General features: G+C 42.3%; 2 protein-coding genes, 1 non-coding gene and 1 pseudogene across 3 annotated transcripts; 2 read left to right on the top strand and 2 right to left on the bottom strand.

The window, feature by feature from the left end:
- Nucleotides 1-10,231: 10,231 nt before the first annotated feature.
- On the top strand, nt 10,232-15,713 carry Nxph3 (neurexophilin 3). Its single transcript, XM_020171396.2, has 2 exons — nt 10,232-10,767; nt 13,180-15,713. The coding sequence occupies exons 1-2, from the start codon at nt 10,714-10,716 to the stop codon at nt 13,882-13,884; spliced, it is 759 nt and encodes a 252-aa protein (XP_020026985.1). The 5' UTR covers nt 10,232-10,713; the 3' UTR covers nt 13,885-15,713.
- Nucleotides 15,714-27,490: 11,777 nt separating this feature from the next.
- On the bottom strand, nt 27,491-27,625 carry LOC141414451 (small nucleolar RNA SNORA42/SNORA80 family). Its single transcript, XR_012439479.1, has one exon. It is a non-coding gene; the product is annotated as a small nucleolar RNA SNORA42/SNORA80 family (small nucleolar RNA).
- A 4,022-nt stretch (nt 27,626-31,647) lies between these two features.
- Nucleotides 31,648-116,310, bottom strand: Spop (speckle type BTB/POZ protein). Its single transcript, XM_020171367.2, has 11 exons — nt 116,061-116,310; nt 69,231-69,282; nt 54,069-54,212; nt 53,308-53,429; nt 51,172-51,323; nt 50,931-51,058; nt 43,789-43,966; nt 38,991-39,046; nt 38,402-38,524; nt 34,658-34,800; nt 31,648-32,948 (listed from the first exon to the last, which is right to left on the bottom strand). The coding sequence occupies exons 3-11, from the start codon at nt 54,144-54,146 to the stop codon at nt 32,804-32,806; spliced, it is 1,125 nt and encodes a 374-aa protein (XP_020026956.1). The 5' UTR covers nt 54,147-54,212; nt 69,231-69,282; nt 116,061-116,310; the 3' UTR covers nt 31,648-32,803.
- Nucleotides 72,164-110,578, top strand: LOC141413620 (non-histone chromosomal protein HMG-17 pseudogene; annotated as a pseudogene).
- Nucleotides 116,311-132,574: the final 16,264 nt, after the last annotated feature.

Below are 132,574 nucleotides of genomic sequence, written 5' to 3' on the forward strand. Positions count from 1 at the left end.
CTTAAGAAGAAATATATTTCACAATTGACCCTTGACTGGCCACACCCTCAGTTCACATACAGCACCAATCAGTACACTACACAGTACAAGAGACTCCAGCTAGTTTTCTTCTCTCTGAAAAGTGCTGGGGATCAAGACCAGTGTGCTGAGCACATGGACAAATGTTTGGCTACAGAGCTACACCCCCAGTCCAGTGATAAGAAACTGCACCTAACCCTGCTACTACCCAGCCTTTCCCAAACACTGAGAATACTTCAACTGAAAACTACAGATGATTAAAACTTCTAAGTAACAACTTGGCTTCAGATATGCAGAAACACAAGAAATAATGAAAAAAACAAGACAACATGACTCCTCCTAAAGTCAACAATTCCATAATAGTGAGCTCTAATGATAGTGAAGTGGATGAAATTCCAAAGAATTCAAAAGCATGATTAAAGAATGATCAACAAAATTAAAGAGGACACAAGTAAACACCTAAATGAATTCAAAGAAAATACAAAATAAACAACTGAATGAAATGAGGAAGACAATAGAAGATACAAAAGAAGAATTCAATAAAGATACAGAAATCCTGAAAAAAATCAAATTGAAATTATGGAAATGAAGAGCTCAAGAAGTCAAATTAAAAAAAAAAAAACCCTCAATTAAAAGCCTCACCAATAGACTGGATCAAGTTGAAGACAGAATCTCAGGACTTGAAGACAAAGTAGATGAACTGGGACACTCAGACGATGATAAAGAAAAAAATAAGAAAGCCTGAGTAGAACATAAAAGACCTGTGGGACATCATTAAAAGACCAAACCTATGAATCATGAGCACAGAAGGGTGCAAGTGAAAGACATAGAAAATATATTCAATAAAATAATAGCAGAAAATTTCCCAAATCTTGAGAAAGAGATGGTCATTCTGGTACAAGAGGCTTTTAGAACAGCAAACAGACAGAACCCTCCCATGACATATTTTAGTTAAAGCATTAAGTATATAGAACAAAGAAAGAATATAGAAAGCTTCAAGAGAAGCATAATTCACACACAAAGGCAAAGCCATCAGAATAACAGAAGATTTCTCAATAAAAATTCTAACAGCAAGGAGGGTAAAGAATGATGTACCGCAAGTCCTGAAATGCAGTAACTGACAACCTAGACTACTGTGTCCAGCAAAACTGCCCTTCATACTTGAAGGAGAAATAGAAACCTTCCACGGTAAACATTGCTAAACTAGCAGTACAGAAAATACTTAAAGGAATCCTACACACAGAAGAGGAAGATTAAAAAAAAAACTGTAAAAATATGGGAAAGAATTGATAAATGGGACTGCATGAAATTAGAAAGCTTTCGCACATCAAAGGAAACAATCCCAGAACAAAGAGACAGCCTACAGAATGGGAGAAAATCTTTGCCAGCTATTCATCAGACAAGGGATTATTATCCAAAATATATATAAACCTCCAAAAATTAAACACCAAAAGAACAACTAATCCAATTTATAAGTGGGCAAGCGAATTAAACAGAAAATTCTCAAAAGAAGTACAACTGGCCAATAAATATATGAAGAAAAGAAAATGTTTGGTGGAACTGGGGTTTAAACTTAGGACTTCATGCTTGCAAAGCAGGTGCTTGACCACTTGAGCCAACCTCCTACCCATTTTGCTCTGGTTATTTTGGAGATGAGGTCTCATGAACTATTTGCCCAGACTGGCCCTGAACTATGATGCTCCCAATCTTAGCCTCCCAAATAGCTAGGATTCCAGGCATAAGCCACTGGCTCCAGCTACATGAAGAAATTTTTTAACATCCTTATCCATAAAGGAAATGCAAATCAAAACAACATTGAGATTCTATCTTACCCAGTCAGCATGACAAACATCAAGAAAACAAACAACAAATGCTAGTGAGGATGCATTGGGGAGGACAACTTATATGCTATTGGTGGGAATGAAAATGGGTGCAGCCACTATGGAAGTCAGTATGGAGTCTCCTCAGAAAACTAAAGCTAGAACTTCCACATGACCCCTCAGTACCACTCCTGGCCTTGTATCTGAAAGAATGTAAGTCAGCACACACTAGAGAAACCTGCACACCCATGTTTACAGCAGCCCGGTTCACGATAGTCAAGCTATGGAACCAGCCTAGGTGCCCATCACCAATGCATGGATAAAGAAAATGAGGTAAAATATATACACAATGGAGTATTATTTAGCCATAAAAAAAGAATGAAATTATGTTACTTGGAGGAAAATGGATGGAGCTGGAGAGCATCATGTTAAGTGAAATAAGCAAACTCAGACAAATACTGCATGTTTTTCTCATATGCAGAATCTAGACCTTAAAAATTACAAGAATGTAAAAGGGGAACTGTTTGGGAACCAGCAGGAGGGGGAAGGTGAAGGAGAGGGTGATGGAATGATTATGGTGGAAGTCCATTATATGCATGCATGAAGAAAGAATAATGAAATCCACTGAAATTGTGTTTAGAGAGAGGGCATGAAGGAAAAGAAAAAGCACTAGAGGGGTGAATATGACCAGAATACATCATACAGATCAAAGTCCATACACATGTGGAAATATTACAATGAAACACCTTTGTACAATTCATACATGCCAATAAAAATTTTTAAATAGATGCCAAAAAAGAAACACATTTCTCTTAGAATTCAAAATGTTCATCTGAGGGTTAGCAGAGTGGCTCAAGTGGTAAAGCGCCTGCCTAGCAAGCATGAGGCCCTGAGTTCAAACCCCAGTACCGCCAAAATGTCCGTCTGTATTAAAAAGGGGACTCTTCCAGCCAACACATGGACAAGTCACTCAGGAGACAGGGAGTGGTAAAAGTGGAGCTCTGGAGGCCAAGCTGCATGGATTCAAACCCCAGCTCTGAAGGGGGTTAGCTATAGGTCTGGGGGCATTGTCTCATCCTTCTAAGCCTCAGTTCTCTTATCTGTAAAATGTGGCAGTAATAGGACCTATCTCACTGGGTTGAGCAGATAAATGGGAGAATGTGGGTCATGCTTAGTGAACTTGCCATGGTGAGTTTGGGGCTGTGAAACACCTTCCAAGCATCTGAAACAGGACAGCAACACTGCCCAGAACACCATCTCCCTCTGGTGCTGCAGTCGGTTAGGAAGGGCCAGGAAAGAACAGAGAAGGTTGATGTGGTCCTAGGGAGCAGTGATGGAGTCCTGCAGCCTGCCATGGGGTGGCAAAGATGTGACTGGATATAGAGAAGAGAGGTCAGAAGCAAAGCAAGCATGGAGATTCTCCTGAGGGAGGAAGGAGCTCTTTGTGGGGCCACAGATGACAGATGTGACCAGTATGATTTGGCATATCTTGAAGTGGGGAGAGTGTGTTTGGGGGTGGCACTCAAGCCTGGGGCTCAGGAATGAGTAGGTGCTGCCCTTGGGCTGTGGTGAGGCCTCCCAGCAGCTGCAGGCCCCTGGAGTAGAAGGTGCTGAGTTTGCATGAAGTGGGTGTGGGCAGCCACAGCCCAGGGTGACCCAGGAGTGAGCAGGGGCAGAAAAGCCGTGTCCATGTGACATCCTTCCTGCTGCCTCTCTGTCTTCTGCTGGCTCTCTAGACCTCGTGGTCGCACTGACCTTGCAGGGGGCCGCATATATTGGGACCCCTTTCAGACTGCGATCACTCCCAGGCCCATTCCTGCCCGTTGAAATTCTGGGGGACTGGGGCACCAAAGGACAACATGACACCAAGTGATGCGAAAGAGGAAATCTAGGGAAACTTTCCCTTTGAACCCTTTGAATACTTTAGAGTCTCTGGCTACCACTGGCCTCTTCCTTGGCGTCCCGCCCTTCCTTCCACCCCATCTCTGATAGGATTGGGAACCTGAAGACCCTAGATTTCATCTCCCCCGTGGAAGCTCAGTTCAGTGCTGCTTTGGGGAGCCATTCTACCTCCTGCATCCTCTGATAGTACCCGCTGCTCACCCCAACCATCACCCAGGGGTGCCCAGCGGAGTCCCACCCAGAAGAGCAAAGAGAGGCACAGTGGAGAGGAGGACGCAGTCATTCTTCCCTTGGCCGCCAGGCGTCGCTACCGGCCTGGAAATAGAAAGCGAGGCCAGGCGGGTCTAGACTCCTGGGGACAGCCGGCCCTGCGTGGGGCTGAAGCATCCGGGCAGGACTGGGGGGTGGCTCAGGACGCCCCAGCATGGGAACACTCAACCTCTGGAGATGGCGCTCTGGCTTCAATATTCATCGGGGGTCCGAAGGGACGCGCAGCCCTGAATTTGAGCCGGTGTAGCTGCGACCCACTAGTAAAACATGCCCTGGGGCGGGACAGCATGTGGACCCCGGGTGCCCCTCCTCTCTGCCCACTCTAGTCACCGATTTCCCAAATGAAGAAACCGAGCTCAGTTTTACACACCAAATGGCACAAGCCTCCGTCCTCCTCCACTCAAAGCTATTTCAACAAAACAGCTTGGAAGTCTGTGCTTGGATAAGTGAATGCAAATACAATAGCCAGACTTACTATCTAATTATCTGATACTGTGATTAATTCCATAAAGAAATGAAGGTATAGAGAGGTGAAATAATTTGCCCAAGACCCAGTGGCAAATATAGGATGGGGACCAGGCCATTTGTCTCCAAAGCTCAAGTGCACAACGACACCTCTGAGGATCTCTTTTTGTTTGTTGCAGCATTGGGAATCGAACCCAGGGCCTTGAACGCTAGGCAAGCGTTCTAGCTCTGAGTCGGGTTCCCAGTCCTCAACACCATTAAAAAAAAAAAGTACGGAGTGCTGCGCCCAGCGGGCGGCACGGAGGACTCGCCTCCCCCCGAGTCACCACCAGGTGGCGCACTGACCCCACTCGTGCCTCCATGCACCACACCCGCGTGTCTCTCTATCGCCCCCTGCGGTGCTGCCGCTAACTACAGCGACTTGGGTCCAAACGACAGGTGGCCGAGGGGGCAGCTACTGACCTGGTGCCAGGTATTGGCTCCCTGCCAGGTGCCCTGCAGTCTAGCGGCCTCGCTCAGGCCCTGTTTTCTCCCCCATGCTTCTCACCTCCCAAGACGCCGAAATGTAGCAGGAAGGAGCAAGCATGACACCTTTTGTTCAGTGCTTCACTGTTTACAAAGCGATTTCACCAGCTACATCCAAGGACCAGGGAGGAGAACAACCCATAAGAGAGCCCGAGGATCTTACACTCTCCATGTCTTCACCCCATGAGAACAGCAGATGGGGAAGCTGAGGAGAGAAAGAGAGAGAGAGAGAACCCAAAATGGTGATGGCCTTATGGATCTCAGAGCCAGTCCCCTAACCTAGGGCTGCTGGACTCCAGGAGAGGTCTCTCCTGGCTGGTGAGAGCCTATGGGACGGAGGCATAGACAAAACCACATCTTTTAGCAGCTTCCCTCAGAGCCTTCCAGGTCATAAGTTACCAGCCACTACCCGCTCCACCTCTCCACCCCCCACCCCACCCCCTGTTTTTCTTGTCTCCCACTTGGCTCCTCCCTCTTATCTCACTCCATTCTGCAAGACCAGCTCTGAGGGCCCCTCCGTGCACCTCTCCTGTGCTCTGCCAGCTCTTCCACTGTCATCTCAGATGATACTCCAAGCTCATCCGCCTCTGAGTCTGGGCCCTCCACTCTGCACCTGCTTTACATGGCACCTGAGCCCCCAAGCATCCCATGGACACTTGTCAAGGATGAGGTGACACTCTTTCCACCCACTCTCCCTAGGCCAGAGAGCTGGGGGTCAGCTCTTCAACGCCTATGTCTTAGTGTCTGACCCCTAGCCCTTCTATTCGACACTTTCTGGGGCCATCCTCTCCTGTCCCCCAACATGCCTTCCTCACATCGCCATGTCTCTGCCTCCTTGCAGGCTGCTATTACCTCTCAGCCTCCTGGCTCACCCGGCTCACAGGTTCTCCCTCCACACTGTGGCCAGAATGATCTTCCAAAGTTTAAATCTGTCGAAAACTCCCAATCAGAACAAAAGCAAAGACACCTTCATCACAGCACAAAACCCGGGAAAACAAAACTTGACCCAGAAAGCCATGCATAAGGAAGGCCCTGCCCAGGGCTCTGATGGCCTTGTGTCCTTCTCCCCACCTTCCCCACTCTCAGCCTCCTTCAGCTCCCCTGACCACTAAGGTTTCCTAGGCTCAGGAGCTCAGCCTGGAAAGCTGGCTCCCAGTGCTTGGGCTCAGGTAACAGGCCCTCCTCTCTTCCTCCCTCCTGGAACTTGCCACTCTTCTTCATGTCACTTGTCATGTGCTTGGTTATTTCACCTGACTCCCTCATAGCCCAAATTCTCCATGCAAATCGGGACCGCAGCCTCGCCCGTTCTGAGCTGTACCCCACACCCAGCCAGGACCAGACATAAAAGTAGTCACTTGATCACTATTTGGGGAACAAATGAGTCTTTCATCCTGTCCTCCTCGGAAGCCCTCTCCTAGCTTGCTTTCATCTCTGGCCTTTCCATGAGCGGCTTCCTCTGCCTGGAAGGTTCTTTCCTTTCCCTCCCACCTGGGCCGATCCACACATCATTTTGACTAATCTCTCTGGAATCCACGCTTGGCCCCCTCATTTGAATTAGGGTTTCCCTCTGGGCCTCCCTAATAATACCCTATCCATAGCACTCTATCCTAACACTTTAAAAATTGCAAATTGCCAGCTAAACATGAGAGATTATTACCAATAATGAGTTCCTCTGCCTCTCCCCCAGACCACTGCACTGCAGTTGGCTGAAGGGCATCCACGCTCTGCCTTTCAAACCATCAGGAACCCCATTTCCCATTCATTCGCTAAGCACTGACCCTGTGCCTATTGTGTTGTTTACATTCTGGCTGCACCAGGGAGGCAGGAGGAGCCAGCTGTGTAGCCAGGATTCTTCCAGTAGCAAGACAGAAGCAGGTGAGAGCTACGGAGGTGCTAAGCAAACACCCAGCCAGCCCCCATATCCAGGATACACGTGGCGAAGGGGATGGGGGTGTGGGTCCTAATGCATCTGTTTTATCCTTCATTCAGCGCCGACTGTGTGGGGCATGGTGTGTGAGGGATTACAGGGAGGTGAGACTGAGTGGGAGACACACACACACACCCTGGTCATCACCTCCAGCACCTCTGTTATTGTGCTCAGTGCACAAGAGTGGTGTATGTACTATGTCTGTGGTCTGTCCTCTCCCTCTCCTGTCATTGTTCCCCACTCCTAAGGTTGGGTACAGGTGCTAAAGGAATTACAACAAAACCCAGGAGTCGCTTTTCTCTCTCCCTTGCCAGGTCTCTGTTTTTCTTGCCATGGCTCAAGCTTCTCTTCCTGGCACTCCCCACACCAGGGTCTTTCAAAGTGACCCCAAGTCCACTTCTGACCACACCCCAGGGCGGGAGCACCCTGGTTCCCATGCCACTGTTAAGGAAGCACATATGCACTGTGCTCACCCTGCTGGGTGCACTAGAGTGGGAGAAGCCCTGCTCCTGCAGTTTCCAAGATCAGCAACCCCTGTCCGCTTTGCCTTTGGCAGCCTCCTCCTTCCAGAAGCTTCTGGAGAGTTCTCTTCCTCCACCTACCCCTTAAATGCCAGAGTGCCCAAGGGTCCTCCCTGTGTGCCTGTTGCTCCTCTGGCACCCTCCAGGCTAAACTTTCTCCTGCCCTTGGGTGGTCAACAATACCCAGAATTAACATGGCCCAAAGCGACCCCAACACCCTTCCCCTACACCCCTTATCAGTGTCTCCATTCTTGATCATCTGCCCTGTTGTCCACGCCAGAAAACTGGGTGGACACCCAATTCCTTCCTCACCTCAGCCACAACCAAATTATGATCGTTTTGCAGCCAAGAAATGCCTTGGGTCTCCTCCACCCAGAACCGTGCACATGTCTCCTAATTGGTTCCCTCCACTTCCTTCTCTAGTGAATTCTCTTTCTTGTGAATTCTCCAAAAGCTTTCTAAAACACAAAACTGGCTGTAATCACCAGCCCTTTCAAAACCCTTCAGAGGTTCCCAAAAGCAAGGGTCCCAATCCTTAACCTGACCTTCCACCCGCGGTTGGTGCCTCCCCTCTGTCTCTCAGGAAGAACTCAGGGAACAGCAAGTTTCTTCCACTTCCAGCGTCTAGACCTTTGACCATCCTGTGCCCCCTGCCAGTCTAACTCTTCCTCAACTCTTCAGCATGGCCTCCTCCAGAAAGTTGACCCTGACCTTCCTGCCCTGTCCCCCTTCCTTGGAGCATCCCTAATGCCTTATACAAGGACCTGTCATTCCACTCACCGCCGTGAGTAATAGCGATCGACTTTCCTATGTTCTGCTCCTTGAGGGCAGGGATGCTGTCTCTGGCACCTGACACTGAGGCCAGGCTTGGCCAATGGTTGATGGATGAATGCGGAGCAGAAACTTGAAGGAAGTGAGAACCAGGAGTGACCGAGAGAGGAGTGAGGGCAAGCCTGGCAGAAGGAGCAGCCAGAGCAAATGTGTGGGAAGTGGCAAAGCAAGAACTTTCATTTATTGCACTCCTACGACTGCCCACCAGTCATTGTGCCTGCACTTGCTTTGCACATTTCACCTCATTTCCTTCTTGCAGCAACACATCAGGAAACCAGCATCAGACAACTGACGTGACCTACCCAAGGTCACACAGCAGGTCCAAGTCTGGAATGGAATCCAGGACGTCTGGCTTGAAAAGTGTGCTCTTCCTGCTGGGCCACACTGCTCTCTTGGGGATAAGACCTTCTGGAATGGACAGGGAGTGGGCTCAGCTACGCCTCTGCTTAGCTAAGCACCGGAAGTAACTGCCCACTCAGGCAGACAGTTTCTTCCTCTCAGCTGGACCGGAGGCTCAGAGACCAGACATGGACTTACCTGTTCTTTCCTTCTTTGGTTTGGGGTTTTTTAACTAGACATGCACGCCCCCTCACCACCACCACCAGGAAAGAACTGCTGCATCTTGGGAAGGCCCAGGGTTCCCAGAATGCAGGGGGCTTGGGCAATGCTGTCTCAGTTCTGCAGTCTGTCTCTCTTCGCACTTGGCCCAGGCTGATATTAAGCTTCATCTGCATTCCCCATGCACCGCCTGGCAGATGGTGGGGGAGGAGGCTGGGTGCGTGTTAAGGACTGCAGCCAGGGACCAAGCTGGACCTCAGAGGGCCACAGGGCAGAGTGCCCACCATGCTTCATGGGCCCGGCCTGGGCTGGGGCCACTCCAAATTCTGAGGTACCTCCTTACCCTCGCAGCCTCCAAGGGCTAGGACTTGACCTGTTTTTCTAAAGACCCTAAATGCCAAGAAGGAGTCCTGGAAATAAGGAGTGGGGGTGATGGAGGGGTGGAGGGGGAGCATCGCCTTTAGGGATCTCCTATCAGGGTCTTGTTCTTCTTCCCTGCCCTGGAGGTTTGCAGAGACTAAAGACAACCTAGGACTCCCCGGGGTGGGAGCCCCTCTTAGCCTGGTGAACCCCTTCGTCATGGTGTGTGTGTGTGTGTGTGTGTGTGTGTGTGTGTGTGTGTGTGTGTGTGTGTGTGTGTAGTGAAGAATGGAGGGGCAGCCTTCAGAAAGGCCTTGCCCACCACATCCCCCAACTTCTTGTCCCTTGCTCAGAATCCAGCCTGGTTCCTAGTGGCCTTTTCAGCCCAGGGCTTAGGCCAAATGCTTCACAGTGATTGGTCCAGAGGTATTCCAATCTCTCCAAGTAAAGCGGAAGGAGAAAAGGAACAGAGTTGACAACAAAAGGAGTGCAGGCTAGACGCTTAGAAGAACTTTCCCACACGGAAACAAGTTTTGCAGAGGGACAGAGGACATACAGCTGTGATAGGAAGGTGTACTTCTTCTGCTCTTAGAATGAATTTGGGAAAAAAGGAAAAAAAATCTTTCCGAATTCCAGCACTCTTGGAGTTGGGAGTAGAGGAACAGATTCCCAATGCCAGATACAAACTGACACCCTGCCAATGGGGGTAGAAAAGGTGGGGGGGGGGGTCCCTGCATGAGGCTCTGGGTTCGGTCCCCAGGACCGAAAAATAAATAAATAAATAAATAAGGTGGGGTCCCTATCCCCTGGCTCCCATTCTCTCCCTTCCTCTCTGAGTTTCTTCGCCCCCTTCGCTAGAGAACCAGCTTCCTAGGTCCCCGGGCTGCGGGCCGGCAGGGGAGGGGTTAAATCCGGAGGTACCGGCTGGGCTCACCGTACCTGCCGCCGCCGCTGCCGCCGCCAGTGGGAGGGACGAGGAAGCCAGAGCCGCCTGGGCGCCAGGAGCGCTCCAGTCTGGCGGGGCGCAGAGCTGGGAGCGGGCGGCCACGGCTCGGCGCGGCCTGGGGCGTCCGCCAGGGGGCGCACCGCGACGGGGCGGGAGGGGCCGTCTAGTCTGGGGAATTAGCACCCGGGCCGGGAGCGCGCGCAGGTCCCCAGCACATCTGGGCAAGAGCCGAGCGGCTGGAACCCGAGCGGGGCGTCAAGCGCCTATCTGGAGCGGCAGAGCTACCGCGCAACTGGAGCCCTTCGAGGCGCTCGGGGCGCACATCTGGGACCTCGAGCAGTCCCCCCTCCCCCCCGCCACCGCGCGCAGCTGGATACGGGGAGGGGGACAGCGGCTACACAGCTGGATCGAAGGGGGCGGGGTCGATCCTAGGCGACTGGCTGAGGGGAGGGCCGCGAGCCGCCGGGGACTGGAGCATGGGACCGCGCGTCTGAAGGAGCAGGAAGGGGAAGAAGGGGCCTGGGACCCCGAAAGGAAAAGAGAGGAAGGAGACGGCAGCAGAGGAGGAAGATGCAACTGACCCGCTGCTGCTTCGTCTTCCTAGTGCAGGGCAGCCTGTATCTGGTGAGTGGTCGGCGGGAAGGGGAAGGAGGGGCGGGGGTCCCTAGGATGGGGGAGCGCGCGGGAAGCGGCCGAGCCCAGAAACTTTCTCCCTTCCCCCAGGCATCCCAGGGATGGAGGCGAAGACTGGAGCTGGGGGAGAGGGCGGGTCCAAGGCCGGAGACTGGACATAAAGGGTTAATAGGGGCGGGGAGAGGGTTGTCTGGCTGGCCCACCCACTCCGCGGCTGGTGGCTGGAGGTGCGACTAGCACTCGGGAAAAGGCCCCAAGCCGGGTCGCCTAGGATTGCCCGACCCCTTCACCGCACTCTGGGACGCGCAGAAAGGGGATGGACAGGGATGGGGATGGAGCTGGCGACCTACCTGATCAGGGGCCATGGGCTTCTCCCCTGACCTCTGGGACCTAGAGAGCCAGGGGCTCCGGGTGCTCCAGCGCGTAAAGCCGGTCCAGGCGGGGGATGGCCCCCGCGTCCCTGCCTCCCGCCTTCCCTCCCGCTCCCTCCCTCCTCGCCTGTTGTTTTCCTCGCTCTACCGGCTGCGCGCAGCCCGAGCCCCATAGGACCTGGGCAGGCGGCTCCCGCCCCAGGCGCTCCGGCAACTGAACGGAGCGCCGAGAGCCGGGTCCCCTGGCACTGGTTCGTGGTTTTCCGGCGGTCCAGGACGCCGGGGAACCCCGCCCCTGACCCCAGCCCAGAGCTAAGCCCCGCTACGACTCAGCGCCCGCCGCCTCCGCCCGGTCCGGGCCCCAGTCCTGTCCTGGAGAAGCCTCAGCTCCACATCTGGATCTGTCTCTTCTCTCAGAACAATAATCCCCTTTCCAGCACCGCCCCCCCTCCCCCGCCAATTCCTGCTGAAAGAGCCTGTTCAGCCCTTACCTGTGGCCCTGCCCTGGCCCCCCACCATTCAGCTGTGACCACCATCACCCCCCTCCCAGGGCCAAGTACACACAGGTGGGAGGCTCTGAACCTAGCCTCACTTCCTGACTGTCCTGTACTCTACCCTGGGGACCTGGCAGGCAGGGCCAGCTTTGACTGTGGGGCACAGAGCCTTGGCCACAGTACACAGCTTCATCACCACCAAGGCCAGAACAAGGGCATGAAGTCCCCAAACGCGTTTGGAACCCTCCCATCCCAACCCTTCAGGTATTCCCCAGCCCCACCCCAGTGTCATCACCAGATCCAGATGCTGCTGCAGCTAAGCTGGTACCCTGGTGTTGGTGGCACAGACAAATGCGCAGGGGAGAACTTGCTCTAAAAAGCCCAGTAAACACACAACCAGACCAGTGCCCTCAAAAGGCTTTGTCACCTCCCGAATGACCTGCAGAGCCCTTGGCCTTGGTCATGCCAGCCCTCTTGGCTCTTCCCAACCTCCTTCAGGAAATCTTCCTAAGAGGGCAGAAGCAGGGCCAGCCCTAGCAGAGTTTTACAGGACATTCTGGGTGGGGATTGAGCTTGGATAAAAATCTTTTTAAAAAGTATATCTGCTCTTTGAGGCTAGGAATGTTGTTATAATGGAAAGACTGACTCTATGTGACCTTAGTCTTGTTGTGATGTAACCTCCCGGCCCTGGTGTCCTCATCTGTGAAATGGAAATCATAAGAACTCCCTCCTCAAAAAAAAAAAAAAAAAAAATATATATATATATATATATATAAAACTCCTACCTCCTAATGCAAGTAATATCCTAGCATGTCATCACCACTGTTGCCTAGAGAAGTGTGTGGCTTTCCACACCTTTGGCCATCCTGGGCGTGGCATACACTCCAGTCTTCCTGTAGTCCTGGCAAACCTAAACTGCATTTGTCCTGGGCAGGGAATTTCACTAGGGTCTGTGTTCTTAATGCATTATCTGCAGGCTTTCTTTGCATCGAAGGGTAGCAGTTATCAGAGGGTAGGAATGGTACCTCATCTACCAGACTAGGAAGTCGGGAGCTCCCAGGATAGGTAAGGGGCTCTTTAAGGACACAGGTTGTGCCTCCCCATCAGCCTGAACATTTCACAGAGGTAGGGGACTCTGTCTCCCCCCATCAGAATGAGGGCTTCTGCCATCAGAGGGGGCTTCCCACGGTCAGCAACTGAGCCTCTCCCATTAGACTAGGGACTTTCTAGTGGGAAGAGGCCGTGTTGTGTTTCTGGTGCTCCAGTCCACTGGAGGGGATTCCTGCCCATCCTTCCAGATTCTGAATAGTGGCTAGAGACAGGACAGTAGGGAAAGGACGTGAGGTGACTCAAGTGTCAGACATAAGCCAGAGTGTACACCTGACCCCAAAATAAGTGAGCAACATGCAGGAGCCCTCAGCCGAGCCAGAGTTCAAGGAACAGGGACAGAGTTAATGCTGGAGGTGGGGAGCAGTGGACCAAAACTCCTGTGTCCTTTGGGGACACAGTGCTCACTCTCTTTTCAAATCCCTCCCTAGGTCATCTGTGGCCAGGATGATGGTCCCCCTGGCTCAGAAGACTCTGAGCGTGATGATCATGAGGGTCAGTCCCGATCCCGGGTACCTCGGAAACGCAGCCACATCTCACCCAAGTCTCGCCCTATGGTCAACTCCACTCTCCTAGGGCTGCTTGCTCCACCTGGGGAGGCTTGGGGCGTCCTTGGGCAGCCCCCCAACCGCCCAAACCACAACCCTCCACCCTCAGCCAAAGTGAAGAAAATATTTGGCTGGGGCGACTTCTACTCCAACATCAAGACGGTAGCCCTGAACCTGCTCGTCACAGGGAAGATCGTGGACCACGGCAACGGGACCTTCAGTGTCCACTTCCGCCACAATGCCACAGGCCAGGGCAACATCTCCATCAGCCTCGTGCCCCCCAGCAAAGCTGTAGAGTTCCACCAGGAACAGCAGATCTTCATCGAAGCCAAGGCCTCCAAAATCTTCAACTGCCGGATGGAGTGGGAGAAAGTAGAACGTGGTCGCCGGACCTCGCTCTGCACCCACGACCCAGCCAAGACCTGCTCCCGAGACCATGCTCAGAGTTCAGCCACCTGGAGCTGCTCCCAGCCCTTCAAAGTCGTCTGTGTCTATATTGCCTTCTACAGCACAGACTATCGGCTGGTCCAGAAGGTGTGCCCAGATTACAACTACCACAGCGATACCCCCTACTACCCTTCTGGGTGACCCTGGGCAGGCCGAAGGGGCAGGGTCAAGGCTGGAAGATCAGGCTTGCCCATGCAGGAGACCATCTGTCTGGACACTGGGCAAGGGATGGACCTGGCAGGGAGGGGGCTGGAGAGAAGAAACCAGTTGAGATGAAGGCCAAGTCTCAAGTGGTGAGGAAGAGTCCCCATTACTGGGCCCGACCTAAAGACAGGACACAGGAGCATCAGAAAAGGAATAGGCTCGGGGCTCTGAGCAGTAGGTACTGGGCCCTGAGTTCCCTGGGCAGGCAGACCAGGATGGCTCCAGATCAAGTCATGGAGAAGACCCCAAGTCCTTGGCCCCCTTCCTGCCATTCAGAGGACAATAACAGGCAGAGGGGACCTCATCAGTGTGGACACCAAATAGTCACCTTAGGATGGACAGCTGAGACGGGGCTTCCCAGGGGTCAGTGGTGGGCAGGGCTGAGCCCCGTCCTGCACTGAGCACTTCAGCACGAGGCTGAAATGGTGACCTTCCCCATTTGTCTCCAGCCAGGTCACCCCTTTTCAAATTCCCTCTCCTGCCAGCACTCCGCACTCCTGCTCACCCTCTTGCTGATAGCATACCTTCCTTTAGCTGAGACAGGATGACTGTGGGATTCCTGTCCCAGCAGGAATTGCCATCTGCTTCTCCTAGGGCAGGGTCCTTTCAGAGGCACCAAGACCACAAGGTGGAAGCCCATCTGTGTGCTGTGTGTCTCTCCTCCACCCCACCCTCTGCTGAGAGCGGTCTCTTTGTAGCCAGCCCGCTCTGTCAGACTGGGGCTCTCCTTGATAGTGGTGTGGGGTACAGGAGGCTAGACTGTGAGTCCGTGCTGGATCTGTTCCATAGTGTCGTCTGTGGGTGGGGGGAGGGGCGGGAAGTCTTGTGAAATCACCTATTGACTTTTGTGTGCAGAATCTTGTTCTTGGAGTAGGGAATAAAGTTTTCCCTAGGGCACTGCATTTTGAGTTGTCCAGGGGATAGCCCCACCCCCACTCACAGCCCCAAACCCTGGTCCAGCCAGCATTTCTCAAATGGCAGCAAAAGATTGCTGGAGATCAGAGCTGCAGAGTTCCATCAGTTGCTGGAGCTGGTGTTCCCTGAGGCTTTGGGGCTGCTCTTGCTGGTCCCTTTTCCTGGTGACCAGATCCAAGGGCAGAAACCAGAGTAAACATTCTGTACTTGGTGTTCTTGGGGTAGTATCTGCAAAGAGCAGCTCTGGAAGAAAGAGCTGGTAGGTGGATGGATGGGCCAAATTCATGTGCTGTTCATCCCCCTGAATTGTCATCCAGGTAGACCAGCCCTGTGGGGGCAATAGCAAAAGCCTAATGGCATCCCAGCTCTGCCACTATTTTTTCTGTGTGGCTTTGGCTAAATTCATTAGCCTCTCTGGCCTCTTTCAGTTTCTTTCTTTTTAACATGATGGGTTTGCATAACCCAGGGATTCTCAAATATGAGTGAGCATCAGAATCATCCAGAGGGTTTGTGACCACATAGGTCAATAGTTCTGGGTGGGGCCCAAGGACCTGCATCTGTACTGAGTGCTCAGGTAGATGCTGACACTGCTGTCCAGGGACAATGTCAAGAACTACTGGATGACCTCTGAACTCCTTCAGCTCTGGCTCCAGAGGACTGAGAGATCCTCCCTGTCCCAACAGGCATTCCCATCTGCTTCTCCTAGGACAGGGTCCTTTCAGAGATCTGATATGCTAGTAAAGGAACAGGCTGGGGATGGGGGTTCGGGGGACATGAGAGCAACCATTCCCTCCCCCAGCTAATAAAAAGAACCTCAGAATAAATGGCTGCCTGGGCCCCTCTCCAGGAAGTTGGTTGGACATTTTGGAGTTCAGGGAAGGGAAGGCTAGAGCTCCCTTCACGATCTCTCTTCTGGAGGTCATTATAGGTCTGCTTTCTTGGGAGGTCATTGCTCAGGTCCCCCGGGTCCCTTTTGGCAGTATAGCCACAATGAAGAGAGTCCTGGCGTGAAGGCCAGATGGCCTTGCCACTCCAAGCTTCTGCTCCTGTCCAGCAGCACTGGGCCCAGATCAGTCTTCTTGCACACCGCAGCCTAGAGCCAAAAAGGGCTTGGAAGCCACCTTGTTGCAGCCTTGCCTTTTGTCAAGTGACCCAGAAAGGCAGAGTAGCTGGAGCTTACACTACCATCCCAGCTTTGCTCTGCACCGTACTTCTGCAGCCATTTCTTCTGAGCTGATTTGAGACACACCTGCCACTCCATGCCTCTCCCTCCTACCTTGTAGACAGGTGCCTAGACATAGGCCCAGGGCTTGGCCCTGCCAGGGAACTCTTGGGGAGATGGGCTGCTGGAATCCAGAAGTTCTCCCGCCTGTGATGCCCACCAGACACTATCCTGGAGCACCTCTGCAGCAATGTGGGTTTGGAGGAAGGAGCAGTGCAACCCCCACCCCCACTCCCCTGTGTGGCCAGCTGAACTCTCAGCAGGCCCCGGGGGCACTCTGACCCACCCCCTCCCACTCCTCTCCTCCTGCAGAGAGCCAGCTGCTGCCGACAGCTGGAGGGCCTGGCCTTCCTGGCACATAGTGCTGCCTGCGCAGGGGGTGGGTTCATTTTAATAACTTCATTTCACCCTCATGCACATTCTGCTTCCTCTTTCCTCCTTTCCTGCCTTCCCAGTAGCCAGGCTGTTCTTCTCAGCCCTGATTTTGCTAACAGATTTCCTCCCAAATCTTAATTCTTTGGAACAGCCCTGTGGCCCTTATTATTCTTACTTCCTGAGCCCCCTTGGTCCTCACAAGGGAAATAGGTCCACTCAACTTCCTGTGGCTAAGAAGGTATCCACCTCTGCCAATGGTGAGCAAGGCCTATGACAGCCCCCTCCCCAGATGAGTCCCAGCCCCTACAAGGTGCTCTGACCTCCCACCCTTGCCATTCAAACACCCACAGCAAAGTATTCCTCTCTCAGGAGCCTGCCTCTTTCCCAGAAAGAAGGTCTGGGGCCTACCCTCACCCCAACCCTTTGGCTTCCTCCCACAGCCCTCAGGGCAGTCTGTGATCTCCTCAAACTGTTTGAGGACTATGCTGTTGGTCCTGTCCTGCTTGTCCGTGCACTCAGTGGGGGCAGAGAACTTGTCTCTCCCGATCAGAGTGAAACAAGCTTAACAGGCTGGGGTCTCTCTGAGGACATAGCTTGTATCTCCCCCTCAGATTGGGGAGCACCTGAGACCAGGGACAGTGCCTTTCATCAGAATGAGCACTCCCTGAGGACAGGCTGGATAGCCCTTCAGACTGAGGGTTCCTGGGGCAGAGGCTATGCTGTTCATCAGCCTGGAGTCTCCCTGAGGGCAAGAAGTGTACTGTGACTGCAAGGGGAACCCTTGCCCTTTTCTAGGTGTCAGGGCACCCGGCTGCTGCTGCTGCTCTTCAGCTCTGCACAGAGGTGCTGCCTGGCCTCAGCGTTCCCACATGACAGGGCAACCTTCTCAGATGCCCACTGTTAGCAAAGCTGAGTCCTGCTCCTGAGGAAGCTTAAGACAAAAGCGAATGAGTGACTGGTCCCCCCCTCAGCCTCCCTCCCTCCATTCTTCTTCCCTAGATGAGCAAGCGGGAACTGAGTCACCCCATTCCCCAGCCTTGGCAGGAATGCTGATGACCTTGTATGTGTCAGGCTCCCATGGTGAGGCCCATTGCTCAGAGACACACAAGGTGGGTGGGTGGGTAGGGAAGCTGGGGGAAGGGTTTATGGGGGTGGAGGCAGCTGAAGGACATAGGATGACCAGAGACCTGGATCATCAAGTGGGAGACACAGTGAACTGGTTTTTCTGAGTTGGGAAGTGATCCAGTGTCGAGGCTGGGAGTGGGAGAGAGACTGTTAACTTCCAAAGACTCGGAGTCCTATGGCACTGCCAGGAGAACTGGGGGCTGGGGTGATGGGTGACAAGAACCTCAACAGGCAGAGGCAAGATGGGGTGGGGGCGGCACCTGCCGATTATGCCAAAGTCCTGAGTGGCAGCTGATACCATCTCCAAGGCACAAATGCCAGAGGAGAACTGGCACTTGCCAGCTGGGGGCTGGGTTCTGGTTCCACAGGGGACCTTGTTTCCTGTTGGCCTGCCAAGCTCAAAGACTGACCTGATAATAAGTCAAGCCAAGTTTGCCAAGTTCCAGACCTTCCAGTTCATTATCTCAGGGCCACCTGGCTAGGTAGTCCCAAGGGACACGCTAGCTCCTCCTGAACCACAGAGGCTGCCAATGAAATGGCAACACGGTGTGCAGGAAGCTCCTGCTGGGTCCTCATCCCTGGCCTGTAATTTAAACAGGCGGTCTTAAACAAAAATAAAATCTCCCTGCTCTTCCTTATAAGACAAACTAAGGTTCTCCCCATATTGGAGCATGGTTGGGAAATTAAATGCGTGTTCATCCTTGCTTTTGGAGATAGGTTTAACTTCAGACTTGCTTCTGGCATGGATAGAGGCAGGAGACTGGGTCTATGATAGCCCCCTCCCCAGGTGAGTCCCCTCCCCTGATGCATGTGGCAGAAACAGCTCATCATCCCATAATATCTATTTCCCCTGCCTCTGTAGTTATGGGTTCCTCAGTTGTTAGCCAAGAGGGCACATGGCTGCCTGAAACAAATTCTACATTTCTCCACTGAGATCTGGCCAATGACATGAAAGCCATGCAGTTATATGGCAAGTTCCAAAAATCTTACGACAGTTCATGTACACCTTTTGCTCTTTCTTTCACTATCCTTACCCTGCTGCCTGGAATATGTATATGATCACCATCTCTAGTTGCCGTCCTAGACGGTGTGGTAAAAGCCACACCCTACAAGTGGCAGAGCAGTGAGCCAGAAGAAGTCTTGAAAACTTTGTGGAACAGAAGTGCCATATGGGCCTTAGGCTGTCTACCTTTATACTTTTATGTGACAGAAAGATCAAACGTTTACCTCGCTTAAACCACTGTGCTTTGGATCTCCCTCCCTCCCTCCCTCCATCCCTTCCTTCCTTTTATTTGCAGTACTAGAATTTTGAACTCAGGGCCTCCTGCTTGCCAGGCAGGTGCTCTATTACTTGAGCCACTCTACCAGCCCTTTTTCTTTTATTTTTTTATTTATTTACTTTTTATTATTCATATGTGCATACAATGCTTGGGTAATTTCTCCCCCTGCTCCCACTCCCTCCCTTACCACCCACTCCGCCCCCTTCCTCTCCCCTCCCACCCCCTCAATACCTGGCAGAAACTATTTTGCCCTTATCTCTAATTTTGTTGAAGAGAGAGTATAAGCAATAATAGAAAGGAACAAGGGTTTTTGCTAGTTGATAAAAGGATAGCTATACAGGGAGTTGACTCGCATTGATTTCCTGTGTGTGTGTGTTACCTTCTAGGTTAATTCTTTGTTTTTTTCCTTTTTCTTTTATTATTCATATGTGCATACAAGGCTTGGTTCATTTCTCCCCCCTGCCCCCACTCCTAGGTTAATTCTTTTTGATCTAACCTTTTCTCTAGTTCCTGGTCCCCTTTTCCTGTTGGCCTCTGTTGCTTTTAAGGTATCTGCTTTAGTTTCTCTACATTGAGGGCAACAAATGCTAGCTAGTTTTTTAGGTGTCTTACTTATCCTCATATCTCCCTTGTGTGCATTCGCTTTTATCTTGTGATCAAAGTCCAATCCCCTTATTGTGTTTGCCCTTGATCTAATGTCCACATATGAGGGACAACATATGATTTTTGGTCTTTTGGGCCAGACTAACCTCACTCAGAATGATGTTCTCCAATTCCATCCATTTACCAGCGAATGGTAACATTTCATTCTTCTTCATGGCTGCATAAAATTCCAATGTGTATAGATACCACATTTTCTTAATCCATTCGTCAGTGGTGGGGCATCTTGGCTGTTTCCATAACTTGGCTATTGTGAATAGTGCCACAATAAACATGGGTGTGCAGGTGCCTCTGGAGTAACAGTCTTTTGGGTATATCCCCAAGAGTGGTATTGCTGGATCAAATGGTAGATCAATGTTAAGCTTTTTAAGTAGCCTCCAAATTTTTTTCCAGAGTGGTTGTACTAGTCTACATTCCCACCAACAGTGTAAGAGGGTTCCTTTTTCCCCGCATCCTCGCCAACACCTGTTGTTGGTGGTATTGCTGATGATGGCTGTTCTAACAGGGGTGAGTGGGGCATCTTAGCTGTTTCCATAACTTGGCTATTGTTAATAGTTCTACCAGCCCTTTTTCGTGTTGAGTATTTTTGAGATAGGGTCTACAGAACTATTTGCCTGGGCTTTGAGCCATGATCTTACCGATCTCTACCTCCTGAGTAGCTAGAATTAACAGGCATGAGCCACTGGCACTGGGCTGGGTCTCCATTTCTTGAAGCTGTACCTAACTCAACTTGATTTTCAGTGGATGTGTTAGAGCACTCGCTCCTGTGGTCCTCAGTTTCCTCAGCTATGGAACTCATGTATCTTGCCACACATCAGAGAGGTTTATCGACTTATGGGCAAGGCTCTGGACCTTTCCATCTCTGTCATCTAGTACTGGAGTTTGAACTCAGGGCCTCACTCTTGCTAGACAGGCACTCTGTCACTTGAGCTACGTTTCCAGCCGTATGGCCTCCATTTTTGGAGATAGAACAAGTTGCTGCTATAATTCAGGGAACCCCTGAGGGGTTCAGGATTCTTTACTCCTGCCTGAAGGGCCTCCAGTCCCCAAATTCAGGCCCCACATGTCTGAGTCCCCATCTACATTCTGATGTTGGTGACACGCAGTCCTCATTAAGGGCCTGAATGATCCCAGCCAGATGGGATCCTAATTTAATTAAAACCCTTTAATTACCTGCAACAACACAGCTTTTGGAAGTCTAAGGCAGAAGGGGGCCTGTGATGAGAACACCATTGACAGGGCAGAGGAGTGGTTTCTTGAGCTCTCAGGGACTGCCAGGTTGCCGGACATTTCTCCCCACCTGATGGCCACAAGTGCATGGAGTAGCCAGTGTGGCCAGGGTACTGGTTTGGTCTACTGGGTACAGCTGAGTGGGAGATAGAGCAAACTAGGCCCTTGGGAACACAGTACATGGCTCTGGACTGAAGCTGTTAGTATTGGTTTTTTGCTGGGAGCGAGACTAGCACAGTCTATTTAAGGTCAAGTTTGAGGCCTACTAGGAGGACCGTGGCCTTGCCCAAGGCCAGCACTCTGCATAGGGGTAGTCATGACTCTGATTTCTCTCTAATGGTCTGGCTTAAGAAACAGAGGTACCTCTGTACCCACCAAAGCAAAGCTGTGTTCTTAGAACACAGTCCTTCCCCAAGGTGTCATTGTCCTGGGGACAGGGGATGACAAGGGGTAACTTAGGTATGCTGCAGAAGGGTCATGTGGTTTCTTGAGGACTAGTAAGGTGCCCCCACGCCACTCCCACTGCCTCACCATGGTGCTGGGCCTCAACGGTTACTCTCTGTGAAGGCAGAATGAGCTCCAGCCAGGCCAGAGCCTGCCAAGCCCTGGCAAGGACAGACTCAGAAACTCAAACTCGTGAGCTGGGCTATTTTTAGGCCTTGTGGACATCATCCGTTAATACCCCTTCTGTTCTCCCTTAGTACTTATTCACTCAACAAATATTGTTTAATAAAGCCTCTCAAAGTTCCAGCTGGTCTCCACTGGGCCAGAGGATCAGGAAAGAGGTATTGGTTCATACTGGAGCCATAGCCTCAGAGGGAATGTTCTCTTGGGGTCGATGTGATGTCAGGGGTCAGAATGGAAGCAGGAAGCCCAAGAGGAAGGAGAAGTGGGAACCACCAGGCTAACCTTTCCATCCCTCAAAGTCCCCTTCCCAAGTGCGCAGACCAGGGCTGGGATGTAGCTTGGTGGTATAGAGCTTGCCTAGCATGTGTGAGGCCCTGGGTTCGATCCCAGCACCAAAAAAGAAAAGATGAAAAAAACAAACAAACAAACAAAAAACCTCTCCCCAAGTGCGCAGACCAGGAATTTCTGGATTTCACTTTATGGAAAGAGCCCTCCAAAATTAGGCCTTTGTGCACCCTCCCCTCCCACACCTTTCTTTCCAGATGTTCCAAAACCTGCTTCCTTTGTCACCTCCATCTTTCCAGCCTCCAAAGAGCCTGCTCCTATTCTGACTTGGGATATCTGCAGTGCCATGCACCTGCCAGCTTGGAGACTGTCAGAACAGGAAATGTGGTGTCCCCTCAGACTAACTGCAAATAGAGCTTCTTCCTCCTCAGCTTGGGGGCTCCCTGGGTCAGAGGCTGTGGGCCCTTGGTCTGGGTGGACTGGATGGTATTTCTCCTGGGCTGCAGCCAATGAACTACCTGAACACAGGTGCTCTGGTACATTAAGGTCTGCATGGGAGGTCAGTGCCTCATTGGATGGTGCTTACTCATGATCAAAACCTTCATCCTGCCAGTGGGAGAGGAACTGGCAGCAAGAAGACAGCTGCGTGCACCATTGGCACTCAGGCATTCTCAGGGTCCCCAGGAAGGGTGAAGGCAGGAAAGGAGACGCAGTGTTGGCACATCTCCCATCCCTGATGAAGTGTGTTGTTTTCTCTACAAAGGCTTTCAAAAACCCAGTGAGGGCTGGAGTATGGCTCAAGTAGAACAGCACCTGCCTAGCAAGCCCGAGACCCCAAGTTCAAACTCTAGTACTTCAAAAAAGAAAAAAAAAAGCTTTTGAGGCCCAATGACAAACAGGGTCTAGTCTAGAACCACTCAACCATAGGAAAAGCCATGACCTATGGCTTCTAACTAGGAACTTCTCTTCCTATTATACCACAAGTCCTCACCCCAAATCTCCTACATGGCTTGGGAAAGAAGGGCCTGTGAACCTCAGGGGGTTTGGGTGCCACTCACCCTGGAAACAGGGCAAGGCCATGCCAGCCAGCATTTGAAGGGAGGTGGTTTTGAGTTTTACTTGCCATGTGATATTGTTGGGTCCCCTGGCCTCTCTGGGCCTTGGGCAATTCTTCCCCCATTTACATCTGCTCACACAGTGACAGGGAGGGACAGACTGGCTCTGTAGATGGCAAGCACTATGGCAGGGCTGTTGTCATTTAGCCCCTATCCACCGCCCCCCTACCCCCCACTGGGCGCAGGGGCATCCTGGGAAGGAGAGAGGGGCTGTTTTCTTTTTTTCAGGGCAGGCTTGTGGCCCAGTAGCTGAGGATGGATTCTGAAGTCAGACTGCCTGGATTCTAATCCTTGCTCTGCACTTCATTATACAACTTGGGCAAGTTGCTGAACATCTTCATCTGTGAAATGGGGGTGCTCTTTACCTCTCAGAGGGTTACTATGAGTTGGAAAAAGTAAGGTATCTGGAACTGTTTGGCATAGTTGCTTAGATCACAGCCTCACACCACAGCCCTCCCTGATCCTGGCTGTGCCCTGGTGCAAGGTCAGGAGAATGGCCATTTGCTCTGCCATTCCTTGCTCCAGAAAGGATGTGCAGGGGAATAAAAATAAACAAATAAACAAAAAACCAAAAGCAAACAACCTAGGGAAGCTCAGAAATCTGTCACATCTACAAAAGATGACACATTAAAAAGAATCTATTTCACTTTTCCTTGTTTCTGGATAAGGAATGGGGTCCTGGGTTGCATCCTGCTGCTCCTAGGGCCCAGATTCCACTTCTGGTGGCCCTCCAGAAGCCCCTTTAATGCATGGAGGGGTTTCATCTACATAGACTCCCCCCATCATGCACACCGTTCAGAGAATGCAGATGGACAAAGGGTTTTTATTTAGCAGAGTTAAGCCCTCAGAAAAGTCAGCCAAGCATACTCTCCAGGTTTGGAGCCCTCCCACCTTACTTACCTCACTGTCCTACAGTGCCCTGAGAACTGGCCCTACTGTCCTACCTTCAGTTATGTCCTGGTGGAACCCAGCTCCCTCCCTCTCTCCACACCTATTTTCATCATACCACCTACTGACCAGTTCCTCATCAGACTGGATGGCCCCAGGGTCCCTTGCCGATACCCTGTGAATGTGTGTGAAATGTGACCCTGCCTTGGATTGTACCTGTTCTGCCACATGTCGAGCTTCCTGAGGACAGGCCTGTGTGAGACCCTTCTTCCTCTCTCCGGGTACACACAGAGCCCAGTCAGTGATTCTTAATTTCTAGATGAGCCCTGAACTCAGTGCTATGTGGAAGTCTCCCACAGCTACATGGAGACACAGCTGAAGGCAGCTGCACTCTTCCAGGCTGATTCTCTAGATTCTGGCTTGGGGGACTCTAAGTAGGGGGTAGGTGAAGGTACGTAAGTGTGGGAAAGTATGTAACTGTCCCATTTACCAGCCCTGGCAGCTCCCTGGCCAGGGATGGGGGGCTGCTGCCGCTCAGTCAGGCTCTGCCATCTGCCACATCTCCGTGGAGATCAGAACTGGAGGGCTCATTGGAGGCAGTTTCTTTCTTTCTTTCTCTTTTTTTTTTTTAAATGCGACAGGATCAGGCTCAAGATGTCACTCTAGTGAGGGGGACCGGAGACGGGAAGAGAAATGTCTAGGAAAACAGTGGAGAAATAAATGGAAGCTTCCATGTTCCAGAAGAAGGGAGGTACAGGGAGCAGAAAAGGAAGGAAAGAGAAGCAGGAGGAGGAACACCACATAAAAATGGGCTTGATTTAGCAGATGTGTCTGTCTTTCCCTGGCCATTCTGAAAGCCCAAGACAAGGGGCTCTGAGTGCCAAGTTACTTCCTCCCCAATCCTTATCTTTGTACCTACAAGATGAAGTGCTCCTCCCCTATCTCTTACCTTCCTCTCAGGAATGCCTAACTTCCTCATCTCTGGACGCTATCACAATGATGACAGTGAGAATCATAAGTGAAGAATGAATGTGATATCCAGGGGACCAAGAGATTTAGCACAGGCTCCTTTCTGGGCCCCAGTGGACACTTCCTTCTCTACACATTATAGCAGGAACCCAGACTGCAGGCAAGCTGATCTCAGGATGCGTTTCCAGAGCAAATTCTGCTGAAGATTCCCACATCTACCTCATTGCAGATTTATGTTCCAATCCCAGAAATTTGAAAAGGAATTGAACTTCAAAGGCCACAAATGGCTTGGGTTAGAAACAGCAATAATTACATAGCAATACCAGTAACATCAGTCAGTTTACCTTCTTGAAGCCTTTATTCAATGCCAGGAGACATGTTAAAAATGTATGGTTGTAATCAGGTGCCAGTGGCTCATGCCTGTAATCTTAGCTACTCAGGAGGATTGAGATTGGAAGCCAGGCTGGGAAAATAGTTTGAGAGATCTTATTTTGAAAAATTCCATCACAGAAAAGGGCCATGGAGTGATGCAAGGTATAGGCCCTGGGTTCAAGGCCCACTACTGCAAAAAAAAGAAAAAAAAAGTATGGTGTGTTTTCTCATAACTTCCCAGGAATTCTTTTCAATATAGTCATTCCCCAGAAGAAAAAGCGCTCTCTGAATGCCAGCCTTGGCTCCCTGTGCACTGACTCCAACTCCTCCTCTCCAGTTTGTTCAGATCATGCCTCAGACCCCACCCTTCCCCAGTTCTCACCATTGAACCTCATTTCTACAAAATACTGAAAAACATCTAAGCTACCAGGTGCAAACTCACTCTCCTTCCTACTCTGAGACAAGCTTTCTTGTTTCTGTAGGACTTCCCTCACAGGCAGGGAGTCAGGCCTCCTTCCTGCCTGAGTCCACCCCCAGAGCCTCACAGTAGGTGGACCTCAGTGCTTTAACAGCTTGTCTCTACTGAGTCCTTCCCCTGGCTTTAAACATGTTCCTAGCGCTTCCATCCTGTAAAATAAGCAAACACTCCCTCTACCCATTTGCCTCCTCCAGTTACTGTCCTAACTTTGTCCTTCCCTCATAGCCATACCTCAAAGACTTGTCTACTGTTTCTAGTTCCTTACCTTCAACCTAGTCCCCACTTCAACCCAGCTAGGGTCCCTTCCCAGAAATGCCCTGGCTAAGGTAACCATGGTGCTCATTTCAATGGGCATGTTTTACTTTTAACATTTTTTGTCTTGGTTCTTTTCACTTTGCTTTCTTCATATAGCTCTCTTGCCACTTCTCCTTTTTTGTTAATCTTCCTTTATCTTTTTTTTTTTTTTTTTTTGAGAGTATGTACTGTGGGCTTGCTAAGAATACTCTCCCCCTACTAGAACCTCCCTGTGGGGAGGGAGCAGTCAGTTTTACTCAGGGTTGTAAACCTAGAATTCAACCCAGTCCTTAGTATACCGTATATTGGATGTACAGATGAATTATTAGTAAAGAAAATAGACAGGCTCTAAAACCTTATTCCTGTGGGGTCAAATCAAGGCAGATTCTTCAGTTTTTGTGGGAGGATCCTGAGGATTGCCCACTGGCAGCTGATCACACTCAAACGCCCTTTTCTTTCTTTCTAGAAAACTTTGGCTCAGAGTTTATGGGGACAAGAAGGACGTACTATGAAGACTGTACCCTTGTAACAACACTGATTAGGTGACACCTCAGTGCTGATACCTGCTTTTCATTAGTGTTCCCACAAACACACTTCCATACTGGAGAGACAAATAAAAATGTGTTAATTTACCCAGAGATTAAAATGTGTCACAACTGTTGGTTCATGTATCAAATGTCAACGTATCTATAGATGAATAAAAGGCAGTATTTCATTTTGCCATTAAACTAGTTTTTTTTTTTTTTTTCTCGGTGGCACTGGGGTTTGAACTTAGGGCCTTGAGCTTGCTAAGCAAGTTCTCTACCACTTGAGCCATGCCCCCTTTTTTGCTTTATTTTTCTGGTAGGTTCTAGCATTTTTGCCTGGGGCTGGCTTCACACCCAGATCCTCTTACCTACAGCTTCCCTCATAACTGGCACAACAAGCACTTACCACCACACCAGACGCTTGAGATGAGGCCTCACTAATTTTTTTGTCCGTGCTGGCCTCAAAACTCCATCCTTCTGATCTCTTACCTCGCTAGTAGCTGGGATTGCAAACATGAGCCACTGCACCCAGCCGTAAGTGCTCTTTAAATCACTATGGGATAACGAAGCACAGATGTTAAAAAGACAAATTTGAAGCCACACTAGTATACGCCAGAACTGGTCCACACTGGCTCTCTAGAGCCAACTGGCTAAAACATCAGGAATTTTGAGAGCTGATTGTGAAATGCCATTATTAAAAGTTCAATGGCCTTCTACATATCCCTTCCCAACTTCCAATCAATAAAATGACCTTGGAGACTTGAAATCAGCCCAGATGGGAGATTTACACTACAGGTTAATCTGGTAAAGGGCCACTAATAAGGGCTTCCATATTTACGAGCTGAACAGTAAACCTTTAGCCACACACCACAGAGCCAAAATACTGGTCCATGAGAACATGGTAAGGTGTGAAAAACTTTCACTTGGAAGATGGATAGATAGGGTGAAGAAATACAGAAACATGTCTTTAGCAAATCATTCCAAAAATAGTGTAAGGGCTGGAGGCAATTGTTTTCATTTTCAATTTAAAGCTATAATATTCTATAAACATGACTTGCACAACACTTTTGAGTATCAGTTATTAAAGTGTCCGTAACTCATGGAACAACCTGAACATCATTACTTCTGGACAAAAACAAATACATTGACTAGGTTAAGATATAAATTATTTTTTTCTTTTCTACTGTGCAACCCACTTCAGTGCCAGCAGCCTATGGGTAGAGGCCAGGCAATGGTTCGGAGCCACAGCTTGCCCTGGGATGGGACACTATGAAGGACCAGGGGGATGGGCCAGATATAAATTCTTAAGAGCTTCCTTTCTTCTCTCCCTGTCGAAATTCCTGAAAGAGCAGCTTAATACTCAATTTGACCATGTGTCTAAACTGCTCTAAGGTAAACACTGACCTCCTACCTGCTAAGCCCAATAGCTTCTTTCTAGTCCTCAGCTTTTGTTTCTGCCTTAAGATTAAGTTAGTAGAGTAGAAATCTTAACCTCTGCCCTAGGCCTAGCCTTGTATAATGTCTGGGGTCTCCTAAGTACTCAGTAATTGCTGTTCAATCAGTGGCCTGAGTTTTAATTTCTGTGACCTTGAGCATGTTATTTCTTTCTGGGTATCTGTTTTCCCTGACATGAAAAGGTAAACTCAGTGGGGCACTTCTTTTCTCCCTCAGTTTGTGAAGAGCTCACTTTTTTTGGTAGGACTGGGGTTTAAACTCAGGGCCTACACCTTGCCCCACTCCACCAGCTTCTTTTTTGTGATGGTTTTTTTTGACATAAGGTCTCTTGAACTATTTGCCCAGGTTGGCTTCCTGATCTCTACCTCCTGAGTAGCTAGGATTACAGGTGTGAGTCACCAATGCCTGGTGTGAAGAGCTCACCTTTAAGGGTCTTGAGGAGTTTTTCTCCTCATTTCACTGAGCATTAGGAGTGGATGAGTCTGTATCATTGCCTTGCACTCTTTGGATTTTCACCTTCTCAGTGATCCTTGGGCTTACACCCCCAATATTCCTTTGTTTTCTGTTGTTTCTTGGCTCTGGGCCAGCTTGTGTGACCTTCAGGAAATCTCATCACCATCTTCCCAAGCTACACAACTGGAATGAATGGGGCTGCATAAGACAAGCTACCAAGTGTTCAGAATGCCTGTGACATCTGTCAGCTGCAGGTACTGGTGTTAAACTCCCATACTGGCATGACACATATTTTATCTTCATAAGGTTTTTCCCCTAGAGGTGATCCCTTCAAGGCCTTAATCAGTTCTGTTGCTTGTATTGAATTCCCTCAAGTCTAAAATACTTTTTTTCCTTAGGACTGCAGAAATCAGCACCAAATAGTATTCCAGATGCCACTTCCTACTCCAGCATTACAGGATTTACAGAGGGGGAGCAATCATCTTGCTAATGGCTTAGCAGCATAAAGATCCCATCAGTCAACAACATGCAAGTTTCTGTTCTCATCTGGAGGTCAAAGCTTCTGGTTTACCCAGCTCATTATCCCAAAGACTGATCATCCTACATCTGCTTTCTTGCCCACTGTTTCCATGAGGCATCCAGCTATTGGGTCAAAGGGTCCCCCACAGCAGTCACCTCTGAAATTGAAAGGGGGAAAACACATCTACTTTGCGCACACACATACAAAGAGCAGCCCAACAATACTCACCTGAATTTTAGGTTAGTCAGCAGTCCATCAAAAATGAATTTAAATGATGGAGGGCAGAGTTTAGTGAAAAGTCACAAGACAAAGGAAACACACAGGGCTCAAGATAATTAAAAAGATAACTAGTTGTGGAAAATAAGGTTGGGCTCCAGCCAAGAATTTCTTTGACAAAGATAAACCAAAGGATCCAATACTGTCATGTTGGGGACTTAGTTGTTCTTTTACAGGAGTTGAAGGGCCAGAACAAAGCGACAGTCGGTTTCAAAGTGCAGCTCTACTCCCCCTCTATTGTTCTGCTCACAAATATATAAGCTGCTTCCTTTTATCTGCACAGGCTCATACAATATGGAGATCCCACAATAGGTAGAAGCTAGATTTAAAAAGGAAAGCACAGAGCAGTTATCTAGCCAGAGATCTTCTGGTTTAGGAAAGGATCTTTATGTCCCTGGCTGGACCTAAATATATGAAAAGCAGCAGCAGTCTTACCAGTAAAAAAGAAAAGACATCTCTTTCCAAAACTGTCCAAATCTGTGGAGGTGTCCAAACTGCCTAATAACAACATGGAGGTTTAATCTCCATGTAGGAAATAGGAATTTTTTTCCATGGCTGGCCAGGCGTGCAGGTGGCTGCCCACAGGAAGGAGATGATGCCAGATAATCTACTTGGACCTGAAAGTGCAACTCCAAAGGTTCTATGAAACTACTAGTCTGAAATACTGTTTTGATAAATAAGCCATATCCTTGTGGAATTGCAATCTCCAACTGTTCCACTGGCACGGACATCTCTGCAGTGACAGCACATGCCCCAGATTGTGGAGTTAACTTGAATTAAATTTCAGATGTGAGGGAGCTAAGGGAAGGGGTGGTGGCAATGGGAGGTTTATGAACAGTATGCTGGGGCTCTGATATTGTCAGAACCAGATGGCTTCAACTGTATCATTTAAAACAAAAACAAACATGTCCAGAAATGATGATGACAGAAGCATCAAGCAGCATTACCTGTACCTGAAATTCCAACAGCTTTGTACCCATAGTAAAGTTCATTCTGGAAATTCTGTAATTATTGAAAATACCAGAAGAGGCCTTCATCCTGACAGAAGTTAGGTGTCAAGACCCTCCTGGGTGTGCATTCCCTGAGACCACCTTCCCCAACCCCGAGCTTTCTGTGAGTGAAGAGGAAAGCAAATCTGGCTGGCTGAACCTCCTGGAACCTCTGAAGAACAGGCCAGGCCAGCAGAGGCAGCTTTCCAGAGCTTTGTTCTCACTATTCCCAAAAGAAGCAGGCTTTACTTCCAATTTTGTACCTAAGCATTCCAGAAATGGAACTTCCTCCATTCATTATGTAATCTTCAGGATCTGGCATTAGAAGATCTAGCACTCAATATTTGTGTGACCTTACACATGTTACTTTCCCTAGTTTCACCTTCTCCCAGCTATATAAGGGGAAGATGCTCTCTATTGCCTGTCCCACCAAACTCTTGGGTAGGGAAGTTCAAATGAGACCCTGCAGATGAAGGTTAGCTGTGAACCAGAAGCTGCAGAGCAAATGAAGTTATCCAAGAGACAACATGGGTATAGAAGGCTTTGTATTTGTCCTAATTGCTAGGTCAATGACCAACCTGGAAAGTGAGGGCTAAGACAGCATAGGACTGCAGTCAATACACAGTGGAAGCAGGCAATTTTTTTTTTTTTGGTACTGGGGCTTGAACTCAGAGCCTTCACTTTTTTTTTTTTAAATTTTTATTGTTTTAAGGGCCTTCACCTTGAGCCACTCCGCCAGCGCTATTTTTGTGAAGGGTGTTTTCAAGATAGGTCTTGCGAACTATTTGCCCAGTCTGACTTCAAACCGCAATCCTTCTGATCTCTGCCTCCTGAGTACTAAGATTGCAGGCGTGAGCCACTGGCGCCTGGGAAGCTGGCACTTCTTCACACAGGTCACACTCAGGCGGAAACTGAGATTGACGATGGAGTACTTTCTAATAAACAGATCCTGCCTTTGATTATATTGGCAATAGACCATATCTATTCATTCTAGGAGTAGTAAAATGAAACTGGAAAATTTGCAAAGGCTGAAGTCCGCTGGAAATAAATGGAAGGGAAAATACATTGCACTTCCACCTAAGGTCAAATAATATACCCTTAGCCAAATGGCCAATGCATTTTCCATTGTAACCTACTGTCCTAACAATGCTATGAAATAGACACACAGGGAATTCCACAGCATTTTTGTGAGCTTGCTGGGAGTTAAGACATTAACTTTTATGGAAACACAAGTCAATGACAGGACCAGTCAGAGACAGTAATTTCCCTTTATTTAATCTCCACGTTCATGTACCTTAATCTTTTTATATTTAGGAGAAAGGAGATTGAGGATTAGATCTTCAAACATCTAGGGTGCAGAAAAGCCCGCTAAAATTACTTGCCTTGGCAGAAGTAGAGGCCTGGTCCCTCCTCAGGATGTGGACTGTCAGATACTTAAGGAGGACAAAAGACTGGCAGATGTTGATAGCTCACAAAGAAAACTTGAGATTATGAATAAATAAATTCCTACTGCTTATTAGACATTTCAAACATAATCCCTGCAAAATGATGGATCAAATAAGGGCTTTAAAATCCCATAAGCAAGAAACTCAGACTCGAGAGACAAGCCAGGTGAGTAAAACAAAAGACCAGAGACACCACACAGTACAAAATAGTAATTATTTATATTTTCAAAAAGAAAAAACTTAACATTTGGAAATTCTTCCCTGTAGGAAGAGGGGCTAATCAGAGGGAAGAGGGCTGGCTCCTATGCAGGTGGCAAATCAGGTACAAACAGTTGAGCAATCTGGGCTGGGATTTTTTCATACAGCATTAATAATAAAATTTTCTTTTCTCTTCTTTTTGCTTTGTATGTCTCCTGGATTTGTTTTTCTGCTTGTTTGATTGCTTTTTTGGTTTCATTTTATTTTGTTTTTTAGAAAAAGGAAGGGGAGAGGGAAGAGAAATAAAATCAGAAAAAATGCCAAAAAACATTTTCCATAGTATCTAAAAACAGGGAACCATTGTTCTTATCAAGACAGTATGAATTCTGGATGAGTTATTTCTTCCAGTTTTCAACACCAATAAAGAACCTTGCAAAAGCCACTATCATCAAAACACTCATCTTCCAGATCAAATAACCTCCTTCCCCTTCTGCTTTCACTTGTCATTTTTCAGAAGAGGGTAAATGGATGTATTCTGTTCTTGCAAACAATAAGTGCTAACAAAGAGAGAGTTCTTCTGATACTCGTATGGTAGTAAAGAGTTTTCACAAACATCCAAGTTTTAGTACAGCTGGAAGGACTAAAATTTGCTTCTCTCAACATAAATACTACTAGAATCCACAAACTGATTTGTGAAAATTTTTGCAAAAATTCATTCTTCTTTCCTTTTCCTTTCTCATAAAACTATATGTCCTTTTTTGTTTGTTTGTTTTGTTTTCCTTTTTGCTCCAGGCACCTGATGATTTGTTCTCTCAATCAGATGCAGGTAGGTTTCTCCCGAAGTACCACCACTGGGATGTGCTTGGGGCCAGCGCCTAAACTGAATCCCAGTGTCAAACTCGGCCAGGCCAAAGGGAACATGGTGACACGGCAACAGGGTTTTCATTAGGTTGAGTAGCCTCGAGTCCTGGGCCCTTCCCTCCCCCCTCCCGTTCCCCTAAGTTATTTAGTGCTGTTTTAAAAGTCTGGGGTCACAACAGTATTTTCCCTACAACAGAGAAAATGCTCCACAGATTGCGCTGTCGACCTGGTGCTCAGTGGCAGCAACAGTGGCTGCTGCTTCTGGAAAATAAACGGAGTCTCAAAACTGGCAGGATCTTAGGATTGCTTCAGTCGTTTGCGTGGGGGCCCCAGGAAAGGGCACTGTGCTGAAGCCAGAGAGCGGTATGCTTCAGCCACCAAGTGGGGATGTGACACCACCATTGACTTCCACCCAGAGGTCTCTAAGACATCCGAAGCATGACTAGGAGAAATACAGAGACAAAGGTTACCAAAGGGATGTGCAAAAGATGGGCTGATCAGCCCCCTAGATAGCCTACTTTCCCAGTGTCAGTTCAAGAAACACCCAGATACAATCCTTAATATGCATGAGAATTTATTAGACCTGGGCAGACTGGTGACTAGGCTGCGGCCGTTATAATTCTCAAAACTGGGACTTTGAGCCACTAGTCTCAAAAACCCAAAGTGGAACACTCCTTAGGCTCTTAACATTGTACTTTTTTATATTCACTGATGATGCCAATATAGAAAAAGATCAAGGGTTCTCTCAGTCAGTCAGCTCCAAGCTTCCATCTAACCTCATCTTTTACTAGTTTTGTAATCACAGGGCAGATCATAGCTGGGGTCTATGTGATTGTCAAGAAAGAGGGGATAGACCCCAGCATGGTGGTATCCGCCTATAATCCCAGCTACTTAGGAGACAGAGCCTGGGACCCTATCTCACAAACAAAACAGAAACAAATGGGCTGGGAGTATAGCTCAAGTGGTACAGCACTTGCCTTGCAAGTGTAAGGCCCTGGGTTCAATCTCTAGTACTACCACAAAAAAAAAAAAAAAAAAAAAAAAAGGGGGAAAGAGTGAGATAATTACTACTCTTCATTCAATGGCTGGTTGAGTTAATTTCTAAAAAGTACTAAGCATGCATCCAGCATATTATGAGCACTCAACAGAATATTTATTGGTCTCTTCTCTCCTTTTTTTTTGGGGGGGGGGGTGGTACTGGGGTTTGAACTCATGGCCTCATGCTTGCTAAGCAGGTTCTCTACCACTTGAGCCACTCCACTAGCCCTGTCTTGTATTGGGTTTTTCAGAGATAAGGTCTTTTGAACTATTTGCCCAGGATGGCTTTGAACCTTGATCCTCCTGAGTAGCTAGGATTATAGACATGACCCACTGGTGCCTGGCCTCTTCCCTCCCTCTTTTGCCTCAACTGGTAACTCCTTGCAAACATTCTTACAACTAGACCTAGAAGAAATTATCTCCTGTCTTTGGGTATTTTCTGTGTTTACTCATCTACCTGGAATGTCTTAGACTTGTTTTACCCAAGAGTTGCTGTTGTGAGGGCCACCTCCCACCCCTCAGCTTTTGTATGCCATCAGGCAAGGGAGTAGAGTATGTGTCAATGAAGATGGAGTATAGTCACAATTTACCTTGGCCCCTTCAAAGTATTTCAGAAAGTTCTATGGCCAAGTCACCTGAACTTGGGATGAAGAAACAGATCAAGTTGGATGTTTCTTTCTCTAAACAGTATTTAACAATCTCAATTACTGATCATCCCTTCTCTTTTACCCATCCCATCACTGACTATCAGATACATTTTACTAACTCATGAAAAATGTACTTCTATTCTCCTAGAAATCTATATATCTTTTATTAAGTCAGTGGAGGTGAAGTAAAAATGCTGTCATTTGGGACAGATAGCTTTTTCAGGCTAGCAACGTTATCATTTTCATAAATTCTGATCACTATTTGGAAGTAAAACAATTCACTCACAACTAGGATTCAATCCATGAAAGCAAAACCATTTTCAAGCTGAAAAAAAAGATGAAAACTCTACACTTACCACCAAAAGGTTAATGAAGCTTACTCGCCTGTTTTACTCACTAATTCAAAGTCTTTCTCCTTTCCTTATCCAATTATTCTGAAAGAGGAACTTTGAAAATGCCAACTCACTAGTTGATGAAATCCACTGCCTGAGTTTTCAACTGATCTGCGCTGTGGAGGTCAGCCAGGATGAGAATTTCTGCAGCGTTCTCCACGGAGAGGTTACTGCAGAGGGCGTCCTCACACATGACCTTCAAACGTTCCAGGGCATACTGTAAAACACAAGCAGTGCTGTCGTCAGAGCTGCAATAGCTCTGGGCTGACCCATACTGAAGTTGTTTTCTTTGGCGGTAGCACTGTATAACCCTATACCTGAACAGAATTGCACAGGGCATGAAAAGCTGCTGCTGCAATTATGAAACATAACCATACTCTGAAGGTTAGTTGTTTAGCTTGAAATGAAGACAGCTAAAATAATAGCTGCCATTCAAATTCTAAAGTCTAACTTTTAGAAAAATGGTAATTACAGAGTAGACCCCATATTCTAAAGTTTACTGTATCTCTTGTCTTTCTTAAACCATCACCACCTACCCTTACAGTAAGGCATTAGTCTGCTGCAAGCTAACAGGAACACTACATTTAAACTTTCTGCAATTCTTTTATTTAGAGCCAACTAGATAGGGTGAAGCACAGTCTACTTAAGCATTGTCACTAGCCCAGCAGGATACCCCAATTGGCCCATCAGGCTGTGAAAAGGAGCCCTGTGGTGACTTTCACCAGCATTTCTGCCACTAGTTGTTACTGAATAAGGGTGAACCAAGGGCCTCCTTTTAAAAAGAAAAGGATAAATGAAGTCCTATTTTATTGGGGTTAAGGTTAAGATTCTCAGGGTAAAAGGACACAGCAAGAGACCCTGGATCCAGTTTCAGTTTAAAAAGTTCTGTTTTCTAGGGAAAGGGAATATATGTTCTGGAAATGAAAGGTCTAGGTTAATGCTGGGCACATTTGATTTAGTTGATTGGGTCTGATGCAACTCTACTACTCGTTCTCTAATATGACATATGAACTTGCTAAGAAACTTCAGGGACTAGAAACTAGAGTAAGGAAATAAAAGGAGACATAAAATAAAATGTCATTAATGAGTTCATAGGAGAATGGTTTACTGTGAAGCTGTTTACAGTCCCCTTAGAGGCCCCACCTCAAGGGCCTCAAAACCCAATGACACAACGCCCCTCCAGGCTGAATCATGGCAATCACACCAGGACAATTTTATTGTTATAAATTCTGGGTGAGGAGGCATATCTGCTGGCACTGTGATCTCTTGCAGCAAAAAGGGTTTCATTGGGGTTGATGCAGCTTTAATTTTTTACATTTGAGTAACTAGAAAACAGTTTCCATAGAAAATAGGAATGATACTACAACAAGCAAGAAATGAGGTTGTAGTTTTTGTTTTAAAAGATTGGAAAAGGCTGAGTAAATGTTCAATTTTTATACAGTGCTGCACAGACTATTCCTCTCATCCTTTCTAATACATTCTCTTAAAAGGATTTTTACTGTGAATAGCTCTGATTCCTACTGCATAATTACACAAAAGTAGCCATTCTTGTCCCTTGGGGGATGAAGTTTTTTTTCTTAATTATGCTTCTGAAAAAAACCTGCCTAATGGCAGTACTTACCCAGGAGATTGAAATTGTGTCTCCTAGGCCTGGCGACGTGTTTTGTTTTGTTTTTGGTCTAATTACACATGTCCCCAGGAGACTGGAAAAGCTCAGAAGAAGCTGTTTTAGCCTCTTGGGTAAATTCTAGATGTTTAGATCCTTCCATGAAAGATTTCATACTGTTTTCCTAAAACTCACAGGGAGGTGTAAAGGTAAACCATGTTTTCAAATAGGCTTGGAGCAAAGTCTACCTAAAGGGAAATTCTGAATGGAATTTGAAAATGCATGCTTCTGTTAGTTAGTTCTCATTCATAAATTTAAAGCACTACTGTTATTCAACTGCTTTATCTTTTTAAAATGGAGGGTAACACACTGTACTGAAAATATCCTTGGCATGAAAAAACTTCAGGCTGACCCCCACGCTCTATGCACTTACAGTAAGTAGGTTACTAGTAGGGTCTCTGGCTTAGGAGCAAGAATGAAAATCCAGGGTCACAGAAGTTTTAAACTTGGCTCTAAGGATATACAGCTTTGAGCCTCAGTGTTTTTGTTTAAAAAGTGGTCTTTGAAGTACTACTCATCCTTATGGGCTCTAGAAGATGAGGGAATAAACACCTGATGTGCATAAGCACAAGTGAGCACGTCACTGAAAATCAGAGCCAGGTCAAGAAACTTTTTGAAAAGTGGGCACTGGGCTGTATCTTCTACTTTCCCAGAGTTTGCAGTGAATATTTTCTCACTGTCACCATTCAAACCAAGTTTCCACTGGTGAAAACTGAGGTAGTCTAGAAGGGCATGGAGTTTTCACATTGCTAATTATACTAATAAAGGTTTTTTGTTTTTTAATTTTTGTGGCAGCACTGGAGTTTGAATTCAGGGCCTCATACTCGCTAGGCACCAGTCCTTTTTTGTAATGGGTTTTTTTGAGATAGGGTCTTGGGAACGAACTATTTGCCTGGGGCTGGATTCAAACTGTGATCCTCCTGATCTCTGCCTCCTGAGTAGCTAGGATTACAGGCGTGAGCCACTAGTGCCTGGGTACTAAAGTCTTGAAAGGTGATGAGAAAGATAGTTATTATTCCAGTTTTCACCAGAGCACTGATTTGGGTATACCTGCCTGATCCTCCAAAACACTGATCAATAAAGGTAAAATCTCTACTATAAATCCAGGCACCCTCCTCTGTCCATAGGCACAAAGGGAGGTACAGAAGATGATCCCTTTGAGCAAATCCTGAGAAGCTCTGGTGCCCTCAGGTGGAGCTCACTTTTCCCTCAGATGGGTATTGGAGCAGCAGGGCAGGAAGAGGCAGCACTTCCAGCAGAGCACCTTCTTTCTCATGGAGTCCACTGCTGACAGATTAGATCTTTTTAACACCTTCACATCAACAGCCCTGAACCCTATAAGGAAAAGCTTTTATAGGGCAAACAGCACATCATTTTGTCCACCCCGCAGTGTTATCTCCACAGACCCAGGGCTGGGGAAGGCAGGTGTCTGGATCCATCTGATGTGCCTACACAATGAAAGTCAATTTCCTGGCATGTATTTTGGGATCCACTTAACCCTCAAAGGTGATCCTTGAGGAAAAAGATTCCAGGGCTAACTAACCTGGAGAAATGCTGTCTGTCTCCAATGTTTTTTAGAAACTCCCAATGTACATTGGCATGCTTCAGGTTCTGAGGAATTCTTCAGTAAAATGCCAACTAGCTGACATTCAGTATCTCTCTCTCTTTTCCCAAAGAATTATTAATCATCTTATAATTTTGAAGAACAATTGAATATTTCAGTAACTACTATGCAAAAGCTAAAAATGTTACCCTTGTAAAAAGACTATTCTCTTATTAACAAAGTTTTAACAATGAACTGAAAAAAATATATTGCAAATTATAAAGCACTATCCAAATTTTGGTATTACTTGAATCTGCAGTAGTTAAGTTTGAGATGAGGACAAGAAGGGAGGTAAGAGGTAAACATCAAACTTCTTCTTTTTCATAGTTAGTGTGACCCTATAATTTACCCTTCACAGCAGGACACTTTGAGAACAAAAAGGTTACTATTAATTGTGTTGGAACAATATGTATAAATAAGATTGCCCTGGCCAAACTAAAATATATGGATGCTTATTTTACCCACAATGCAACATAGAAGTGAGTTCACAAAACTAAAGAGATCACGATAACTCCTGGCTCTATGATTCTTTTCCTAGTCATATCTTACCTTGTCAGCAGCTGCCAGCAAATCATCAGCCATTTTGTCAAGGTTTGGAGCCTTCCCCGTGTAAATGAAGCACATCATTTCCTTAAAAACTTCAGGCTCCACATCATTGATCTCAACCCGATTCTATGCCAGAAAAACTGAAAATGAGAAAACATTCCAACACAACAACATTCCTCAACTATTTTTATGATTTTAAGCTCTGGTGAGGAGAGAAGTTTGTATCGTTTAAAATCACTTGAATGAAAATGTCTCCTCACCCTATCTGATTCTAGCATACATACCACCTCTCTAATACAAGGGCAACACAACTATAGCTTTGATTTTTATTTCCTGAGTTTTCTGAGCAGAAACATGTATTTAATATCCTCACCCAAAACTATGTGGATGATCTGCTGAGGATTAAGTGAGTCCACTTTACCTGGAATACTTCCAAACTGCTACTCTCTGCTCTCAGAAGGTGTCTGTTCAGGGAATTATATTCCATTTTAATAATAGTAAGAAAAAAACCACTTAGGGTCTGCTGTCAAATGGGAAATGATCTGACTCTAATCATCTGGTTAGAAAGACACATGTTCATTCTGTTACCTACCTTTTTGCTCTCCTCCATTTCATGTTCAAACATGGCACTAAAAACTGGAGAACGAGCTACAAAGTGAAAGGAAAACAAACAGATGAGGTTATCACACAGATATCTCTTGGTTATCCCCAGTCATGATGGAGAGATCATTTTCCTTTTTGTTCTATTCCCACTGAAAGGGTATCAGCCTCAAATCACACCAATGACCAAATAATTATACTGCATAAAAGAAAATGCTACTTTCAAAACAATTTATTAGCTCCATTCCTAACATCTATATTTTAAGGAAATTATGCAAGTCATCTATGTTGGACAACAATGCTATATCATCTGGGGTAGATACAGGGGTTCAAATGGAAGGAACTTTCATGGTCTAAGCAAGGTATCCTAATACCTGGATTTTTGGCTGGAACAATGACACCATACTTTCTCTACCTCTAGAGATCACACAGTTAAGAAGGTCAAGAGCAGGGCTGGATGGCATGCTCTAACTATGTGCATACTCATTTATGGCAAGTTGTCTGTTCGTTCAAGTTATGCATTTTAAAAAATTTTTTTAATCAAAATATATTTAAACTGTTGGTTTAGTTGCATCCTTTTAAAAAAAATTTAATAGTACTGGGGTTTGAACTCAGAACTTTATGCTTGCTGTGCAGGTAACTTGGGTTATTTCACCAGCCTCAAGCATTCTCAATGGAAATGATATCACCCCAAAGAGTCAGAAAAAGTCTTAGATAATACATAGTTTGTGCCCTTTAAAGCTTACTCTAGGGCTGGGTGTGGTGGCTCACACCTGTAAATCCTAGCTACTCAGGAGGTAAAGATCAGAGGATCACAGATTGAGGCCAGCCCAGGCAAAAAGTTAGCAAGACCCCATCTCAACCAGTAAGCAAGGCATGGGGGCGGTACATGTCTATCAACCCAGGTATGCAGGAAGCTTAAATAGGAGGATCGATATTCAGACCAGCCTGGGCAAAAGTTGTGAGATCCTACTTTAAAAAAATAAAGCAAAAAGGGCTGAGAACACAGCTCAAGTGGTAAAGCACCTGCCTAGTAAGTGCAAGTCCCTTGAGTTCAAACCCCAATACCGCCCTCCCTGCGAAGCTCCCGTTACCTGATAAAATTGTCTTCCTTAGTATTTCTCTGACTAGAAATAATTAGTTTTTCTCCTCAGGAGTGGGGGCAATGAAAAAGGGTTGTACATTCTAGTCTAATGAACACCTTGACAAGTAAACTTAATTTCAGCCATGAAAAGTAATAAAATGACTAAGAACTCAAATTTTTTTCATGTTGTTGAATAAAACAAAGTTTGGGTCAAAGTTGAGACCATCAACCACTACCTAAGAGTGGAAGAACAGATGGAGTAGTAGGAGGGTTTTGAGCTAGCAGAGAACTGGAACTTTTGGCTTATAGTTTATGTCAGGAAGAACTAATTTTAGCTCTGTAATTTTCTAACCATTTTCTTAGGCAAAATCACTTAATACTCTGAACCTTAATATTTTAATCTATACCAAAAGGATATTAATTCTCACTGATTTTATCCCAGAAGAGTTATCGACACTAAGGTACTAAAGGACTGGTGCTTTTAGTAAACAGGAAAAGGTCCACAGCAGTAGGTATGTATTAGAGGGTCACTGGTAGAGAAAGAGTAAAGAGAGAGGGAAGCCACACATTAGAAGTAGCCAGAGAACCAGGAGAAAATTAGATGAGAGGTGAAGTAATTAATATGTAAACTGGAGTTTCTCAGATTTAGGAACTAGCAGGTCATTCATGTAACCTTGGAAAACTGCTTTCCCAGCATGGAGGTAAAATGAGGGTAGGTGAAAGGAAACAAGTAGAGAGTGAATGTGCTAACCCAAGAAATTTAGCTCTGGAGAAAGAGAAGGAAAGAAAGAAGAGAGAGGAGGAGATTGGGAGGGAAGGAGAGAGGGAGGACAGCTAGTAGAGTAAGGTTTCTGGGCAGGCAGGATGGAATATGAACAGAAGTATGAAAAACAGTCTACTCTGAACATGGGAAGGAACTCCTCCACTGAGAACACAGGTGAGGTGAAAGGCAAGAGTTGAGGGCCTTCCTACAAAAAGGTTTGGATGTTCTCTTGGAGGAAGTTGGCTAACGTCTGAAATGTCCATTATTGAGAAAAAGGGAGATAAATGCATCTGCAGAAAGATGCACTGGCAGTGTTGAGGGCCTTGCTATGTGTGCAGACACTAACCAAAGAGTTATCTAATACAGGAAAGAGTAGAAAATACTCTGGAGTTAGTAGGTATAGGTAAGAACTTTCTCAACGAAACTCCAGCAGCACAGCAATTAAGAGATAGCATAGATAAATGGGATCTCATAAAACTAAAAAGCTTCTGTTCATCAAAAGAAATGGTCTCTAAACTGAAGAGAACACCCACAGAGTGGGAGAAAATATTTGCCAGCTACACATCAGACAAAGGACTGATAACCAGAATATATAGGGAACTTAAAAAACTAAATTCTCCCAAAACTAATGAACCAATAAAGAAATGGGCAAGTGAACTAAATAGAACTTTCTCAAAAGAAGAAATTCAAATGGCCAAAAAACACATGAAAAAATGCTCACCATCTCTAGCAATAAAGGAAATGCAAATTAAAACCACACTGAGATTCCACCTCACCCCTGTTAGAATAGCCATCATTAGCAACACCACCAACAACAGGTGTTGGCAAGGATGCGGGGGAAAAAGGAACCCTCTTACACTGTTGGTGGGAATGTAAACTAGTACAACCACTCTGGAAAAAAATTTGGAGACTACTTAAAAAGCTAAACATTGATCTACCATATGATCCAGCAATACCACTCTTGGGGATATACCCAAAAGACTATGACACAGGTTACTCCAGAGGCACCTGCACACCCATGTTTATTGCAGCACTATTCACAATAGCCAAGTTATGGAAACAGCCAAGATGCCCCACCACTGACGAATGGATTAAGAAAATGGGATATCTATACACAATGGAATTTTATGCAGCCATGAAGAAGAATGAAATGTTACCATTCGCTGGTAAATGGATGGAATTGGAGAACATCATTCTGAGTGAGGTTAGCCTGGCCCAAAAGACCAGAAATCGTATGTTCTCCCTCATATGTGGACATTAGATCAAGGGCAAACACAACAAGGGGATTGGACTTTGAGCACATGATAAAAGCGAGAGCACACAAGGGAGGGGTGAGGATAGGTAAGACACCTAAAAAATTAGCTAGCATTTGTTGCCCTTAACGCAGAGAAACTAAAGCAGATATCTTAAAAGCAACAGAGGCCAATAGGAAAAGGGGATCAGGAACTACAGAAAAGGTTAGATCAAAAAGAATTAACCTAGAAGGTAACACACACGCACAGGAAATTAATGTGAGTCAACTCCCTGTATAGCTATCCTTATCTCAATTAGCAAAAACCCTTGTTCCTTCCTATTATTGCTTATACTCTCTCTACAACAAAATTAGAAATAAGGGCAAAATAGTTTCTGCTGGGTATTGAGGGGGTGGGGGGAGAGAGAGGGGGTGGAGTGGGTGGTAAGGGAGGGGGTGGGGGCAGGGGGAGAAATGACCCAAGCCTTGTATGCATATATGAATAATAAAATAAAATAAAATAAAAAGAAACTGAGGCCAATAGGAAAAGGGGAACAGGTACTATAGAAAAGGTTAGATCAAAAAGAATTAACCTAGAAGGTAACACACACGCACAGAAAATCAATGTGAGTCAATGCCCTGTACAGCTATCCTTATCTCAACCAGCAAAAACCCTTGTTCCTTCCTATTATGGCTTATACTCTCTCTACAACAAAATTAGAGATAAGGGCAAAATAGTTTCTGCTGGGTATTGAGGGGGTGGGGGGGAGAGGGAGGGGGCGGAGTGGGTGGTAAGGGAGGGGGTGGGGGCACGGGGGAGAAATGACCCAAGCCTTGTATGCACATATGAATAATAAAATAATAAAAAATAAATAAAAAAACCCCCAAAAAACAAAGAGTTATCTAAGAGTTAACAGTGATACTTAGTTGAGATATAAAATAGGAAGATGTCAGATGAGGCAGATTGTGCTCATTTTGGGTTTACTTTACCTCTCTCTCTTATTTTTGGATACAGGGTCTCACTATGTAGCACAGGCTGGCTCTAAACTCACGATCCTCCTGTCTCAAACTCCCAAGTGCTGGGATTACAGGTGTGTACCGCCATACCTGGCACAGGTGTGTACTTTAGAATGGTAGAGCTAGAGGATCTTAGCTTCCTAAGCCAAGTGTGTTGCCTAGACATTCATGTGATCTCACAGGCCTTATGAACTGCAGAGCAGTTGTGGCTGTCTGTTCTCCTTTCCTGTGAGGTGAAGTGAGTCTTCTTGTCAGTTCCTCCTCTGGTTCAGTCTTTCTGGTCTTTTAAAAACCAAGGATTTATTAGAGCAAGAACTGATCTTCCTGGGCCTGGGGACTCAGCTAGATGATATTTACCCTGCAGGCCAGAACCTCTTCACTGCATCCAAAGCCCCTGTGTAGGAGCTGATACCTGTTCTGACATATATTTTCTAGGTGTCAAGATATTCAGTACCTTTGCACACCATCATCCATTCCTTGAAAACAGTGGTCTAAGTCTACTTACAGAGAGGAAAACAGAGATATCACTTTAATAGAGAGCAGTCTTTTTGGATATGAGAACTAATGTCTTCAGAATATAGAAATACATTTAGGTGCAGAGCTCAAAAAGTCGACTTGTTCAAAAGGTGATTACACAGCCACTATTTTTCTTTGTTTCACCAAAACTATTAAGAGACCCATGAATAAATACCAACCTGCTAAGATAGCTTTGTGAGCCTGGAATTCCTGACCAGCAACACATAAGCAGCAGTCTGTGAACCGGGAATTCTCCCACAGCCCTCCTAACTCATCTGCCAATCGGCACTCAGGAACCTTCACCATGTTCATGGTATTCTGGCCAGAAATATTGACGGAATCTTGTACCACACTCACCTGTGAGATATAAGGAAACACAATCCAAAGTTTTTGTTAGCAGCAGATGGAGAGCTGACTTTTGCCTCAGTGCTGTAGAACATTCAGATACCAAGGTTAGTCATATTCTCTTGAAACCACCTCCACAAATCAAGGCTTTTTCCTCTAGATCAAGTAATTTCCTATGTGTCACAATCACACTTACTTTACACCACCTCAGGACAATGGCAAGAGCCCCAAAGAGCAACTTCTTCAGTTTCCAATAAGTTCTCCCTCCCTGTGCTATAAACTTGGGCAGAACTGGTGGACTGGCTCAAGTGGTAGAGCATCTACCTAACAAGTGTGAGGCCCTGAGTTCAAACCCCTGTACTGCCAAAAGTAAATAAATAAACAAACAAACTTTACAAAATGTAAAAGGGAAATACAAACCAAAGCCAACAAAAACAAAACAAATTCAATTTGTATCATAGATCTGAGTCAAATATATGACTTTTGGGCTGGTGGAGTGGCTCAAGTGGTAAAGTACCTGCTTTGCCCAGAGTTCAAACCCCAGTACGAAACACACACACACACACACACACACAAATAATAAAAATAACATAAGCAAAGACAAACCTGGGCAAAGCCACCAAGAGGAACTACTTCAAGTGTTCACCTTCTCCTGTCCTAAACAAAATGCTAAATACAAAGAACTACTAAAGAAACTACACTTAAACTCGCTAAAGAAAAGAATCTAGTCACTTCAAGCCTAAAAGCACTTCACTTATTTTAGTTGGGTCTGGAATATACAAAAATAGCACAGCTTCTGTAGAGCTTGATAAAACTGGCACTTGTGTGAGAGTTGAATGAACATGACATTACTGATTCATTACCAGTAAGGACTGGGCCTGGAAGACCTTTCCAGCTGGGATAACTGGGTGGGAAAACCATAACTTTACACCTGTTCTTAGTCATCTGTGACAAATGACATTCAAGATGTCTGGTTGGAGCTACATATGCACATACAGCTTTGGCAAAGAATGACAATGTAAGGTTTACAGAAGGATCCAACTTCCCACTATGGCTTCAGCAGCATATATATATATTTGTGGTACTGGGACTTGAACTCAGGGCCTACACCTTGAGCCACTCCACCAACCCTTTTTATGTGATGCTGTGTTTTTGAGATAGGGCCTCGTAGTAAACTATTTGCTCTGGCTGGCTTTGAAACATGATCCTCCTGATCTCTGCCTCCTGAGTAGCTAGGATTACAGGTGTGAGCCACTGGTGCCCGGTTAGCAGTGGCATGTTTTAATCAGCTGAACAAAAGCCTAGATAAGACCAAGCTTATGTCTAGATGGGTCTGTCAAAGTCTGAAAAATCTGTTAAGGTACCAAATACAAGGATTTACAAATCACTTATCATTAAAAAATAAATGTCAGTTACCAAAGGAAAGATAAGATCTCACAAAGCAGTCGTCTGCCTAACAACCATTGCCTGCTTTATCTCTTATAGTTTATTAAGTTAGAAAAGATAAATCCAAGCAGAATTCATGAATCTTGAAAATCAGCTCCCTACTCTTGCTATTCCTAAGAATCAGATGAAAGACAAGTTTAGGAACATCTGTGATGACCCAGATTTTTTTTGACCTTCAAGATGCAAGTCATCCCTTAGCCGCAGTCATATACCCAGAGGCAAAGTTAGTGCCCAATCCAAAAGACCTGTAGCCCCTTCTGTGTAAGACAGAGATACTATCAAGTAAAGAAATATATTTGTTTATTTAAAACTACATGTTAGTCTTGAGTAATGAAGTACCCAAATTAATTATGAAAGTTTAGTATTAGTAGTACATTTATCAGAGGCAGATTATAACATTATTTTAATAGCTCAGGATCTAGCACAAACCACCCTATAGAGATTCTCTTGTCTTTTATAAGATTTCTAATGTGGGTCAGCCATTTTCTCATATGAACACTCTCACTTCTTTGATACAACATTAACACCAAAAGTATCTGTTCGAAGTTATAGCTCTAAAATACTGATTTTAAGAAAAATGAAAAAGGAAAAGACCAATTAAATTCAACTTCCTCATAGGGAAAGGCAGGAATCTCTGGGGATGGCCAATGAAGGGAATGGAGAATGTTTTTGGCACTATGTTCTTAGCTTGAATTAAACCAGGCTGATGGGAGCCCAAAGTCATTAACACTTGATGGCAATTTAGTAGACTGGGTAAAATGAATTGGCAAAAGCAAAACTGAATTTTGCATAAACTATAGCTACCAGTGTTAGTTGCATGCTTGGTAATGAGTGGGGCCCAAAGACTGTGACACCTCTCACTGGGGCAATTCCTCTTTCTGGACACAGACAGGAACACAGCAGGAAGGAGAATGTACCTTTACTGTCTGAGCCAGGCTTGTTCTGTAGATATATGGATGCCTGGAGTCTCCAGAGCTCTGAATGTCTGGCACCTCCTACCAACATTAAATATGCTTAATTAAAAATAAATTTTAAATGGCACTCACAAATGAGTCTTCAGAGCCTAAACTTTTAACTTAGAGAAGGACTGTTTTCCTCTGCAAATGATGATGCTAAAATGAGACCATTTTGAGAAAAACTAAAGATTTTTTAAAATTCCTATGAAGTTGACTGTGGAGACTCATTCAAAACTGCAGCTGTGAAGATGACGTGACTGTGACTTTTATGTCGCCTTATAAATGAATGCATGAAAATGTCTTAGGACGGCTGTATAATCCCCTAAGTTTTAAGTTGTAAAAGGGCCTCACTTTTAAAGTTGATATTTTTCCTAAAAAAGAAAATTTCATAAAAGAGCGTGCCAATTCTTGTACATTTCATCTGCATGTAAAGTCAAAGTAAAATCCATGGAAATAAAAGAATCAAGAAAATAAACAGGCACCACATACAAATTGTTTATAGTAACAGCACTATTACTCATAGTAAAACACTTAGCAACATGTCAATCAAAAAGAGAATGGATAAATTGTACATTCACACAATACACTATTATACTGTACTAAAAATGAACTATCATTATATATAAAATATAAATAAATTTTAGAAACATAATATGAAAAAAAGCAAGTCCTACATGATAACACACAGTCTGACATTTTTATAAAGCTTAAAAACAAGAATCTAAACAATGTATTATAAGGCATATAAGTAATAAATGAGGGAATGATAACATAAAATTAATAATAGCTGTTCTTATCCACTGAGTAGGGAACAGATTAGCATATACTGGTTAGTTCCTGTAATAATCCTTAGAGACAGGGGAGTAGCACATGCAGGTTAATTCCAAGTTACTGGTGATCTTAGTTCAGGGATGGGTTTACTACATTATCATGCTTAGTAACCTACCATGATATTACATATTAACATATTTGTAGGTCAAGAACAATCAAATATTGATACTTTCACACAGTGTAACTAATATGTACAAGTAATTCATTAATAAAAAAATGAACAGATACATTTATTAAAATTTTGCAAAAGTACATGTTCTCAGGCTCTGAAGGGATAGTCTATGTTTGAGAATGGAAGGAATGTTTTAAAAGTGTAAACTAATGTCTATTTTATATACCATTCATATGATTTTTCTTATTTCATCTTTAACTGAGACATCACACAGAGGCACTAGAATCTTCTACAGCTGTGAAAGGCATACACAGTGAAGGGGGAGTATATCCATCTTTACTGCTAAGAGCCATTTGTTTTCAGTATAAGTAACTTGAGAAAAGGTAGAAAACTAAGAATTTTCATAAAGATTTTCTGTGATCCAAATTATTAAGGAGAAAATTAAAACATACTTTAATGTCTTTTTCTTTACCAAAGTAAATATCCTCTATCAAGCAAACTTGGGAGAGCCTTTGTCTTTCTTGGGTGAGTGGCACTCAGTTCTACTTAAGTGTAGTGCACCAGACTAGAGCCGGGAAATGGAGAGCTGACATAGCCCTGACATTCATTTGCACAATGTTAGGAAAAATTACCTGACCTCCTGAGGCACTGCTTCTCTCCCTATAACATGAAATGAAGAAAACAGAACTAATCTCGCACAGAGGATTGTGATAAGGGACAGTTCAGGAAATACTTTGAAAATGCTTCCAAAAAAGTTAATTAAGCAAAATCAACGTGGAAGAATTGCCACATTTCCTAATAGTCAGACAAAACATCACTGAGACCTGAAAGTGAAGCCAGTGTGGCATTATATACAAGACCATCCATTTGGCATTCTCAGTTTACAATTTAATCTCATTTAAATTTATTTCAGTAATACCACTGAAATAAAGGCCAAACACACAAATGAGTGATTCTCAGTCTTTCTTCACCTTTGGATTCCCTCTTGTGGCCTCTGGGAGCAACAGAGAAGTCCTTGAAACAACTGCACTTATTGCATCAGGTCAGCACAGAGTTGCTTTGACCACAGGCTGAGGGGAAGGAAGAGAGCACAGTGGAGACTCATAGTGTAAATTTCCATGTGGACATTCCCTTCATAAAAAGCCTTTAAATAACAGAAAAATACTAGGTAAATCAATAGTAAATAAAACATGAATTAAAATGAGCTTTTTAACAAAAATATTCCATTGAGAGAGGGAAAACAACAGGTTAAAGGGATAGAACTTGCATCAAAAACAATGTAGCTATGAAAAGTGCTAAGAACTTAGATGAGCTGCATTTTTAAAACCCACACATCCACTACACACCCCCACGCAAACGTCTTGCAATGCTGAATGCTACTAAGTCCACAGAGAGCCTTGGAACAGAAATGAGTCTCACTAGGCACAAGCCCAAGTATAAGAAACAACACTCAGCACCTGTGCCCAACCAAGAAGTGTGAGAAGAACAGATGGCACACCTGGTTTGATGGTAAGAAACCAAAGGCATCAGCAGAACCTAGCAGACGTTTCCCTGTTCAACATCTCCTCATTTCCAACGTGTCATCTCACTTCCCTTCTAAGTCAGTAAGGCAAATCTAAACTTAACCACAGGATTTCTCCTAAGAGAATTTCATATGGGGAAGTGTAGAGAGCGCACTGGAACTCAGCCTCAGACTTAACCATAAGGTAAAAGATTGCCAAGTGAGGGCAAGCCAACTAGTTTCCAAAATCAAGAAAGTCAATACAGTGGTTGGAGCAGCTGGAATGGATTGGGGAAAGAGAAGGAAACGTGAGAAAAGGATGGACTCACTGTAGACTTGGAAATGCTACAATAAAGGTTATGGCACTGCCTAAAATGCCAGATGCAGTATATTTAAAGAACATTTTCTTCAGAGAAGTTTGAAGACTGGCTTTCATTTCCAACAAAATTAGAAATTTCCACTATTTAAAAGTTTTTCTTGAAATACAAGTCTCTGAGATAGCTGAAGGCTGAAATTGATACTCTGATATATGTTACCTCACACAAAACCACCTAATTGTTCTCATTTCTTCAGTCAGACAACTGAGTATGATCTGTTACTAGGCAGGACTCACATTTAATTCAAATTTCAAGTTCATCAGACATAAAACAACTGCTACATTTTACATATTTATATAGATGTGATCACTCCAGTATTTCATCTTTTACTTAGCAATTAAAATGGAGATGGAACAACTATTATGCAAGTCATACTTTACTTATTCAGTGTGGTATTTTAATAAGCCATGCCTACAAAGTTTTCTAATGATTAAAAACTATTCTGCTGAAATACAAAAGCATGCTACTGCTGGCCAGACTTCTTTTGCAAAAGGGCAAGATTCCTAAGGGACAATCTCTCCAGTTACACCAGTGATGATATGAATTTTGAACTGTCATTAACAATGTGAACTTATCATCTGACAGAGTGAACTGGCAGTTGGGAAACTTGCCTGCATCCTTTCCCATGAAGGTACAGTGGTTATTCTCATTAAGTGTGCTGCTCAGAAAGTGATACCCTGACTATATAGTATACAGGGACACTAACGCCCCAGTTGTCTGGAGGTTTTATTCACCTATCACAATGTGAGTTTGTAAGAATATTTCTAAATGTATGATAAACAGCGTGAATGGGTCATTAGGGCATATAATACTCATTAAAGAAAGCACTTCAACTACATCTTGGTCTGGAAATTTTACTTCCAGGCTTCTCCTATAAACCTGGAAAGGCTCTTAGGCCTTTGGTGAGAAGCAGACCTTTCTACAAGACTACAGGTAACTCTCCAGCAAACTCAAGTTTTAAATGGATTTTACCCTAGAAAAAAGTGGTTCCCACTTTCTTACTTCATAATGACCCCAGAAAGATAAACCACAGGCACACAACTCCTGATGGGAGTCACTTGGTTCAAAGAGGAGAAAATGGCTCAGCACCAGTGGCTCACGCCTGTAATGCTAGCTACTCAGGAGGAAAAGATCAGGAGGATTGTGGTTTGAAGCCAGCCTGGGTAAATAGTTCATGAGACCCTACCTTGAAAAAAACCCATCACAAAAAGGGCTGGCAGAATGGCTCAAGGTATAGACCCTGAGTTCAAACCCTAGTTCTGGGGGAAAAAAAAAAAAAAAAAAAAAGCAGAAAAGTAAAGTGATCACAATGTACTCCCATCCAACAAAACAATTAAAAAAAAAAAAAAGTGATCCATTGTTAAACACACCTGGACTTCCCACTCAAGGAGGAGTTAGGAAATTTAAGAACAGATACACACATTTAGTTGTTGGTCACTTTCCTCTTCTAAATACTAAGTGAAAAAACCCACAGTTAAAAATGCCAGAATCCTGATCCAAGCCACCCAAAACTGATAAATACTAAGACAGCACACAGTCTTTGTTTTCATGAACAAAAACAAGTGGAAAGTGGAGATACTCAATAACCTTGAAATCATGAGGCAGTTCAATCAGCCTCATAAATAACATTTGTATAGTGCCACTTCACTTGGGGAATTTTCTTATTCCACATCCCTGATACAATACAATTAAGTCTACCAACACCCATCAGGTCTGGGAATTGCTAGTCTCAGAGCAGGGTAAAGGGACTCACCTCACAGAAGAGGGTAAGCTTGTCATCAGGGAGAAGCCCGTTAGCCTCGTCCAAGAGAAAATCTCTACGGATGAATTTTTTGAATCCCCAGTCTTTGCCTTGCACAAACCTATAAGCTCGTTGACTCTCTGGGATAGGAAAAAAGTCATATTTACAGTTACTAAAAAAATCAGATTGAATCCACAACTTAGTATATGAAGTTGATGGATGTAAAGTCAAGTCAAACAAAAAGAACATTTACCCATAGCTTTGGTTTCTTCTCCCTTAGCGTTCAGGATGGAGAATTTGAATTTTGCCCGAACTTCACTCTTTGGACAGCTGACCAATAACAGGTAAAGTGACAGGTAATCTTTACTTTCTTCATCTAACCCTTTTGGATTTACTCGCAAACACCTGCCCAAAACAGAGAGGGGGAAAAAAAAATGTGTCAAGAGTACCCTTATGGGATTATGAAATAGTAATATTGAAGTGGAACATGAGAACCAAGAGAAGTCTAAAAAAAAAAAAATCCAGGCCTGATAGGTAAGAGATTATGATTCAGTAGAACGACTACTTGAGAACCTGAGAACCGTTTTTCTAGAACAACTGGGTAATTCATAGTAAACAAAAACAAAGAGGCATTCCAGAACATGTATCTCTTTCATTTCTGCCTTTTCCCTTATTATCTCCCCAGTCATTCCTCTTTTTCCCCCTAAAATATTTAAAAATCCAGCCTAGTCTTGCTTTATTGCACTCTTCAATGTCAGGAAAAGTAGCTCTTAATTTTGTTGCGACTATGGAGAAACCAAGAAAAAAAGTCAATGATCTGTTTAATATTACACTGGGAGAGAACAAGTATTCTAGAGAAACATGTACATAATACATAATCTTTTATAGATATTTTATAAAATCTAACAATAATATTTTAAGATTTAATCTAATGAGAAACTATGGAGAAAGAACAGAAAAAAGTAAATTCCCATTACACAGGGGAGTATTCCAAGTTAGGCTTCTAAACAGAGTTAGAGATGCCAGTCTATTCTGGTTGAGTCAAAACAGAATTCAGACAGAATAGTTCAAATAAGTTAAGTTGTAAATGTCATTAGCTGAACTGCATGTGGTTCAGACACTGCTTCTACCACATAGAATATTCAAGCCATATGTATCCTTACGCCTTGCCAGTATTATGGCACCTCAAACAGGTGGCCTAATCCAATGTCTCTATAGGGAATGCAGATGCCACATATATTGCCATACAATATGCTAAAGATGTGGATTTAAGTATAATGCCTAAGAATAAAATTCCTCTCCACATCTAGAGGTACAATGCTTAATGTACATAGCCAACAAACACTAAGCGAATGAATAAACTCTTCAATAGGTTATCAGAGGTCAAAACGAGTGGTTCAGAGATGCGTTTTCGCCTTTGCAGTGGACATATGGTTGTATCCTTAACTGCCTGCTCCTCTTCCTCAAGATAGCACATGATTTAGATGGGGTTGACCCCCTACTCCTAGATTGTATTTCCCTTGACACAGGGATTAATTCAGGGAACTCAAACCTAACCCATGTGGTGCACGTATGGCATCTTCTTGGCTATACAATCAGTTCAGAGAAAGCTGGTATATAGTGGGTTATGCCCATTGCTACTGGTTAGTCATTCTTCAAGTATGTCTCAAGCTAGACTTGAGATGTCCAGCAGCATGCAGAATAAGTAGAGGACAGAGATGGTCTGTAATTTAACCATGAGCCTGGCTGGGTGAAACCTATCCTATACCCTGATCAGTCCAGTTACAAAGGTAAATAAATCCTCTTTATTGCTTACAAGTAAGCATCTTGAAAGTCAAGATTTTATATTAAAATTTAGGTTTCTTGCTTTTCTTGAAAAACCAGAAAATTTGGTGATGGTCAGTTCTTTTTCTCACATTGCTATGGTTGGCTAGAGCTGAGCAGCACCATCCCTTTTATTTTATTGATTGAATGATTGCAGTTCTGAGGACTGAACTAGAGGCTCACAAGTGCTAAGCAACTGCTCTGCCACTGAGTCACAATCCCCAGTCCTTCATTACTACTTTTAGATAAAAGGACACTTGCTAGTTTGCCAAGTAGTCACTACTTATACCTTATATGGATAAGATTTCTAACACTGGTCCTCTTTATTCATTCACATTACCCAATAGCTTGAGTTTGCTAAACTCTTATAGACTCATTGAATTCAAGAAACTTTTAGTCAGCACCTACTGTGTGCCAGGCACTATTTTAGACATTGAGGGATACAGTAAAAACAAAACAAAGTCCCTGCCTTCAAGGAACTTACATTCTAGTCAGTGTCATATAAAACCAAATAACAAGGCAATTTGTAGCAAAGAGTTTTACAGGTAGAGATATTCGTCCTCACCATTTCAGTTTATCATTGGCTCCTGATGAAAAGGTTGAACTTTTAATTACTTCACCCATTTCCTCCCGGCAAAAGCTAAAGTTATTGATGGTCCACATGTAGGAGAATTTCACTACCTTGATCTGTTGATAGAAAATCAGGAAAGAATTAAGAAGTGGAGCAACCTGAATAAACAGGCTGAAGATCAGTAAGCATTTCTTCTCCCTCTCTCTCTGCACGATCCAGCATAGAGGGTCAGCTTTTTGCGTTTAGTCCTTCATCTACATTTTAAAAAATCTGATACTGAACCACTGCTTTTATAACATTTTTCAGCTTCTGAGAAAGGCTGAATGGTAGGTGAGAAAAACATATATAGAGGGAAAACAAAAACAAAACACAGCCAGGGATGGAAAAGTAGATGATACAGCCATATCTAAAATGCACCTACAAGTATGATGCCCTGGGACTGCAAATCTCAAACTTGGCTCCCTAAACAAGGGAACCTTAGAACACATCTCCATCAAAGGGAATGTAAACAGAGCTAGTTTCAAAGATTCCCTCTTTTGACAACCTTTGAAAAACAACCTTTGAAAAACACTTCGGTATTCAGATTACATGTGAAAAACCAAGGAATGCAAGGCTGACAAGTATCTTACCTACCTGTTATTTGACAGTTATATTCCAGAGGAAATAGGAAACCCAAGGTAGAAAAGCAATCCTATTGTTTTTGTCCACTAAATCACCCCAAGATGCAAGATTTATAGGATGAAACACGAACTTACCTGTGTGTAGCACCAGCTCTCAGCTACAGGGCCACTCGACATTTCTGCCGGAGGTGGAGGACTTGGAACCCTTGACATCGCCAGTTTGAAGGTTAAACGAGATTTCTAAAGTCAGGAGGCAAAGATTTCTGTTCTTTCTTCACCCTGGTCAGACCCAATAATCAAGAAGATTTACTAAATTATTGGTTTACTATTGTATTATTTATATGATCTAGAGACTGAAATTTTGTTACCTTCCTGAAATGCTCTATCCTGATCATTCAAATGGCTCCTAAACATTCAGGTTTCAAATTTAAATATTAATCTCAGAGAAGACCAACTAGTAGTCTTCTAGTCACAGCTGTATCACCTTGCTTTAACTCTGCACAATGCTCAATATTAATTTAGCAAATAAGCTTACTTAAAGGATACATTAAAGTACATCTATGAAAAGGCTGCCTGAATAGCATGGTTAACACCAGACACAATCTTACCACTGGCCCCTTTCTTTAGGGCATACATGCTCCATTCCTACTGGAAATGATCTTGCTAGCCCTAAAACTCTGCCTGAGCATATAAGAGTAGCCTTCTATTCCTTAACCCTTTACCAGCTACTCTCCTAAAGGGCAACATTTTTATATCTTCTTAGATCTCTGAAGCACCAGAGATATTTCCTCACTTATAGTCCCAGCACCACTTGCTTTTCTAGATTCTTGTTCTCCACAGATCTTTCTTCTATCTCTTTTGTTGGATTCTCCACTGTTGCTTCATATGGTTTAATCCTCAAAATTTGCTCAATCTGCATTCTCTTTATGGCAACTATATCCATCTCAACAGCATTAAATTTCTACCCTTTGCTAGGCCAACAGTGGCTCAACGCCTATAATCCTAGTTACTTGAAAGGCTGTGATCGGAGGACTGTGGTTCCAGGCCAACCTAGGCAAACAGTTTGTGAAACCCCACCTCCAAAATAACCAGAGCAAAATGGACTAGAAGTGTGGCTCGAGTGGTAGAGTGACTACTTTGCAAGCACAAAACCTGAGTTCATACCTAATTCCCACCAAAAAAAAAAAAGTTTCTGACCTTATACAAACATTTCCTAAATCTAAACCTTTCCTCCCTCATAAGCCCCAGACCATTTTTCAAATAACTGCTATAAATCCCAGTGGGTATCCAAGTAGTCAAAAGGTGAAAAGTTGCAGATATGTAGGATGAATAAGTCTAGAGATCTAACAATGGAGACTATGTACAACTAACATTGTACTGTATACTGGAAATTTTCTGACAATAGATTTTAGGTGTTTTTACCACATATGCACATTAACAGAGGTAACTATGTCAAATGGACATGTTAACTGGTTTGACTACAGTAATTATTTCAACACATATACACATATACAAATGTTACATATCTTAAATATGTATAATTTTAAAAGTTAATGAATTTTCTAACAGTTTTTAATCACTATAACCAAAGCTAAAAGACAAATTGGGGGGAAAAGCTCACAAGGGAATAATTGATAAGTAAGTTGTTCCTACAAAATCCATGAAAAAGGTCAACTGTCCTATAAAAACCACTGCCCTAGAATAACTTTGCATTTGGGCACAAGACGACATAGGAATTTTTAATGTGACATTGTTAGTAACAGTGAAAAACTAGAAATAAGTTAAAAATCCATTAGCAGGAAAAAGATAACTAAAGTGGGTTATTTCTATATGATGGAAAACTGTATTTCAGGATTTAAAATTAATGAGCTATAATATCATGGACATCAAATGAAAACAGCAAGTTTTGGAATGACATATGTAGTATATTATTTATGTGAATTTAAGAAGATGTAAGGATTACTATGCATGCAGTAGAAGCAAAAAAACCTGATAAGCTATAGTATGGGCTTTATGATCAGAGGGGGAGGGAAAGAATGATACTGGAAAAATATAAGGCACTTCAACTTTGAATATTTGTTTTAAAATTAGAATGATATTTGGTATTACTAAGATAATACTAGATAAGGTGATTGGGAAATTTAAAAAACTATATACATCACAAATTAAGCCAGGCTGAGGAATTAAAACAGAATCTGAGAACGGCAGGCCTCCCTCACAACCCCCATCATATTCGTTTCTTCCTTTCCAGATATTAAGTACAATGCGAACTCCTTGAATAGGTAGGGAGACAGAATAAAAGGGCATGTCTGATAAATGGTTTCTTAGGTCAGAAAAGAAAGTCCTAAATGCTACACCCATTGTCCCTGTGTCTTAGGTGGTAGCAGGCCTACCTGAGGTCCCTCTTCTCCCTGTTTTTGGGTAACAGACCCACTCTAATCCCATCTCTGTGATTAGAAACTTAGCAAAATGATTAAGAGTTGCTAGATGCCATGTTTAGGTAAGGTTCCCCAAGCTCAGAAGGCATAAATATACCTGGACAAGGACTGCCATTTTGAACTTCTTTGCTCCCATTCCTTGTGTGTCAAGCGGGAAGTGTTTCTCTTTCCCTTTTCTATTTTTCCCCACTTTATCCTGTTTTGCTAAATAAATTCTTACTAAACTTCTACTTGTGAGCTTCATTTTTTGGTGTTATGGGATTTGAACACAGGGTGAGCTGTACACCCACAACCCTTTTTTGCTTTAGTTATTTTCCAGATAGGTTCTCTCACTTTTTGCCTAGGGCAATCATCAAGCCACAATCCTCCTACTATGACCTTCCACATAGCTGGGATAACAGTTGTGAACCACTGCACTCAGCTTTTTTTTTTTGAGATGGTGTCTCATATATTTTTACCCAGGCTAGCTCAAACTGCAATCCTCCTGATCTCTTGTCTCCCAAGTAGCTGGAATTACAGGCATGAGCCACTGCATCCGGTTGTGAGATTCCTTTTTTTTTTTTTTTTTTTGTGAAGCCCCCTTAAAATGCTTTTTGTTGTAGATTTCAATCCCTGTGATTTGCATGGAAATTGGGAAGGTGAGTCAAGGATTTCTCCCTCCTTCTCTCATGGAGGAATCTTCATTGCTCCTTTCCCTTGTCTGATGACAACATAGTATCTGTTAGCTAGAGATGTCAGATGACTGAGTATGTACTACTTGTCCTACTGTTTTCTTTTTTAATATTGTAGTCAAAATATTAGGATGTGTTCCTGAACACCTGGGTTTGTTTTCAGCTATGAACAGATAATATATATCTAATAACTGATAATATTGCCCTCTTTGGCTACATGGAAGTTCTGAGAAAAGTCTGTAACTCATCTCTTAAAACTATAGGCTTACAGGCCTATTTCATATGCTATATTTTACATATGGTCTTATATTTGCTCCATTATCAGCTTTATTAAATTTCACTACTCCCTTTGCTGTAATTCTCTGATTTTTTTTTTTTTTTTTTTTTTGGTGTGGTGCTGGGGAACCAAACCCAGGGACTTACACATGCCACTTACATGTGGCACTCTACCACATAGCCAGTCTGCCTCAAATCCTTGATAGAAAAGTTATAAATGAGTATCAACAATAACAAAATCACTCAGTAGTAATTCAACTCACAAACATTAGGTGACTACTTAAGTAATAAGCATGGATTAATAAGATATAGTTGCACCATTACAGAATAAAACTATGGATAAATGGAATTAAATGTTGTTCCCATTGGTCATAAACATTGTCCCATAAGTTTTTACAATTAAAGCATCCCATGTAATCACAGATGAAGTTAGTCTATTTACATGGTGTACCATCTCACTTAAGCTAGTAAACTAAAAGCAGTGTATTTGGGATTCATTGGTTCATGGAACTCATATTCCAATATAACATTAAGAAAAGAGATGTAATAACCTCCATGGTCAGCTTGCATTTAATAAAAGACACATTCTCATAGAACTGTTTATTTGTCCTATAATAAGTAAATATACCTTAGGCAATTTTACAAATCCCAGTCACCATTACTGGCTAGAATGAAATTTCAAAATTCCTACTTTTGGATGAGGTTACAAGGAAGATGTGAATTTTACATGTTAGTTAAGAACATAAAATTTGGCTCTGGAGGTATGTGTTGCAGGCTCTGCTCTATACTGAGTACTAATCTGAGCTTATTTTGAAGTTTAAAAAGAAACCTGCCAGGCACTGGTGGCTCACACCTATAATCCTAGCTACTCAGGAGGCAGAGATCAGGAGAATCGCAGTTAGAACCCAGCCTGGGCAAATAGTTCACGAACCCCTATCTCGAAAAACCCTATCACAAAAAATAGGTCTGGTGGAGTGACTCAAGGTGAAGGCCCTGACTTTAAGCCCCAATACCGCAAAAAAAAAAAAAAAAAAAAAAAACCACAAAAAACAAAACGCAAACCTTCAAATTTATCTATTAGCAATTTATGAATTCTCTAAGCCTAAGAAAAGGATAAAATAAAACCAGAATATTTTAATGCCTTACCTGTTGCTACTGAATCTTGGTCCATTATTATTACCAGGACCAAAAAAAACCTTTGGTTTTGACCATTTTTCTCCATCTTCTTCCTTTTGACTTATTTTGTAGCCAAGTCCCTCTCCCCCCCTTTTTTTTTTTAACACTATTGTCCAATTTTTTAAAATATCCAACCCAGCAGTTATCAGAACTGGATATTCAGTCTCAGTCTCTTGAGGAGTTCTAACCACACAACCTGCTGGGAGGGAAATTGACTGGGATAGCAGAAGTCTAATTAATTTCACTCACAGCAGGAACCATGGGCAAAGTGTTCATCAGCAAAGTAGTCTGGTGCTACATGAACTCTAACACTTCATGCCAACTGCTGCAGATGCCCAGCAGAAAAACAATTTCAAAAAGGAAGAGCTCTATTTGAGGGTCATAGTTTGGAAAAATTTGCAGGAGACAACTAGAGCCAAATATATTGTACTATCTTCAAACAAGTTAAGACAAGACTATCCAAGTTCTCCAATGAGAAATTTATTTTCCAAAGCTTTCCAAACTTTCTAGTTTGCTGACTTAACTCTGAGATTGAACACACCTGTTTTATGTATCACCATTTGCATTCCTGCTCATGCTATTAAATCTTGACCTGTGAGGAAAGACCTCTTCTGAGTCACATCAAAAAATGTACTTCAAAATAACTGCCAACTATAATATTGCTTAAATTTCAATAAATATGGAATTAATTATTTGCTAACAACTAACAGTGATCACTAATGGAGTGCTTCATTCAGGCATTATGACATTATGAAGCTGTTAACCATTTTTGATAAGAGATTTTAAAAAATCAAGATATGATTTCTAACTAGCAGGTTGAACTTTGGAGGGCAGACAGAAATAATAAAGAAAATGTATTAATTCTGTCATGATGAATAAATAATACTGAACTAAATCTACACAGTTTACATTGTAACTGAATCCACACTTTTTTTTTTTTTTGGTACTGGGGCTTGAACTCAGGGCCTACATCTTGGACTACTGCACCTGCCCTTTTTTTGTGAAGGGTTTTTTCAAGATAGGGTCTCGTGAACTATTTGCCCAGGCTGGATTCTAACCATGATCCTCCTGATCTCTGCCTCCTGAGTAGCTAGGATTACAGGTGTTAGCCACCAGTGCCTGGTTGCTTTCTTTTACACTTATAAACACTTCTGCTGCCTCCAGTAGATTTTAAATAGAATTCATGTCTGTTCTTTTTATCTATCCCCTTGGCCTGGAGTCAAAGATATTCACTCAGTAAAACTACTTTGATGACTAAAATGCTTAATCTAGTTTCATTCAACTTTCTTCACTTTTCTGATTCTTCCTGGTGTTTTTTTTCACATATCACTAAAACAGTCTGTTGGACAATGCTGGGCATATAAGTTTTGTAATGTTATGAGAATCATTAATTTGTTCTTTCAGGTAAATTATATACATAATTCCCAAACCTCGAGCCTGGCACTTCAAATCCTAGCTCTGGTAAAAGTGAGTTTTTAACCAAGTAGTAAGTATATCTTTAAAATGAAATTACAACCTTGTAGAATGAAAAGCACAAATCAGTAATTAATTTGGGCTAAACACTTGCCTTTCAAGACAGATATAGACTTCCTTGTACGATAAGGGAAAAGGCTCCAATAGTTTATTCTATAAACTATAGTATACAGAATTCGACTAGAACATTCGTGAAAAGTATAACATAGAGAGCTTGTGCAATTTTTCTATTTATTTATTCATTCATTCATTCATTCATTCATTTGGTGGGACTGGGGTTTGAATTCAGGGCTTCCACTTGCATAGCAGGCACTGGGCCTGCTTAAGCCACACCTCAAGTCCATTTTGCACTGGGGTCTTGCAAACAATTTGCCCAGGCTGACCTTGAACTGCCATCCTCCTGATCTAGTCCTTCCAAGGACATTATCAGTGAGTTAAGTATTGTATCCATCAGTTTTAGAATAATAGGAATAAGACTGTGACAGTATTAGACTGAACTATGAAACTGTATGCCAAAAACAGGTATCAGCAATTTCATGTGGGCACAATATACACAAGCCAGGAACACAGTTTTTTGCAAGAGAATGGTTTGTTAGTATGGTACTAGGGTTTCAACTCAAGGCCTCTCACTTGCTAGGCAGGGGCTCTACTACTTAAGCCATACTCCCAGCCATACTCTGTGCTTTAGTTATTTTCAATCAGGGTCTCCCATTTATGCCTGGTTAGGCCTCGACCATGATACTCCTAATTTATGCTTCCCATTTAGCTGGGATCACAGGCACATGCCACTATGCTTAGTCTTTCTTGGTTGAGATGGGGTCTCACTAACTTTTTGCCCAGGCTGGCTCAAACCATGATCCTCCTCTCCTAATCTCCACCTCCCAAGTAGTTGGGATTATAAGCATGACCCACTGTGTTTGGTGTTAAGGACTTTTAAAAGCCTATCTTTTGCTTTTGGTTTAGAGCCTTGTATGGTTTCCAAGTAAAGAAAAATCCAAATGTTGCATCTATTTTAAACCTGAGAGACACTAGCATTTTCTAAAACAGAAGATGCCAAAAAGATTGATTTTAAAAAAATAACTGTAAAAGACTTGGGTATATTTTTGAGAAACTAATGTGACCTAAAAGGAGCTTTCTGTTTCTTCTGTTATAATGTACTCAATCATATAGAGCCCAGGAGGTACTAATTTCTTTCTCATTACTCCAAGGACAGTTATTACAGGTCATATTGACTGCCTTTGTTGCAAAGGTTTAAATGATTTTTGAATATTTGTTATGAGTAAATTTTTTGTCAACCTAATCTAATAAAATATTAAATGTACAGGGTTTTTTGTTTTTCAGTTTTTAAATTTAGAAACACTTCTTAAAATTAAACTAAGGGCAATGAGGAGAGATCTCAATCAGCAAAGTGAAGACTGGGGTTTCTGTTAACGTCTTTTTATCAGATTCATGCTTTGTAAAATTTTGCAAGTTAAATATTACTCCCTTATTGTTTTCATTTTTTAAGATTCTTTTTTTTTCTTTTATTATTCATATGTGCATACAAGGCTTGGTTCATTTCTCCCCCCTGCCCCCATTTAAGATTCTTAAAACATCTTTAGAAAGATTTAGCAATGTTAAGTAAATTTTGAGATTAAGAAGATAAAAGCAGTTGGGCACACTGCTGCTTTTATAGTGTGGTTCATGCCTATAATCCTAGCTACTCAGGAGGCAGAGATCAGGAGGATCATGGTTTGAAGCCAGCACAGGCAAAGAGTTTGAGAGACCCTATCTTGAAAAAAACCCATCACAAAAAAGAGCTGGTAGAGCGGCTCAAGGTGTAGGCAAGTTCAAACCCTAGTACTGCAAAAAAAGAAGGAAGAAGAAGAAGAAAGCCAACAGCTTAACAGAAAAATGGAGGGAAAAAAACCAACCAAATGTTTTACTGAAATGGAAATGCCAATGGTTCTTAAATGTATAAAAAGATTCCCAACTCTCATTCATACTAAGATAAATGCAAATTAAAGTACACATTGATTCACTCACTGAATTGGCAAAGATCAAAATATTTGATAACAGGGTAAGGAGAACATTTCTAGTTGGAGAACAAATTGTTACAATCTCTGTGAAGGGTAATGTCTATCAGAGTAAGAAATGCACATGCCCTCTGGTCTCTAATTCTACTCCTAGAAATTTATCCCTACTATCTTAAATGACAAATATAAAAAAGATTTTTCACTGTGGCCCTTTTTGTAAATATAAAAATGGCAGTAACCTAAAAGTTCAACAACAATGGATTCATTAAATAAGTTATGACACAGATATACAATGCAATAATAAGCACCTATGGAAAAGAATGAACTTTTAATAGAAAATATATATTTGTTTTAAAATATGTAGAACATTTCTGAAAAGCTACACAAGACCATAGGGACACTGCTTATTTCTATGGAAGAAAATCTGGAACCCTGTGAATATATTACCTAGTCAAATAAATTTAAAGACTTACAATTAATTTTTTTTATTCATATGTGCATACAATGTTTGGGTCATTTCTCCTCCCTTACCACCCACCCCGTCTCCTCCTTCTCCCCCCCATCCCCTTGATACCCGGCAGAAACTATTTTGCCCTTACCTCTAATTTTGTTGAAGAGAGAGTATAAGCAATAATAGAAAGGAACAAGGGTTTTTGCTAATTGAGATAAGGATAGCTATACAGGGAGTTGACTCACATTGATTTCCTGTGCATGTGTGTTACCTTCTAGGTTAATTCTTCTTGATCTAACCTTTTCTCTAGTTCCTGGTTCCCTTCTCCTATTGGCCTCAGTTGCTTTTAAGGTATCTGCTTCAGTTTCTCTGTGTTGAGGGCAAAAAATGCTATTTAGTTTTTTAGGTGTCTTACCTATCCTCATATCTCTCTTGTGTGCACTCGCTTTTATCTTGTGATCAAAGTCCAATCCCCTTGTTGTGTTTGCCCTTGATCTAATGTCCGCATATGAGGGACAACATACGATTTCTGGTCTTTTGGGCCAGGCTAACCTCACTCAGAATGATGTTCTCCAATTCCATCCATTTACCAGCGAATGGTAACATTTCGTTCTTCTTCATGGCTGCATAAAATTCCATTGTGTATAGATACCACATTTTCTTAATCCATTCGTCAGTGCTGGGGCATCTTGGCTGTTTCCATAACTTGGCTACTGTGAATAGTGCCACAATAAACATGGGTGTGCAGGTGCCTCTAGAGTAACCTGTGTCATAGTCTTTTGGGTATATCCCCAAGAGTTGTATTGCTGGATCATATGGTAGATCAAAGTTTAGCTTTTTAAGTAGCCTCCAAATTTTTTTCCAGAGTGGTTGTACTAGTTTACATTCCCACCAACAGTGTAAGAGGGTTCCTTTTTCCCCCGCATCCTCGCCAACACCTGTTGTTGGTGGTGTTGCTAATGATGGCTATTCTAACAGGGGTGAGGTGGAATCTCAGTGTGGTTTTAATTTGCATTTCCTTTATTGCTAGAGATGGTGAGCATTTTTTCATGTGTTTTTTGGCCATTTGAATTTCTTCTTTTGAGAAAGTTCTGTTTAGTTCACATGCCCATTTCTTTATTGGTTCATTAGTTTTGGGAGAATTTAGTTTTTTAAGTTCCCTGTATATTCTGGTTATCAGTCCTTTGTCTGAAGTGTAGCTGGCAAATATTTTCTCCCACTCTGTGGGTGTTCTCTTCAGTTTAGGGACCATTTCTTTTGTTGAGCAGAAGCTTTTTAGTTTTATGAAGTCCCATTTATCTATGCTATCTCTTAGTTGCTGTGCTGCTGGGGTTCCATTGAGAAAGTTCTTACCTATATCTACTAATTCCAGAGTATTTCCTACTCTTTCCCGTATCAACTTTAGAGTTTGTGGTCTGATATTAAGATCATTGATCCATTTTGAGGTAATATTGGTATAGAGTGAAAAACTTACAATTAATTTTTTTTAAGTTTTAAAAAGGTTTATAAATCCATCTGAGAGACAAGACACAAATTCTTCAGTGGTTTCCATTGCTCTCTGAATAAAATCAAACTTCTTGTCCTGACCCCCATGGCCTTGGCATACCTCCCTGCCTCACCTAACACTTGCCCTTCTCAATTATTTTGCTTTAGTTCTTGGGCCGGGAAAGGTCCTTCTTCCCTCAGGTCTTTTCACAAGGCATTCCTTAATGCCCTGTAGGTCTCTTAGAAAATGTAATTTCCTTAGAGAGGTCTTCCCTGACCATCCAGTCTGAGGTAGCTCCCACTTCTAAGCCTGTTTCTCTCATTGTATTACCCTATCTTATTTTCCTCTCTATTGCCAGTATTTAAAATTATCTTCTCCATTGTCTTTCTCACTAGAAGTTACGCTCCATGGGAAAACAGCATCCAGCTTGTCCCTCCACTGGCATCGTAATAGACACTCAATAAATATTTGTTCCATGAAATAGTTGTTGAATAACTACACTCCTTTTATTTGGGATATATTTTTTCTTAGTGAGTTCTAGTTAATAAGTTAAACTTTGGGAACTGCTGAATAAATCCAGCTACAGGAATTCAGACATACTTTTATAACAATAAGACATTTAAAAAATAAAATTACCAGTTCATCTCACTTGTACTGTAAAGCACTTATTAAGTTTATTTCAAAACTATTTACATTCTTCTTTCATTTTTTTTATAATCCATAAAACTTGGGAGAAAAGGGAAACCTGCAGGCATATGGGGGAATTCCTGAATTCAACAAGACAATACTGAGAGAAGTACACTTCCTAGAAAAAGTCAATTCCAGCTACAGTTATCTCAAGTTAAATTCTATACAGTAAAATTCTGACCATATTGAGACAGAGTCTTAGTATTTGTTTATATTTGACCTCTAATTTTCATATCTGACATAGAACTTGAGTTCCTTAAAACTGACATACGGAGAAAAGATAATTTAAAATAAAATATATACATATGTAAACACATAGAGACAGACACGTCTTAAAAATATGTCTATGTATTTAGTTAAGTTTTTTCTAGACCAGGCTAAGATATAGAATATATTTCTGGCAGGCCAAATACTTCTAATTAAAGGCTGATGCCAGGCATGGTGGTGTATACCTGTAGTCCTACCTCCTCAAAAAAAAAAAAAAGTGTTGAATTGTTCATGTAACTATTGTACTACTGCATACAAGGAAAATACAGAACAAGTATGATATTATTAAGTATGCAAGTTAGTACCTTTAAGACTTTCCCAGTTTATAAATATTTCTTAGACAAAGATTCTGACAAAGTACCCCAATACAACAATATAATAAAAAGTGTGAAAATGATTCTGATATGATTGTGAGGATTAGATATACTTTTGAACCTAAAAAAGCTATTCTTCCTCCTTCCAATCTATGTTTTATAAGCTAGGTTTTTTTTTTTGTTGTTGTTGTTGTTTTGGAGATACTGGGGTTTGAACTCAGGGCCTACACTTTGAGCCACTCCACCATCCCTTTTTTGTGATGGGGTTTTTTCAGGATAGGGACTCGAAAAACTATTTGCCTACGCTAGCTATAAACCACAATCCTCCTGATCTCTGTCTCCTGAATAGCTAGGATTATGGGCCTGAGCCACCGGTGCCTGGCTGTAAGCTGGATGTAAGCCTGTCATTGAGACAAAGTCAAACTAAAGACAAGCAAGAAGATACATGAAAGCCTTTCAAGTCTACTGAATACAGTAGGGTATGGCAGAATGCTCCCAGTGACTCCCTAGCCTCACTGTGTGCTGTCAGTTTATAGTCTTAACTGCCCTTCTTACTGGTTATAAATAAATACAAACTGTCCTTGTCCCTAAGGAGATCTTAGCACCAGATCAAGGTTAAAATATGGAATAATTCTCTTCAGATGCAACCTTTCCAGTTAGCAAAATAATCAAAAACCAAAAAGAATTATTGCCAATTTAAGGGTGAGGAAATTATTCCCTTCCCCTAAAAACTATCCACTATGTAAGAGCTATTGATAAAGACATTAGTATAATTCTCTATCCTAAAAGTATGTCCCGTCTTTGAAAAGGTAAACTTTATGATGCTGGAAATCACATCTTAATAAAGCATGTCCAGGAAGAATGAATGTGTATCTGCTCCAAATGTACAACCTTGTCCTGGAAAGAGCAGATGCCACTCAACTGACTCCTCCATAGTTGTTAGAACAACTCTAAAACTCCATAGTTGTTAGAAAGACTTCTGGAGTTTGTATTTTTATCCCCCCTACTTTTTAATTTAGGCACAAATGACTACTGAGCAAAATCCATCCATATAACAACATAAGAGAAAAACATTTCTGTCTCCACTTGGATGAAAGATCCTTTAGAATAAACTACAGCTGCAACAAAAACAGGTTTCACAAGGTCTGCGTTAGTATCATCAGGTGATATCTATCTGCTGTTGTTAATTACAGAACCCTTACTGGGTTCTTACTGGGAAGAAAAACTTAAAAAAAAAAAAAAAAAGCAGAGTGCATCAGAATAAGCTTTTCCACATATCACTTTTCAAAATCCATCACTTGGGAGATATATAAATGGAACATAACTTCAAATCAAAAAACAAACCTGATTATGAGGGGGCTATCACACTTCAAAGTGGATTGTTTTTTAAACAGTTTTGCTTATTATTTTTTTGGGGGGAGGTGCTGGAGTTTGAACTCAGGGCCTCACATTTGCTACACAGGCATTCTACCACTTGAGCCACTTCATCAGCCTTATTTTTAAAATTTTTTTATTTTTAGTGGTATTGGGGTTTGAACTCAGGGCCCTGTGCTTGCTTGGCAGGTGCTCTGCCACTTAGAACCATGCTGCCAGCCCTCAAAAGTGGGTCTTGGTGCCAAAAGAAAACATCTTTAGAAATGAAGTTAGAAAGGTAAAATCAAACAATCAGCTAGGACTCCATTCTCACAAATCAGAACCATGTGTTGATCCCACTGAATGGTTTGGATGAAATTCTCTAGGTCACTAAAAGTGAACTTGGGAAAGATGAAGATTTTAACATGCCCCACATATCAAAGATTTATCCTCTAGGTGGACAGAATTTACTTATTCTAAACAAGAACTGAAAAAGAATCAAAAAAAAAGGAGGAAAAGGAGGAACAGGAGAGGAAAAAAAATCTATATGGCTAAAGAAGATTCTATACTGTATATTAATATTTTCAAAGCTGTTTTGAGATTTGAGAGTTTATAGTCTTTACTCTCTCCCGTCAAGCATGACTATGAAGAACCATATAAAAGTCTAAATAACTAATAGATGAAAGGGCTGGTTCTATTACTATTTAAGCATGTCCTGTCTGCAAGGAATTCAAAAACAGAAGAATCATTTCACAAAATAAAAGAGGTTGTATAACCCCACAGGGTTTTTTGGCCTTATAAAAGCCAAACTGAAAGATGGTTCTCATTGGCCATCTATATGTTAGTCAAACCACTTAAAAATATTCCTAGCTACCCAAGCCTTGTATGCACATATGAATAATAAAACAAAGCAAAACAAAACAAAAAAATATTCCTGGCTAACACAAATTGGCTATAGAAGGGGCCCAAAGAGTGAACTTTAAAGGAGAAATGCTGAATTAGTCCTGGGTTATACAATGTGCAGTAAACTTATTAACCTGGAAACTGAAAGGACCCATCTGCTCCAGAGAATTTAGCATACAAGGACAACCAATTAGGTTCAGTATTAACCGCTATTATCTAGCAGTAAAGAATTCAGTTATCCAGTGGGTGCTGGTAGCTCACGCCTATAATCTTAGCTACTCAGGAGGCAGAAATCAGGAGGATCATAGTTCAAAGCAGTCCAGGGGAAAAGTTCCATGAGCTCCTCTCTGAAAAACCCTTCACAAAAATAGGGCTGGTGGAGTGGCTCAAGGTGAAGGCCCTGAGTTCAAACACCAGAACCAAAAAACACCCAAAAAATCTGGTTTTCCTTGGACACAATTTTTAAAATGAAAGACATCTAGAACCTCCCTCCAACTCTGAAAAAAAGACCAAGGTATAGGTATGCCTTTCATCTTCTTTATTTTTCAACTGAAGCTATCTTCTACTGTCTACATGGACCAATGTCTTACCTAGAAATCAACTGCAGAAAACACGTTCCTTCTTCTTCTAAAGTTATTAAAAATAACCAAAATATATGCAATGTTAAGGTTCTAAGGAAGCAAAATGGAACAAAGGACAGGCAGAAAATTCTGTTTTAAGTGTTCATTCCAAAATTCACGACTCAAGGAAAAAGTAAATCACACAAGAAGGCAAAAGGGAAAAGTTGCACAGAATGTCTAAACAGGATTTCCTGGCTTCTGATGAACTTTGTCAGAATTTAAAAGATTAAAATACACAATAACACCTATTTTACCCAAAAAGACTCTGTAAAAACATACATAAGCATTTGAGGCAAAAACTCAAATTTTAAAAATTTTAAGATGGTAGCCAGTTTGGTAGGAAAATTTTTTTCTTTTAAGTTACCAATAAAAGATGAGCTCTCAGGTACAATACACAAAGACAATCTACTCATAATCAAACTCCTTTTATACGGTAAAATGTAGCCTATACATTGCTTTAAGGTGTCTCTCTCGCTCTTTTGGCAGTAGTGGGGTTTGAACTCAGGGCCTCATACTTGCTAGATAGGCGAGCTACCACTTGAGCCACTCCGCCGGCACAAGGTATCTCTTTTTATAAAGTGCAAATTCTCTGAGGATTTCTTGGAAGAAAAATAATATTACTCTAAGGTCTCTATATCTTGTACTATCAACCATTGATTACATATTTAAATCCAGCCAGGCATGGTAGCATATGCCTGTAATCCCAGCAACTGGAAGACTGAGGCAGGAAGATTGCAAGTTTGAGGCCAATCTGTATGTTTAAGTTCCAGGCCAGTCTGGGCTACACAGTTAGACTGTGTCTTGGAAAAAAAAATTAAATGCAACACAACTGTGCACCATTATTAGTTTACAGCCTTATCCTAGTATAAAGTAATCACTAGAAAAGATCTGAATAAAAACTTCTAGCTTATGGCAGGTAGGAATATTTAGAATAAAACCTCTTTTTTAAATTGAAGCTGCTCATTAAAAATGTTTAACACTGTCATATGCATTATTGGGAAAAAAAGTTACGTGCTTACCTTATATGATACCTACCATTTGCACTGAAATAAAATAGTACATTGCACTCATATTTGCATTTTTTAGTAGTAAATATTTCTATGTATCTCATTCTGCTTTTTCTGTCATGATTAAACAATGTTTAAAATACAATTACTAAAAACTCACCAAGTTGAGAGCGTAGGAAAACTCTTACTTTGTCTTGTCTAGCAGGAACTCTCTGTTGGAAATAGAGATGATGAGTCAGACTTAACCAGATTTTAAATCTCGTAAGTCTTTACTTGCTTATTCTTACAAGAGAAAAATCTTACAAAATGCAGGTGACACATCTGCAAAGAAACAACTGATAACAAAGATTTACTAGACAAAATTATCATTCTTATATCTCATCTTTATCTCAATGTTCTATTTTTAAGTACTCTTTCAAAAAGATATACTTAGAAATGAAAGTCAGGAAAATCCAAGTTAATTCTAGTGATCATGCCTACTAGTGCAGCAAAAATGAAATAAGTCACTTGTCCTATCTCAGCATTTACAAGAGAAGAACGATCATTTTTGCCAGCTCTCTAACAAAATGCTGAAAGAATTACTATGAAGTTGTAATGTAAAATACCCTTTCAAAAAAATTCAGTGGTAGCTGGGTGCCAGTGGCTCACGCCTGTAATCCTAGTTACTCAGGAGGCAGAGATCATGAGGATCGTGGTTCGAAGTCAGCCCAGGCAAATAGTTCACAAGACCCTGTCTCAAAAAAAAAAAACCCTTCACAAAAAAACAGGGCTGGTGGAGTGGCTCAAGGTGAAAACCCTGAGTTCAAGCCCAGTACCACAAAAAAAAAAAAAAAAAAAAGCACAGTGTGGTTAAATTATACCAAAGCAACACACACTTAAACAAAGCCATGTATCCTATGATTTTAAGAAATAGCTGCCACAATTAAGACGGGTGGGACAGCCCACAAAAGACTGGATTAATACTGATTACACAAGGGAGATACAGAAGTTTCTATTGAAGACTGGTGAGATACCTTAGTTAAGCTGTACCATATCCTACAAAGTGACTCAAAAGAAAAACAAGGATGATAGTGGTCTCAAAGCTTCTAAGAGCCTATGCTGGGCAGAAATTTCTGGCACCTTCTTCCTTTTTATGGGAAAATGAAGCATTGCACAAATTATTGGTAAGTAAATCTCTTGAAAATGTAAACATCAACTTTAGTACATTGATACAAATTTATCTGACTACAACAAACTTTGGTAAACCAAGTGTGCTGACTATCTGCAATGGAATGAGCCATCACCAAAAATTGTGCTAAATTCCTCATGATAAAAGGGGGCAGCCCTGATCAGATACCATAAAATAATGCCTACAAAAATCCCATGTAGTTCAGTTAAGAGTAGCAGCAATCAGGTCAAATTCACTCAACAAATATTTGCTGAGCACCAATTTGTAAGACAGTTTTTGAGACAAAGTAGTGAAAAAGACAATGTTCCTGGGCTGGTAGAGTGGCTCAAGAGGTAAGAGTGCCTGCCTAGCAAGTGTGAGTGAGACCTTGAGTTCAAACCCCAGTGTCGCCAAAAAAAAAAAAAAAAAAAAAGATAGAGAGAAAGTTCCTGACCCTCTGAGCATGGAAATACAAATGCCTTAAGACTTTACAATTATTCCTAGACAGAAGATGACCAACTCAACAAAAAAAAAATGCTCTTGAGTATTTGTGATATTTAAAACAGAAAGCAATACCTTTAGTCTTTTCCCATGTAGCGTCTTCTTAACTTAAGATTTTCTCAGTTAATTTGCCAGAATTAACATTTTCAGGCTTATTAAGTTTTCTGGCAAAATTTAAGAGCCTGACAATATTGGTAAGGGCTATGAAGAATAGGGACACTCTCACAGGTGGTAGGACAAATTGGTGCCACTACTCTGCAAACTATTATTTAAATTTTAAGAACTTTTAAATGGACATAAAACAATTAAGGGGCAGAGTATGATATTTAGTATGTATACGATATGCAAAGATCATACCAGGGTAACTGGCATATCTATCACCTCCAATATTTATCATTTTTTTGTGCTGGGTCCAAAACAGTTTATTAATAATAGTGAAGATTTAAAGATTCCACTCTCAAATATGTGGCCAAGAGAAACTCCTGTACATGCCTAAACATCACATGTAAACAGAACATTTGCTGCAGCTTCTTTAATAACACTTAACACCTAGAAACAACCCAAGTGTCCAACAACATAGAATGCATACAAAAATTATGTATATTCATATAATAGGATGTTAGATGGCAATGAAACTGAACTGTAGCTCTATATAACATAGATAAAAATCACAAGTATCTCGTTGAGTTATCAAAGACACTAAATATCATATTGCTCTATTATTCCAGTTATACAAAGTTCAAAAACAGGCAAAACTAAACTATATTGGTTTGGAATTAAACCTAAGTGGTAAAATAAAAAAGATAAGTCAATAATCATCACAATGTCAGAACAGAGGTTACCTCTAAGCAGTGGTATAGGATTTATCTAGACAGGACATACAGAAAGATTCATCTGGTGCTGGCAATGATACATTTCTGGGAGCCTAACATATGGTTATATAGGTGTTTGCTTTTATAATTAATCCTTAAACTATACAGTTATGCTTTGTGTATTTTTCTGTGTCATATTTTATAATAAAAATGTTCAGACACACATTATTAAAATAACCTAATAGAACAGTTATCTATTTAGCCTCCAATATCTAATGGTAAATACAAAGTCCTACACAGAATACAACTTTGATTTTTTTCAAAGCTAATTCAGGATGAGAACTCAGTAATAATGCAGAGCCTCCTAGAAATTAATACACCGTCAGATGTCCTATCATACATCCCACGTTTGAATTTAATTGCAATACCCAACACCTGTATTTCGAGGAAACTTTTCTCTATTGACACGCTTAAATCTATGGCCATTAGTCAATACTCAAATTCTGTAAGAAACAAAAGCTCCTGAAAAAGCAAAGCCAGGAAACAAGTAATTTTTTGGTTTTCTGGGTTTAACTGTGGCCTTTGATAATCTCCAATTCCTCCCCACTGTAAGTAAAAGCCATAGTTCGTACAATGGCTAAAAAGGCCCTGCACAACTCTATTACCTCTCCCACCTCATCTCCAACTACACATCTCCTGAGCTCCCTATGTTCCAGCTATACTGCTATTTGTCGTGATTCCTCAGGCAGTAGGCCCATTCCTATCTCACTCAGGGCTCTGCAGTTGCCATTTTCTGTCTGAACAACGCTCTCCAGTCCCGAGAGATTCTCAGGGCACACTCCCTCACCATTGCTGAGTCTTTCCTTAATTGTCACCATCTCTGTAAAGCTTTTCCTGATAACTCTCAAAAATGTAATACTCTCTGCTGGGCGCTGGTGGCTCACGCCTGTAATCCTAGCTACTCAGGAGGCAGAGATCAGGAGGATGGAGGTTCAAAGCCAGCCTGGGGAAATAGTTCATAAGACCCTGTCTCGAAAAAAACCCATCACAAAAAAAGGCTGGTGGAGTGGCTCGAGGTATAGGCCCTGAAAGAATACTCTCCCCTACTACAGCCTAAATCCCATCCCTGCCTCATTAGTTTTTCTGTACTAGATAATGTCTTCTATCATGCTGTATGTTTTTATTGTCTCCTCTAACTGAAAAATAAGTTCCACAAAGGCAGATTTGTGTATTTTGTTGCTACACCCAGACAGTATCTGAAACATGGAAAGCCAGAAACAAATATCAATTTAATAAATGATCTAGTTAACCTCTTCTTTTGGATTTCCATCCTGGAACTATTAGACAATAATTCTATACATTTAACAACAACAACAACAAAATGCTTGCTGGGCAAGGTGGTGCTGTAATCCCAGCACTTGGGAGGCTGAAACAGCAGGGTTGCAAGTTCAGGGTGCCTGGGCTATAGAGCAAGGACCTAACTCCCCCCAAAAATAATATTTTGCCTCCTTGTAAGTCAAATTAGCAAAGTTTATTTTACTAACAAGTTTCAGGTTTATGCTTTTTTTTTTTTAATGGGACTGGGGTTTGCTCTTCTTAATATTAATGAGTCATGGTTAAGACTTTCAAAAAGTTGATACAAAATATAATTATTTTTCCTCTAACAAATGTGCAATACCTATTTTTAATAACAATGCTCTTGAGGGCGAAAAGAGACAAAAACTGTTGCTATGGTTTTAACTGGCAGCACTCTTATGGAAACTACCTGATGAGATGCAACATTAAGATTGTATTCTCCCTTTATACTTTTTGTCATTTTTAAGTTTTTAAAAATGAAGATGTTTTACTTTTATAGGAAGAAAATAGGTTTTTTAAAAAGTTATGCAAACAAAAAACAATTTCAAGAATAAACTTTTTACATTATATTTTGATTTTCACAGAAACAATAAAGGCTTCAATTACGTATTCAGATGAACTATCCCAAGAGGGTGACTACAGAAAAATTATTTTTGACCCAAGAACTAAACAAATTTATAGCAATTTCCAGAGTAGAAGGGAAAACAAAACTCCACAGTGTTAGTGTTCCAATAACAACAATATTCTTCTAAAGAAAGACTTGGGATAGGAACATTTTCTTTGCAGCATAAAATGTAGGGCTGATATGGCAAAGAGCATGTTACTAACTCCATTCAAATTCAGTGATTATGCTGGCCTAAGGAAGGTAATTCATTAAGAAAAACTATCTACCCCTGAGCACAGGGGTAGCGCTTATACTTTTTTTTTTTTTTAATTTTTGAGACAGAGTCATGATCTTCCTGCCTCAGCCTCTCAAGTGCTGGGATTACAGGCGTGTACCACCATGCCTAGCTGTTAAAATCAGAATAAGCAATTCTTATGACTCAAACCATATCCTAAAATGAGAACAAATCCGAGATAAAATACACAAGCATCTGAGATTCTAGTTATATATATCAGTCTGGTTTCCATTTTAAGGTCTTACTGGTTGTTAAAAAAAAAGAATACTCAGCACATAAATTCTCAAATTCTTAAAGATAGTTCATATATTCATGAGACAGGTGGCTGCCCAAACTAGTTGTTAAGAAAGGAAGTCCTACTCAAACACTTGCAGCAGGCAGTGTGTTATTAGAGAAGAGTAACAGTTTTCATTTGTAACACTTCAGGATTCCAAGTGCTGGAAACTTCCAATAGGATCCAGGTTTAAAAGGGGAAAAACAGAAGCTACGAATTAAAAATATAATCAACCTCATAATACTGAATAAAATACACTAAGTTAAAGACTCTGGAGAAAAATTTATAAATGAACACCATTTATCATTACAACATATAGTCCTTGGACAAAATTTGTATGTAATAATTCAAAATTCTAACATAAATGTAAAAGCATACTTTTAAAATGATTCTATTGGCTACGACTGCTCCAAGAAACTGTTAAACAATGGTAATCATGCTGAATTTCTAAGGTAACACAAGAATTATATTTACTGGATCAGAGATCACTACTTAGTTCCACATTTAATGGGCTAAAGTATTCTAGGAGTTAAAAAACACTAGAAATTTAGGAGATGAGTAGTTATTGAAGTTCATGAAAAACTATTGGATATGAGACACTATACATATAATATATTAAAATGTAAAGTTACTACATTTATCAGAGTCTAAAGAGAATTCATAAGGAAAGAAAATTTTAGAGGCTTTCACCCTAGTAAAAGAGAACTAGCATTCCAAACTATGGAAGGGTTTCCTCATCCCTCTCCCTCCCTCAAATAATGACTGTAAATACTAAACTACTGGAATAAGTAGGAAAATTCAAATGGAATATTAAGACAAAAATCAAAGCACTGAAGGAAAAAAAAATCGTTAAAATAAGAGACCCTAGTCTATTATGTACTAATAACATTGATAGATTTTAGAAAACATGAAAAAGACTGCTATAGAATTTATACATATACAATTGTATATACATACATACATACTCCACACATATTTAAAATTTATCATGTAAAGAATAAACAGATAAAGCAAGACTTTTTTTGTTTTCTTTCCTTTTGCTGGTACAGGGGTTTAAACTCAGGTCCTCATACTTGTTAGGCAGGAGCTCTACCACTTAAGCCACTCTGCCAGCCCCAAGACTTTTCATATGCACATATATACATCTTACACTGAACTGAAAGGATACACACTAAATTTATGGCAATAGGTTTGTCTCCATAGAAAGAGGATGAGAAATAGAACTGAGAAAGTGAAAAGGGAACTTCAACTGGCATGAAATTTACCACAATCTCTTTTTGTTTGGGTTTTAAGAACAACCCAAATCAATGAATTCAGGGAAAAGAGCAAATCAGAAAAGCTAAAAGAAAATCAGAGCAGTATTTTAAAAGGATAATAATGTCTGAATCAAATAACAACAACAAAGTGAATAAATTTCAACCAGATCTTCTCATTAATGAAAATCTTATGCTGGTAAAATATTTTTCCTGTGGTTGATGGGAATTTCTTAGCAGCAGGGTTACTCAAGCAAAGGGATTAAAGAGACTGACTTCATACACTTTACAAAGAAGGGCAAGTGCTCACAGCAACCCAATGTATCTTCAGAGACAGTAATTCATAAGCAGTCAGTTGCTGTGGAACACCTCCTCATTCCTCTCCATCAGTCTAACCTCCTGAAGAAACTGGTCCTCAGTCTCTTCAATTTTATTCATTCCCCTCTAAGGACCAATCCTTCCTCCTTTAATCACCTCAAATTTAAGTATCTGAAAACTTAAGTATAGATTTAAAAATGAACACTTGAGAGCCAGGCATGGTGGTATACAACTGTAATCCCAGCATTTGGGATTAAAGTAGATTGTGAGTCTGAGGCCACCCTAGGCTATACAATGAGAACTTGTCTCAAAACAAATAAAATAAAATAAAGAACACTTGAGACATTTTTTTTCCTTCCCTGAAATAAGTCTTTCTCCTCTTTTAAATATGCTTTTTCTCCCTCTTCCTGTACTTTTTCCATCTTCAAAATGGCCTTTTTGTTGTTGTTTCTATTCTTTCCATTTTCTTGCTAATCATCAGTTGTTTTCAACTGTCAGCAAACTTCTGGCATATTTATACTTTTCATTTCTTAAAGGAAAAGACACTCCCAAACAAACCAAATAAAATCACACTCCATGGCCCAAAGGAAAAATAGAGGGGGAAAAACTTCAAAAGTAAAAAAGTATGAACCATATTTTAGCATTATGGTTAGATAAAGTTCTAATTATCAAATACAGGGGTAGAATCAAACTTACTTTTACATTTTATTATAGCACTTAAATTTATCTAGGGTCATCTGTTTCATAAAAATCACTTTAAGAATTATAAGGCCATTTAAAATAGATATATACAGTTCAATAGTATAATCTAGTGGAATCTACAACCTACTTAAAATTCAGCAAAGTTACAACCTGTGCACTCCTCTCACACCCATGCTCCAGTCTTCTCCAAGGCCTTCCGAGGAGGCCTTAAAATTCCCTCAAAGCAGTACTGAGCATTGGAGGCATGGTTCAAGTGGTAGAGTGCTTGCCTAGCAAGCACAGCCCTGAGTTCAAATACCAAACCCAGGTACCCCAAGGAGGTGGGGGGAGCAATACTATATTCAATGTTTCACGTTTTCACAGTACTCTGACCTTCATGATCTTATTTGGGATTTTTAACAGCTCTGTGAGGCACACAGAGCAAGTACTTTACAAATAAGGAAGCAGAAGCTCAGAGCTTCCTGTTTGTCTTGGTCACATGCTTTTAAAGAAGCTTGAGTTAGACTGTAAGTCTTTTAACTACTAATCCAACACTTTTAACTCTTTGCCTTCCTGATTCTTATAGATAAGATTATAGTTTTATATTCAACATATAGGATTTGGAAAAATATCTCAGAGAAGACATACAGACATACATCCTACCTTCTAATTCTAATTTTATTTTCAAGTTGCAACTGTGTATTTGGTGCTTATGAATTCTGAGCATCATTATTAATGGAGACCTCAGCAAATCATTGATGGGTTCATACCTGCTTCCTAGACTAGACCCTGGGAACAAACTCTTATGTCCCGACTCTTTCAGAATGACTTTCCACGCATAGCCATCTCATCATCATTAATTCTATGTAAAATAAAATGTCTACTGTTGTAACTGTAGGCAAATGTAGAGTAACATACCAGGGTAATTTTCTAGTCTGAGTTGTCATTCCTGACAACCACTATCTTTCCTCCCAGAGACCTCAATCTCTCCTTTGCCACAAGCATACAGAATTAAAAAAACACAATTTGTTCAAATATTAAGTGGCACAATCTTCAATCCTAGCCTTTCATATCCTATCTATCAGGAGGTTCTAAGCTGTCCTGCTTCTCATTACAAATTTCCATCCAGCCACAGTTCTCTCTCACCTCAACAGCAGCGTTTTAACTGGTTAAGTGATCTCCCAGCTTCCTTTGTAGCCCAACCGATTCTCCACCTAAGAGCTATGGTAAACTTTTAAAATGTTAAGCAGATCATGCCACTCCTCCACTTAACTTCATTTAAAATTCAACCTGTTTATCTGACCCTACAGGGTCCTATACATAGGACCATCATACTAAATTCATCACTCACTTGACTCTAACACACTGGCCTTCTTTCTATGAACAAGCCAAGTTTGTTTTCCTCACAGGGCTTTTGGGCTCTCATCCCCTCATCTTGGAAGACGCTTCTCCATAGACCTTCAAATTGCTAGCTGTTAGGCCTCAGTTCAAGTCAACTCTTTACAAAGGGGTGTTCTTTGACCACAATCAAAAGTTGCATCCCTACCAGTACCCCTTCAATGAATTTTTTTCATGTGAATTAATCCACTACATTGTCATGGCCTGATCATCTTTTGGTTACAGTTATTGTAATTACATTCTGTTCCTGCAGAGCTGAACTGAGACCTGAACAATGGGGCTCTACTGTTCAAGTTAGAAGCAGCTGCCTGGTCTTTTAGTATCCAATAGGATCTCTATTAAATTTTTTTTCTTACTTTGGGTTTAAAATTTTTAAGCAAAGGCTTTACTTAATTATTTACTTACTTACAGGGTCTTGCTCTGTAGTCCAGGCCGTTCTCAAAATTCCTAAGCTCAAGTGATTTTCTCACCTCAGACTCCCAAGTAGCTGGGACTACACTCAAAGCCATACTTAATATCAGAAAATTTTCCTATGACATTGTTTAGGTCTCTTCTTTTATTTTTGGCAGTACTGGTGTTTGAACTCAGGGCCTCAAATTTGCCATGCAGACACTCTACCACTTAAGCTACTCCACCAGCCCTTTTTCTTTTTTATGTTGGGTATTTTCAAGATAGGGTGTCATGAACTATTTTGCGAGGACTGACCTCAAATGGTCATCTACCTGATCCCTATCTCTCGAGAAGCTGGTATTACAGACATGAGCCATTAGCGCCCAGTTTGGGCCTCTCTTTTTAAAAATTGTCGTTGTCATATCTCTAGACTTCGTCTTTATTTTTTATTTGTTCTAAATAAATTACTAATTTAGGGGTGGGGGTGTCGTTCAGTGGTAGAGCACTTGCCTCTCATATTGAAGGCCCAGGGTTTGGTAAGAAAAAAGGTGTGGGGGAGAAGGAAGGAATCACTAGCTTGCCTGACCACTAGTCTTACTCTATAAGAAGAATATAGCTTATTTTCTTTAAACAAAAAAAACCAACTCATCATAAAGGGACCGAAGAGCTGGGATTTGTTTTTCAGGATAGAAAATTGGCTTACAATTCGAAAAAAAAACAAAGGTAGAGGTATGAGTATCTGAGATGAAGATCTAAACAATACCAACCATTTTAACAAATGCCTTAAAAAGTAAGAGTAAAAATAGAGAAAATTTGCTAATACTACTTATTTTTTCAAAGAGTAAGAGACTAAATTGATTTGTAAAGAAGTTCTTTGCAATCAGCCCAACTACTCGCTGAGAGACCTACAACATCCTGTATTGAGTTCAGCACATAGAAGGTGCTTCATAAATGTTTGAGGAATAAAGGAATTAATGAAATAACTCTAGAGATATGTCTAGTCAGGTGGTTTTGCTTTACAGATCAAGAAACTGACCCCAAAGCAGCTTAATGATTTGCCAAATGTGACATATTACATACAGAAGGTTTGTATCAGAGCTAAGACCAGAATTAAGGTTATTACAGTATCTTCCCACAGTTATATTGGACAAAGGAAATATGATTTGGCTCAAGAATTTCAAAGTGAGTAAAATGATTGGTGAAACACAATCAGACTGAGCACTGGGTTCAATAATAATCAATACACTGAAATAATGCAAGAAAAACAGTGGCGAGGTACTACAATTACCCATTATAAAGAGTCCAAATGGACTGCCTGAAAGGGATAAGAAGGAATGAGATGTCTCAACGGACCCCACCCCCCTGTTGGAGAAACCGGTACCAGATGTCCCGTGTAGATAAGATAAGCAGGGCAGCAGGGCTCGGCTCGGGGGATATAGAATGTGAGGAATGTGAGAAGGTTGCGAAAGGTGACGGGATGTACGTGCAAGATGTGCTCTGCCTGCTTGCTCAATGTTGATAACGAAAATACGCGCGCAACTGCTGACCTTTTACTCTGTGTTACAAAATCATTGGTTAAGTGCTGCGCAGGCTTTTGCTGTAACGGCAGGTAGTGGTCTATATAAGATTTCCCCTAAAGAGGCTCAGGGTCGTGTTTTCCTAACCAGTCCTGCGTGTCCGTGTGGGAGCTCGACCCTGGCTAGCCAGCCCAATAAACTCTGCTTTGTTGATTGCATTCACGCCTGGCTCTCTGTCTGTCGGGGGAATAGGATTCCCGTTCCTAACATTTGGAGGTCCCACCGAGATTCCATTTTCTCGAGAGACAGAACTTGCCTGTGAGAAAGCAGAGGCGATCCCAAGTCCTAGGCGTTGGGAGGGGATCCAAGACCCTCATTTGGAGGAACTTGAGTGTTCCATTTGGGCCACGGCGGGGATTCAGCCAATCCCCAGGGAGTTCTATTCTGAGAATTTCATTAGGAGGACCGCAGGGTCCTGCCGGGAGAGGTTCTCCTCTCATTTGGGCTCGAGCATTTTAGGAATCCTGGCGCCAGGTGAAGAACTAATTGAGCTAGTCGACCAACCACCCGTCAAGTGGACGCCTTTCGGCCTGATATCCAAGTCGGACGGTGAGGAGGTTGAATGGGGTGCGCACCAGTGTGAGAGAAGGACCGGTCCAAGCGAGTGCTGGAGAGTGTTGTGTGTGTGTGGAATTATTGTTGCCTTTACCCTTTTTGTTCTATCTCTCTTGGTGTTTGATTCTCCTTCCACAATGGGACAGGGACAAACAACCCCAAAGTCTTTGATCCTTTCTCACTTTTCAGAAGTTAAAGAAAGGGCCTTAAATGCGGGTCTGGTCATCAAGAAAGGTAAGTTCAACACCTTTTGTTCTGCAGAGTGGCCCACCTTCGGAGTCGGGTGGCCCATTCAAGGTTCCCTCTCCCTAGACATGATCACTAAGGTTAAAGCAGTCATTTTTCGGCCAGGCAATCGAGGCCATCCAGACCAAGTCCCTTACATTATGGTTTGGGAGGATCTGGCGAGGAACCACCCCCCCTTGGTTAACAGCTTTTCTGACTCACCCCTCCAGTTCAGCTCCCGGGGCTAAAACCCCAGTCACGCCCGCCTTGGTCATAAAGGAGGAGGAGAAACTTTCTCTTCCCACCCTGACCGGTCCTCAGAATAGGGCACCTCCCTTACCATCTCCGGTCTTACCAGAGAGTTCCCCCCTTTACCCATCCCTCGCAGGGGCAGAGGAAGATCGGCCGCCTCCATATGTGACTCCCCCTGGCCAAGCTAGTGCCCCGGAGGAGGAAATTTCCTCATCCTCCTCAACAGGACTGGCAGCAGGAGGAGGAATGGGTCGAAGACTTCGCCCCCGAGGGGTTCGGGAAAGGGAGGGGGAAGACGGGCCCTCCTCATCAACACATGGGGAGGAAACTGTCCCTACACTTCCAGTCCGGATGGTAGGCCAAGGGGGACCGGGAGGGGGGCAACAGTTTCAGTACTGGCCATTCTCCTCCAGTGATCTATATAACTGGAGGACGCAGAACCTGCCCTTTTCGGAAGACCCCAAGTGTCTCATAGATCTCTTGGAGTCCATCATGCATACACACCATCCCACTTGGGATGACTGTCATCAGCTGCTCAATACTCTTTTTACGACGGAGGAACGAGAGCGCATCCTCAACGAAGCAAGAAAAAACGTCTTGGGGGATAATGGGAGACCCACAACTCTCCAACCGGCCATAGACGAGGCCTTCCCCCTACGCCGTCCTGATTGGGATTTCGGGACCACAGAAGGTAGGGAGCGTCTCTGAATCTACCGCCAGACTCTTATGGCCGGTCTCCGAGCGGCCGCTAGAAAGCCCACCAACTTTGCAAAAGTAAAAGCAGTTGTCCAAGGGGAAAACGAAAGCCCGGCCGGTTTCTTAGAGCGCCTCTACAAGGCATACCGTCAGTACACCCCTATTGACCCTGAGGAGGAGCTCCACCAGTCTGCTGTGGTGTTCTCATCCATTAATCAGGCAGCTCCAGACATTAGGAGAAAACTCAATAAACAGGAAAACTTAGGGGAAATGACCATTAGGGAAATGCTACAAATAGCAGAGAAGGTCTTTACCCCTAGGGAAACTCCAGAAGAAAGGGAGGAAAGGCGGAGAAAGGAAGACAGGGAGGCCCAGGAGAAATTGAGAAGGGAGGACAGGGAGTTCCAGGCTAAGGAAAACCGAAAGCAACAAAGAGAAATGGCCCGTATCTTCCTAGTGGGTGTCCGGGACCAACCCAGGGGAGGGGGCCACACCAGGACCCCGGATAAGGAACACTGTTTTTACTGTAAGGAAACTGGGCATTGGAAGAGAGAATGCCCTAAGTTAAAGGGAAGAAGAGGGTTTGGAAGGAGACCGGGGGATAAAAGGGAAAGGGAACGAGCAGTAGAGCAGGCCAGAGTCCTCCTAGCTGGAGAAGAGGACTGAAGGAGATGGGGCTCGGACCCCCTCCCCGAGTCTTGGGTAACAGTACATGTGGAGGGGAAGCCGATGGGGTTCATGGTGGATACCGGCGCCCAGTATTCGGTCTTAAACAAGGCACATGGACCTCTGAACAAGGAACGAACAAGTGTCGTTCAGGGGGCCACCGGTACACAGTTATGTACATGGACTACCAAAAGAAGGGTAAACTTAGGAAAACACCAGGTCACACACTCCTTCCTGGTCGTTCCTGAGAGCCCCGCTCCCCTGCTCGGACGGGACCTACTCACCAAAATAGGGGCCCATATCCATTTTGAGCCAGATGGAATAATTGTGACTGATCAAGAGGGGAGCCCAATACATGTCCTGTCCCTATCATTGGTTGACGAACATCGTCTGTTTGAGAGTCAACAGGAGCCAGGAGGGGACATGGCCCAATGGGTAAAAAGATTTCCCACGGCCTGGGCAGAGACTGCGGGAATTGGGCTCGCCAAACACCTCCCTCCCGTAGTTATACAATTGAAGGCTTCCGCTCTTCCCATTTGGGTGAAACAGTATCCTATGCCCGAGGAGGCTCGAAGAGGCATAGCCCCTCATATCCGCAGGCTATTAAAGGAAGGAGTACTGCGGCCTTGTCGGTCTGCCTGGAATACACCTCTGCTCCCCGTCCAAAAGCCAGGAAGCAAGGACTATAGGCCTGTGCAAGACCTGCGAAAGGTAAACGAGCGGACGGAGGACATTTCATCCCACCGTTCTGAATCCCTATACCTTGCTCAGCCACCTACCCCCCTCGCAAGTGTGGTATACAACCCTTGATTTGAAAGATGCTTTCTTCAGCATTCCATTGTCAGAAATTAGCCAGCCACTATTTGCTTTCGAGTGGCACGAGGATGGGGGCCAATCTGGACAGCTTACTTGGACCAGACTGCCGCAAGGATTTAAAAATTCTCCCACCCTGTTTAACGAGGCCCTGAGCCAGGACCTAGAACCCTTTCGCCAGAGCCACCCGCGAGTCACTCTATTACAGTATGTTGATGATTTACTGTTAGCGGCAGAAACCCGAGAGGAATGCAACAAGGCTACTGAACACCTGCTAATGGAATTAGGTGAGCTGGAATATCGGGCGAGTGCCAAGAAAACCCACATCTGTAAAAGTTCAGTGACATATCTGGGTTATCGGATCGCAGACGGGGCAAGATGGCTGACTGATGCCATGAAACAGACTATTTTGGCTATCCCATCCCCCACATCCACTAGGGGAGTGAGAGAGTTCCTGGGCTCCGCAGGATTCTGTAGACTCTGGATTCCGGGATTTGCAGAGATAGCCAGACCCTTATATGAGGCCACCAAAGAGGCTCCGGATTGGAGATGGGGGGAAAGAGAACAACAGGCCTTTGACCAGCTAAAGGACGCTCTTTTACAGGCCCCTGCCTTAGCCTTGCCAGATCCTACAAGACCATTCACTCTATTTGTAGATGAAAAAAAGGGGGTAGCCAAAGGAGTCCTGACCCAACAACTAGGCCCCTGGAAGAGACCTGTGGCATACCTTTCCAAGAAATTAGACGCAGTAGCAGCGGGATGGCCCCCCTGCCTCCGCATCATAGCGGCCATCGCCATGCTAGTGAGAGAAGCCGATAAATTAACTTTTGGACAGGCCCTTTGGGTAACGGCCCCTCACCCGGTGGAGGGAATGCTTAAACAACCCCCAGGGAAATGGATGACAAATGCCAGGCTCACCCACTACCAGGGGCTCTTGTTGGATTCCCCTCGAATCACATTCACAGATCCCGTAACCCTGAACCCTGCCACCCTGTTGCCTAACCCGGAACTACAGACACCTGTCCATGACTGCAAAGAATTCCTCTCCGAAGTTACACAGGTACGGGCTGACCTAAAGGATACCACCCTGTCCGGCTGCAAATTAAACTGGTACACGGATGGAAGCAGCTTTGTCCAAGATGGAGTCCGAAGGGCAGGGGCAGCTGTAGTCGACCAAGAAGGAAATACGGTATGGAGCAGCGCTCTCCCACCCGGAACCTCAGCCCAAAAAGCGGAATTGCCTTGGCAGAGGCCCTGGAGAGGGCAAAAGGAAAGCGAGTCAATATCTACACCGATAGTCGCTATGCTTTTGGTACCATCCACGTCCACGAGGCCATCTATCGCGAAAGGGGATTCCGCACAGCAGAAGGGAAAAATCTAAAGAACCTGGCCGAGGTCCAGCGTCTATTAATGGCAGTGGAAAAACCGAAGGCAGTGGCAGTGATGTATGTACCAGGCCACCAGTCTGCCAAGACGCCAGAAGCTGTCGGTAACAACAGAGCAGATCAAGAAGCAAAGAGAGCAGCAATGGTGAGTCCTTCCATGGTCGCGGCTGTAGGCGTGCCTGTCCCAGAGCTCCCTTCGCTACCCCCCCCCAACCGACCAGAATACTCCACGGAGGATTTCACCTGGATGAGAGCCCACTCCCCCATTAGAGAAGGGGAAAACGGATGGAGAAGCGACTTGGAAGGCAAGTTAATTCTGCCCGAAAAACTCGGACGATTCCTGTTGATTAACTTACGTAAGTCCACCCATTTGGGGCGGAGAAAATTGCTAGACCTGCTGACATCCGCGCAGCTCCGATTTCCGAACCAGACCGTGGCAGTCCGCCAAATTGTGGAAGATTGTGCCAGCTGCACAGTCATGAAACCAGGACGAAGGGAGGGGCACCATACAGGTACTCGGGAACGGGGGAGGGCTCCGGGAAGAAGTTGGGAAGTGGATTTTACTGAGGTAAAACCAGGAAAGTTTGGGTACAAATATTTGCTGGTATTCATAGATACCTTTTCGGGCTGGGTGGAGGCTTTTCCTACAAAGAAGGAGACGAGTCAGGTAGTGGCAAAGGCCTTGCTAGAGGAAATCATACCCAGATATGGGGTGCCCGAGGCAATTGGGTCAGATAATGGTACGGCTTTTGTTAGTAAAGTCCTGCAGGGACTAGCCCAGGCTATGGGGGCCAATTGGAAGTTACATTGTGAATACAACCCCCAGAGCTCAGGGCAAGTAGAAAGGATGAATAGGACACTAAAGGAGACTTTAGCCAAATTGGCCCTGGAGACTGGCGGTGATTGCGTGACACTCCTTCCCTTGGCCATCTTCCGAGTCCGGAACTCCCCGTATGTCCATGGGCTAACTCCCTTTGAGATCCTGTATGGGGCTCCACCCCCCATCATTCAAAGGACCTTAGGCCCGAGACTAGATGATCTGGCCCCAAATTATCTGATTATGCTACAGGCTTTAGCTAAAGTACAACAACAAATATGGCCCCTAATTCAAGCGTACCATACTGCTGAGAGGACCCCGAACACGGAACATGGCATAGTCCCGGGGGATATGGTATGGGTTAAAAGGCATCAGTCCAAAACCCTAGAGCCTAGATGGAAAGGACCTTATGTTGTACTGTTTACTACCCCTACCGCCCTCAAGGTTGACGGCATCGGACCTTGGATCCATTACTCCCACATGCGTCGAGCCAATCATCAAAAACAAAAAGGGGCTAAAGAGTGGACCGTACGGCGGCACCCAGACAACCCATTAAAGCTAAAGCTCTTGCGGCCCCAAAAACATGCAGAGTCTTCAGGAGCCGTCACGAATGAGTTGGATGATCTTCCTGATCCTGCTCATTGCCCGGAGCAGGAGCCTTGCCGAAACCAACCCTCACCAGCCTTATAAACAAACCTGGATACTCACCGATGGGGAGACACATACCACCCTCAACGAGACTACTCACACTGCCCCATTGGGAACTTGGTGGCCGGAACTACAATTCTGCTTCAGAGACATCAATCCTGCCTACGGGGCCACCGCCCTGGACTCAGCTCGACGCTATGGTTTTTATGCTTGCCCGGGCCACCAAAAGAGCAAAGACTGTGGGGGGATACAATACTCTTTCTGTAAGTCATGGGCATGCATCACATCTAACAATGGTGAATGGAAATGGGGAGTATCAAAACCAGACCTGCTCAAATTTGCCTTTGTAAATGGGGTACCATGGGGAAGCAGATGGGGTGGGGGGGCCTGCGCCTTCTGCATATCACCCGCGAGTGCCGGCCCGCAGATCTAGATAGAATCAAGGTCACTTTCACTGAAGCTGGCAAAGAGGACACCCCAGGATGGATACAAGGAAGGGCATGGGGAATTGTATTTTATAAATATGGTGGACACTCTGGCTCGACCATAGTAGTCAGATTGAAAACTGAGCCCACGGGGCCACCGTCCACAGCAGTAGGCCCTAATAAGGTACTTAGGCCACCCTATGTAAAGCCACCTCCCCGACCTTCCACAACTCACCACCTTCCCTCAACCATAGCCTGGGTTAATGTTACAACTCCAAGACCATCAGGAACCAGCCCTCCCCTGGTGAGGCCCAGTCTCATGACCGGATCTAAAGACCCCCTCTGGGACCTAGTGGGTGCTGCCTTCCTGACGTTAAACCACACCAACCCTAACATGACTAACTCCTGTTGGTTATGTTATGATGTGAGGCCCCCATTCTATGAGGCAATAGGGCTAAACACCACTCACAATACCTCATCTGAGGAAAACCCCACTCAGTGTTCCTGGGGAGACCGTAAGAGAGGTCTGACCATACAACAGGTAAGCGGCCAAGGAACCTGCTTAGGAAAAGTGCCAAAGAATAGACGAGACTTATGTACTGTTATTAACGCCAGTTCTACCTGGGAAAATGCTATTAAATGGGTAATTCCAAAGGACAATGGGTGGTAGCTATGCTTGTGGTCTGGACTCACCCCATGCCTATCAACTAAAGTGTTTAACAGCTCTAAAGAATTCTGTGTTATAGTGGCTGTGCTGCCCCACATCCTCTATCATTCGGAAGAGAGTCTATATTCATACTGGAATACAAAAATGGTTGAAAAAAGGAAAAAGAGAGAACCTATTTCCGCAGTAACTATTGCTACCCTACTCAGCCTAGGGTTAGCGGGAGCAGGAACCGGCATAGCTTCTTTGGCCACCCAGCAGAAAGGGATGTCTTCACTGCACGCAGCCATAGACGAAGATATAGAGAGAATAGAAACCTCCATTAGCCACCTAGAAAAATCCCTCACTTCTCTGTCTGAGGTAGTACTTCAAAACTGACAAGGTCTGGACTTGTTGTTCCTCCAAAAGGGGGGACTATGTGTTGCTCTAGGGGAAGAATGTTGTTTTTACGCTGACCATACCGGAGTTGTTCGTGACTCCATGTCTAAACTTCGAAAGAGCCTGGAACAAAGAAAACGAGAAAAAGAGGCCGGGGAAAGCTGGTTCGAGTCTTGGTTTAACCAGTCCCCATGGTTAGCTACCCTTTTATCTGCACTGGCAGGGCCAATAATAATCTTCCTATTATTTGTTACCATAGGACCCTGGATTCTAAACCGACTTATGACTTTTGTCAAAGGTTGAATTAATACTATCCAACTTCTGGTCCTCCGCCAACAATATCAGGCTCTTCATCCCCTTGAGAATGATTCCTCAATTTAGGCCATAAGAAAAGGGGGGAATGAAATTCTCTCCACCATCAGAAAAGACTTAGAAACAAACCAGAAAACACATGCAACACTGACATCCTCCCAACAGAAAGCTCTTTCTAGTTCTTATCTAATATGACTATTCAAATTAAATCAATTGTCAAGCCACTCAATTCCACTGCTCAGTGTATATTCACAACAAAATTAATTAAAGTACCAACTAGATTCCTCTCTGAGGATATGGAGTTATAAAGGAAAATTTGCAAATCTATTTGTTCTTGATCCCTCTAAACTTTTCTTCCTTTTCAATTTAACCAAAACTTTATTGATTGAAATAACACAGACTAAATTTGACTATGACGCTGAAGATATGAAAGGGCTTCTGCCTGAAAACTCTACTTCAAAGCATATTCATAATATCAGCTAATCAAATTATCATCAAAATATTTAGAGTGCTCATTTGGGGCTTGGGATATGGCTCAAATGGTAGAGCACCTGCTTAGCATGTGTGAGGCCTTGAGTTCAAACCCTAGTGCTAAACAAACAAACACACAAAAAAACTAGCCTAGAAAGCTTTTTTTGGGGGGAGGGGGGACTGGGATTTGACCTCAGGGCTTTGAACTTGCAAAGCAGGTGCTCTATCACTTGAACCATACCCTCCAGTCCTAGAATCCCCATTTTAAGTCAGGCCTATGATTCACTTAAATTTTGGAAGAATAAGTTTTCCCCACTATACTAGTAATAAAGTCACAAAGCAAATTTTAGTCCTAAATCTAGCAACCAATGTTAGTATTAGTAAATTTGTTTCTACTGCTTGAGCCCTAAAGTCAATTGACCATAAAAAAAATTGGGGCTGGAAGTGTAGCTCAGTGATAGAGCCCTTGCCTACCATGCACAAGGCTCTGAGTTCTATCCACAAGGCTACAAATGTGTGTGTATGTGTGTGTGTATTTATTATAGTCCAAATGTCCAGTCCATACTGAACTGCCATCCCACCATTAGCAATTTTTTTTTGCTTGGTATGAATAAGGAGAAAATGTTTCTGGCCTTCAAGGGTTGGGGAAATATTCAACTTACAGTTAAAAGAACTGAGAGTTTCTCTTCAATATATAAAAGTTTCTTTTTGAACAATTTTCGACCAACTCTTACAGAAGATTTTGCCTTTGAATAACAAGCCATTTAGAAGTAACAAGGGCGATCCTGCCATCTTTTCACTCTGGTATATCAGATGAAACAAAAATACAGTAAAACCAATTTTAAAAATCTAGAACAGTCACCTAGGTATTCAAACAAAAAAGGGATGCTGGGCATGAGTGGCTCATGTCTGTAATCCTAGCTACTCAGGAGGCCAAGATTAGGAGGACCGCAGTTCGAAGCCAGCCTGGGCAAACAGTTCGTCAGACTCTATCTCAAAAAACCCTATCACAAAAAATTGGACTGGTGGAGTGGCTCAAGGTGTAAGCCTTAAGTTCAAACTCTAGCACCGCAAAAAAAAAAAGGGAAGCTCTGGACTCTAGACACAGATTCACTTCAAATAATACTCAGGAACTCATAAATTCACTTTTAAAGGACTGGGTCCCTCAAACTTACAAAATGTGGGGAAGAATTAACAATATCATTTTATCATTACTGCCAGGGGTAGTTACTTTAAGAATTACCTTACAAAGGTCAACATTTTATTGGGTCTTCCAAAATCAATTCTTCACAATAAGAAATAGACATCGTTAAATTAACTTAGAATAAGTCAATATATTCATAAGCCACTGCTGTCCTTGGGACTTGAATTCCAGTACAGGCTTTGCAGATACTTTCTTTAAATTAAGGGCAACTGTACAATACTAATGAAGGTCCTTTCCAGAGCTAAAGTCTTAAGACTCTTAGGAAAGAGTATAAAATTGTATCTGTCTCTCTTTATATATGCATTCTTTAAAAACTAAAAGCAGTGTATGTATATAACATAATTCAAAAGTTATAGGAAGCTATAATTGAAAAGTAAACAAGTTTTGTTCTAGACTCCCAAACCTCTAAAGCCCAAAGACAATCACTTTTGTTTTATATCCTCAAAAAACAAAAAAATCACGTGCCAACAAATATATATATATATATATATATACATATATATATACATATATATGTATATATATATATATATATATTCCTTGCAGGCATAAGTATACCTGTTCTTTCTAATGGTTGCAGAGAATGCCACTATACTCGGCTGAGTGGCTTTCAGATATTTGCTACTACAAACAATACAGCAAGCAAGTGTATTTGAACAGAAGTACAAGGAGGCCCAAGAGCCTTCACACTGTTTATTTTGGTAGATAATGACAAACTGCCCTCCCATATGTACCAATATGCAGTTCCTCATTGACTACCTAATCTCTTGGCACATATCCACTCAGGATGGCCAAAAATAACTTAAAAAAAAATGGGTATCAAACAAATCTTAATGTAGAAAAATCAGTGAGATTTAGTGAAAAAAAAAAAAAAAGTCCAAAAGTCAAAACTGTCTTTTATGTGCTAAGAGGACAAACTCCAACCAAAAACACAGCAGACATATGGCACTTGTCTGTTGTTTATTTAAAAGATTTATAAATTCCTACTCAGAGAGTAGGTGAACAATTTGTATTATGAGTTTTAGGAATCCCAGGAAAGCCCAGCTATGTCTTAGACCAGGATATGGATTTAATAAGATGTATGGCTAAATTCCTCCACATATAATTGGACAACTTTTATCCAGAGTTATTTATCAGCACAATGAAAAGCGAATTTAATTCCTTGTCTTTGTCACAGGAAAGAATTTTTTTTTTTTTTTACAGTACTGGGGTTTGAACTCAGGGCCTTATGATTGCCAGGCAGGCACTCTACCACTTGAGCTACTTCGCCAGCCTTTCTTTGTGTTGGGTATTTTCGACAGGGTCTTGCAAACTATTTGCTTTGGGCTAGCTTCAAACCACAATCCTCCTGATCTCTGCCTCCTGAGTAGCTAAGATTACAGATGTAAGCCACCAGTGCTGGCCACACACAAGTTCTTAAAAGTAAAATAAATATATACAAAGTTCCTGTTTTATTTTTCAACTTGCTATTATAAATATTTATAACATCTTCAACTGCAGTATGCTATCAAATTAGAAACTCCTAATTTTATAAGAAAAGTCAGCAAGAAAATACAATTTATGAATACTCACTAAAAGATTATTCCCAACACATTCTTTCTTACCTGCTAGCATATGATTTGAGTAGGCCTTTAAGACTAGTTGTAAGCTGAAGAAAAATTAAAAGTCTTGGAGGTGATGGCAAAGTCTACTTAATAGAGTTCAATATCCCATTTGACTGAATTTCTAGAGATTAGGAGATAAATTTTAAAAGTTCTCAAATCAAAGAAAAATACTCTAATCACAAATAAGGAGACAGGCCTCAAACTGAAATAAAATAATTATATCCTTCAATACCTCTCCTGTCTGTTTCCAAGATATACAAGAATCTGTATCTTGGAGTTGAGATTGGTATTAAGCAGCAATGGATTAAGAAAAAAAAAGTAAATGACTACTTGAAACTAATCAAAAAATCAAATCCAAGGACATTCAATTTAACAGTGAACTTGTTCATACTGTCAAAAATAAACTAAAGCAATGTTTGGTTGGGTTGTTATGGTGAGTGGCAAACTACTATGACATAAAAGAAAGCAACAGGTCATAATTGGCTGTAGACAGTTAGGTAATAAAAGTGCATTTACTGGTTCACTGCCAGAAAGGTTTATCCAATCAGATCATGTAATGCAAATAAGCTCCAAAAGTAATTTGCTTTATTTTATTTTATTTATTTTTGCAGTGTTGGAGTTTGAACTCAGGGCCTACACCTTGAGCCACCACACCAATCCTTCTTTGTGAAGGATTTTTCAAGATAGGGTCTTGCAAACTATTTGTCCGGGCTGGTTTCGAACAGCAATCCTCCTGATCTCTGCCTTCTAAGTAGCTAGGATTACAAGCGTGAGCCATTGTTGCCCTGCTCAATCATTTTCTTATTTGAGAACTTAGTCAAAGAACTGATGAGAAAATTTAGACAAATTTGGGCTAGTGGAGCGGCTCAAGTGGTAGAGTGCCTTCCTAGCAAACATGAGGCCCTGAGTTCAAATCTCAGTACTGCTGAAAGTTTAGACAAATTTGTTTAAAAATGAGATTTGTATATTATAAAAAATGTAACTACACCCTGTTAAAAGGGTATCCACAGAACTCTGAGATAAACTAGACACATATTTTTCTTCTTGTTGTTTTTGTTATAATTTTTTTTAGTACTGAGGTTTGAACTCAGGGCCTCATGCTGGCTGAGCTGGCACTCTACAACTTGAGCCAAACCCCCAAGCCCTTTTTGCTTTATTTTCAGACGGGGGTCTCAAGCTTTTGCCTGGGGCCAGTCTCAGACTGATTATCCTACCTATGCCTTCCCCACACCTGGGATTTCAGTGAATGCCATCACACCCAGCTTGTCTGTTAAGGCGGAGTCTCACTAGTTTTTTGTCTGAGCTGGCCTTGAACTGAAATCTCTGCCTCCAGAGTAGCTGCAATTATAGGTATGTACTACCACACCTAACCCTTGTTATAATTATTTTTTTGACAGTACTGGGGCCTTATGCTTGCTAGAAGGTGCTCTAACACTTGAGCCACTCCACCAGGGTTTTTTTGTGTTGGGTATTTTCAAAATAGGGTCTCAAGTACTATTTCCCCAGGCTGGTCTTGAACAGTGATTCTCCTAACCTCTGTCTTCCATGTAGCTAGGATCCAGCGCACAACACTGTCACAATTTTTATATATAGTAAAATTTACTTTTTGGTGGACAATTCTGTGAAATTTGACAAATATCTATCACCATGTCAACACCACCACAACCAAGACACAAAACAATAAACAATGAACTTTAAGACAAAAATCATAAGTAACAGTTATCTAAAGTGTTTACTTCAAACAATAAAATTTTACCAAGTCAGAAGCAGACTAAACAGGATCTAAAATTTTAAACAAGCATTTACTGAAAACAGAAGAAAATGGTCCTTTTTCTGATCTTGTCTTCTAGCTAATCCAAACCATTACATAATCTCCCCCTTCACTGATTTACATGCTTGCCTATCTTTTCTGTATGCAAACCAACTTCCTTCTACTAAACATCTCTGTGGCTATCCCACAGATATCTCAAACTCAGCAAACCCAAAATGGAAGCCCATCTTTGCATAAAAACCAGATCATCTTCTAGTGACCTTACCATTTATCCAAGTGTTCAAACTAGAAACCTAGCAGTCAAGCTACATATCTATCTATAATCCCAGTAATCAGGACACTGAGGTAGGAAAATAGTTTTCTCTCTCAGCTACAGAGAAAAAGAGAGACAGAGAGAGAGAGAGAGAGAGAGAGAGAGAGAGAGAGGAGAGAGAGAAAGTCTTGTCTCCCCTAACTTCCCATACAATCACGATCCCTACCTCCACTTCCCTCCTCCAAATTCAATCACCACACCTTGTCAAATCTTATCTCAGACATACATCCCAAACTCCTCTGCTTCTCTTGATCCTCACAACCAACCTTAGCCCAGGACATTAGTATACTACAGTATTACTTTAATTGCAATACCTTCCTCTTCCATTCCTACCTCTGACTGTAATGCTTCCTCTACCCAGAATACTGCTCCCTCCTCTTTGCAAACATCTAGTCTAATCTCTCCAAACAGAATTAAATGCTTCCTCTTCACTCTCAATGTGTAGATCTCTTGCTGTTGTAATTATTTTTCTTCCCCACTAAGAGTCCCTGGAGGCACTTGCTATATTATATTAACCTTAGCAAGCCTGGTGTCTAGGCAGTGCCTGGCAAATAGTAGGTGTTTAATAAATGTTTGAAAAAAAATAAAAGAATGAATATATCACAATCTGGTATAAAATGGCTTCAAGGATTTTTCCTCCATTTGCTAAGATTTCATGCTTACCAGTGACCTTTTGACTGGTACTACACAGTATGTTTGCTAGCTGTATGATCTTAGTCAAGTTACATAAAAATCTTCTGTTCCTCAGACCCATCTGTAAAATTCAGGTATCTTCCTCTTAGGGTAGTGTAAAATGCTTATAGCAATGCCTGACACATGGTAAGTGCTCGGTAGACTTTAGACAATTTTTTAATAATACCTTGACTCTAGGAAGAGAATGCACCAAATAGACCTGTTTCCAAGTCACGGAAAGACTACTCAACTACTTAAAAAGCTGGACATCGATCTACCATTTGATCCAGCAATACCACTCTTGGGGATATACCCAAAAGACTGTTACTCCAGAGGCACCTGCACATCTATGTTTATTGCGGCACTATTCACAATAGCCAAGTTATGGAAACAGCCAAGATGCCCCAGCACTGACGAATGGATTAAGAAAATGTGGTATCTATACACAATGGAATTTTATGCAGCCATGAAGAAGAACGAAATGTTATCATTCGCTGGTAAATGGATGGAATTGGAGAACATCATTCTGAGTGAGGTTAGCCTGGCCCAAAAGACCAAAAATCGTATGTTCTCCCTCATATGTGGACATTAGATCAAGGGCAAACACAACACGGGGATTGGACTATGAGCACATGATAAAAGTGAGAGCACACAAGGGAGGGGTAAGGATAGGTAAGACACCTAAAAAACTAGCTAGCATTTGTTGCCCTTAACGCAGAGAAACTAAAGCAGATACCTTAAAGCAACTGAGGCCAATAGGAAAAGGGGAACAGGTACTGGAGAAAAGGTTAGATCAAAAAGAATTAACCTAGAAGGTAACATCCACGCACAGGAAATCAATGTGAGTCAATGCCCTGTATAGCTATCCTTATCTCAACCAGCAAAAACCCTTGTTCCTTCCTATTATTGCTTATACTCTCTCTACAACAAAATTGGAAATGGGGGCAAAATAGTTTCTGCTGGGTATTGGGGGGGGAGAGGGAGGAGTGGGTAGTAAGGGAGGGGGTGGGGGCAGGGGGAGAAATGAACCAAGCCTTGTATGCACATATAAATAATAAAAGAAAAAAAAAAAGACTACTCCTCAAAAAACATTAACAAAATGGTATTCTACTTTGTGAGTTATTAGTTAGCTACTTTTTCTGACAGCAATGAACTGAAAAAACAGAGTTTATCAACAAAAATGAAGAATGAAGCCCTCAATCTTCTTGCAGTGCTGGGTACCCAGGGCCTTGTACAAGTTAAGCAAACACTCTAGCACTAAGCTACATCCCCAGGCCCCGCAGCCTGAATTTTAAAGACCCTGCCAAGTTAACAGCATTCTGGGGAGAGCCTATTAGAAGAGTTCGTTGGTCAACTTACCCCGGTTCTCCCTAAAACACAGTATTTTGTCTAAAATATTGTGAGTTTAGTGAGAAAAAAAAGTGATGCTAGGAGGGAAACACTTAAAAAAGTATACCATTTATTAGCTTCAGTAGGATTACATAAAGAGAAACTAGGCCCAGGTGCAGTGGCTCAAACCTGTAATCCTAGTTACTAAGAGGCAGAAACCAGGAGGATCAAGGTTCAAGGCCAGCCAGGGCAAAACTTCAAGATACTCCTTTCTCAACCAATGGCTGGTTGCAGCAGCATGAGCCTGTCATCCCAGCTATATGGGGAAGCATAAATCATAGGATCACAGTCCAGGTCGGCCCAGGCATAAAGCAAGACCCTATCTCAAAAATGACCAGGTGCAAGTCCCCAAGTTCAATCAAACCTTAGTACTGCAATAGAGAGAGGGAAAGAGAAAGAGAGGAGAGAGAGAAAGACTTTGAATCTAAGAAAGTACAAGTCAGTTTTCAATTATCCTTATTAAGGGAGGTAAAAACTGATACGAATAATTCAAAATAGTAAAAAAGAAATCTGTAACATTTTACTTTCAAGTGCACTAATATTATTAGTGCATCTAAAAGACTTACATCCAAAATTATCTCTTGGCTAAGCTAGTAATTATTTACACAGTCTGGATATACATTAAAGACATCATGGAGCCTGGGGTGGTGATGCACACCTATTAACTGAGCACTGTGTACTTCTGAATACATAGTGAATTTGAGGTCAGTCTGGGCTACACAGCAAGACCCTGTCTCAAAACAAACAACAACAACAAAAACTCATAAAGACATCATGGGAGTGAATTCAAGATAAAACAGAAATCCAGCATGAGATAATTTTGATAATTTATATGAGAATGATTTAAAACTGAGTATTATATAATAATTCCTCTTGACCTCGCAGCATTCTCTTGCGGTTGGTTCACTCTTAGTCATAAGATCCTTTCAAATAAAAATCTCTAAATGTCAGTTAGAAATAAAAGATGAAAACAACCGAATTTCTGAAGGTGAATCAATCTAAATCCGTGAGGCCTTAGAGAATCATCTAAAAGAGGACTCTGCTCCAACAGATCTGAGTATGTATTGTGTACCTACCTAGAAATGAGTAGCAACCTGTTTGGAGGCCAACTTATTTCATAAAGTCAAGGTATTCTTCAAAGGTTTCAGTGTCAGAAAAAGACCTCAGAGACCACCTTGCCTAAACCCTTTTATTTTATCAAAGAAACTGAGATCCACAAAAGTTGCTACATACCTATCAAAGTATACAGTAAAATAACTATTTGTTATTAGGAAGTTTATTTTTAACAATTCATATATAAATACTTCTATTATTTCTTATAAAAAGTGTAATGTATCCAGTTTCATACTACACAACTTAAGATGGATGTACTAAAAAGAAAAGCAGTCCTGAGATGCAACTTAACTCCCCTACAAACCTTTAGCTCCATCACGACCTAAATGCTCCTGTCTAGTAAGTGAAGTGCAGTTTATTTGTTGACTCCTTCATACAGCCATATGCCTCATTCACAGCATTCTGAAAGCCAAGAATATTTTCCTACCTCTTATCTGAATACTACCCTTCCAGGTCAAATCCTACCTTGCCACCCCAGTTCACTCTGAATTCCTATCATACTTATTGGCACTTTTTTGGAGTTTAATGTTACTTAGACCTCATGAGCTGGCAATTAACATAGGATGCCCAGAATTGTAATTCTTCTGTATGAACATGTGTATGTATGTATGTATATATATATATATGTATATATATATACATATACATACATAGAGAATTCTTTTATATATATAAATATAAATAAATATATATATATATACAGAAGAATTGCAATCAGGAAAGATACATGTCAATAAGGCAAAGTACATATATATCTTTATATATATATGTGTATATATATGTACACACACACCTTATATATATATATATAAGGAAAGATACATATATATCTACAAATCCTATTTTTATAGGGCTAATGAGATTTAGGAATAAGTACTTAAAAAATAAAACTTATCAGATGAGAAGAAAACATCCTATTATTTAGTTTTTTTTCCTTATTAAAATATTCTTTATGCTGTTTAAATGTCTTTTCAAGTATAAAACACTTAAGGAATAATATGGGGAAAATTAAACACTGCACGCTTTTTTGGGGGGCAGTACTGGGTTTTTTTTTTTTTTTTTTTTGGCAGTACTGGAGTTTGAACTCAGGGTATCATACTTTTGGGGCAGGTGCTTTACCACTTGAGCCACTCCACCAGCCCTTTAGTACTGGGGTTTTGAACTCAGGGCCTTGTATTGCTAGGCAAGCTCTCTAACAGTTGAGCCATACTCCCAGCCCTTTTTTTCCTTTAGTTATTTTTTTTTCCCTTTAGTTATAAGTCTTATGGTTTTGCCTGGGTCAGCTTTGGACTGCGATCCTCCAGATCCCTGCCTCCTGAGTAGTTGGGATTACCCAGCCCACACTGTACACTCTTTAACAGAATAATTTCACTTCAGAAATCAAGTTCATCAATCTATAAAGATTACAACCTGTATTCCCAGAACTCAGGAGGCTAAGGCAGATGGATCACAAGTTCAAGTTCAACCTGGGCTACATAGTGAGTCCCTGTCTCAAAATGAGCAAAACCAATTAAAAAAAAAAAAAGAAAAATATTTATGTAGAAGGATGGCCATGACAGCATAATTTAAAAGAAAAACTGGAGAAGTTCATGAATAGGAGATTGATAAAATAAAACACAATGTATCCATACAGATTTCCATTGCTTTTTAAGAGATTATTTTTTCACTGGCATGAAAAAATAAATTGAACTTTTAAAGGGAAATTTAAAACAACACATAACCCAATTTTGTAAAGCTATAAGTACATTTTCATATAAATACATAACACATACACATATACATTTAGAGAACTGCCCAGTAAGATTCAGAAAATGCTAATATTCCGTGGTGGGGGGGGTTGACAATTTTTTACTTTTTCCTTTATACTTTTCTACTTTTTTCCATGCATTACTTTCTAATTAGAAAAAGCAAATAGTTTTATTTTGAAACCACACAGTATGGACTTTTAAACTATACGCAGCTGTTTAAGGAGCTATGTGCAGTGCTTTACTCCCATTCACTTAAGGAGTGATGTAGTAGATCCTAAAGAGTAGCAAACCCTAACAATGTGTCAAAGTCCATATATAACTAATTCCTAGCTGTCTTCTTATGTTCCTTCAAACCAGAGGTTTCTGAGTTTCTGAATAATTTACAATAATTTTCACTGAAGGAAGTTTCTCACCTATGCAGATGTTTCTATAAGTGGTGACCAGATGGATAGCAAAGAGTCAAGCCATCACCAAATCAAGTTATATTCCAAAGGTCAACTATCACCACTGCCTTACCACAGACCACCACCAAGATAAAGGAGAACCACCACTCCTTTGGCATCTCTCATGAACAGATTTGAGTACTGGGGTACATGGTACTCTGCGTCTTTGTGTTGACAAGATTTCAACTTCACAGCGTTCCAGAGTCATTCCATTTTAGATGCACCGCCATACTCCCATAACTTACTCTTAGAACTTTCTCTCCTTCCCAGATACTAACTTCTGAATTTTCCTGTCACTCCTTCCTATACCTCTACCCAGAGGAAAAGAAGAGTCAAGATTAGAAAATAAAAGCTCTGAGAGAGGCCCTAGCTAACAATACTGGAAGAACAGAAAGAAAGGGAGTGCAGCTCAAACATAGTGGCCAAAGGAAAACACTGTGCTTACTGTACAAGAAACAGGCAAGGACTATATCATAGAGGGTAAATGAAGAAAGTAAAGAAGGTGAATATGGTTGATGTATTTGCTATATAAATATGAATATGGAACATTCAAACATGCTGAAATCACCGTAAGAAGGGGACTAAGGTAGAAAGGTGACTAATGGAGGGGATGAATCAATTTGGGGTATAATACATATATCTATGGAAAATAAACTCCCTGTATAACTATCATAAACAAAAAAAAACGACTTCTCAAAAATTTAGGACAGTAAGGTAAAACAGGTCCTATCTGGGGGCTAGAACCAGTGGGAGGCATAAGGAAAGGGTGGAGGATTAATACGCTGGCAGTATTACATATTCATGTATGAATTGTAAGAATTTTTGTAAATGTCACAATGTACTCCCAGTATAACATAATATGCTAATATATAAAAAAAAGATTAAAGAGAAAATAAAAAAAGAAAGAAAAAAAGATCATATCATAGATGGCCTAACAGGTCATAATAAAGACCATGGGTGTTATCATTCTCATAAATCTTGCCACTCTGAGGATGTATCAATTTTATATGAAGGAAACTGCTTCACTTTTCAAGGTATGAAAATGAGTTTCTAGATCTATGTTTTGAACCTCATCTGCCCTTCCAAACCCCAGTGCAAAAGATTCAACTGGCTGCCTGATAGGGTAGACCTCTACTAAATGTCAACACATCTAAAAAAAAAAAAAATAAAATAAAAACACTCTTATTTCCCAACCAGCTCCTCCTGGACCCACTGTTCATTCAAGCTTGATATTTCAGTGTTATCTTTAACTCCTTGTCTATTGTCCACCACCAGTGAATATGGATTCCACAGTTCCTCAAATCCTATTCTTTCTGTTCTAGTCCCACTGCTACTCTCTTAGTTCATGCCAGCACCATTTCTTGCTCAAATTACTGGAACAGACTAACTGATTTCCACACCTCCAGTTCTTTCTCCATCAAATTACTCGTATGTCATTTAGCTATGTTAGAGAACGTCAGTAAGCTATGATATGCAACTTTATTACCTCAAGCTCTGATTTCACTTGAAGCCCCACTCATATTTCTGCCTATGTAACATATTTATATTTAGCCTCATTCACATCTTGAATTTAACATCTAAAATTGAACTCCTTATTTCTGATCTTCCTCCCAAATCCCACACCTACTTCTCTCATTCCTCTTTATCTCCCACCCCCATCTCAGTAAATGACACCTCTACTCATCCAGTTGCTTGAGCCAGAAACCTGGTAATCATTTTTGACACTTTTCTCTCCCCCTCAACCTCCACATTCAATCTATAATTAGATGGATTCTTTCTTTAACATCTCAGACACTCACTTCTCTCCATCTTCTCTGCCAGAGTCCCACCTGCACAGATTCTTATTTAAGTGTTATGGGTGCAGCCAGGCATCAGGAGTTTTAAAAGCTCCCCAGGTGATTCTAACAAATAGCTACAGAATCTGGACTACACTAGTCACTCTTCAAAGGGTCTGCACTGCAGGATCCAGACTTCCGCTAACTTCTCTTGATTTCATTTCTACTACTTTCTCCCTTGCTCACTTAATTCCAGCCATGATGGCCACCTTGCTAGTCCCCTGAACATGCCAGACACAAACATGCCTCATGGTTTTGCCCTTCCTAAGTGCTAGTTTACTCCTTCACCCTCTACAGACATTTGCTTAGACATTATCTTTATAGTGATTTTGAAGGCCTTTCCTCACTATTCTAACATTGTAACTTACTCCCACCCAACCCTCCCTATGCCTTTTTCAGGTCTTCTTAGACTTACCATCTTCTAATACACTATTTACTTATTTTCCTTGCTGCCTGATATGAGTTCCACGAGAGAAGGGATTTTTGTCTGCTTTGTAGTAGGAACTTAATATTTAATGTCTCAGCAGAAGGCCTTCCCTAACTCCCCAAATTAAATGTAATCTCCCTATTATTCTCTTGAATAGGAACTTATTCCTTTTTTTCATAACATTTGTAACTTATAATTATATTTGTGTTTATCTGTTGGAATTCCTTTCCTGGACTGCAAATTCTGAGTAAGGAATTTCTGCTTGGCTGGCCACTATATACACCTTACCTCATACTTAATGTCAAAGAGTAGCTGGTTGATAAATTAATTAAATATTTGATAAATAAATCAAATACTAGTCGATAAATGAATTAACAAATGAAAAGTCAAATAAATTTTCTAATTTAAATAATTTTCTGATCATGTTATTTCTTTAATATGAAACTTTTTGCTGGTTGTAGTAGTGCAAGCCTGTAATCCCAAGCACTTAGGAGGCAGAGACAGGAGGATCTCAAGTTCAAGGCCAGCCTGGGCTACAAGGTGAGACCCCACCTCAAAAACAAAAATACTTCTGGGCACCAATGGCTCACACCTATAATCCTAGCTACTCAGGAGACAGAGATTAAGAGGACTGTGGTTCGAAGCCAGCCCTTCACAAGACCCTACCTTGAAAAAACCCAACTCAAAAAAAGGGCTGGTAGTGTGGCTCAAGGTGTAGGCCCTGAGCTCAAACCCCAGTACTGAAGAAAAAACCTTCCAATGTCTTCCCATGACTTACCACATTAAACCCAACCTGCTTTACAATAGTAGAAAACCTTCCGTGTTCTAAGCCAATTTATTTTCCAGTCTCATCTATTACTCCATGCATCTTTTGCTTCATTCACACCATACTCTTCATGATTTCTAACACACACACTGGTATGGCACTTCCCCACCTCTATATTTTTGCTCATGACATATCTTCTGCCTGAATTCCCTTCCCCTCATCTCTACCAATCAAAATTCTAACCTTTGAAATACTACTATTCAAAACCCAGCTCAAAGGTAACCTTCACAAAATCAGTCCTCTCACCCCAGCTCTCTCAAATGTCTTCTTCCAGACACCAAATATATAATACTGGTTTAATCCTCCACTGACCTCTTTCAATGCCTTTTGCTTACAGTCACTCAAGAGATATTTACTGAAACAGTCGGTTGATACCACTACAGAAGGGCTCTGTCATAAAACACATTTAAGCCACTGAGAGAAAAGGGGGCACTGTTCTTCTTTAGCAAGACCCTTTAATGACCAAAAGATAAAATGCTGCAATGGTGGATTTCCAGCCTTCCCTTCTATACCTTTTCACCTTCCATGCCTTTTCTGGAAAGGCAAGACTCCAAATGCAATTTTAAAAATATATTCAATTGCCAGGCACAGTGGCACCTGCCTATAGTCCCAGCTGCTCAGGAGACTGAGGTAGGAAGATTGCTTGAGCCCAGGAGTTCAAGACAAGCCTAGAAAACATAAGAGACCTCTTCTTAAAACAACAACACACACACATATATAAACACCTGCTTGAAAAAATGTTAAACTGCATGTAATACTACATAACTAAATGCCCTAAACTTTACTAAAATAGTTTATCCCAAGATTATCATATACTTGGAAGAATATCTGGCTGAAAATCTAAATTCTGGTATTTGAAAATGTTAGGGTTACATATTTGTTCGACTACAAATTCGAAACTTGTTGGGAAGGAGGTGGTACTGGGGTTTGAACTCAGGACTTACCACTTGCTAGGCAAACACTCTGCCACTTGGGTCACACCTCCAGCTCTTTGTGCTCTGGTTATTCTGGAGATGTCTGGCTTTTTGCCCAAGACAGCCATGATCCTCCTGTTTTATGCTTCCTGACATTGTTGGTATAGTATGCACACCATTGTGCCCAAGTTTTTTCTATTAAGATGGGGTCTTGCAAACTTCTTTGCCCAGGTTGACCTTGAACTATGATCTCAGCTTCCCAAGTAGCTGGGATTACAGGCATGAGCCACTGGCACCCGGCTTGAAACTTTTTATACTCTTTTAAAATATTTCCTTTTTAACATCTTGTTAAGTGATGTTATGTGACTACATTAGCAATTCAGTAAAATTACACCATGAAACACTTGTTGTATCTCAAGTACAGACCTGTTTCACTATGTATATCTTAACCTAACATTGCAGTTCTCAAAGTATGGTCCTTGGATCCCAGTAGGCCCCTTTCAATGGGTCTGTGAAATCAAAACTATTTTCATAATAAATACAAAGAAATTCTTCCCCTTTTTGATTGAGTTGACATTTGCTCTGATCACACAAAAGCATAACAGATAAAGCTGCTGGTGCCTTGGCATAAACTAAGGTAATGCCATCAAGTCTTTAGTCTCCATGTATATGTGATTTTAAAAAAAGAAAAAAGTCAAGTGCACTGAGAATGTTCTTGATGAAGTAATAAAAACTGTATTAAATCTGAGCCTGTGAGTATAGATCTTATCCTTATTCTATGTAATGGAATAAGAGGTATGCATAAAGCCCTCAGGATTTTGACTGGGTTATGAGCTCAACTAGCTACTTTTTTTTCATGGAAACATTACTTTTTCTTGAAACAAAGAATAATCTAGTTATTCAGACATAAATATTTAGCAGACATTTTCTTGAAAATGAAGTGAGTCTGTCACTTAAGGAAAAACAACTGACAGTATTTGTTGCTAATGATAAAATTCCAGCTTTTAATGAAACGAAAATTCACAATTTTGGAAAACATGTAGCTGCTTGACAGCTTCCCAATACTGACAGACTTTTCTTACGAAATAGATGGTGCTATTAACTAATAGAGGAGGGTTGATAATTGCATTAGATATTTAAACATTTGGAAGATCTGCTTACTTGGTGAACCACCGTTTGCCAAATGACCAACGCCTAATATTATAAAATCATGAACGAGTAAAAGATCTATTTAACTGTGTACCTACAGTTGCAGCTACTTGAGAGGCTAAAAATGGCTTGGGACTAACAGTTGGGGTCAGTCTGGACAACACAGCAAGACCCCCCTCTCTTTTAATAAGTAATCTATTCAAACACAAAACAGGCCAATGGATTTCACCTGAACCAGTAATATCAATATAATTTCAGAACCACACTGCAACTTAACTTACAAGAAATCAACACTTGTCAAGTTTTGGCATAATATCAGAAAATGTGCACAATTATCTGCAAATGCTATAAAATACTTCTCCTCTTTCCACTATACTTTTTACATATCCTTTGAGGCCACCTTTTTTTCATATACTTCAATAAAAATAATCTATCACATCAGATTGAATATGAAAGCAGAATCTAGCTCTCTTCCATAAGCTGAATATTTATTTAAGAGATTTGCAATAGCTGAGCATGGTGGCTCATGCCTGTAATCCTAGCTACTCAGGGGGCAGAGATTAGGAGGATCCTGCCTAGCAAACAAAAGGCCCTGAGTTCAAACCCCAGTACTGGGGGGAAAAAAAAATGGCAAAACTGTAAAAAATGCAATTCTTCACTAATTTTTGAAGTTATTATTATAATTATATAAAATTGTAAAAATTATTAAAATATATAATTTATGCTAATATGAGATGCTGTTATTTTAAGGTAATATTCTTTAAATGTTTTATTTTAATTTTTAATTTGGGAAACTATCAATAGATGTAACCCACATAAAAAAAAGCTCTTTAGGGTACTCAATAGTTTTTCAGAGTGTAAGAAGTCCTAAGACCAGTAAGTTCGAGATTCACTATTCAGAGTAAATTCATCCCTAATTCCAGTCACTCCTATAATTGCTGTTTATACCAACTCTCCCTCTTCCAACTCCATCCACAACTGCAGTTGAGCCTGGGGCAGAAATGTGGCCCAGGGGAAATCAAGCCTCAGCCTGACCAAATCAGATCTCCTTGGGAAAGTGAATTAAGCCTCCTGGAGATGAAACTTTATTTACAGCAGAACACTAGAGTCCACTAACTTTTGCTGAAGGTCCTGGAAGTGTTTTGGTTCCAGTCCTTTCTGAGGCCTGGTTGGCCAGCTTTTCCTTGTATTCTACAACTGCTGTTTCCTTTTGATAAAGGTCTTGTTGTTGGGGTTTTCTGTTGCTGTTTGGGAGGCTTTTTGGTGCTTTTTTTTTTTTTTTTTTTGAGACAGAATCTCACTACATATCCCACGCTGGCCTTGAACTCAAGCTCTTCCTGCCTCAGCACCCCCCAAAGCACTAGATTACAGACAAGTAACCACCACACCCAGCTGTTAAATCTCTTTGAATACAAGCTAGTTTAAGAAGGTTTCATTTTATGATGATCAAGAATGCTTTAACAAGCTAATGTGGTGGCTGATGTCTGTAAACCCAGCACTTGGGAGACTGAGGTAAGAGGACCTGGAGTTACAGGCCAGCAGCCTGGGCTACATAACGAGTTTGAGACTATGAAGCAAGACCCTGTCTCAAAAAACAAAACAAACAAAATCCCTGATACCCCAAGAAAGCTTTAATACCATAAAGCTCAAAACACCAAACTGTAACAAGGTTCCCTTCCATTTAAAGATCATATCCCTATGTAAAGATGAAAATCATTCTGACCAAAGTAAAAACTGAACAGAAATTGCATACTAATTCAGAACAAGTAATCATTTGCTAGATAAAGAAGGCCTAAGATTTTTTTCTTATGGAGGCCACTGCATATCATGTGAACATATTTAAACAGCAAATGGATGCACAAAAATGTACCAGCCTAACCAGGTTTTTCATAAAACTTGAACCTAAAAAGAAAAAGGCACTTAGATAGGCATGGTGGGGTATACCTATAATACTAGCTACGCAGAGAGGCCGTAAGTAGGAGGATCTAAGGCCACCCCAGGCAAAAACAAGAGACCCTACCAGAAAAATAACTAAAGCAAAAAAAGGGCTAGAAGCATGTCTCAAGTGGTAGAATACTTGCGAGGCTCTGAATTCAAACCCCAGCACTGCAAAAAAAAAAAAAAAAGGAAAAAGAAAAAGGCACTGAGTCTTGCTCTATCAGACTCTATCAGGTAAGAACAATTATTATAAAGTTCTGATAGTAAATGCAGTGTAGTATCAGCACAAGACAAACAGACCAATGGTACAGAATACAGAAAATACAGATACAAATCCTCATACATATGGAAACATGCAAATGGCATTATAAAGTAGTATGGAACAGCTGGACTATTCAAAACATGCTAGGTCACTGGGTTATCCTAATGGAAAGTTAAAAGCAAAGGAAAGTAGAGCCATATTTCATGATTATCTTTATGAAAAAAAGTTTTGATCCTATGTTACACTGAACATCAAAATAAATTACAGGTGTATTGGAAAGTTAAGTATAAAAAGCAAAACTGTAAAACTTTTAGAAGAAAATATAAGACATAGTATTACCTCAGTATAAAAAAGGATTCCTTCATTAAGACACACAAAAGCCAGGCGGCGGTGGCTCCTGCATGTAATCCTACTCAGGAGACAAAGATCAGGAGGATCATAATTCAAAGCCAGCCCCAGGCACATAATTCTTGAGACCCTATCTCGGGAAAAAAAAAAAAAAATCACAAAAAAGGGCTGGTGGGTAGAATGGCTCAAGTGGCTGAGTGCCTTCCTAGCAAGCATAAGGCCCTGAGCCTGAGTTCGAACTCCAGTACCACAAAATAAAAGAAAAAGACACATATAAAAAAAGTCAGGCATGGTGGGGTACACCTGTAATCCTAGCATTTGGGAGGCTGAGGCAGAAGGATCACGAGTTTGAGGCCAACCTGGGCTACAAAGTGAAACCCTGTCCTAAAAATAAAAAATTGAAAAAAGGAAGAAAATTTTGTCACATGCTACAAAAAACATGGATGAATTTTAAGGACATAATGTTAAGTGAAACAAGCTAGTCACAAAAAAGACAAATTCTGTGATTCTGCTTACATGATTCACCTAGCATGGTCAAATTCCTCAAGAAAGAAAGCAGAGGGGTACTTTTAGTATTAAAAGATCTGGAGATCTACTGCACAATGTGAATATACTTAATACTGAACTGTACACATAAAAATGATTAAGATGAGCTGAGCACTGGTGGCTCACAACTGCAATCCTACGTACTCAGGAGGCAGAGATGAGGAGGACTGAGGTTCGAGGTCAGCCAGGGTTAATAATTCGCCAGACCCTCTCTTGAAAATACCTAGCACAAAAAAGGGCTGGTGGAGTGGCTCAAATGGCAGAGCACCTAACTAGTAAGTGTGAGGCCCTGAGTTCAAATCCCAGTAGCACCAAAAAAATGGTTAAGATGGTATATTTAGTGTTATTTTTCTATCATGAAATAAACTTTTATTACTATGTGTAATACCAAAAAATTGGAAATAAATGTCTATTAACAGGAAATGGTAACACAGGATATTCATATAAGATACTATACAGCCATTAAAATTGTCTCACATTACATGTATTAACCTAAAGAAATTTTAAAAGTCATATTTAATGACTTAATGATATTAAAGAATCATTCTTTAATAATGTTTAAGAATGGTATATAGGATTATACGGTGTATACTGGATTATAGCACAGTAGGAAATTATAAACAAATTCAGGACAGGTATACCTCTAAGAAAGGAGGAAAGAGGACTGGCAGAGTGGCTCAAGAAAAACGCCTGCCTAGCAAGCATGAGGCCCTGAGTTCAAACCACAGTGTAGCCAAAAAAAAAGAAAATATGAGTACATCAAGATTTTACTGTATCTATGCTTTATTTACTAAGATAACTAGGAGGGGCTGGTGTAGTGGTTCAAGCAGTAAGAGCACTGGCCTAGCAAACATGAGTTCAAACCCCAGTGGCCTCAAAAAAAAAAAAATCTAGGAGAAAATATAATAAATGTTAAATATAATAAAATGATATAATTGGATGATATGAGTGACATTATTCTTCATATTTTTGTATATGTTTAAGGTATTTTATAATATATAAAGGCAACACAAATGATGTTCTACATTAAAAAACTTATTTTTCCTTTACAGCAAATTTTAACATGTCTACCTGTTTCTAAATATCAAGCAAAGGAGTATATAAACCTCAATTTAAGGAGATAAATGATTAAACATACATTTTTGTTCTCACAAATAAATAAGTACATCTGCAGACAGGAGAAATTCTGGTTTTCAGAAAACTACACTGTAAGACCTCTCTGATGTAGCTAGTCCCACAGCAAGAAGACTTATGCCAAAAGCTTCTTAGGAAGAAAAAGCCAAGGACTAGAGGTGCAATTCAAGTAGTAGAGCACCTGCCTAACAATCATGAGACCCTGAGTTCAATTTCCAGTACCACCAAAAAGAGAGAGAGAGAGAGAGAAGTAGCCAAGGGTAAAGATTTTCAGGTTCAAGAAAGACTGACTTACTGTCTGAATGTTTAATGCCACTCTGATGTCTGTATCCAGCACTCCCAAAACTGCAAGACCAGCTTTACCATACAAAGTACCTAGGCAACTCCTTACCAGTTCTATTAAAATGACAGCTCAAACGTTCCCTAAAGAGTCTGTACTTTAGAATTTCTTTCCTGTAATGGGAGCTTTATAAAAACAAAAGTAAAAGCTACCAGATTTTAACAACAAATGTGTCCACATAGCCTTTCAGAGGGATTTCACCAAGCCTGAAAACACACACAAGAAGCAGGTGTGTTTCCCCAAATACATAACAAACAGAATTTAATAGGGAGCCAGTATTGTTATAAAACCATGTTGAGAATAAATAACCTTGTAAATACGACAAGATGGTAAAAGAAACTGAAGAATGAATCTCAGACAAGTATCAGAATATTGCTACTGTCTAGCTTTGAGTAACCTGAAATTGGTGAGATTATTCAAAATACCACTGCATGGGAAGAGTTTTTTTTTTTTTTTTTAACTATTTTATTGTATTTTTTTCACCTTGAGACACTCCATCAGCCCTATTTTTGTGAAGGGTTTTTTGACATAGGGTCCCATGGAACTATTTGCCTGGGCTGGCTTTGAACTGTGATCCTCCTGATCTCTGCCTCCTGAGTAGCTAAGATTACAGGCGTGAGCCACCGACAAATGGGAAGAGTTTAATAAACTATTTCTTGCCAGGCATGGTGGCTCACGCCTGTAATCCTAGCTAGTCAGCAGGCAAAGTCCAAGAGGCCAGCTCAGGCAAAAAGTTAGCAGGGACACTCTGAGCCTGGTAGTGACCCCCATCTTAATAAGCTGAGCGTGGTGCTACACGCCTGTCATCCCAGCTAAGTGGGAGGCTATAAGCAGAATTGTGGTCTGACCTCAGCAAAAAAAAAAAAGAAAGAAAGACCCTATCTGAAAAACAACTAAAGTAAAAAAGGGCTATGGCTCAAGTGGTAGAGCTAGCATGAGACCCGGAGTTCAAACTTTAGTACAACCCAAAAAGTTTTTTTCACTATGTCAGGAATTAGTCCAACTCCTGAAACCAGCTTTAAATGTAGTTCTATTGCACCTTTCATTTGTATTAACCTTCATTAGTGAGGTGGATTTTTAGAAAACACTGGATAGACTGACATTTCTCCTGGGTTTACAGTATACAACAGAAATTCACAGGATGCAGCACTGTTGCAGACCCTGGGTTAAAACAACTGGGTAAGAGAGTTCATGGTCTAGCTCTAAACTGTCCCTATTTAAGAATAATCTGTTTTTACTCCTTTTTCATGATTAAAATCTAGTGATACTGAAAAAAATTTTACAACAGCATACTCAACTATGTAGAGAAATGTGTATAACCCAACTATGTAGAGAAAATGCATATAAGGGGAAAAAACAGACTTGTGCATATACAAAATGTTTTTCTATAACATTAAAACATCACCCTCGATTTCAGTTCCTAAATTTCATTCTGTGTACTTTTCATCTCATAAAAAAAGCAAAGTTAAGAAAGAAAGAAACATGGAAGGATTAGGGCATAGCTCAAGTGGCGGAGCGCTTGCCTAACAAGCATGAGGTCCTGAGTTCAATCTCCAGAAACAGAGAAAAAGAAAAAAAAAAGCAAAACTGCTCACAGGAGAAAAAAAATCCCCTAGTCTTTTCTATAGTTAACCTTATGTTAAGGTGGGGGAGAACAATGCTGTCTTCAGAGATACCTGTCTTTTGCAAAGAAGCTATGAGTCCTAAGATCCAGAATCCAGAAATGCCAGTGGCAGAAGTAAGTCAAACACTAGTATGTTGGGTTAAAATAAATAAATCCTCAGTTTGTAGAATTTGGTTCCATAAATTCCAAAAGGGAGATGAACAACCTAATTTACTGAAAAGGAAAATATATAAAGGTAAAGTGAGGGTTACACATCTGTGATAGGAAAAATACAAAGTGAGCCAGGAACTTCTGCCAGAAAGTCAAGAAGTGTCCATACTAAGCTGAAAGGGCTTCCATAGGCCAAACACAGAACACTGGTGCACAACAAAGAATGTAATTGTTGGTAAAACACAATAAATTAAAGTTCATGAGTTCAAGATGATACTAAGAGAAAAAAAGACACCATTCATTTACTATCACTAAAGAAACTATTTGGGCTGGGGTGGGGGTGTAGCTAAGTGGTAGAGTACTTGGCTAGTTGTGAGAAGCTCTGGGTTCAATCCCCAGTACTGTAATCAACCAATTGATCAATAAATATGACCATTATATCGTCTCCTTCAAGAAAAAGAACTAAGCATCTAAAGAAGAAGAGGTGAGGACTACTCCTGGGGCCAACCAAAGCCGCACGGGACTGCAGCCCTACATTCAGTGCCTATGTCCTGCTGCTGCTGCTACAACGTCCAAGAGAAAGGCTGAGGTGATGTTAAAGGAGATAAAGCTAAGGAGAAGGACAAGCCACGGAGAAGATCCATAAGGTTATTTGCTAAATCTACTCCTCCAAAGCCAAAGCTCAAGCCTAATAAGAAGGATACTGCAAAAAAAAGGGAGAGGAGATACCCAAAGAGAAAAGGTGAAAAGCTGATGCTGGAAAAGATGCAAATAACCCTGCAGACAATGGAGATGCCATAACAGACCAGGAACAGAAAGCTGAAGATGCTGGAGATGTCGAGTGAAGTGTGTGCATTTTAGATAACTTCTGGTGACTGTACAGTTTGAAATACTATGTTTGTCAAGTTTTATAAAAATGCAGACTTTTGTTTTTCTTTTTCTTTTTAGCTATATTGTTAGCCCACAGACACTTCACTGTTTTGGGGGGAAGGAGCAAGTATTACTAACTGCATGGCTCCAAAGCTTAATCAATGTAAGGAAAATATCTTTCCCTGTTAGTTTTGAGATTTCCTCTTGGCTCCCAAGAGGGATTCCCTGTCGTCGACACATATAGCCAGTCACCTTGGCACAAACCCCTTGTGATATGGGAAACTCAACTAAAAAAAAATTTTTTGGGGGGTGGGGGACACTGGGTTTTGAATTCAGGGCTTTGAGCTTGCAAAGCAGGTTCTCTACCCTGAAGCCACACCTCCAGTCTCAAATTCATGTTTATGTTCTCCTCCTTCTCCATCATCAGCATAGACTTAACTCTCTTAAAATCAGAGGACTGTTGGGACCTGAAACCTCCCCCTAACCCCCAAATTGGTTTTGCCAGTATGTCAGGCAATCTGGACTTTGCAGTGACATCACTGAGATAGTGTTCCCAAAAGAGCAGTAATTCCCTTTTTATACTGTATATCTTCAAATTGATAATTCTGCCATTTTCATCTCATTTCCTGAGTTGGCTCATGAAAAGTTGTTAAATATTTCACATGTTTAATGTGAAATGTCAACCGTACTGGAAACTTCCCCTGTTCAGATCTTCAAATGAAGATGTTAAGTTTTATAGTGGCTTTCTGATTTTGACAGTCCATCCAAGAGGGGAGTTTGAAAGTTGTTGTATACTGTTAAAAGATTGTCTGCCCACGTCCTGCCTGAAATATTGTTATTGTTTATGAAAAGTATCTTTAATAAACCAAATAGAGTTTGACTTGGGAAAAAAAAAAGAATCTAGAATCTCAACTTATTGGTAGAAATTATCATTTATTCCTAATAAGGGAAATCTTCATAGAAGATTGGAAACTAGCCAATGTAAAAGGGATGGCAGAATTTTAAAAAATCACCATTTTGCAAAAAACCAGTGAATCAGCTCATTAAAGCAAGGACCAGCATCATTAGAAAAAAAAACTGCTAGAAAAGTACAATAGTAGGGTGCCAAAGTGGCACCACTCTACCAATTACTTGCCAATTACAAAGGGAAAAATATCTTTTTTAACAATGAAGAGATCTGGTATTTATCACCTAAAACAATCAAATCCAACATCATTAGTAAGAGGGCTATGACGTTATGGTTCTATTATGAGGAGCAGAGCAACACTTCTGAAGTATTCTGACCAAAATGTTTAACCAGAATTTAATCAAACCTTTAGATCTCAATACAAATTCATAGATTATACAGGGATAAAGGAACAAATCAAATGAAACTGTGAGGACACAACCAGAAAATTCCAGAAGTGGTACCTGCTACAACATAAATGGTCTGGATTTGTCAAAAGAATCAATGCTGTATGGTTTCTAAACTTTTATATTTAAAAACAGATTGAAGAAACATGCTAGCAGGGCGCTGGAGGCTCCCACCTATAATACTAGCTACTCAGGAGGCAGAGGTCAGGAGGATCACAGTTCGAAGCCAGCCCAGGCGAATAGTTCTCCAGACCCTATCTCAGAAAAAAAAAACCCATCACACAAAAGGGGAGGGGGGGCTGGTGGAGTGGCTCAAGGTGCAGGCCCTGAGTTCAAACCCCAGCACTGGGAGGAAAAAAAATAAGTTCAAAATGCATTTCTTCCAGGAAGGCCCTTCAAATGAACTTCCTCCAACCCTGATCACTTCTTTGCAGGTCTTGTCATCATGGACCACTAGCATATTATATTCAAATTCTATTTTCTAACTGCTCTCTTATTCTTTCATATATTCTAGATTGTAAGCTCCTTCAGGCATGGACATCTTTTCATTCATTTCTATTTCTTCACAGCTCATAGTGAAGTATTCTGCAATCAGCAGACTCTTAGAAGTGCTAATACCAACATTCTGGTTAAGGCACTAGTCACTCTAATTGGGTTAGCTTTCCAATTCAACAAGACACCAATTCACTTGTAATAAACAAGTGAACAATCTCAAGTTTATACAAGCTATCAAAAGGATATCACAGGTCAGTGTCTCTTGTGAGGAGACCTGGATTTGATCCCAAGCCCTACAGTGATGATGATGATGGAAAAGGATATCATAAAATATCACTTACAGGTTTACAGTTTCATATAGAGAAACTGGCTTGGAATATAGTTCCTATATACCTTCCTAGCATTGTCATGGATTTGCAGTGGTATCCAGGCATAGGACTTTATTCTCATGACAGTATTCTTCAGTCAATATCTTCCACCACCCCTTGATCCAAAAACCAGTGAAAGTATTTGTCCACAACTCCTTAGTGAAATGAAACTTAACAAGAAGCATAATAAACATAAAAATCTCAGATAAAAGGCTCCAGAAAAGATTTAAAATTTTTCTGGTAACAGTGTTGGCCATGAAATAGGCAAACTCACACTGCTGGCAGGAATATAAGCTCATAAATCTCTGTGAAAGCAATTTAGCAATATCTAACATTAAAAATGTACACACCCATTTACCTAGCACATTCACTGGAAATTTAATCCAACAGACATTGAAATACATATTAAGTACATATAAAGGATTAATTGTAGCACTGGGAACAACTTGAATGTTCAATAATAAGAGCTGGCTGAATGATGGTACATCTGCACAATGCAGTATCTACCATTTTCAAAAAGGAAGAGATACTACATATGCTGTATGGAATGATCACCAAGATAAATTAAGTGAAAAAGGAAAGTGCAAAATAATGGGTGTAATATCTTAACAGTTGTGTACAAATTTTTAAAAAACCACCAAAGAATATACAGGCATATATATTTGTAAGTACTAGATTCTCTGGAGGATAAACAGACAGTGCCTTTGGGGAAGGTAGCTTGATGGAGGAGGATGGTAGACTTTTCACTCTCTCACTATGTACTTTTTGAATTTTGTTTCATATGTATGTATTTGTGTTACCCATTTTATTTTGAAGAGTGGATTTTTTTTTAAAACAAGGCTCTACACCAATATGAATTAATTAACAATACTTATCTTAATCCTAAAAGCACTTCATGCCTTTGTACCGTCAAAATTTTAAATTAGTTCAGTGAATTCAGAGATTAAATGTTTACAGATAAGAACAAAGCATCCTAGATGACACAAGCCTACTAAACAGACATTTATTAACTCAACAGTGTCACTTCTAGATTTTACCAGAAACTGATCCAACTCTGGAGGTAAGCAACATTAAATATTTCTAACTGAAACTGGTCACTATAAAGATGGCTCTAAAAGGAGAATCACCAAAGTACCAAATGAACACCAACCACTCCGATCCTAACTTATACTTCTCAGTCTACACAAGGAAAAAAAGAAGAGTGCAGCTCTTCCCAGCAGACAGGATGATACATTCACCCCCAATCCCTGTGCTTCCTCTGTGTTCATCTCTTGGCGCCAACTGCAACATGGCAATGGGAAACAGCACAAGAGATGAACCATAAAGGCCAGGGTTAAAAGGGGAAGGGGGAAAAATACACACGAACGAACACACACACACACACTTACTTTAAGGCCCAGAACTAAGGTCTGGGAGAGAGAGAGGGAGGGAGGGAGGGAGGGAGGGAGAAAGGGAGGGAGAAAGGGAGGGAGGGAGGGAGAAAAGGAGGGAGGAAGCGAGGGAGGAAGCGAGGGAGGAAGGAAGGAAGGAAGGAAAAATAATGGAAAATAAGGCTTATTGGTATTGGCTGTGCATGGTGGTGCGTGCCTGTAATATTAGCAACTTGGGAAACCGGGAAGAGGAGGTTCAATGCCAGCCCCAGGCAAAAAAATGTTAGGGAGACCCCATCTCAACAAACCAAGCATGGTGGTGCACATCTGTATTTCCAGCTACTTAGGAGGCATAGGTAAGAGGACTGCAGTCCAAGGCCCTCCCCAGATCCAAAAAACAACTAAAGCAAAAAAAGGGCTGGGAGAATGGCTCAAGTCGCTCAAGGATAGCTGCCTAGCAAGCCTGAGGCCTAGAGTTCAAAATCCCAACACAGCCAAAAAAAAAGGCTTACTAATATGTCCCATTCACAATTGTCTAGTTCAGAGACAGGGTTGAAGGATAACTGAAAAACAAAATACTCCTCCCTTCCCCTCCATGCTCCCCAACAACAATTTAGCTGTTTAGCAAACCTTTTGCTAGTAAGAGTTTATCTTTTCTGATGGCAGAGATAAGATACAGCAAAGTTTCAAAAAAAAAGTGCCTACACAGCAAGCAAACTGAAGGACCAAGTACAATCTGCCAAGTGAAACCTCAGGTCCTACTTCCCTGGAATATTCTTGTAACCTCATTTGTGTTACTTGCCAATGTGAAAGAAACATCGCTCTATTTAAAATTAAAACCTCCACCGGACAACTTACAGTCCAGGTGTTTCAGATTGCCTTTGCTTTCATATGATGGTCACAGAGTATTAATAATGTACAGCTAAAACAGGCAAAAATGGGGCAAATAGGTCAAAGTAGGAGGCCTGGGAGATGAGAATCCTGCTGTCTTGATTACAGTTTATGACCTTAAGTCTTAAACTCTGTTGTTCTTTATTCCTTCCTTATCTAGCTCTGAGAAGGCAATTGGGAATTTTCCTGAAAGGAATTCTTAGTTTCTTTTTCATGACCCTTCGTCCTCCTTTGCAAAACTATCAAAATCCCCTACTGGAATAAATGGGCTGAGGCACGTATTCCTAACTTTAGGGGAAGTTTGTACCAAAGGTACATAACGATGGGAATAGAGGAAAGGAAAGTAATCCTAGAACCAGAAGTTGCAGTGAAAGTTTCAAAAGAAGGGTCAGTGTGGGACACGTTGGCTCAGGGAGGCGTTGGTAGCCTGGGAGTCTCTAGAGCAACATCAGACGCGAACACTGCTTTGTCCTGAAGTCCCTCGCATAATTCAAAGTCTCCCTCTTGGAAAGGAGCAACACACTCACTATTGGGCAGCAAATCTAGCCCACTGTCTCGCAAGAAGGCGGGCGCGCGGTCAAGCGGCTCTTTATCTCTCATGTCCCTGCAACACAGCGATGCGCATGCGCCCCGAAGCAGCAACCAGGCACCCGGAGCTCGCTCACATTCGCGCATGCGCAGTCACCCATCTCGCCGCAGGCGACAGCTCACTATTTGGCAAGGGGGATGGGGCTGGGAAATGATGGGGGGGGGGCTGAAGGCAGGGGGCGCGTTTGTGTTTCCTGAATGCTTGGGATAGAAAGAAGGGACGGTGACTAGACTCTGGCTTTCGCGGGTCACGAAACCTGGGTGTAGGAAATGGGGTAGAGAATATATGTATAGGGTGAGGGGAGGTATTAGGGGGTCAGTCACCTCTCAAGGGAGGATTCCCCCACCCCAACAGGAAAACCCCTTCCCTCGACTCTCTCCTCCCTACTCACCTGAAAGCGGCGGCGACAGCTGCTGGTCCCAGTCCCCTTGCGCTCGCTTCATACTGTCCGCAACATCCGGGACCTGCGGGACCGCCGATACACAAATACACACACTCGGAGCGCGCACACTCACACACATACACACACATATACACACACACATACATACATATATACACACACACACACACACACACACCCCGACACACACCGGCCGGGGCGTCCTAGCGTCAGCACGTCGACGCAGCGAGCGCGTACCCGCCGGGCCCCACCCCGCGCCCCACCCCGCGCGGGCTCCAGCCCCTATTCCTCTCCCCTCCCTGGGCTCTCCTGCCCCTCCTCCCTCTTCCTCAAGACTCCGCCTACCTCTCCTAGTGCGCATGCGTCCTGGGGCCTCTCCAGGCCCGGGGATTTTGAGCGGAAGGAGGGGCCTGAGTTGAAAGAGGCGGGAACTCGAATGGGGTCGCGTGCAGAGGTGCGAGGACCGAATAGAAACGCGGTAAGTCTAGCGTTGGGGTGGTCGGTGTAACAATGAGGGCATTTCACAGCAGGAACTTAAATTTGCAAGCAGTTTATGGATTATCAACGACTTTTACACACTTGGCTCATAAAAAAAACCCTATCAGTAAAAGTTTTTTAACTTTGTGATAATTTTAGAAACTTTTAAAAAGTACTTTTAAAATTTAGCATTTAGAAGCAAAAACAGAGCCATTGTTTCTGGGGACGGTAGTGTATATATAGGCGGCCTAAGTGGAAGGAAGCTAATTCAGTGACAATTTGTTGTCTTGGACACCCGAGTCCCCAGTTTGCCTCACATCTTAGCTCCCATTGGGAACTCCTGAGTTGTGTTAAAAGTCTCAGAGAGCATCTTGGCCCAGGGAGAAAAAAAGTCGTCTTGTGTTGTTGGAGTAATAATGTCATCATGGGACATTTCCTTTATCTTAAACTTTAGAAAAAAGTATTCTTACTGAATCAAATAAAATAATTCAGATAAGCCATTTTCTCTTTTCTGAACTGAGATAATATAACATACATACACAAACACACACAGCACTGGATGCAAAAGAACAACCCAATGAACTCGTGGGTCATGGGGTGACAGTGTGGGCCTTGCCTTGGGAACAGCTTCCAGAAGCCCTGCTGCCTCCAGGCCTGTGGGACTGTCTCCAGGAAACCGGACTTACTGTCTCTTGCCACATGCATCCTGGCACCAGGTGGCTGGTGAGCCTGTTCAGCAGGGAAGGCCAGCAGCCCATGAGCAAAGCCACAGGGGTTTGGAGAGAGAAACCCCTGGCAGTGCCAGGCTGTTTTCCATTTTCAACTGCAGAAGCAGAACCTATAATCTCACAGATTAAAATTTCCTAGGAATTATGGACAAAACACTCCAAACTCCTAAGCTTACAGAACAAGCCTGTATTTCAGTCAAGATAATTTTTCTTTAATTTAAAATGGAGATCTTAAATTCTCCAATGATGTGTTCATTGCGCTTGCCTCACATTAAAGCAAAAAGTGCTTTTGTCACTTAGTAGGTAACACTTGAAATTTTCCAGTTAGAGTTCACTTATCATTATTATCAACAAACATTCATTCCTTTAACTGAAGTTAGCAAGATTTCTGGTCCTTGTGAAAATTCAAAATGCCTCTGTGGTAACCCAGTAACCTATTATAAGAAACTGGCTCCTGGTGTCACTGAGGCTGTTCTCTTCAGATTTCACAGGAAGACAGAAAAAAAAAAAGTGTTCGGGGGAGCCAGAAGGAAGAAAAGAATAGTCAGGAGAAAGGGTCATGGAGGTGGAGAGCATAGGGGTGCAGAAAGAGGTAGCTAGAAACATGGACATCTGCTTTAGCTTCTGCACGGTTGACACTAATGTGTACAGCTTAGTCCGACTCTGCCCTGGTTCTGGGAGGGAACTCCTCAGGGCAAGGAATCTGTGCCAGCAGTTTGTCCAAGCTGTACCTGAATCCCCAGTGATCTAGAAGGACATGAGAGGTCCTATCTCCATCTTTAGCTCAGTGTCATGAGGCACCCATTCTGGGGGTACCATACTGCCCACCTGAGGTAAGATCCTATCAGCCTCTGTACAAAGGGCTTTGATTTGGTGTGGAGCTGATTAAACGATTGTAGATGTCCTTGGAAGCACTATGTGGAAGAATTTTAAACAGCTTTTCCTTTTTAATATGCACTTCCTCTTCGGTTTTAATTATTTTGTTCCTACATTTCCCTTTCAATTTACTAAAATCTAGAAATGTAATTAGAGCAGAGGCCGGGCTCAGAGAAAGCTGCCAGGATTTCTACAGCATGATTAAATATACCAGGCATCCCTTCAGTGTAGGGCTGAAAAATAAGATTCTCATTATTATCTTTCCCTTATCCAGGAAAGAATCGGCACCACGTACAGATACAGATTTATTGAAAATGCAGCACTAATTAAAAACTTACCCAGTCTCTTGAGGAGGTTTGGGTAAAAAAAAAAGTGCAGTTATTTAATTATTTCTTCCATTTAATGTTTGTTGTTGTAACCACAACAAGCAAGAAGCCCTCCTCGCTTTTCTTTCCTCAAAATAAAATTGTTCGCTCCTCATGAGGGACTCAGTGAGGCTTTTATCTATGCGACAACAATCAAGCTTACAATGGTACCAATTCAATTCACTGCTCCTTGTGAAGGTAGGAAACGTGCAGAACTCATTTTCTTAATCCAAAACACAGCCAACAAAGTGTTCATTGGTCGTCATGAGCCAGGTCTGGGCAGGTGATCTGTCGCCAAAGATCCTGAGCTGTCTGGCAAATTTATTCACTCTGCCAATAAGGATCTTTGGCCCCATTCTACAGTCCAATAAGAAAAGACATAGTTTCTCTTGAAGCTATAGGGATGTGGAGGCAGACAGGACTGAATAGAAGATAAGTGCAAATGCCTTTTTTGGTTGTAAGCACTTTGGAATGATGTCATTCTCTCTTCTCTATACAGCTCATCTATTGGTCAGTCAATGGACAGCTTTGAATTGGTCCCTTGGCCCATGCCATGGTGGAACCCTTCATGAACACTGGAGATAGATATACAGGAAGGAAAATGTTCAATAGAGATATAGATCTGTGCTCTAGAGAGACAGATGACTTGTCCAGGGTCACGGGTGTAAGACATACAGGACACATAGGAAACAAGAAGAACACCTTGATGAGGTCGTGTTAGGACCATAAAAGGCTAATAGAAAATTGGCAGTGAAGAAATTTTTATTGATTGATTAAATTTCAGCACTAAAGCTATAATAAAAGCTAGGCTAAACCTCTCTGGGACTGTTTTTCACTGGAACAATGAAGAAAATAATGCCCATTGTATCATATTGTGAGAATGAACTAAAATAATATTTGAACATAACATGGTCCTTGGCATAAGAGGAAGCAGAGAGTCAAGGAAACAGCATGGGCTTCTTAGCCAAAACACTGTCTCTTGCTAGCAGTGACCCCCTGAACGTGTTCTTCAGCCTTGGAGCCAGTTTCCTCATGTAGCAGCCAGAGTTCCTGGTTGCAAGAACCACACCGACTCAGGTTATATTAACTAGAAATGGAATTTACTGGAGAAATACTGTATTGCTGACTCTCAGAACTAACACAAGCCAAGGAGCCAGACTTAGAAAGGGCCAGGGGAAGAAGAACCACAACCTTCTTTAGCAGGACAGTCTGGTGAAGAGGTCCAAATGCAGGGCACTGCCACAAAGTGCCACCATCAGACACATCACCACTGCTGGAAAAGATGTCTAAGCTTCCCTTCATCTTTGTATCTCATACTAAAAACCCCAAACCCCCAGTGGCAGCACCTGGTTGGCTAATCCTAGGCCACATCCTGGGCCCTGACCACCAAGAAAAGCATGAGGAATGACCTCATTACCATGGTGCCCACAGTGTGATCTGCTCATTGGTGCTCTCCCCAGCAGAGAACTCACCCCAAACAGGAAGCAGATCAGAGAATGGACCACCAATTTCCCCATCTCATCGGTGAAATGGCCATTTCATCATAAAGTAATAAACAGCATCTAATGACATATTTGTTCAGAAGTGCCTGGCATATAAAATGCACTCTGTCATTTTGCTTCCCTCTTTAATAAAACAAAAGGCTGAAAATGGTATACTTATCTGAGTATTTGACTTCAATTTGCTTATAGATATTGATTCTGCGTTTTTAACCTGGGAAAATTGCTGGGAAATATGATATTTGAAGGATGGAACTGCAGGTAAAGAAGAAGAGGAGGAAATGACAGATTTGAACTTGAATCCTACTTGTTCTGCATGGCCATAATCTCAGAACTCTGAGAGGTGGAAGCCAGTCTGGGCTACCTAGTGAGACCCTGTCTCAAAAAGAAAAAGTTAATATTTGTTTTAAACAAAGAATCTACTTACCAAGAGTAGATTATATTCAGCATTATGAATTATTTGCAGTGTGGGTTTTAATTTTTTTTTGGTCCTATTCTGACCGGGATTGATTTACCACCTGTTGGAGTCTGCCCAAAAAATAACATTTACCTAAATGTAGCTAATTAGTTTAGCAAAAACAATTTTTTTTCTGCCTCCACTCAAGTAGGAATTATTTTGGATTTTATGATTTTTAGATTATCCTTGCCATGGCTCTACTTTATCAAGGTGAATTGATTTCAATTGAAAGTTTACTCTGTGTTAGAATCCCATTTTAAAAAAGGAATTTAATCTAAAATTCAATTACGGAAGATCTGTGCCAAAGTGAAAAGTCAACTAGCACTTACTGAATGTTCCCCAGGTACAGAGCTCTATCAGGGTACTACAGGATGAGTCAAAAGAAATGGAAAGATTGTCCCTATTCACAGACTTTTCAGTTCAGAATAAAAGAGTCTTATAACTGGAAGGGACCTTAGAGAGTCTTTGACCCACTGGCTTTCAGATGATGCTTTCTTCTCAAGCTCTGGGCTTCTGTAGAGTTTCCCAGGGGCTCCAAGGAAACAGGGGACCAGTGGCGATGGGGTAGGCCAAGCCGAAACAACCTGGTTCTCTCTTCATTCATTCAGGTCAGAAATTAGGCATCATCCCTGACTTCTCTGTTTTCCTGCTACCTCATCGAATCTATCAGGAATTCCTGAAAATTCTAGTTGTGAAGTAATCTCTTGATCCATCCACTTTTCTCCATCTCTCCTGTCCCAATCAAGTTCCAGGTACCCTCTTTGCAAGAGGGTCCTAATTAGTCTTCCTGATCCTTGCATGTCCCTCAATTCATTCTTCTAATCTAACTAAAACTGAAGTCAGATTACATTTCAACCCCGCTTAAAACCTTTGAATGACCATTGTACCAAGAATAACATCCAAACTTTGTACCACCAACTACAGAAATTTTGTCTCGTGTTCAATTACATCAGGTTGCTTTGTTTCCTGTCCTCTCTCCAGCCACACTGGCCATCTATCAAGTCCAAGAACCTATAAGTTCTTTGCCTACAAAGACCTTTGCAGTTACTTTTCCTTTTGCCTGAAACATTTTTAACCTTGCTTTTCATATGACTGGTTCTGCCTCTTCTTTCAGGTCTCAGTTTAACTGTCACATCCTCAGAGAACCTTTTCTGACCTCCCACCCTATCCAAAATAAAGACCTTCTGTTATTTTCTATCATCATACTCTGTTTGCCTCCTTTATAACACTGACAACAATTTGTAATTGTTTTGTGGTATTCACTTGGTTTTTTTAATTTATGATTTTCCTTGGTGGTATTGGGATTTGAAGTCAGGGTCTTGCACTTGGTAGGCACTTGAGCCACACCTCCAGTCCTCTTTGCTTCACTTATTTTTTGTGTTGGTTTATTCATATGTGCATATATTGTTTGGGCCATTTCTCCCCCCTTACTTTTTTTTTTTCAAGAGTAATGCAAGCACAAAACTTATTGAAAGGACAACAAAGCACCATAATGGGTGGGACTTAGTGAAAGGGCTAAGTCAAACAATGACTGAAGTCTAGGAGACAATATAGGACACTCACTGGCTCATGTCCAAGTGTTCTATATATGTGATTGGTTGGGGCTTAGTCAACTTCTCATAAATCTGACCATCCCTCTCCTTAGGGTCCCCCCTTACTTTTTGAATAGGGTCTCTCATTTATGCCCAGGCACATCTGGAGCACAGTCCTCTTATTTATGCTTCCCATGTAGCAGGGATGACAGGCATATGCCAGTACTCCTCATCTCATGAGATGAGATCTCATGAACTTTTTGTCCAGGGTGGCCTCAATCCACAATCCTTCTGATCTCTGCCACCCAAGTACATAGGATTACAGGCATGAACCACCATGCCTGGCCTCACTCATTTGTAATTAATCTCCCCTAGGAGATTGTCAGCTATTGTCAACCTGCCTGTTTTGCTCTCCATTAATATTGACATATGGCTACTTACTAAAGGAATAAATGTGACCTTGTCTGGAATGTCAGTGAAGACTTGGACAAAAGTTGGAAACATAAATGAAAGGTTGATAGACAAATAGGGTAGAGAAATGGGGGAAGGAAATCAGTCCAGACAATGACAATAATCCTAAGATTAGAAAGGGCATGGAATATTTGAGAAGATCTGTGAAAAATTAGTGTTGCTAGAGTGCTGAGAGCAAGTGGAAGGTCCATGTGAGATGGGTCAGAAAGGGTGAGCAGAGATAAGCAGCGTCTCTCTGGGAGCCAAATCACTGGACTGAGAACAGGGAGGACTGAACTTCCCAAAGGGAAGTCAAGGTGCTCTTGGAGGGAGGGGGGTTGGAAATAAAGGCAGAGGCAGCCCAAGAAGACCACTGCTCTTGGTTTTCCTCCCTCTGGCTGGTTGCTCCTTTTTTTTGGTTGTACTGGGGTTTGAACTCAGGCAGGCACTCTACCACTTGAACCACTCCACTACCACTTGAACCACTCCACCATCCCTTTTTGTATTGGGTATTTTGGAGATAGGGTCTCCCGAACTATTTGCCTGGAGCTGGTTTCAAACTGAGATTCTCCTGATCTCTGCCTCTTGAGTAGCTAGGATTATAGGCATGAGCCACCAGCAACTGGCTGGCTGCTCCTTCTGAGTCTCCTCTATGTGCTGTTTTCTTAGTCACCTTTCATTTTCTTTTTGTGATAGTGGGGATTGAACTCAGGGCCTCACTCATGCACTCTACTACTTGACCCATGCTCCCAGCCTTCTTTTCTTAGCCATCTTTTGAATACTGGCTTTCCTTAGCCATCTTTTGAATATTGGCTTTCCTTAAATCCATTCACTTCCTCTCCTCTTCACACTGTCCTCACTTGCCTAGAAATTACTTACTCACTCTTCTGGCTCCACTACCATCCACCTGCTAAAGAATATTCAAAGTCTGCCTTGAGTCAGCCTTTCTCTTGAGCTCCAGACTTACACACCCAACTACCCACCTGGTATCCTAAAACTCACTTCTGGAGACTTCTATCTCTCACACAGCAGCTCTAGCCTGAGGACTGAGAAGCATCCTTGCCTGCTGCTGTCCACATCCAATGCATCACCAAGTTCTAACCATTCATCCTTCTCTCTTCACTCACTTCTACCCACTTCCTTCCATCTCCACTGACATGTCCCCAATTCTTTCTTGGATCACAATGGCCTCCTTACCAGCCTCCCAGGCTCCAAGTTTCCTTCTTCCAGTTTATTCTCCACTCTGCAGCCAGAGTGAGATTTCTAAAATGCCAATTTGACCAAGTCATATGTTGCATATACCCCCTCAATCACTCCCCATTGCCCTCAGGAAAGTAAAGTCCCATCTCCTTAATAGAGGAGAAAGGCTCTTTACCAGTGACCTATGCAATTATTTCTAACCTGCTCTCTTACCTCCCCCCCCCCATGCTTAGCTATAGGGTTTCCAGTCATATACAGACCTACTTTCAATTCTCTGAGTAAACCAAGTTCTCTCTTTTTTGTACTTGCTGTTCCTTTTCCCCAAGACAATCTCCTTTATACCTTTTCCTTCCCTTCCCCCACCTCACCCATTCTGCCAATTCTTTAGGCTTCAACTTATCCAGCTCTTGCTCCAGGAAATTGTCAAGTACCCATCACCCTGAGCTAATTCTACCCACATTTTTCCTCCCTGTACTCACCCCACTCTACAATCACCTAATTCCCTCCCCATGTTCCTCATGAAATTGTACATTCCTTGGGGGGGGGGGGCGGTGTTCTTTCTCTCTGCTAGGATTCCAGCACCAAGCAGCATTCCTAGCACATAACAGATATTCAGATAAATGTGTATGTGGAAAGAATAAATGAACAAATGAGTGAAATAAACATTCCTCTCAAGAACTTGGTTCCTGGCCTTGGGGCATGGAAGCCTCCTTGGCTTCCTCTTCCTGCATTCATTGTTTGGGCACAGGCTGGTCAGCAGCCTTTGAGAACCCAGAACTCTCATCCAAAAGGCTCCTTGACTCAGACCCTCTGCTGGGAGCCAGTCTTCCCTTAAAAGGCCACCTTATCGGAAAGTACCTGTGATGGCATTTATGAGCTCTATTTTTATCTATGTTGGAAAGCCTCAAAGTGAATTCCCAAGCTAAAGACATTAAACTCAAGAACGTGGATGAGCAAGGAAGCATGTTGGTGATGCCTTTGAGTCACAGCTTTGTTTTCTGTGGCAAGGACCTCGATCCTCCCCATCACTTGTTTTGAAGGACTGGCTGACTCTAAAAAGCTTCTGATCCTACATTCATTAAAACTAGATCCTGTGGCCCTTAATGGTGTGTGCAATGGTGTCATTGTCCTTATGATTTTCTCAACTCAACTGGGGCCCTCAGAGTAGAGCAGAGTGAATTGCCAAACAGCTCCTAGTTTATTCAAACTGGTTTCTTACCCTAACCCTCAAGTGGAAATTAAACATGGATATGGAAGGAAGGAGGCAAGGTGGCCAGAGGGGAGGGCTCCCAATCTGCCTGGTTAGAGGGATAATTGGACAGAAACTACAGAAAAAAGGAGAGGAACACAGCAGGGATAGCAAGCGGTTGAGGGCCTATGCCAAGGAAAGACTTCACTGTCAGGACTGCAGAGATGGATAATGAGAAAAAGGAGGAGCAGGGAGAGAGAGAAAAGACAGTGAAGGAACAGAGGAAGGGAGCATAGTGGAGGGAAAGAAGGATGCAGCAGGAATGGAAGGAACCTTAGGTAGCTTGGCAGAAAGGCAAGGAGAGAGAAGGAGCATGAATTTTTCTTTTAAACCATGTGGGATAAATTAGAAGAATGTGAATTAGAGTTAGGTGATGACTCCAGAGAGATGGTCATTACACCCTGTGTTGGAACAGGAAATACAGATATTTGAGTTAGAAATGAGAGTCTGGGAAGGTATTGTCTCACTTCTGGATTCAAGATTCTGAGTAACAGGGAATGGTAGCACATGTCTATAAGCCCAGTACATGGAAGGCTGAGGCAAAAGGATGGTGAGTTTGAGGCTAGCCTGGGCTAAATAGTGAGACTCTGTCTCAAAAAGAGATAAACTAAAATTTTTTTAAAAGACCCCGAATTTGCCACCATGCCTGCTCCTGGGAATTTAGGAGAGACAGATTTTGTCAAAGGGTGCTGTAGCACAAAGGACTCAAGTCCCACTTAGTCTGTCTGAACTTTCCCTCAGCAAAAGCAGACATAGTTCAGGAGCCTGGCCCCCCTGTCTCTGCCCTTCATTCCCACAGCCCACCTCCCCAAGACCAGATGCATGCAGCCCAGAAACACCCCTGGACACCCCTCTTTGATTACTCTGGGACAGGGAGCAGACCAAGGGCTTGGCTTCTAGGCAAGTCAGCACTGCTTGTGGGAAAGGCTGCTTCCTGGAAAGTCTTGCTTCAAAGCCCTTGTGCTGGGTCAGGAGCACCAGGCACTCTGGAGGCTCGGGGTGGTTTTGGTTTTCAAGGTCTCTGTCATCAGAGAGAGCAGCATAGGACAGAAATGTCCACAGTCCAGCCTAAGGAGTGACAACAACTTACTGAGACTGCCCCAAATCCTTTGCTTTGTCCCATTCAGAATATTGCATTTTCCAAGACTCTCAAGAGATTTCAGAGCCAAGATGGAGGACCTGATTCCTAAATTATCTGGTTACTTCTCAGATACAATATATTTTCTAAGCTGTCTACTTTTCAAAGACCTGCCCTTATTCACTGGGGCATATGGGTTGTTGTGTGTGTGGGTGTGAGACAGCATCCTGTCTGGATGAAAAGGACAGCATAGCCATCTGGAAAAGTGGCAGACTCCTCGGGGGGTCAAGTCCCTGTTCTGCTTCTGGGGCCACAATGAGGAGTGTAAGCCACCCCCACCCTTGTCTTTAACTTGGGAGTTTGATCACTCATAAGTCTCCTCCCCCAAAGCAGGGTAAAGAATCATTTTGGACAAGTGAGAAGAGAAAGCTTTTTAACTGACCCACATCCCTACTTGCTATGCAATGGGCACTCTGATGGGTAGGCAGTGGGTGGCAGCAGCTGCCAGGCACCTTCCCCACCGAGTATGCATCAGTTGGTGCCAAAAGTCTATATAAGCTCCTTCTGATCTCTGTGCCAGTGACTTCAGGTCCTGGAAGGAAGCCAGGAAGTTTACCATGAGCCCTGCATTCTTCTCCTTCCCCTCTTCCTCCGAGAATGGGGAGGGCTTGCTTGAGAGCCCATTGAGAAAGGAACTGATAGCTCTTAGACACATTTTCCAGCTGTCACACCTGCTAACATGGGAACTCACACTTGTATGCACACACACACACACACACACTCAGCAATAAATTCAGTGTCAGGCTTTCTTTTTCCATTTGTCCCATGCCCAAAGCAATGTCAATAAGAACTTCCATCAACAAACTGTTGTTCCCAGTTTGTCTCCTTCCTCCCTCCCTCCTTTCCTCTCTTTCACAAACATTTGTGTACACCTACCATGAGCTAATCACTATATTAGGGGCTAAAGATACAAAGTCTTGGGTTAAAAATACATATAATCACTAATCTGATGGAAGGCAATGATGTATGTGCTACAATATGGTAGTTGGCAAACTGGTGGCCCTAGGCCAAATCTGACCTGTAGGCATGTTTAGTTTAAACTGGTAAAGAATTCAAGAAAGTGGGGGATTTCCTATAAAAAAATCACGACTTCATCTTCTCTTGAAAAAACAAACTTGGCAGAAATTTGGAAGAAGTAAAAAGCCAGTGTACCCTGTAGATTGGGACATGAACTGTCAGTTTGTCACAGGTCATACTCCATTCTGGCTCCTTTGGCCCACTCCCTTTCTTACTGACTTAAACTGACTGACTGCTTCATTCATGCATGTTCCTTGCAATGACAGGGCAGGAATTAGGATTTAGGACCCTTAACATGAAAGCCATCCAAGGAGGGAACAGTTAGTTCTCTTTGAGGAAGACAGATTAGTTAGTCCTTGAAGTCCAAATATTTTGTTTTTATTTGTCTATTGTCCCCTCATTCACTGTCCCCATTGTGACTCTACAGGGAAGGCACCAGGCAGCTTTCTGCCCCACAATATCTCTAGCACACAGCAAAGTGCTCAGTACATAGTCCATCTCAATGCATATTGGTGCAGTGTGCTGAATGAAGAGAGTTGCTAGAAGCACCAAATGGAAAAGGGAATTCCAAGCAAAAGGAACAATGAGCACAAAGGCATGACAGTAAATAGCACACAGGGAAACCACAAATAGTTCTGGTGAATGAGGGTACTGGGTGTGTGAAGTGGGTGGGATGCAGCAGGCTGAAAACAGGAATTGACACAGGGAAAACAGACTCTAGTGGGATCCTGAAGGGCCTTTTATGCTACATTGAGGAGGCAACTGGAATCTTGGAAATTATTTAGGAATGGAGTGACAGGATCAGGTTTTTCATTCACAGAAATAGCTCTGGCAAGGTGGTAGGGTGAGGAGTGAGCTTCAGGGAAAGACAGAAGCAGCAAATAGAACCTTCAGTTTAACCCCTTCCCCCCCCACCCCCCCCTCCCCACTCCCAACTTGCCCTTCCTGAAGCCCCTGGAACTTGCCTGGGGAATCTATTTTAGGAGAATGGTGCCCCCTGCTGACAAGGTGTAGGGCTGCAACTTTCTCTGCATCAGGGAAATTAGAAAAATTTTGGCTCTGAACATAAGCACCTGAAAGCCTTGTGCCCAGAACTGCAAGTTGTGATGAATGTTAGCATGCCTTCCTAGGAAGAGAGGGGGCCAGAAGAACATTTGTGATAGTGACTAATGCTACAAATAGTGCTGCCAGATAAAATACAGAATGCTGGTTAAACTGGAATACAGGGACATACTTATACCAAAAGAATATGTGTTGTTTATCTGAAATTCAAATTTAGCCAAGCATCCTGTATTTTTATTTGTTAAAATTGGCAGCCCTGGGTGATATGTGAAGGAACCAGGAGAAAACTAGAAATTAATCTGGATGGGTTACTGTCCTTGAGTATCTCTGTGTCCTCAACTTCATTCCTCCATGAGTCAGAGCTGCTGGAATATGTCAAGGGTTCCCAGTTATACTACTCTATTTAGGAACTCACATGTAATAAAATGAGTTCCATGATTATGGTGGATCCTGTGTATGGAGCACCTGGTGAATTTGGAGAGAGCTGTGGACCTTTTTCACAGAAAAAAAATTAATGTACCAGCTTGACATATATCATAACACTTTTACACCATATTTCAGGGAGTTCGCAGCCTTCATGTCCAAGTAACACATTTCCTTTAGGGTTATAGTCTGAATGTGGCAGTTCTAAGCAGGAGGAAATGATGTCTGGTCAGAACTTGAGCTGAGACATGGTGCCTGTTAGCCCTGGACACCCAACTGCCATGACAAAGCCAAAAATGGCAGAAAAAAGCATATTCTCCCTTCTTTGGTTAGTGCTCTGGGCCACTTCCCTCTTTCACCTCTCTCAAAAGTCACGGGGAGCCACACATATTCCCACAGAAACACTGCCAGGCTCTGGGCTTGTGCCTCAGTGAGTTCAAGACACCAAGTCCCTCTCAGGTCCCCTTCCTACTCTTCCTGCAAACGGCAGGCTCCATGCTGAGTTCCATGCTGGTCAAAAGCTGGATTTCACCAGGAAGTGGCTGCTCTCCAAACTATATTCTGCACACTGAAGGCTGGGTGATCAAAGCCACACACTGAAGCCACTGGGGGTAGGTCTTGGGCAGGGCTGGTCTCCTGGCCCCACAGGGAAGGCAGAGGGGCCGAGGACAGGAATATTGTTTTGGGCTCTCAGGATGTTCTAAATTATAGACACTTATTGCAGGTCACTTCTTTCCATCTTTGTCAGCATACTTATTTGACATTGCAGCTCCACTGGGTTGCACTGTGGAACACAGCCTCTAAACTGCAAGGTAGTTTTTATTTGCTTTTGCTATGCTCAGGGTTGCTTGAAATCAGGGCTTCATATATGCTAAACAAGCACTCTCAGCTACACTAAGCTATATCCCCAGCCCTTTTTATTTTTTGAAACAGAGCCTCAATAAGTTGCCCAGGCTGGTCTTAAAGTTACAATCCTCCTGCCTAAGCCTCCTGAGAAGCAGGGATTACAGATATTTGCAACCGGGCCACTCCAAAGTGCAAGTGTCCAGCAATCATAGTGATATACCCTACAATGTCTCATCATTTTGTTGATCTTCTGCAATTGAAAAATCAATCTATCATCAATATAGTGGTATGATTACTAATTATGATTTCTTTGGGAGAAGGTGGATACCTTCCTAAAATTTTTGAATTGGAATTTCATTTTCTAAACTATGGTGGTGATAGGAATTTTTCTTAATGTTCTCTCTTGAAAAAAATAAAAAGCTAGGCCGGTTCTGGTGTGCATTCCTATAATACCAAGCCAGCCTGGGCAAAGATTTGAGACTCTAGCTGAAAAACAAAAGGACTGGGAATGTGGCTCAAGTGGTAGAGTGCTTGCCTAGCAAGCTTGAGGGCCTGAGGCCCTGAGTTCAATCCCCAGTACTGTCTTCCTACCCCACAAAAAAGAAAAAGAAAAAGAAAAAAAAAAAAAAGCCAGCATACCTGTCAGGTATTTAAATATTCTACTGGGAATTTCTAGAAAATTCAAATAGCTGAGATCCACTGGCTTAGCTTGCTGAGGATTAAGGCACTCACTCCCTGATCCGTGAAGTAGGAAGTGAAAAGTGAAACTGACCTCTGGCTCCTGCCTCCCACAGAATCATGTGACCTTCTGTTGCTGTACCTTGGTGGGTTTCAGGCTTCCTATCTCAAATTTGGGGTCCTGCCTCTGGCTCAAGCGCTCTCCACAAATGTCCTAAGGATAAAATGATATGCACTAAAGAGCTAGGGGGAAAGCAGGAGCTCTATAAATCTGAGCTTACTGTTCCTAAAGACAGCTGGTGTTTTTGATGGGAAGGGCTGAATGATCCCGCAGAGACCTGGGGCAATTTCTCTGCAAGGGCACCTGAGGAAAATGTCCAGCTCCACTCATAAAACATGCAAACTGTCCCCTGATAAGTGAAGCCAAACGGTGTAAGCAGTGAGCCTCCTGAGGGACCCTAGTTCCCTCCCTGAAAGAGTACAGGCCCAGGAGGTCACCAGAATTTGGACCTACTGCAGGTCATGGAAGCTTCTCTCTCTTAGGTTTTCCCATCTCTAAAAAGTACAGATGTTTGTTCAGTGCTCCTCACAAGGGTGTTTACAGGGCAGTGAGAAAACATAATCTATTCCTTATAGATTATCCACAGTGAACATTTGATTCCTGCCACTTATGATTTTTTAAGTTTAATTCCAGAATCGCTTTCCCTAGAATTGTACCCCAGTTACATGTGTGGATCACTCTCCATGTTGTAGGCTAAGAGGTGCACAGAAAATGGAAAACCACTTTACTGTGAGCCTGAGCACAAACTGTGAAGGAGGTGCACCTGATGCTTTGACCAAAATAGACATAAGTACAATGCACCCTCACTAAAAACACAGGGCTTAGGGAAACTTCCATACTGGTTCCCTCCTTTCTGCACCTAGCTGAGAATTAACTGCAGATGAAAGTCCTTTGATCTTTAGAAACCCGAGGCATCAGGCTGCCCAGGGTTAGTGATCAACAAGGCGTCTGTTTGAACTTGTCTGGTATTTCACATTTATCCGCCCTGTTATAAGCTAACTGTAGTACTGACTTCAGTCAAATCTGGCATGCTCTGTTTGTGATGCTGTGAGTAACTATGCCACCTGGAACAAGCTGGCAGCTTACAAAACATTTTCAGTCACCTTCAAGTTGAATAAAACAACATCTCACTTGCAAGTCATTGTCCTGTCACGTGTTCTTATTGGAACTGACCGGAGGTAGGAGACTGGGTGAAAGGGAGAGCAGTGAGGCAGTTGAAAACCCCTTTCTTGTTTGGCAATGGAGCCAAAGCTCCATCTACTCCTGCTTTCATCTTCCTACTCTCCAGACAAGCCTCACCTTGCCCTTTGCGTCATCTCTGCATTTCTGAGATGCAGTGATTTGCTTTACTGTTTCCCTGTATTTGGCAGGGAGCCCCCTAGAGGGTAAATATTAGTCCTGCTTAACCCTCATCCTGTTCACAGTGCATGGCACCCAGAAGGAAATAAATGTTACTAGATGAATGGACAGGCGCTTGAGTGAATACACCAGAACTGGGCCTGGTTGGAAGGACAGGCATATTTATGAGCCATCACTCTAGGATCAGGTGAGAGCCATGGTGAGCTGTTAAAAGCTGTCTTGCTCTTGGTGACTAGTATTAGGCATTTTTGAGACAGCTAGCTGGAAACGGCCAGGGGGAAGAGGTGGAGGGGACAAGTCTACTAGTGGGGAAGCCATTAAATCAGCAAGCCCAGATGATGACTGCTTGTAGACTCTTAGCCCTGCTGACATGCTGTAACCACCTACCCAACCCATAGAAGACTGTGAAGAACTATCAGTCCAGCAGAGAAGAGCTATTTAAAAACCTTCAGGATGGAAAAAACAGAGGGGAATGGGATGGAGAAAGGAAGTTCAGCCAGATGTACTTAAAACTTCTCTCTCAAAGAGGGGTTCAAAATGACAGGGGGCCCTTAGGGACAGGGCTGCAGCAATACTGGGGTCTACGGAGCAAGAAGAGTGCAAGGGGGGCAGGGCTTGAAAGGCTGGGTGGGGGATGGCAAGGCAGTGCTCCGGAAGGAGGCTGGGCTCCCATCTGGAGAGCCAAGGGGCTGCGGCTGTGGAACAGATGGAGAGAAAGTTGCAGCTGGTGGAAATGCACTTTCATGTGTAAAGTTTGATCCTTGGAGGATTGCGATTTCCAACTCTGAAGGCATCAGTGGGCAGGTGGCTCTGCTCCATGCCCCGCCTTCTCCCCATATTACCACCCAGAAAACTCAACAGCAGCTCTATGCCAGGACTCAGCCACCATGCTTTCCGCCAGCATCCCTTTCAACAGGCAGAAGCTGGCATGGTGATACCTTGGCACAGCTAGGATGGCAGAGGACTGCAATGCTTTAGCAGCTGAAGGGGGCAGGGGAATAGAAAGGATTAATCTAGCCTCCCTGGAGGGGACCAGGTGGACTGAGAACAGAGGGAGAAATGGAGGGAGAGAGTAAGAAAAAGTA

This window comes from Castor canadensis, chromosome 11 (genome assembly GCF_047511655.1).
Source record: "Castor canadensis chromosome 11, mCasCan1.hap1v2, whole genome shotgun sequence".
Classification (NCBI taxonomy): domain Eukaryota; kingdom Metazoa; phylum Chordata; class Mammalia; order Rodentia; family Castoridae; genus Castor; species Castor canadensis.

Bases quoted from the DNA above. Each gene is read 5' to 3' on its own strand.
- Nxph3 (XM_020171396.2), top strand. From the start codon at position 10,714: ATGCAACTGACCCGCTGCTGCTTCGTCTTCCTAGTGCAGGGCAGCCTG. The intron at 10,768-13,179 runs GTGAGTGGTCGG...ATCCCTCCCTAG, and splicing joins TGCAGGGCAGCCTGTATCTG to GTCATCTGTGGCCAGGATGA.
- Spop (XM_020171367.2), bottom strand. From the start codon at position 54,146: ATGTCAAGGGTTCCAAGTCCTCCACCTCCGGCAGAAATGTCGAGTGGC. The intron at 38,525-38,990 runs GTAGGTAACAGA...TTTCTGGCATAG, and splicing joins AAATGGAGGAGAGCAAAAAG to AATCGGGTTGAGATCAATGA. The intron at 34,801-38,401 runs GTAAGATATGAC...TGTGTTTTACAG, and splicing joins TGCTGGCAGCTGCTGACAAG to TATGCCCTGGAACGTTTGAA.